Source organism: Oncorhynchus keta, chromosome 12 (assembly GCF_023373465.1).
Source record: "Oncorhynchus keta strain PuntledgeMale-10-30-2019 chromosome 12, Oket_V2, whole genome shotgun sequence".
Taxonomy (NCBI): Eukaryota; Metazoa; Chordata; class Actinopteri; order Salmoniformes; family Salmonidae; genus Oncorhynchus; species Oncorhynchus keta.
In genome coordinates, this window is record NC_068432.1 from 28,722,272 (window position 1) to 28,844,814 (window position 122,543).

The 122,543-nt window shown below is 42.2% G+C and overlaps 4 protein-coding genes and 1 long non-coding RNA gene across 6 annotated transcripts; 2 read left to right on the forward strand and 3 right to left on the reverse strand.

The window, feature by feature from the left end:
- Positions 1-2,554: 2,554 nt before the first annotated feature.
- LOC118391692 (olfactory receptor 142-like) lies at positions 2,555-5,160 on the forward strand. Its single transcript, XM_035783199.2, has 2 exons — positions 2,555-2,595; positions 4,006-5,160. Exon 2 carries the CDS (start codon positions 4,031-4,033, stop codon positions 4,973-4,975), a length of 945 nt encoding a protein of 314 aa, XP_035639092.1. The 5' UTR covers positions 2,555-2,595; positions 4,006-4,030; the 3' UTR covers positions 4,976-5,160.
- Positions 5,161-28,536: 23,376 nt separating this feature from the next.
- On the reverse strand, positions 28,537-67,630 carry LOC118391794 (connector enhancer of kinase suppressor of ras 2-like). The gene is made up of 22 exons (XM_052457958.1): positions 67,126-67,630; positions 59,063-59,226; positions 54,631-54,833; positions 51,137-51,224; positions 49,406-49,447; positions 49,136-49,255; positions 46,846-46,905; positions 46,593-46,661; positions 46,296-46,442; positions 43,331-43,464; positions 42,853-43,058; positions 41,825-41,914; positions 38,266-38,447; positions 38,071-38,119; positions 37,709-37,884; positions 37,469-37,542; positions 37,133-37,204; positions 36,813-36,880; positions 36,558-36,661; positions 35,883-36,372; positions 29,840-30,039; positions 28,537-29,735 (listed from the first exon to the last, which is right to left on the reverse strand). Exons 1-22 carry the CDS (start codon positions 67,187-67,189, stop codon positions 29,688-29,690), a joined length of 2,850 nt encoding a protein of 949 aa, XP_052313918.1. The 5' UTR covers positions 67,190-67,630; the 3' UTR covers positions 28,537-29,687.
- A 19,862-nt stretch (positions 67,631-87,492) lies between these two features.
- LOC118391693 (uncharacterized) lies at positions 87,493-93,269 on the forward strand. The gene is made up of 3 exons (XR_004827196.2): positions 87,493-92,487; positions 92,711-92,812; positions 92,931-93,269. It is a non-coding gene; the product is annotated as an uncharacterized LOC118391693 (long non-coding RNA).
- Positions 93,270-95,900: 2,631 nt separating this feature from the next.
- Positions 95,901-97,701, reverse strand: LOC118391240 (uncharacterized). 2 transcript variants are annotated; one of them, XM_035782424.2, is made up of 5 exons: positions 97,567-97,684; positions 97,373-97,417; positions 97,210-97,275; positions 96,874-97,003; positions 95,901-96,705 (listed from the first exon to the last, which is right to left on the reverse strand). In XM_035782424.2, the coding sequence occupies exons 1-5, from the start codon at positions 97,589-97,591 to the stop codon at positions 96,444-96,446; spliced, it is 528 nt and encodes a 175-aa protein (XP_035638317.1). In that variant the 5' UTR covers positions 97,592-97,684; the 3' UTR covers positions 95,901-96,443. The 2 variants fall into 2 exon arrangements, with proteins under 2 accessions (XP_035638317.1, XP_035638318.1); XM_035782425.2 differs by lacking the exon at positions 97,373-97,417 and having other exon boundaries at positions 97,567-97,701.
- A 415-nt stretch (positions 97,702-98,116) lies between these two features.
- Positions 98,117-106,072, reverse strand: LOC118391239 (RING finger protein 121-like). Its single transcript, XM_035782423.2, has 9 exons — positions 105,885-106,072; positions 104,942-104,979; positions 102,869-103,010; positions 102,435-102,589; positions 101,017-101,124; positions 100,695-100,815; positions 100,448-100,581; positions 99,750-99,851; positions 98,117-98,981 (listed from the first exon to the last, which is right to left on the reverse strand). The coding sequence occupies exons 1-9, from the start codon at positions 105,960-105,962 to the stop codon at positions 98,861-98,863; spliced, it is 999 nt and encodes a 332-aa protein (XP_035638316.1). The 5' UTR covers positions 105,963-106,072; the 3' UTR covers positions 98,117-98,860.
- Between the last annotated feature and the right edge of the window lie 16,471 nt (positions 106,073-122,543).

The window sequence follows — 122,543 nt, forward strand, 5'->3', positions numbered from 1 at the left end:
TTGCCATGCTGCGAGGATAGGTCGATGTGATCCGACCAGAAGCCCAGATCCACCCCGTATCCTGCAATTCAGATTCTGCCGAGATACAGGCATCCAGGGGAGGAAAGTAAACTTCAGTCCCACCAAGCCTTCTAAGGAAGGCTACACACCTCTCTTGTACGCAGCCACCGACTGTGTTCGCACGAGCTGGTTTGATCCAGGGAAGCCTGACCATGCACCCAGCCGAGAAATACAAGACTACACTTGTGAGTATGATTCAAAGGCATGGTGAAACCACATGACTGTGGGCAAAGTTGTGAACACGAACCCGGCATAGCAGCCTTCGTCGACTCGTTCGTGCTAGTCATCTTACTTACAACCAGTAAGTTAAACAGGCAGTAGAATTTTAAAAAATTGGTAAGGAACTTCACGAAACTAGTTACCAAACTTTAACACACAACATCCAGAAAGATGAGCACACCTTCCTTAAGTGGGACTGTTAAGTTGGAGTAAAGTCTGATACATTCTGCTTTTACAAGGCTAGATGCCCACCCGGACCCTCCACCATGGAGTCAGGTTTTGCGGCCTGAGTCCGCACCTTTGGAGGGGTGATACTGTCACGCCCTGACCTTAGAGAGCCTTTTTATTTCCCTATTTGGTTAGATCGGTGTGTGATTTGGGTGGGCATTCCAGTTTTCCTATTTCTTTGTTGGCCTGGTATGGTTCCCAATCAGAGGCAGCTGTCTATCGCTGTGTAGCCTGTTTTGTATTTTGTTGTTTTTCGGTGTTCGTTTTTAAATAAAGGAAGATGTTCGCCTATCACGCTGCATCTTGGTCTAATTCATCCAACGAACGTAACAGAAAGCTCTTAGAGACTTACTCAGAAAGACTCCCATGTGTAATCGCTGCCAAACGTCATTCTAACATGTATTGACTCAGGGGGTCGAATACTTATTGAATCATATGTTATATGATATGTTACTTTTTTATGATTTTTTTTCCAAATGTTCAAGTTTTTCTTCCACTTTGACATTAGAGTATTTTCTGTAGGTCATTGACAAAAAAGACAATTCAATCAATGTTAATCTCACTTTGTAGCACCACAAAATCTGGAAAAAGTCAGGGTGTGTGAATACTTTGATGTTACAGTATCTGTTTTACCGTTTAGTGGGGAATGTCCCCCATTTGAAGGTAACATAAGTATTTGGACAAATTAATTTACAGTGTATTGAATTTTGGTCCCATATTGCGCATTGACAACATCATGCTTGTGACAACAAACATGTTGGATGCATTTACAGTTTGTTTTGGTTTTGTTTCGAATTATGTTGTGCCCAATAAAAATGAATGGTATATAATATATTGTGTCATTTTGGGGCATGTTTATTGTCAATAAGAATATAATATGTTTCTAAACATTTCTGCATTAATGTGGATGCTGCCATGATTATGGATAATCATGAATTAATTGTGAATAATGATGAGTGAGAAAGTTAGAGAAATAAATATAACTCATCCAAAAAATTGGGTCAGCAAGAAGCAAAAGGTCACTGGTTCGAATCCCCAGGCTGACTAGTTGAACATCTTCAAGGCACTTAACCCCAATTGCTCCTGTAAGTCGCTCTGGATGGACTAAAATGTACATGCACTGTAAGTGTTCAGAAATGTACATTTTACGAAACATATTCGATAGAGTTGGACTTTAGAAAACCAGACTGTAGGTCATAAACTGCATGTGGTAGAAATGAATGCAAGTCACCTGCATCATTTCTGTCGCTGGTTCTGCGTAAAAGGGGCAGTCTGCTGTTCAAACAATAACAAACCCGCCACCGCATTTCTGATTTGGTAAACAGCAGAGGAATTCCGTCTGGAGAATTATCAAATTCATAGACAGAGCTATGGATGCAAGGACTGACTAGCCATAAGATCAATATTTTAGTTTGAACCTTGTTTTGAGGCAATACAGTGTTTGTTTACAAACAATGCAGTAAAAAAAAACATGTTATGGGTTCTGATTGGGTAAGACAGTTGAACTAAGCTCATGAGGCATTGAGGCATAAGTGATATTCTTCAAAAGAAAAAAGGTATATATAATCAGTAATATAAATGTCCAAAAATTGATGTAACAATTGCAGATTGACCCTTTTTATGTGATTGTAAAAATGTCTATAAAAGCAGTGCAAATTCTTTTACAATTGTGCAACAAGCTAGGATAAAAAAATATAGGAAACAAATGACTTAAACTCGAACTAAAAGGTACGCCTGTGTTGTTGTACGTATTACACAGTTAAATGTTGAACAAATCTGCCCACATCATTTGTTAATTTGTTTTGGAAAACCATTGTAATTGACATGGGCTGTCTAGGGACATGCAAATTACAGCTGGTGTACTGTGGGATGGTACTTGATGTCAGTAAAATGTGCAAGACAAATAGGTGACATCACCATGTTCTGACCTTATACTCCCATCATGCACATCACCATGTTGTTGTTTTTTACCTTGTGATTCCCATCATGTAGTCTACAAAAGCCGTGCGCAAAAATATCATAATGTTATACTTCTGGCAACCTGGAGAAGAGTGTTTGGCTTGGATAGATAGGGACTCTCAGAAACAGGTAAATCAGATTAACAATGATGTTTTATTTATTTATGAATATTCTGAATATCTGTTTGTTTTCTACTGAAATAGTTCATTTTAAAAGGCCTTCATTGGATGAATTTGTGTCGATGTATTCCACTTTTTATCTGTTTGATTTAGTTACGATCATTTCATTTTAATCAGTGGGGCTTCACTGGGGCCATTCAATTGTATTAAGAATTTTCTTTCCAGTTTCAACCCGAAACAGAACTTCCAGTTTTCACACTGATTAAGGAAATTTAAAGGGATTTTCAGTCTCATCATTGGTGTGCCGTAAAGACCACCTGACCTGATTTGACAGGAGATCAGATTTAAAGAGTTCATAAGCTCTTCAATTCAGGTCATACAACTGGTGGGGAGATACAAGTACAAAGGTGAATGATTTTAATGTTTCCCATGTTTAATTTCTGTATACAAAATTATGCTACAGGGTAGAAATTGCAAGAGCTGAATTTTTTAATATATTTACTCACACACTGTTTAATATTCACACAAAACAATGTAGATTTGTCTGCTAACTAATAGTACCATTTAGAGACCTATGCTGAATGTGACCTTGTCACAATTCTGCCTTATGACCCAAAGTCTGAAAAACCTCATATAACCCCAATAAGATAGTAACAGTATAGGAGTCAGTTGTAACTGTCTTTAATGGTGTACATGAAGGGTAATTCACCAGTGTTATGATTTGAAACTGATATTTGATGAAAATATATTAAATTGACATAAAATATTTTCATATGATCTTTTAGGCATGTATTGGCAATAAAATTAGTTGCCAAAATGTTATATTTTGTTTTAAATGTAAAAAATGTTTTTTTATTTGTTTGTTGACGTTAACAAGTGCAATTTGATATACATTTGTGAATGTGTCTATATACTATAAAACTTTATGTAAGGGGTAAATTCTAACACTACCTTACAATTTAACACAAGCATAGGAGCCTTTAGCCTCTAGTCATGAGAAAATACAACAATAATTATTATACTATTATTATACTTCTTACTATATCATAAAAATGATATATGTTTAACACATGATCTTTCACGGGTGAATAATACAAAAAGAAAGGTGACAAAAATCTCTATTTGTTTTTAGCCTCAAATGTTTTGTCAATAAAACCCCCCAAAATGTATGGATTAACAATAAAAATACAAATATGTTTAGGCATGAGAGATATAACCATGGATCATACTATTGAATAACAGTCGTTTCTAATTTGAGTTATTTGAGCCTGTTACAACTGACCTGTGAAACAATTGTCCCAGTCTCCCCTACTTATTACTTCACATATAGCATATCATAAAAACAAGACATTTATGGTGATGGAAAATTAGCTACATTTAGGACATTACCTCTAACATCTAAGCATTTATTTTCTTACAGTATTTGAAGAAATACATTTCAGGTGATGGAAAATTCATCAACAGTATCATCCATAATACTGTCTGCATACTTTGGAATGGAGGACCTTAAGTATTTGTACTTCAGCATTTTCCTTATTTTGTACATTGCAATTGTTGCTGAAAATGTCATTATAATTGGAGTAATCTACACTGAGAAAACATTGCATCAACCAATGTATTTCCTGGTGTGTAACTTGGCAGCAAATGGTCTCTATGGTAGCACTGCGTTGCTGCCAGCACTGTTGAAAAATGTCGCTTCCCACCCTAGTGAGGTATCTCTAGCCAGCTGTCGAACACAGATCTATTGTATACATACATATGCTATTGTTGAATTTACAATTTTAGGAGTGATGTCTTATGATAGGTATGTTGCTATATGCCATCCACTGCGGTATCATACCATCATGTCTCTGACAAAAGTGTATAAACTTGTAGCATTCACCTGGATTTACCCTTTGGTAGCATTTCTCATCTTTTTCATTATAACTCTTCAACTGAGATTTTGTGATAAAACTATAGATAAATTGTACTGCATCAATTACTCACTTATAAAGCTCTCCTGTACAAATACGTCTGTTGTGAACATAATAGGATTAATGTCTGTGGTTTTGTATAGTGTACCACAGTTAGTTATGATAATTTACTCATACGCACATGTCCTGAGAGTCTGTGCATTATCTTCCAAAGAATCCAAACTCAAAGCACTGCGAACTTGCACTCCACACCTGTTTGCTATTATCAACTACTTTGTGGGTTGCTACTTTGAAATATTGCAAAGCCGATTTGACACAAGCCATTTACCATACAGAACTCAAGTGTTTATGTCACTTTACTTTTTGATATTCCCTCCCATTCTTAATCCAGCAATCTATGGGTTAAGTATTCAAGCCATAAGAGTGAAGCTGTTGAGACTTTGTTATAATAAGAATAGGATATTGTCAATACAGTAGCCAAGGCTGTTGATTTGATTTCCATTGTACATGTTTCTCAATTTATCTATAATGTTTGTATTGTGTTGAAGTAATAGTATAGATTACACTGGTTGTACATATAACATAGATATTATATATCTAACAATCTATGAAATGTAATAAACTGTAGAACATCTTAATGCTGTTTTATAATAAAATACATAATCATGGAATTACATTTTTCTTTTGAAGGAGATGGCTCAAGGGTGATGTTGGAGTGTGTAAACACATGGTTGACAATCGATTTCCTTTTGCGTAAACTTAAGCCAATCCCAAACTCTAACCTTAATCTATTCGAGGCCTGAGAGGTTTTGCCCTCAAGGAAAAGCTGTGCCAGAGCTGCCCTTAAAAATGTTCATGAAAAAGCCTTTAGTTGATCATTTATATGCAATGTGTCTTTGGCATCATTAAACTGAAGACTGTAATTTTATCAAACCAATTCTCTAACTATTATTACGTGATTAAACTAATCATGTAAATGTTATCAACTAGGAAAATCTTCAGATTCCAAAGTTATACTTTTCCTAATATAAAACTCTTCAGATATTTTAATATCTGATCAATTATTCTTTACCTCACATTAGTCTAATTCCGAACGTGTAAATCGTTGGTTATCTGCACGAACCCAGCCTGCACTATGAATCATCCATACATCAATTGTCTTAATCATTTATTTACGAACTAAATAATCACAGAAATGCAGAAACAAACAAACAAGCAGTAGATATGGTTACAATTAAATGATAGGTGATGTTCCCTAGTGGGATAAGCCGATATGGCGACTTGGTAGACAAAGGGAAGTGGGTGTGGACTGAAAAGGGCGCAAAAAATCCCTACACAGTTAATAATTAAATTGATTGAAATGCTAATCCTTTGCCCATGAACGCTCACTCATTCGGGAATATTGCAATCAATATATACAGTGGGGCAAAAAAGTATTTAGTCAGCCACCAATTGTGCAAGTTCTCCCGCTTAAAAAGATAGAGGCCTGTAATTTTCATCATAGGTACACTTCAACTGTGACAGACAAAATGAGAAGAAAAAATCCAGAAAATCACATTGTATATGATTTTTAATGAATTTATTTGCAAATTATGGTGGAAAATAAGCATTTGGTCAGTAACAAAAGTGTATCTCAATACTTTGTTATATACCCTTTGTTGGCAATGACAGAGGTCAAACGTCTTCACAAGGTTTTCACACACTGTTGCTGGTATTTTGGCCCATTCCTCCATGCAGTTCTCTTCTAGAGCAGTGATGTTTTGGGGCTGTTGTTGGGCAACACGGACTTTCAACTCCCTCCAAAGATTTTCTATGGGGTTGAGATCTGGAGACTGGCTAGGCCACTCCAGGACCTTGAAATGCTTCTTACGAAGCCACCTTCGTTGCCCGGGCGGTGTGTTTGGGATCATTGTCATGCTGAAAGACCCAGCCACGTTTCATCTTCAATGCCCTTGCTGATGGAAGGAGGTTTTCACTGAAAATCTCACGATACATGGCCTCATTCATTCTTTCCTTTACACAGATCAGTCGTCCTGGTCCCTTTGCAGACAAACAGCCCCAAAGCATGATGTTTCCACCCCCATATTTCACAGTAGGTATGGTGTTCTTTGGATGCAACTTAGCATTCTTTGTCCTCCAAACACGAACAGTTGAGTTTTTACCAAAAAGCTATATTTTGGTTTCATCTGACCATATGACATAATCCCAATCTTCTTCTGGATCATCCAAATGCTCTCTAGCAAACTTCAGACGAGCCTGGACATGTACTGGCTTAAGCAGGGGGACACGTCTGGCACTGCAGGATTTGAGTCCCTGGCGGTGTAGTGTGTTACTGATGGTAGGCTTTGTTACTTTGGTCCCAGCTCTCTGCAGGTCATTCACTAGGTCCCCCCCGTGTGGTTCTGGGATTTTTTCTCACCGTTCTTGTGATCATTTTGACCCCACGGGGTGAGATCTTGCGTAGTATCCCAGATCGAGGGAGATTATCAGTGGTCTTGTATGTCTTCCATTTCCTAATAATTGCTCCCACAGTTGATTTATTCAAACCAAGCTGCTTACCTATTGCAGATTCAGTCTTCCCAGCCTGGTGCGGGTCTACAATTTTGTTTCTGGTGTCCTTTGACAGCTCTTTGGTCTTGGCCATAGTGGAGTTGGGAGTGTGACTGTTTGAGGTTGTGGACAGGTGTCTTTTATACTGATAACAAGTTCAAACAGGTGCCATTAATACAGGTAACGAGTGGAGGACAGAGGAGCCTCTTAAAGAAAAAGTTACAGGTCTGTGAGGGCCAGACATCTTGTTTGTTTGTTTGTTATTGACCAAATACTTATTTTCCATCATAATTTGCAAATTAATTAATTAAAAATCCTACAATGTGATTTTCTGGATTTTTAAATTCTCATTTTGCTGAACATTTGCAAACCATTATTACTAAATTACAAGTGTTGCCTAACCTTCTAAGCAGTATATAGACAAGGACAGAGTTCAATCCACACTTTGATCGTTATGTAATCACTGTCACCAATCTCCAACTTCAGCATTTTCTAATAAAAAAATACAGTACATTAATGTCAATGTAGACTTTGGGATGAGGATCTTACTAGACCCAACTCATCCCAAACCATCTCAATTGGGTTGAGGTCGGGTAATTGTGGAGGCCAGGTCATCTGATGCAGCACTCTGTCACTCTGCTTCTTGGTCAAATAGCCCTTACACAGCCAGGAGGTGTGTTCGGTTATTGTCCTGTTGAAAAACAAATGACCGTCTCAGTAAGCGCAACCAGATAGTGTGGCGTATTGCTGCAATATGCTGTGGTAGCCATGCTGGATAAGTATGCCTTGAATGCTAAATAAATCACAGACAGTGTTACCAGCAAAGCACCCCCACACCATCACACCTCCTCCTCCATGCTACATGAAGGGGACAACACATGCGGAGATCATCCGTTCAACCTGACGTCACATACACTAACAAAAAACAAAAAACACTCCCTGATGCTCCCCTTAGGTGAGGTGTTATTTTGTAACGTGTACGCTGGGTGTCAGGAAGCAAGTTCAGGGAATAATAAATAAACACAAGGAACAAAACAAGAAACACAAATAGTGTACAGACATAACACTGGAACAGGATCAATAACGCCTCACCAAAGGGAAGCAACAAGCCTCATCAGGCCCCCGCGCCTCAGCAGAAGCGACCGGCCCCCACTCCTGGTCCTCGGGACCGTCCCTCTGTTCGGCGTCCTGCAGCTGGAGCTGAACATCAGGGAGGGGGTACTGTCACGTATACTCCCTCTCCGGCGCTCGAGGTCGTCAGGCTGCTCATTATTATGCACAACTGTCACCATCGTTATGTGCATCAGCGCCTCAGACTCAGCTGGACTCAATCACCTGCCTGATTACCTTCCCTATATATTTCACTCCCCTTGGTTCTTTCCCTAGGTGTTATTTTTTCTGTGTTTCATGTCTATACGCTACTCATGTTTATTGTTTTGTCCATGTTCGTTTATTCATTAAATTCGTTTCCCGACTCCTAGCATACACGTTACAGATGTGTAATTTTTTGAAAGCATACTTTACCATTTGAGCATGATGAAGATATTACTTACACTTTGGATAGTGTATCAGTACACCCAGCCACTACAAAGCTACAGTACTCCTTCCTAACTCAGTTGCTGGAGAGGCAGGAAACCGCTCATGGATTTCACCATGAGGCCAATGGTGACGTTAAAACAGTTACATAATTTAATGGGAGAAAACTGAGAAATAGTTTTAATAGGAGAAAACTGAGGTTGGATCAACAACATTGTAGTTACTCCACAATACTTACCTAAATGACAGAGTCAAAAGAAGGAAGCCTGTACAGAATAAAAAATATTCAATATCATGTGTCGTGTTTGCAATACAACACTAAAGTAAAACTGCAAAAGTGGGCCAAAGAAATGAACTTAATGTCCTGAATGCAAAGTGTTATGTTTGGGGCAAATTCAACATATAACATCACTGAATAATAGTGGCTTTATCATGTAATGGGTATGCTTGTCATTGGCAAGGACTAGATAGTTTTTTAGGATAAAAAGACACAGAATAGAGCTAAGCACAGGCAAAATCCTAGTTCTGTCTGCTTTCCAACAGACAAAATCCTAGTTCTGTCTGCTTTCCAACAAATTAGGAATGCTGATCTAGGATACGGCCCCACCTAGGGCTGTTGCGGGGATTGTATTACTGCCACACCGGCAGTCATGAATCATGACAGTAGTAGAATTCCACTTGACTGTTGAGTACCGGTAATCTCCTCCTATGCACTCTGGACATAAATTGGTATTACCCAACTTGCTAACGACCATCAAGTCTTAATGGCCTGGTACTCAGGGCTCTATTGTCCCTCTAACCACTGACATCAATGCAAATGCAATCGGAAATCACATCAGTCACTTATCATCAAAACAGTATCATGCCTTTAAAACTCACCACACTGTGATGATATATTTGAACAGCAGGTTGAAACTGAGCGTAAAACATGGTCGATGTGGATGTTGTTTCAAAGCGCAACACAACAAAATGGACCCGCATCTTTGAAAAATGGACTGGCAGGAAAGATGCTGGATAGGCTACTTCGGCTTTATAGCTGAGCTGTGCTTAATATGAGCAGCTAAGAAATATTTATTTTACTCCATTCATCAACCATAGCTTTTTAAGGAGCATGCTCTCACTGCAGGTCTAATAACCACCGGCCCTGGCTCCATCATTGCGCACACCTGTTCCCCATCATTATGCACACCTGGACCTCATCATCACCTTGATTACTCTCCCTTTATTTAGAGTTCAGTAGCGTCTGTCATTATGCAGTATTGGTTTTGTTCATGTTTAGTACATTTCTCCTGTTTTGTTTACCTGCTTCTCTGTTCATTAAACATACCTTCTGCACCTGCTTCCTGACACCAAGTGCATATGTTCCAGGGACAGGTGATAATCCACCCAAACTCTGTGTGCCATGGGCTCTCCAACCCTGTTCCTGTAGCTACCCTTAATTTGGGAAACCAAGTGAAATCTGTTCGGGAACATCGATAGTAACATGTTTTCGCAACCAAACATATTTCACTAAACTGTTGACAGCCCCTCTGCGTGCTCATAAAATGAATAAACGGGAGAGAGAAGAGGAGATGGAAACTCATGGTGGTGAGATATTTTGTATATCTAAAGGTAATCTGTCACCTAATTAATTATGAAAATATTTTAAAATTCCTCCATTCGCTATTTGAGTGCATACGGATGACATGTTTTTTTCCCCCTTCCCCTGTTCCTGCCCATTTCATAACGGGCCGTTTGAAACTCATTTTACATATTAGTAAAGACAGGATTAAATTGAGAACATTCTGATGGGTACAAATATGATCACTTGATGATCAGTAGCGGTGCTTAGGTAAAATCACTGGGGAAGCCAAGCCAGGGGTAAAAGCCATATTACAGCCCATGTGTTGTAATAATTGTGTTTGCTCTATAACCTGTTAGTTCAGTTATCTTGCGACCGGTATATATAAGTCTAAGGCCGAGACAATAAGAAGACACAGTGGCTCATCACAAAACCAGAGAACAACCTCTGTCCAGTGAAGTCCAAAAGCAACAAACCGTTACATGACCTACAGCATGGTCAAGCAAGTTAATGTTTTTAACATTTTCAGACTACTAAACAACTATTGATTTAGAACCACGGAGAGTTACCACATGTCACAAAGAAAACAGGGGCTGCCTCCACTATTCCAGCACCATTTCGCCATCATCAAATCACCTATGCTTAGTCTAATACAGTGACAACGAAAAGATACCTAAAACTATTTAGTCCAATCAATGTAAACTAAATATGATGTGGCTTTCCATGGTTCTGATTTCTGTGTGTGTCTGTTTGTGAAAGTAGGAAAAACATGTTGACTCACCCTACTTGTCTCTTTCATGTGGTGGAAATGGTCTATGACTTTGACATACAGTGCACACTTTGTTGTTGTCCTAGGCTACCTGGCTAAAATGCTTGCTCACTAGCCTAACTTCCTTTCATAGGAACGTTAGCTAGCCTTCTTCAATATTAGCTTTCTACACCTAGCTACATATTGTACTTCCATCCTCTCAGGCCAGGGACACAATGTATGAATTTATGGTTGGATCAGAATCGCCATTATAATCATTGACCAGTACGGAGAATTAAGGAAAACCACAAGTCCAAATCCCTATCTCCATCTACGGCTAATTTAGTAAAGGGACAATTTTAGCTAGCTAGCCACCGCAGGACAATGAGATCCAAAAATTAACGTTGTTTCTTTCAATGACGTATTGCTCTCGATATGATGTGATTGGAGGGAAGCCAAATCCAAACTGGCTTCCCTAAACACTTTCCTTTGGTGTGCCAGGTCCATTCACATTTGAGATCACTCAGTTTAGCTCAATGTTGACTGGCTATTATTGTATAGCCAATAAACAAACACAAAAGGGAAAATGGCCACCTAAATATAATCCCCAATCCGAGACAACGATAAACAGCTGCCTCTGATTGGGAACCATATCAGGCCACCATAGACATATAAATACCTAGACCTACAAAACCCTAGACATACAAAAACCCTAGACAATACAAAAACTAGCAAATCCACCCTCGTCACACCCTGACCTAACCAAAATATAAAGAAAACAGAGACATTAAAGGTCAGAGCGTGACAGTACCCCCCAGCTCCGGTTCTGGACGTAGCCACCCCTCCTTACTCTGATCCCTCCGCCATTGTAAAACCGGACCATGGATCATCGCTGGAGACCCCTTATCTCAGCTCACTGGTCACCATAGCAGCACCCACTTTTAGCACGCGCTCCAGCAGGTATATCTCCCTGGTCACCCCCAAAGCCAATTCCTCCTTTGGTCGTCTTTCCTTCCAGTTCTCTGCTGCCCATGACTGGAACGAATTGCAAAAATCTCTGAAGCTGGGGAATCACATCTCCCTCACTAGCTTTAAGCACCAGCTGTCAGAGAAGTTTACAGATCACTGCACCTGTACATAGCCTATCTGTAAACAGCCAATCTATCTACCTACCTCATCCCCATACTGGTATTTATTTATTTTGCTCCTTTGCACCCCAGTATCTCTACCTGCGCATTCATCTTCTGCCGATCTACCATTCCAGTGTTTAATTGCTATATTGTAATTACTTCGCCACCATGGCCTATTTATTTCTTTAACTTACCTCATTTGCACTCACTGTATATAGACTTTTTGTTTTCTTTTGTTCTCCTGTATTATTGACTGTATGTTTTGTTTATTCCATATGTAACTCTGTGTTGTTGTATGTGTCGAATTGCTACACTTTATCTTGGCCAGGTCGCAGTTGCAAATGAGAACTTGTTCTCAACTAGCCTACCTGGTTAAATAAAGGTTAAATATATATTTTTTAAATGGCTATATATGACAATGCAATGCCATAAAGTCAACCGCGGGCACACAGAAACTGATCTAACGTGCCAAGTAGTTTTTACTTGTGTCCCCACATGCCAATGTAACCACTAACTGGTGCTCACAGTGAGTATGATATAAGACATTGGATGAGCAAAATGTTAGAGTCCCAACAAGGGCAACCATGGCTGTTATTATGATGAAGTTATGGATTATAATCACAAGGCTAGCTATTCGACAGTTATTGTAGCTCATGACGACATTGTAGCACAATGGCATACAAATGGCAAATCCCGGTCAACAGCCATCCCAAACAGAACAGAGGACTGAAAGCTGCAAGTGTAGTGAACAGACCACATCCGCAACAAACATAATCCTTGACGAAAAACATTCATCGCAGTGGCAAAACATTCATCCCAGTGGCAAAACATTCATCCCAGTGGGAAAACATTCATCCCAGTGGCAAAACATTCATCCCAGTGGCAAAACATTCATCCCAGTGGCAAAACTGAATATCATTCTGGGAACAATCCAAAGGGGAGTTAAGGTGTCAATACAAGCAATATAACCTATCAGCACATACATAGGTGAATGGAGAGTCTTCTGTTTCGCAATAGTAAATACCAGAGCAATGTTGGTAGTCATTGAGAAACAGAAGCCAACAAAGGAAGGAATGAAGAGGAGTCATCGATACTCATTCAGGGAAGTACAGTGCCTTGCGAAAGTATTCGGCCTCCTTGAACTTTGCGACCTTTTGCCACATTTCAGGCTTCAAACATAAAGATATAAAACTGTATTTTTTGTGAAGAATCAACAACAAGTGGGACACAATCATGAAGTGGAATGACATTTATTGGATATTTCAAACTTTTTTAACAAATCAAAAACTGAAAAATTGGGCGTGCAAAATTATTCAGCCCCTTTAATTTCAGTGCAGCAAACTCTCTCCAGAAATTCAGTGAGGATCTCTGAATGATCCAATGTTGACCTAAATGACTAATGATGATAAATACAATCCACCTGTGTGTAATCAAGACTCCGTATAAATGCACCTGCACTGTGATAGTCTCAGAGGTCCGTTAAAAGCGCAGAGAGCATCATGAAGAACAAGTAACACACCAGGCAGGTCCGAGATACGGTTGTGAAGAAGTTTAAAGCCGGATTTGGATACAAAAAGACTTCCCAAGCTTTAAACATCCCAAAGAGCACTGTGCAAGCGATAATATTGAAATGGTAGGAGTATCAGACCACTGCAAATCTACCAAGACCTGGCCGTCCCTCTAAACTTTCAGCTCATACAAGGAGAGGACTGATCAGAGATGCAGCCAAGAGGCCCATGATCACTCTGGATGAACTGCAGAGATCTACAGCTGAGGTGGGAGACTCTGTCCATCAGTCGTATATTGCACAAATCTGGCCTTTATGGAAGAGTGGCAAGAAGAAAGCCATTTCTTAAAGATATCCATAAAAAGTGTTGTTTAAAGTTGCCACAAGCTACCTGGGAGACACACCAAACATGTGGAAGAAGGTGCTCTGGTCAGATGAAACCAAAATTGAACTTTTTGGCAACAATGCAAAACGTTATGTTTGGCGTAAAAGCAACACAGCTCATCACCCTGAACACCACATCCCCACTATCAAACATGGTGGTGGCAGCATCATGGTTTGGGCCTGCTTTTCTTCAGCAGGGACAGTGAAGATGGTTAAAATTGATGGGAAGATGGATGGAGCCAAATACAGGACCATTCTGGAAGAAAACCTGATGGAGTCTGCAAAAGACCTGAGACTGAAAACTGCTGTTCACAAATGCTCTCCATCCAACCTCACTGAGCTCGCTGTTTTGCAAGGAGGAATGGGAAAAAAATTCAGTCTCTCGATGTGCAAAACTGATAGAGACATACCCCAAGCGACTTACAGCTGTAATCGCAGCAAAAGGTGGCGCTACAAAGTATTAACTTAAGGGGGCTGAATAATTTTGCACGCCCAATTTTTCAGTTTTTGATTTGTTAAAAAAGTTTGAAATATCCAATAAATGTCGTTCCACTTCCTGATTGTGTCCCACTTGTTGTTGATTCTTCACAAAAAAATACAGTTTTATATCTTTATGTTTGAAGCCTGAAATGTGGCAAAAGGTCGCAAAGTTCAAGGGGGCCGAATACTTTCGCAAGGCACTGTAAATCCAATGAAATACAATTCTGAATGGGAGAAATTTCTGAAGGTTCCAAATTCCATTCCCATTCCAGGACTTGGGAGGTTAAATCAATACCTGCAACCCAAATAAGAAAACATATATTAGTGCAGCTTTAGTGCATATTTCAACCTATCATGAAAACAGTGAGCAATGACTTAATCTAAAAGAAAGAAATCACTTTTTCAACTGACCCCCAATAGTTCTCCAGCAGTATTCTTTAGACAGTGGTTTTCTGTCTTCGCTCAAAGCTGTGTATATGGGGGAATTGAAGCACATACATTTCATTAAAAGATTTAGCATTTGAAGTGAAGTCAGCAAGAAAATGTGATCAACGGATGGTTTCTCTGTACCTTGTTGTTGATGTATCAAGGCATCCCATTATTGACCCTGTCATGTAAATGGCTCATCACTTCTCATAGACTAAAGAGAACAAAGGAAGGAGCACCAACAGTACACTGTCCACAGTGTCTTACCCCTCATCATTATTGGCTATATTCTCCTCCTGGTCAAACAATGGCCCCATCTTAAATTCTCCTCCCAAATTCCCAATTCCCTTAGCACTGTCGCCAAGACCAGTTTGGGTTCTAATTGGTGTTAGAGTAACTATGACTGTAGTAACGGGTTGCTGTACCAAGGCCACTGTTATTCACAACCCTTTCATCATCACCACACAATTAACAAGACTTTCCACCTATATCATAACAAGTTACTAAAGAACTTGCAACCGGGACCAAAGTTCAAAATAAAATTTGAAAACATGACCCGCTTCACACTACTCACTGCTTGTCTGCAACGTGCTGTTAGAATGACGATAATCTATCTTAACCAGGACAGAATAAAAAAAATGTATCATGAATTCTGGTGTATGTATGTTGTTCCTCAACCCTTGGTAGGGTCAAAGGTGATATGGAGATCTGTGGTGTGTTCATGAACACGCCATCATTTGCCATGTGGATGCCATTAACTGCTTCTCAGGTAAGGTTAAAATATTACTCAAGTAAGACATGATGAGAGTAATGCCATGGCCATGGAGCCTGTATACCAGAAACTCAATACCCACCACCCTAAACATACTTTACTGTATTTAGTGTGGCCCTGTGCAGACAGAGGTGACAGAAAACTTCAAAATATCTACAGTATCTACAGTACACTGGACTATGTGCAAACTGGAAACCCCATATCCTAAGGACGCATTTATTGTAGCTATGGACTTTAATAAAGGAAATATGGGGACACATCTGCTGTGCTACATAAACATCACGTAATCAGGATCATTGCTACTCTCCCATCTGGGACAGCTTCAAGGCTCACCCCCACCGACCCTTCGGCAAATCATATTACGCCTCCATCCTGCTCCTCTTCACCTATAGGCAGAAACTTAAACAGGACGCATTCATACCAAGGACTGTTCAATGTTGGTCTGACCAAATGGAATCTATGCTATGTTTTGAACATGCTGACTGGGAAATGTTCCAGGTCGCCTCTGAGAATAGTATTGAAGTATACACTGACTCAGTGACTGGGTTCATAAGGAAGTGCATAGAGGATGCTGTTCCCACAGTGACAATTAGAACTTATCCAAACTGTGGATAGATGGCATTCCCGCAAAACTGAGAAGTGCAAACCAATCAAGAAGAAAAACGACAGTACATGGACAAAATGGAATCTCAATTCAACTGCTCAGACACGAGACGTGAGATGTGGCACAGATTCCAGACAATCACGGATTACAAAGGGAAAGCCAGCCACATCGCGGACACCAACGTCTCGCTCCCAGATAAGCTAAACACCTTCTTCCGCCGATTCGAATCAAATAAAGTTGAGCCGCCAACGTGGGCCCCCTCCGTTCATGAGGACAGTGTGCTCTCGTTCTCAGTGACCAATGTGAGTAAGTCATTTACTGTAAGCGTGCTAAAGTGACCAGTGTTCAATGACTATGTACAGTACCAGTCAAAAGTTTGGACACACCTACTCATTCAAAGGTTTTTCCGTATTCTCTACATTGTAGAATAATAGTGAACACATCAAAACTATGAACACATATGGAATCATGTAGTAACCCAATAAAGTGTTAAACAAATCAAAATATATTTTATATTTGAGATTCTTCAAAGTAGCCACCTTTTGCCTTGATGACAGCTTTGCACACTCTTGGCATACGTAGACTCTGGGAGTCGAGAAGCAGGTGGTAAGTTTAATACAACAAAGAACATGGAACAATACAACATAGGAGTAGCGTCTCGAGTACCAAATAAAGGGGAGGTAATGAGTGAGGTAATGGAGTCCAGGTGTGCCTCATGATAAAGTGCAGGTGTGCGTAATAATTGATGCCAGGTGCATCGTTACGATGGTTTCCAGGATCAGTGGTTAGTAAACCGACGAGGTCGAATGCCAGAGGGGAGGAGCGGGAGTAGGCGTGACATAGTTTTAGAATGGCCCACAACATGGTTTATGAATGTAAAAATATTTATTGGTGATCCGCTATAGGAAGATAAAAATGTTGCGCCAGTAATATTGGTCAGATATTCTGACCTGGTTGGGCTAGCAGCAAGCCATTTTGTTTGGAGTAATGGTGCAACCATGACACTAACGAATCTGCAATTGCTTGTTTCTCTAGGGCGTACAGAAACAACACTACAGCAAAGTCTTATCATTACAACAATTATCTGGGAGATTCTTTTCATAGTCGCACAGTGCTCCCCCCAAAAAAGCTCCTGGTCACAGACCAAAATATTTTGTCGCACATGCGAATTGGTCACACTTCAGAGCCCTGCTTACTGTAGTTGAATAACCAAAATATAGTTTTTCAAACCATAGCTGGCACACCTTTTGCAAAGTTTTTTGTATCTTAATTCTGTACTTTATTTCTGCTTCTTCAAGTAAATGGGTTTTTGTAAGATTTTCAGAGGAAAATGTTACATATAGTCAGAGTTTTGCATCGAGCTGTATCATTTGTTTAACTATGCAATCAATGTTTTTTGTTTGGTAAACATTTAAGTAAAAATCTGAATCTCAGTATCATTCTGGTACCGTGGAATTCCACACATACACAGTGCCTTCAGAAAGTATTCAAACGTTTTGTTATGGCAAGCCTAAATAAGTACAGGACTATAACAAGACTTACAAGTCACATAATACATTTCATGGACTCACTCAGTGTGCAGTAATAGTAGTTAACATGATTTTTTAAATGACTACCCCATCTCTGTACCACACACATAACATATGTACGGTCCCTCAGACGTGAATTTCAAACACAGATTTAACCACAAAGACCAGGGAGGTTGTCCAAAGCCTTGCAAAGAAAGGCACCTATTGGTAGACAGGGTGAACATTTTAAAAAGCAGACACTGAATATCCCTTTGAGCATGGTAAAGTTATTCATTACACTTTGGATGGTGTATCAATGCTCCACAATACTAACCTAAATAACTGACAGATTTTACGGGGATTTTTGTATTATGCTAATGTATTTTAATGTATTTTTATATATTTTAATGAAGGAAAAAACTATACATGAAGAAACTACCAAAAAAGAAGCAGAATGAAATGTGAAAACCGAAACAGCCCTATCTGGTGCAAACACAAAGACAGGAACAATCACCCACAAAACACTCAAAGAATATGGCTGCCTAAATATGGTTCCCAATCAGAGACAACGATACACACCTGCCTCTGATTTAGAACCACTCCAGACAGCCATAGACTTTGCTAGATAACCCCACTAAGCCACACACCCAACACCCCACAAAACCCCAAGACAAAACACACCACAATAAACCCATGTCACACCCTGGCCTAACCAAATAAATGAAGACAAACACAATATATTACAACCAGGGCGTGACAGCTAATTATATTTCAGTGGGGGACATCAACCTTAGAGGGTTAAATACACATTGGATGGTGTGTCAATACACCCAGTCACTACAAAGATACAGGTGTCCTTCCTAAAGCAGTTGCAGGAGAGGAAGGAAACCGCTCAGTGACTTTAAAACAGTTACAGAGTTTAATGGCTGTGATAGGAGAAAACTGAGGATGGATCAATAACATTGTAGTTACTCCACAATACTGATGCAATTGACAGAGTGAAAAGAAGGAAGCCTGTACAATATTCTGAAACATGCACCCTGTTCGCAATAAGGCACTAAAGTAATGCTGCAAGAAATGTGGCAAAGAAATTAACTTTTTGTCCTGAATAAAAAGTGTTATGCTCATGGCAAATCCAACACAACACATCACTGAGTACCACTCTTCATATTTTCAAGTATAGTGGTAGTTGCATCAGGTTATGGGTATGCTTGTGATTGTCAAGAACTACGAAGTTATTTAGGATGGAAAGAAACATAATAGAGCTAAGCACAGGCAAAATCCTAAAGGACAAACTGGTTCAGTTTGGTTTCCAACAGACACTGGGAGTCAAATTCACCTTTCAGCAGGACAATAACCTAAAATGACAAATATACGCTGGAGTTGCTTACCAAGATGACATTGAATGTTTCTAAATGGCCTAGTTACAGTTTTGACTTAAATCGTCTTGAAAATCTATGACAAGACTTGAAAATGCCTGTCTAGCAATGACCAACAACCAACTTCATAGAGCTTAAATAATTTAAAAAAAGAGTAATGGGAAAGTATTGTACAATACAGGTATGCAAAGCTCTTAGAGATTTACCCCTTAAACACTCACAGCTGTAATCACTGCCAAATGTGATTCTAACATGACGCTGCCAAAGTTTATGATATGGCTTCCAGGACACATACTTTAGTCATTTTAAAAAGAACAAGCTCAAGCAATTTAAAATATATTGAGATGTTCACCCCCAATCGATAGAATCTTTGTTTTCTAGCTCGTCACACTATTTTTCCAATCACCTCGATTTTGGAGTATAGACCCATTTCCCAACCGCTTCATGAAAAGTAGTGTGGTTAATAATGGGATGGAAATCCTTTTTAGTTACATATCCTTAGGAAAAGCTTATATTACCATAACAAGGTTGTTGATTGAAGTTTATGTCTTTATCTCTTTGTTCAAATAATGTCAGGGCTATTCGTAATTTACTCGAGCGTAAGGCTATTTTCCTGTATTGCAAACGGTTTAATGCAGAATCATACTTTTTACAAGAGACTCATGCTTGTTCTTCCAATCTATCTTTTTGGAAAAATCAATGGGCTAACACTATCTGGTTATCATATGGCAACAACCACTCTGCAGGTGTAGCAATTTTAAGAGGTGCATTTAAAGAGAAGATCATCAGTAGTAAGACTCTGGACTTTGTAAAACCACTCTGGATGTTGGTTCAGTTTATCAGTATATTTCAACAGATAAATGTTTTTATTAGGGAATATTTATGCATCCAACAACAAACAAAACAACAGGATATTATTTCAAGAATTTGAAGAAGAAATTCATAGAGTTATAGGTGTATTTCAGGATACCAAAATTATCTTAGGTGGAGATTTTAATTCTGTATCTAATGTGATGATTGACAGATATCCCCCTCCTATGTCTTGGTCTTGGATTAGTAGATATTTGGAGATCTAAATGTCCTGATAAAAAGGACATGCCCAGACAGTCAAGAATTTACTTCTGGTTGATTTCTAATTCATTAGATAATTCTGTAGTCAAGGTATCAATTGAACCAACAATTATTACTGATCATGAAGTTATATTCTTATCTTTAAATATGAATGGATCTGAAGTAAAACCGAATCAGAGTTATTGGAAACTCAATAGTAGACTGTTGGAAGATGATAATAACAAATGTGTATTTTGTGATTGTGACCCAGAGACTCTTGACCATTTATTTTGGGACTGCTCTTATGCCAGAAGACTTTGGTGTGAGTTAGAATATTTTATTTTAAAAGAAACAACTATTAATGTTAATATGAAAGACTCTGATATTATGTTTTATTTTGAACCAAATTATATGGACCCTGATTTAACTTTCATTGTGCATTTGTTTATCTTTCATGGAAGATTCTTTGTCCATAAAATGAAGTGGGCAGAGAAGAAACCCCTTTTCACATTATTTAAGATAGAATGTAAATATTATTTTGAAATGATCAGTAAATGTAAAAACAAAAAAGCAATATGCACCATAAAAGTATTTAACAAATAGAAAATGAATGTTGATATGTAACACCCCTGTCTGTTAGGTTTATCTACTCTTGTTTGTATATTTCTGTTTTTTGTATTTGTTGTGTTCATAATATAAAATAGATATTAAAAAATAATACTACATTTTTAAAAAATATAATAAAAAACTTAAGTATATTTTAGCAATGACATTTACTTTTGATACTTAAGTATATTTAAAACCAAATACTTTTAGATTTTTACTCAAGCAGTATTTTACTAGGTGACTCACTTTTACTTAAGTAATTTTCTATTCAGGTATCTTTACTTTTACTCAAGTATGACAATTGGGTACTTTTTCCACCACTGGTTTTACTTAATTCTCCGTACTGGCCAATGATTATAACGGTGATTCTGATCCAACCATTAATTCATACATTGTGCCCCTGGACTGAGAGGATGGAAGTTCAACATGTGGTATGCTAATGTTAAATAGCTAGCCTGGTGCATCGTTGCCCATGAAAGGTAGTTAGGCTAGCAAGCAAGCATTTTAGCCAGGTAGCCTAGGACTACAAAAACTAAAAGCGTGTAATGTATGACAGAGTCATAGACTGTTTCGGCAACATGAAAGAGAGGAGGATGGCATTGGTGTTTTTCTTCAAGTAGGTGTGTCAACATGCTTTTTCTAGTTGCACGCAGACAAATCAGTACCATGGACAGCCACATCATATTTAGCTTACGTGGATTGGACCAAAAAATATTTTTGGGTATTTTTTAGTTGTAACTGTATTAGACTAAGTATATGTGATTAGATGATGTTGAAATGTTGAAATTCACTGTGGTTCTAAATCAATAATTGTTTAGCAGTCCGAAAATATTGGAAACATTACCTTGCTTGACCATGCTGTAGGTCATGTGGTCCTTCTGTAGCTCAGTTGGTAGAGCATGGCGCTTGTAACGCCAGGGTAGTGGGTTTGATTCCCGGGACCACCCATACGTAGAATGTATGCACACATGACTGTAAGTCGCTTTGGATAAAAGCATCTGCTAAATGGCATATATTTTATATGTAACTGTTTGTTACATGCAATATGTTTTGTAGACTTCACCAGACAGATGTCTCTCTGAATGTATTCTACCACTGTGTCTTCTTATTGCCTCGGGTTTAGGCCTATATTCTGTATCACGGTGTCAAGGCATATGAGCGAACAGGTTGTAGATCAAACAACGCAACACATAGATTGTAATATGGCTGTTTTTCTGGATTGGCTTCCCCAGTGAGTTTACCCACGCACCGCTACTGATTGGATGTGACATGGTTAGACATCCCCTTTTGTTTAACATACCGTTAAGCAAGTTGATTTGTGTGTTCAGTGTGTTATTCATGCAATCTGTGTAAGTTGATGTATGTAATGACAAGTGTATTAACTATGCATTGTGGAGCAGACTTATAAATGCATAGGTTCAAATTTATTGGAATCCAAACTGGATTCAAGACCAGCAGGTTAAGAATATTGTTCTGCATTGAGCTAGGTATACTACATTACCAAAAGTATGTGGATACCTGCTCGTCGAAACATCTCATTCCAAAATCATGGGCATTAATATGGGGTTGGTCCCCCTTTACTGTTATAACAGCCTCAACTCTTTAGGGAAGGCGTTCCACTAGATGTTGCTTTGCTGCAGGGATTTGCTTCCATTTAGCCACAATAGCATTAGTGAGGTTGATTACTGATGTTGGACAATTAACCCTGGCACACAGTCAGCATTCCAATTCATCCCAAAGGTGTTCAATGGGGTTGAGGTCAGGGCTCTGTGCAGGCCAGTCAAGTTTTTCTACACTGATCTCGACAAACCGTTTCTGTATGGATCTTGCTTTGTGCACGGGGGCAATGCAATGCTGAAACAGGAAAAGACCTTCCCCAAACTGTTGCCACAAAGTTGGAAGCACAGAATCGTCTAGAATAGAGTGGTGTGGCCTACCACTTCGAATTGTTGTTCCTCCTAGATGTTTCCACTTCACAATAACAGCACTTAAAGTTGACTGGAGCAGCTCTAGCAGGGCAGAAATTTGATGAACTGACTTGTTGGAAAGGTGTCATCCTATGACACTGCCACTTTGAAAGTCACTGAGCTCTTCAGTAAGGCCATTCTACTGCCAATGTTTGTCTATGGAGACTGCATGTATGTGTTCTCGATTTTATTCACCTGTCAGCAACGGGTGTGGGTGAAATAGCCGAATCCACTAATTTGAAGGGGTGTCCACATACTTTTGTATTGTGTAGGTAAGAGTTAGTGTATAATGAGTTGGGGTTGATCTTCATCCCAGATCATGAGATGATCTCCTGTTGATATTCGTTACATTTGATCTGTGGTGTCCCATCCGGCTGCTGCTGCTACTACCTCATTCATCAACCTCCTTATAAGCTGACAGCCATGTTGAAGCTTCTCCCTTCTCTTGTCTTTAAATGGATATTATAGAGAATGTTCGGAGCTTTTCAAAAGCGTATCCACATAAGAGTTTACAGGTAAGAGGTACTTATTAATGCTCACTGCTGATATAAAGAACCATCCAACATTGAGGGAGAAACTTTTAGAGGAAACGTTTTATTTATCTTCTACAATCTGGGACAAGAATTCACACTGGCATTTTATCTACACCAGCCCACATTCCTGCACGCGCCACAGACTCACTATGCACATTAGTACCTGTCATACAGTATGTGTTCCCCTGAATCCACACCTACCCTAAGGGCTCTATTCAATCTGTAAAGCTGATGCATTACAGATTCCGCAATAGAAATGTGAAAGTAATTTCCGATTGAGCCGACATATGCAGAGTTTACCGTGAATGTAGTATCCGCTAAAGTAGGAACATTGCCTTTCAATTTCAATAACGTTGTAAATCTGAACTTTCGCAATACGGATTGAATAGAGCCCTAAGCGTTAATTACTATGACATGGCTCCAGACTAACATTTTCTCCTGATGCGACTAGCTTTTACAGTTAGTGGCACCAGCCCATGATTTGGTCAGACCCAAATCATGAGTAATCATCATGAACATTAATCTTAAATCATTCATAGTGCTTTATTAAGTGTAGTAAATAGCCTACTGAGGTATTCAAGAAATACGTTGTTTCATCCAACACGTCAAAGCAGGAATGCACAACTGAAGATATTTTGTGCAATTTAATCACGTGATTGTCATGACATTTGGGATGACGGTTAGACTATAGTTGCTTTATTTTACTTTCAAAATAGGACTCCAGAATTTCCAGATTGTTTTTATTGAATAGCAATTAATTACTTGAGGAAGTGGAAACTCAAAACACATTAACTAGATCGCTAACTATAAATATACTACCCACTGCCATTTATTCATCCAACAGTCAATTTAATGTCCCAAAAAAACGTTGCATTTGTTGGCTTCTACCCATGAGACCTATAGGCCTATAGGCCTTCGCAATGGCGGATATGCATTTCGTACACGCCGCTTCATATCTCAAAGCCTTAAAAAATATCTTGGTTGTAAAACAGTTGCTATTGATCTGAATATTGAGAGTTGAGAAATATAAATTATAGCTACAGAAAGCTGAGGCCCTCCACTATTCGACAGGGACAAGGGGATGAAACTTCATTTTGAGATGTTATACGATAAGAACACATTTTCCTCACAAGCGCATGGCTCGCTCATTACAGCAGCAGGCCCCAACAAAACAGGCACTGGAACAGGACACACTTTCATTACAAGAATCATGAGGTTAATGCACTGTTGGACCAAATCATGGTTTTATCCACCCATGAGATGAGGTGACAATTTAGAATGTGGTCTCTCTACTTTTATAGGCACCCTTTCCGTTTTTTACGATCCGTGATCTTAGCTGTCTAACTGATGATAGAATCAGAAGAGCAGGTCTCTTTGCTGATGCCACGTTTGACTTAGAATGTGAGTTTGCATGACCTCATCTCAGAAAACCGGGCCAGCCGTTTCCCACTGATCAGCCAAAGGCTCCTTATAGATCAGTATAACAGAGAAATTGCAACAAAAAAATCAAGTAAAAAAATGACAAATTAACAGGCCCATGGGCCGCTGGCCACGTCATCTTTTACATGAGTTTTTTTTACACCAAACAAAAAATGGTCCAGCCCATCTGGCATTTGAAATAATTGCCTGATGGCCAATCCGCCCTTGTCCCCTCATCAGGAATAGAGCACCAAAGAAAATATTTGAAATGGAGGAATCATCATTAAGGGAGAGGTCTGGAGATGGACAAGCCTTTGTTTATTATTATTGAATAAAAAAGTAAATTAGCCACAATACGGCAAACATGTGCAACTTCCATATATTTCAAATGGCATGGTATTCTGTTTAAGTTATACAACGCATGCTCAAACAATGAACAGTTTATAAATACAGTTATTTACCTTTTAGCAGAGATCACTTCAAAAACAAACACTTTCTCCTGTCGCTTTTACTTAAAATGTAAAATATTTCTTTGAAACACAATGTGGACGATGGGTTCACACCAGCAGTTTCCAGATCACACACACACACCTCGGAATACAAAACCATTTACAAACATTTGGATAGATAGCATGCATACAAAAATAAACACGTGTTTCTGATCAATGCTTCACAATTTACAGTACTGGTTTATTATTGCCAGTCCTCTTCTCTGTGCACCAGTTTCTGATTATTATAAGAGAGAAATTCCACCCTGCAGCCATAATCTATGTTCACCCAGTCTTGGAGTGTTAATACTTTCAGAATCTCTGAGGCACAACACTGAAGTTGAAAGATAATCTCCTTGCATTTTGTGCTGACATAGCAGTTGCGTGATATCCAGTTTATGAAATAAATATATACGCTTAACATACTGTACACTCTCATAACACACAGACATACAGCACATACTCATTTACCATTCACACATGCATAACATAAACATTGTAGACATCAAAAATACAATTGCTTATTATAGTTCATTTAGGATCAAGATTAATTGTAGTGATACTGTGCACAACCCTGGCATAGTCTTCAGAACAGACAGTACTGTACAGAAGCAGAAGATTCTAACATGGCCATGCAGATGAGCAGTGAGTTAAAGGGCGCCCCACTAATGCAGTCTTTCAGATGGGTGGAAATATCCAATATCATCAAACCAGAAAAGGCTGTGGATGTCATGGTTGCCTTCTAGAAAAATAAATCAAACAATACATTCCTCCACAGACAATGTTCTGAGTGCGAGTGGGAGAGTGAGTGAGTGAGTCAACGAGATGGGGTGGACAGAAACCCAGAGTGAGATGTATGTGTGTTGAAGAGCCTCTGAAATAGGGAGATGGGCGTAAAGACACATAACGTGACATTTTCCTCATACAAAACAATGAACTGTGCAAAAACATACCATCAAACACAGACCAGGATTCAATCAGATCAGCGCTAACCCCGGTAGTGACAAACGCATAGCTAAATATTGCTTTTGACAGCTCCAACACAGTTACACCTTCCACTGCCTAAACGAAAGCAATATTTAAACCTCTTTGGGGCTAGGGAGCAGTAGTTTGACGTCTGGATGAAAAGCGTGCCCAAAGTAAACTGCCTGTTACTCAGGCCCAGAAGCTAGGATACGCATATATATATATATTTGGATAGAAAACACTCTAAAGTTTCTACAACTGTTAAAATAATGTCTGTGAGTATAACAGAACTGATATGGCAGGTGAAAACCCGAGGACAAACCATCTCAACAAAAAAGAAGACTCAGTTTACCACTGTTTATAATAGCTATCATTTTTAATATGAGGCGAAAATCTCCCAGATTGCAGTTCTTAGGGCTTCCACTAGATGTCAACAGTCTTTAGAAAGAGTTTCAGGCTTGTTTTTGGAAAAAATTAGCTAGAATGTGTAGTCTTTCTAAGTTGTTGTTTGACTTGTTTGGAGAAGTTTATTGGTAACGTTTGGGATTAATTGTGTATGCATTGTGAAGGAGGGAAACCGGTGGATTATTGAATGAAGCGAGTTTTGGGCATATAAAGAAGGACTTTATCGAACAAAAGGACCATTTGTGATGTAGCTGGAACCTTTTGGAGTGCCAACTGAAGAAGATCTTCAAATGTAAGGCATTTATCTTATCACTATTTCTGACTTTCGTGGCGCACCTGTCTGGTTGGAAAATGTTTTTTTTTTTTTTATGCATTTGTGTTCGGGACGCTGTCCTCAGATAATCGCATCGTGTGCTTTTGCCGTAAAGCCTTGTTGAAATCTGACACAGGATTAACAAGAAGTTACGCTTTATTTTGATGTATGACACTTGTATTTTCATGAAAGTTAAATATTACTATTTCTGTCATTTAAATTTCACGCTCTGCAATTTCACCGGATGTTGTCCAGGTGGGTCACTAGTGGAAAGCCTGCGCCAGAAAGGTTAAGCCATGCATTTGTCGGTTACCGTGGGTTAACACTGATCTGATTAAATCCTGGCCTCACTATATTCTCCAGTGCAATTTCTGCTGTAACTTTCCTTTAACCTTTTCATACTTGAGTTCCAAATATCTCTAACTGTCCCTGCGTGAGTTTTTTCATGAGCGTGATGTCAGAATGCTCTCACTGTTCCAAAATGTGAATGTTACACAACAGGACAGTTACCTGTGCTGTCCTCAAACCAAGGCACGCTGCCGGCTAATTATCAATAGGGTATGTTTCGACTTGTCCATTTCAGAATATTTTCAAACAAGTTTTATTTTCTAACAAAAGTTTGGATTGAGGTGTGTTTCGCTTCCTCGTTAATTTGCATAAGAAGTAGCCCATTTCCCTCTTGCTGACAATTTATGTTTGAGGCTTTACTGAGCAGACAAACTTCTCTCTTCAACTTGAGCCCAAGACATTGCGCATCTCTCGTCAGAACAGGCCTTGCACAAACGTTTTCCTCCAGCACATTTTCTGGCTGGGACCCACATTGTCTTCATGGTTCTTTGTCTTACAAATTGGACTTTGGGCATGTTATTTATGTTTTATTTAACAAGGCAAGTCAGTTAAGAACAAATTCTTATTTACAATGACAGCCTACCAAAAGGCAAAAGGCCTCCTGCGGGGACGGGGGCTGACATAAAAAATAAATTTAAATGTAATACAAATATAGGACAAAACACACATCACGATCAAGATATTTGTATGGATCATAATGTGTTTACTCTTTTATTAACATGTTTTCAAGTACTGGTGACAAATAATGTATTCCGATTCTTGCATAGATTGTAATGGACACATATGATGCGTGAAAATACTTGAATGTTGTACTGATTATGATGAGCTAATGCTAAGTTATTTGCCGGCTATGTGTGGCGCCATGTTTGTGAACATTCTGTTTGACACGTTAGCGTCTGTCAGACCAAAGATGTTATAACAACTCGACTGACTCATGGTGCTTTCAAGACAACTGTGAACTCTGAAAAAAACTAGGCAAAATCATGGCATCAATGATCTTTGGGTCAGAAAGTTGGAGCTCTAGAAAGAGGCCCGAGTTCCCAAGTTGGAATTCCGAATTGGATAACCGTTCAAAACTTTTTTCCTGAGTTCCCAGTTGTCTTGAACGCGGCATCAGAATGTAACTTTGGTACCTCAGGGTTACCAGCTCCGATCCCTCTTTCCAGGGGGTTTATTTTTATTTAGCGTATAACCTTCTTGTGTTTGCCCCCCATTTATTGATAAATCCCCCATCATAGTAGTATTTCCTGCATCATATCCTCACAAGATACCCTCCCCTATTTCTACCCCCAATGGATTTGAAAACCCCCCACAAATGAAAGGAACCCCCCCACAAACCCTCATCCCTGTTTAGGTTTTGGACTATGGTTAGGCTAGGCAGTAGGCTTGTATTTGATGTGATGCTCTGTGAGGTAAAAACCTTTATTAGCTTTGTGATTTGTCAGAAATGGTTAATGACTTGTCAAGTCATGTGCTCCAGTTCTTGTATACACTGTAACAAGTACATCAACAATTTGTAATATGCTGAAAAGTGGCTAAACTAAGTTAATATTTTTCAGGCAATAAGCGCAGCAATCTTTGATTTTGTTTATTTGCGTTTTATAGTGAATAGCATTCTGGGATTAGAGAGTTTTTGCTTGTGAAACGTAAACCAACATGGCTGCCATCTTAAAGAATTGAGCTGTTGTTAGCATAGCTGACACGCATTTATTTTCTAAACAACATTACGTTAGTCTCATGCTCACCAGAGATGTGGTACATTGTAAACTAGTCTAGCTGTTAGGTCACTAACTTCAGTTTTATTTTTTTGTCAGCGCAACCTGTTATTTAGACTGGTTTATGGAATGAGTTTGGCTGTGGATGTGTTCCGTGTGATGCTTGGATGATGAAGTTCGCATTTATCTTTTACAATAAAATATAAAATTGAGGAATAAAGTTTAAGAACTTTATTTTCCATCAATACAACAAAAATATTTAGATGCTGTTCAGACAACAATGGTGTTTAGAAGCGTTTGTTGCATCATACATTGTTACTACTGTTCCAATCACGTATTTGAGATCGCACGCTGCAGGGACCACTCAACAATGATCACAAAAATATGTGATTGTACGCGTCAAAGGATTAACAATGTCAATGAGAAGAAGACTATTATTGAACCAGAGTTTAAGTAAATAGTGTGAACATGCATTGCACGCATTTTATGATGCAAACTTGGATAATTAGTCATCCCATCTATTTAATATGTTATCGTTATTTTGCTCACTGAACAAATTATTTTGCATGAGGAAAGGTCCTTAGAAGCAGATGTGGGCATGCAGAGAGAGTGAGATTGAGTGAGTGCGTGAGAGAGAAAGAGAGAGAGAAAGAGAGGGGTGTAACACTGGTTGTTATGGTTGTCTTCCAGGGATAAGGGGATGTCTGGGGTAGGGCAGTAAGGGCACGTCCCTTGGCAGGATGTATGGGATGACTGTAATGGCGCTGCTGTGTCCATGGTCTGTTCCACATAGGCTATCCTAAAAAACCCAACGATGGGTCAGAGTCCTGAAGAGGGACATTCTGTCAGGAGGAGAGAAGAGTACGATTTAAGAGGTAATACACTGTATACACTACACAGTACACACACACTGTACATACACTATATTCTATAGGTCCTCTCATACCTTGAGAGCACTCTGTAGGATGCGGAGACGGTGCAGCTTTTCACTGAGCAGTGGGTCGTTGACGCGGCGGACGAAGGAGCGTTTGTACTCCAGACGGGAGGAGGGCCGGTGATCGCCTATGGAGGACAGGTTGGCCCTCTCCAGGGCCCGGTACAGGTCCCCCAAAGAGTCAGCCTGAGGACGTCCCTCCTGCTCGCAGCCTGAGGACAAGCAGATTCACCATACGTGTTATTCATGTGCTGTTTTATTTTGCACCACATAAACAACAACAACAACATACATGTGAATCTAGATCTCAGCACAGCATTGCACTTCCTCAAGGGCAGGCAACACACACACGGTAGGCTGCTACTGTGGAATTTCCCATGTTATCTTTTACATACAATGCATTCAAAGTATTCACTTTTTCCACATTTTGATACGTAACAAGCCATATTGTCAGGTATGCGTAAATGGCTGTAAGGGAGTCAGGTGCAGGAGAGCAGATATTGGGTAGCCAACGGAGCCTTTTATTTAGGCAAACAAAAAGCACATGGCAAAATAAACACGAAATAACAATTTGGGTTAACATAACCCACCACAACAGACTAACGTGCGCATAACATGAAACAGAATAAACAATACCACACAAAGACATAGGGGAAACAGAGGGTTAAAAACACAACACATAATGAGGGAAATGAGAACCAGGTGTGTGGAAAAACAAGACAATACAAATGAAAATGAAAAAGGGATCGGCGATGGCTAGAAGACCAGCGACGTCGACTGCCGAGCACCGCCCGAACAAGGAGAGGCATTGACTTTGGAAGAAATCGTGACACTTATTCTAAAATTGATTAAATTGTTTTTTCCCCTCATCAAAATACACACAATACCCCGTAATGACAAAGCAAAAACTGTTTTTAGAAATGTTTGCAAATTTATTACAAATAAAAAACTGAAATATCACATTTACACAAGTATTCAGAACCTTTACTCAGTACTTTTTTGAAGAACCTTTGGCAGCGATTACAGCCTGAAATCATCTTGGGTTTGATGCTACAAGCTAGGCACACCTGTATTTGGGGAGTTTCTCCCATTCTCTGCAGAGCCTCTCAGGCTCTGTAAGGTTGGATGGGGAGCGTCGCTGCACAATTTTCACAATTTTCTCTCCGGAGATGCTAAATCGGGTTCAAGTCCGGGCTCTGGCTGGGCCACTCGTGGACAATCTGAGACTTGTTCCAAAGCCACTGTGTTGTCTTGGCTAAGGCTCATTGTCCTGTTGGAAGGTGAAACCTCGCCCCAGTCTGAAGTCCTGAGTGCTCTGGAGCAGGTTTGCATCAAGGACCTCTCTGTACTTTGCTCTGTTCATCTTTCCCTCGATCTTGACTAGTATCCCATTCCCTGCCACTGAAAGACTTCCCCACAGCATGATGCTGCCACCACCATGCTTCACCGTAGTGATTGTATTGGCCAGGTGATGAGCGGTGCTTTTTTTCCTCCAGACATGACGCTTGGCATTCAGGCCAAAGAGTTCAATCTTGGTTTCATTTTGGCTAACTCCAAGCGGGCTGTCATGTGCCTTTTACATTTCCTCATCTCTCACCCCTTCTAATACGACTAGCCCCGATGCTCCTCCATATTTTTCCCCCACTCCGCTACAAAGTTTATCCCTGCAGGCAGTCACTGAGTCCGAGGTGCTAAAGGAGCTCCTTAAACTTGACCCCCAAAAAACATCTGGGTCAGATGGTTTAGACTCTTTCTTCTTTACGGTTGCTGGCCCTATAATCGCCAAGCCTATCTCTGAGCTTTTTCACCTGTCTCTTCTCTCTGGGGAGGTTCCCATTGCTTGGAAGGCAGCCACGGTTCATCCTTTGTTTAAAGGGGAGATCAAGCTAATCCTAATTGTTATAGGCCTATTTCTATTTTGCCCTGTTCATCAAAAGTGTTGGAAACACTTGTCAATAATCAACTGACTGGCTTTCTTGATGTCTATATTATTCTCTCTGGTATGCAATCTGGTTTCCACTCAGGTTATGGATGTGTCACCGCAATGTTAAAGTCCTCAATGATGTCACCTTTGCCCTTGATTCTAAGCAATGTTGTGCTGTTATTTTTATCGACTTGGCCAAAGCTTTTGATACGGTAGACCAGGTATTTCCAAACCCCCAGAGGTACAAGCAATGCCGTCGGGGGTATGCCAAATAAAAATTTGATTCACATGAAAAATTATTATTATTATTTATGAAAAACATTTTCAAACAGTACATTTATATTTTCCAACGAGGCTATACATTTGGGTGAGTTTTTTTTCTCACCTGAGTAGTCTCGTTTCACTGCCAAAAATAAAATTAAACCATCTAGTGTTCAGCGAAATAACATAATGTCAAATACAGATATCTGAGTCTAATAATTAACATCCAATCACATTAACCGTTACTCTCTCGCAGGAAACCACTCTTGCTCAGACATTTAGAAATGAAACATTGACAATTTGAAAAATAAGCCATGGGAGTTTTTTGAGCAAGAATAAAGATGACTTTTGAGTAGTAAGACATGTATAAAAGCAACAGATACCATTTATAAGAAGGCTAGAAGTGTCTTCTATGGTGAGCTACCGAGTGGCTAGGACAGGCAAGCCCCATACTACAGACTTAATTCTTCCTGCTGCCTTGGATTTGGCTGGGACAATGCTGGAGGAAAAGGCCAAAACAACTCTACAGACAATGACTTCATCAAACAACACTGTTTCACGACGCATCAGTGACATGGCAGGAGATGTTTTGGAAAAATTACTGCTTTGCATACAAGTCAGTGAATTATATGCATTACAGCTGGATGAGTCAACAGATGTGGCAGGCTTGGCACAGCTTCTGGTATATGTCCATTACGTTTATGGGGGGTCAATTAAGGAAGACATCCTCTTCTGCAAACCACTGGAAACCAAGGACAACATGAGAGGATATTTTTTAAGTACTGGACAGCTTTGTGACATCAAATGGACTTTGGTGGTCAAGATGTGTTGGTATCTGTACAGATGGCGAAAAAGCCATGACAGGGAGACATAGTGGAGTGGTAACACGCTTGCAAGCAGTTGCTCTCGACTCCACTTGGGTACACTGCAGTATCCATCGAGAGGTTCTTGCTGCCAAGGGAATGCCTGACAGCCTGGAAGATGTTTTGGACACGATTGTGAAAATGGTTAACTTTGTTAATTAATCAGAAGCCACTGCCAGATTTCTGGATAGGGATTCACTCAGAGTTTCTTGCCTTGGAAAATCGCGCTGTAATGACACTGATGCCCTTTTCAACCACGTACCTATGTGAGAGTGGATTCTCGAGCGGCTGGATGCTCTTTACCATTCAGCCATCAGATTTGCCACCAATGCTCCTTATAGGACACATCACTCTTCTGTAAACTGGTCATCTCTGTATACCCATCGCAAGACCCACTGGTTGATGCTTATTTATAAAACCCTCTTAGGCCTCACTCCCCGCTATCTGAGATGTCTACTGCAGCCCTCATCCTCCACATACAATGCCCGTTCTGCCAGTCACATTCTGTTAAAGGTCCCCAAAGCATACACATCCCTGGGTTGCTCTTCCTTTAAGTTCGCTGCAGCTAGTGACTTGAACGAGCTGTAACAAACATTCAAACCGGACAGTTTTATCTCAACCTCTTCATTGAACGAATTGCAAAAATCGCTGAAGTTGGAGACTTTTATCTCCCTCACCAACTTCAAACATCTGCTATCTGAGCAGCTAACCGATCGCTGCAGCTGTACATGGTCTATCGGTAAATAGCCCACCCAATTTTACCTACCTCATCCCCATACTGTTTATATTTATTTACTTTTCTGCTCTTTTGCACACCAATATCTCTACCTGTACATGACCATCTGATCATTTATCACTCCAGTGTTAATCTGCAAAATTGTAATTATTCACCTACCTCCTCATGCCTTTTGCACACAATGTATATAGACTCTCTTTTTTTCTACTGTGTTATTGACTTGTTAATTGTTTACTCCATGTGTAACTCTGTGTTGTCTGTTCACACTGCTATCCTTTATCTTGGCCAGGTCGCAGTTGCAAATGAGAACTTGTTCTCAACTAGCCTACCTGGTTAAATAAAGGTTGAAAAAAAAAACAATCAAAGACTCAATCATGGACACTCTTACTGACAGTTGAGCTGCTTTGCATGATGTGTTGTTGTCTCTACCTTCTTGCCCTTTGTGCTGTTGTCTGTGCCCAATAATGTTTGTATCATGTTTTGTGCTGCTGCCATGTTGTGCTGCTACCATGTTGTTGTCATGTTGTGTTGCTACAATGCTGTGCTGTCATGTGTTGCTGCCATGCTGTTTTTCCTCTTATGTCTCTGTTTATGTGTTGTCACTCTTGTCATGATGTGTGTTTTGTCCTATATTTTTTTAAATAATTAAAAAATAATAATAATCCCAGCCCCGATCCCCACAGGAGGCATTTTGTCTTTTGGTAGGCCGTCATTGTAAATAAGAATTTGTTCATAACTCACTTGCCTAGTTAAATAAAGGCCCGATTGGTGGAGTGCTGCAGAGATGGTTGTCCTTCTGGAAGGTTCTCCCATCTCCACAGAGGAACTCTGGAGCCACCATCTCTGCAGAGACCTAAAAATAGCTGTGCAGCGACGCTCCCCATCCAACCTGACAGAGCTTGAGAGGATCTGCAGAGAAGAATGGGAGAAACTCCCAAAAGACAGGTGTGCCAAGCTTGTAGCGCCATACCCAAGAAGACTCGAGGTTGTAATCGCTGCCAAAGGTGCTTCAACAAAGTACTGAGTAAAGAGCCTGAATGTAGTATTTCAGTTTTTGCTTCGTCATTATGGGGTATTGTGTGTAGATTGATGAGAAAAAAATGATTCAATTAATTTTAGAATAAGGCTGTAACGTAACAATGTGGAAAAAGTGAAGGGGTCTGAATACTTTCCCGAATGCACTGTATACTGCCCTCTTATGGTGCTATTGTCACATAGCTCTTATTTTATGTTAAGTTATCTGGCAAGCTTTGTGGACTCAAACAGACCCAAAGGTTTTGTGTCTGGTAGTTGTCATACTATGTTGTCCATTTGTGAGACGTGCTGTGTGTTTCGGGGGTCAGTTGTAAATCTGTGCCTCTTGAAGTGTATCATGCAGTGTTTGCTGCATGTGTTGTGTTAGATATAGTCTACAGAGAGAGCAGTAGAGAAATTAGGACAGAAAAAAAGTCCCCTTAGGCATGTTTCTTTGTCCTCTTCAAAATTCAACATTAACATGGGCTGAAAGGACACGGATGCGTTTGTGTGTGTGTATGTGTGTCTATTTGTTATCTTAGGGCAGGCTTGAACATTTAAGGACATTTGTCTGCTTGCCTCTACACATGACAGCGACCGAATATTTACGATATGGATTTATGGAGACGCAGGCGATGAAGTCATCCAGGTCAATCATCAGACAGTGGTGCGTCTCTCTCTCTTCTTACCTTATATTATCTCTCTGCCCATCCCCTTTATCCTATTCTCATTGTACGTTTACATACTGGTATATGACTACCCTATGATTACTACTATGCTTGTGTGAAAGGTCGCCCTATGTGTTTTTCATTGTGCGTGTGTGTGTGCCTGTAAGACATCGAGGAGGGGGTTGGGCTGCCAGAATGAATTAGTGTCAATTAGGACACTAAGATTTCACTTCACTTTAGAATAGTGTCCTGGAGGTCTGTAGGGATGGGGGATGGGGCTGGTCTAAATTTCAGACAATCAGCAAAGTCTGTGACACAGACTGTCTGAACAATGCCTTTAATTAGTAACATCACTCACTACTGGTTACCAGGTTATAACCCTACAAGTAATAATTTCCATTTAAATATATTCAACTATTTATACCCATCAAGTTATATCCTAGAATGTGGCAGAAAGAGTGAGAGTGAGGTTGTTGTCAAATCTCTTTCTTCTCTGCCTCACAGTGTCATGTATCTCCATTTCATGGCGTCATCGTGGTTGTCACATCTCTTTGTCCTGTGTCTCAGTCATGTCTCAGTAATGTCTCACCTGTGTCTCTGGCCAGCTGGTAGCGGTGGTGGTCCGTGTGGTCAGAGGCGCTGGCCGAGGCTGAGAGTATGGCATGGAGCCCACTGTCTCGGGGAAGGGTGAAGCTACGGGGTTTCCCCCCAGCCTCTACAGGGACACTGGGGCTGAGTTGCAGGGGTAGTGGGCCATAGTGCTCCTGCATCAGGCTGCGCTGAGCAGGGAGGGTTGACTGGCGGCGGTACTCCACAGAAAGGCCACCTCCTCCAGGGGAACGCAGCAGGGCCTCCTCCAGGGGCAGGGTCTGCAGGTAGTGGAGCCCCGTGCTGCCCAGGGGAGTCTCAATCAAGTCCTGCCACGAACGCCTTTGACTGGAAGACTTCTGACCAGGGGAGCCGCTCCCGCTGCCTTCCTGTGGCTCGGGGTGGAACTCCTCATGAGAGGAGTGTGACTGGAAGGTTTCAGAGGAGACGCGGCCGTGTTTGGGCTCCAGGTATGGACTCATCTGGGACACCTAAAGAGAACCAGACAGAGAGGTGTAATGGCATTGTAACGGTTATTAATATAAATACCAGAATGATAAAAAAGGAAGAGACACAGCTAGAGAGGTATATAATGGCAATGTAAAAATAATGTAAATAACATATTAAAACTACGCACAGAGTTGTTGTCTAACTTTTTAAAGAGAGATTAACTTGCCGAGGGGGGCCTGGGGTAGCTGTCGTAGGGGGGTGGAGGGCTGTCCTGTTTGGGTATGGTTGACGGCATCTCCGTGTCCTCATGATCACTTTCACTCCAGTAGTCTGGTGACAATGGCAAGGAAGAAGCAGAAAAGAGGACACGTCACCATCAGAAAGAGACAATGTGGGGGGGATTTTCTAAAGTAGGGCAAACAAAGCAGCTATTGTCCTTTATTATTGCCAGCTTTATTAATGTGTATTCATGTATTCTCACCCTGGTCCTGTCGGATCCTCTCCTGCTCCGAGTAACCTGCCACTGCCATGGTCAAACGACTCAGCCACCTGTGAGGGAACAACACGAATGAAACGTGACAGCTACACACCATTCCAGATCTCACACACCACATGCCATTCTGTTATTCCCTGTTGTTTTTGCATCTCACATCAGCTCACCTGGTCATTTGCCTAGCCCTATTTTCCTAGACTTTCCAGGTTTCTGTCAGTCTGTCTCACCTCCTTGTCTCTTCCTGTCTCCCCCTCTCATATCTCAGCTCTGTGTCAGCTACAGTAATCATCACTGACAGTGACTCTCACCTATTCATGTCATCCACATTGTCTGCTGCAAAGTAGAAACTCTTGATCTTTGGATGGCAAGCCTTGAAAGCACTGGAACACATAAACATGATGTTAAGGACAGATTCCACCATACTGTAAATATCCTGGGGCACATACACAGACTGCATATTCTGTACTGTGCATAGAGACACAAGACACCCATAAACATATCTTGCATTTAAAGACACACACACACACACACACACATGTTCTCGACATATTCAAACAAACACATGTTGAGGTTCACAGAGACAAACAGACCTCAAGACTCAAATATGAATGAATCGGTATACAAACACAAATACATGTACTCACTACTTCCTACGGCACTCAGATGCACGATCAATCTTGAATTCAGGGAGACTTACAAAGCCCTCTGCCTTTTCATCCTGGGGGGGACACAATATCATATATTGTTCTGACATCCATTAATTTTCTGACACATACAAAAAATATAAAGGGATGGTTCACATTTTAGATCAGATAATCAGGACAGGAAGCCACAGTACTACAAATCAGCAAGTCTGTCAGTGTCAGTGTCACTCACACACTCACCTCCTCATTCATGTACCAGTACAGGCAGGTATCTTTCAGGATGAACCAGTACTTTTTCCACTTCTGGGAGAAATAACTTTTAGCATCCTTCTTCTTCCACAGCCAGCCCTCACAGTCCCCACGCCCCAGGTCCTTACAGGAGATACGCCTCTTACTGATGGAGGACAGAGAGCCACCTACTGAAGTGAGGAGAGAGGAGGAGATGGGTAGCAATGAAGGGACTGTATTGGGTGATCTGCGTCAGCACACATTTATGTATCTACAGGAGGTGTATGTACTGCATATATTATATTATTATTATTATTATACTGCATATTTGAGACTGTACATAGGGTATCAACTGTAGGTTTTGAATAACTCACCTTTACTTTTCTTCTTAGACCTTGAGAGCAGCGAGGATCGTTCAAACATCTACAAAATAACACACATGAAATTGAGAGATAGCAATACACATTGATCCGTCTCCACTGTTATCAGTCCTCAAAATAACTTACCATAATTACAACAAACAAACTAAGCCAGTGTTGTCTCAGGGGTCTGGGACCAATAGGACTTACATGGTAGAGGGAGGCAGAATCAGAGCTGGATGTGGACATGGAGACCTCCATCTGGAGGGCTGGGTGGAGGGCGTAGTGGGCAGGGCTGCTTTTGTCACTCTTCTTCCTGCTGCGTCCTGTCAGGTACTCCTCTGGCATGGCCTTGTCCTCACTCTGACTCACATAGCGCAGCAAGGAGTTTTCTATGGGAGCAGGAAAGGCCAGCAATTCTATCACTTTGTCTAATGCCATTTGATTCTATAGACCTACAATGTGTACATTATTTCTACCTACTGAATATTAACTGCGCTGTAACTTAAAACCTCTACTGGATCAGTGTCCCGAAATCGGGACAGTTGCTACTCAATATTTGACTTGAATGGCATTGTAAACAAAAGCCAACTTTCCGGGGCATAGACATGTCTTATATGGTGAGAAAGCTTAAATGTTGTTAATCTAACCACAGTGTACAATTTACAGTAGCTATTACAGCTAAAAAAAATACCATGCTATTGTTTGAGGATAGTGCACAACATAACAATTTTATCAAGGCAACTGGTTTGATACATTCACCTCTGATGGTATATAATGTACTTACATTCAGTAATCTTGCTCTGATTTGTTATCCTGAGGGTACCAGAGACGAAATGTAGCATAGTTTTGTTTGATAAAATCTATTTTTATATCCTAACACGATCCATGTTTTATACAGCGTTTTGCATGAATTCCAACTCTTTCAACTTGCAACAAAACAATCTATGAAATCTAACCGGCTAAACCTTGTTTCACCCGGTCAAGTTTGGTTTCTGTGCAATCCTCAGACACTCTAGAAGGCAACCCAAAAAGTGTTAATCATTTTACATTACATATTGGCTACACAACATGTTAATTAGCCCATGAAGGACAGCCATCATTATGCTTTACATGAGTATGTGATGGCCCTTTGTAGGACTAATGGCCATTGTCCTATGGCTGCGCGCAACACAATTCATTCCCCATTGAAAATCCACAAAGTTTTCTCAAAACTGAAAAAGTACAACATGGCTGCTAAGAGTATAAATGCTAAATCGAAATTCAAGTATACACATTTGGATGACATTATTGCAGAAATTGACCGTGAGAGTGACAAGAGGAGTCCTGCGAGCAAGAAAGACTGGAAGGAGAAGGTAACGTTACTTTTATATCTGTAACAAAATACTTTTTTTCTTCTCGTGCTAATCCAGTTGTTTAAATGGATGCATATTCTTTTAAGATATTTGTCTTTGATTTCTATATATGTACAGTATATATAATATATAGACCTAAGGCATACAATATATTAGTATAGTCTGTGTATGTTATGTTGGCTATGACATGCTGTGGCTGTGGCTTTTGACTGTTTTATAGGCTATTGGTCCTCGTATTTCATTATAGTGATTGTGTTCCCCATACTCTATGTAATATCCATATAGATACACTACCGGTCAACATTTTTAGAATACCTACTCATTCAAGGGTTTTTCTTTATTTGTATTATTTTCTACATTGTAGAATAACAGTGAAGACATCACAACTGTGAAATAACACATAACACATCCCAAACCATCTCAATTTGGTTGAGGTCAGGGGGATTGTGGATGCCAGGTCATCTGATGCAGCACTCCATCACTCTCCTTCTTTGTAAAATAGCCCTTACACAGCCTGGAGGTGTTAATTGAAATGTATTCCAGGTGACTACCTCATGAAGCTGGTTAAGAGAATGCCAAGAGTGTGCAAAGCTGTTATCAAGGCAAATCTTTTGACCGGTAGTGTTTGTGTTGTGTATTTGATGTATTGATGTCGTGCTAACCCCCTACTAAAATAAAGGTTCAATAAAATAAGTAATGGTAATATTGAGTTCTAACTGATTTTAAAAAAAATCCTCAATAGTGTTAGAGACTCCTCCATCCCCCACTCATTCAAACATAGGACCTGAATCCTCCAGTCTGACCCCCTGCTGTGTCTCGCTACACACCCTAACCCCGCCCGGCAATCTAGAGGTGTGAAGGTTAGTACCTTTTATGTATGGAAGCTAATGATCCATCATGTATGACATTCCTGGGAGTCTGTAAACTTTATTACCATAGCATTTTTGTATGTTCCCAATTTGGCCACTTGGGTACATTTGGGCAAACTCGGGACACCTGGGAGACTTGATACAAAATATTATGTAGATCTCTCATTCTTCAATGTATCAGTCTGAAACTTTGCACACACACTGCTGCCCTTTTGTGGGAAACATCTAAATTACACCCAGCTTCCTATGTCAATGTATGGCCTTTCTTTTGCATTTCAAAGATGATGCAACAAAAATAAAAATAAAGAATGCATGCTTTTTTGTTTGTTTTGTCTTTTACCAGATCTAATGTGTTATATTCTCCTACATTAATTTCACATCTCCACAAACTTCAAAGTGTTTCCTGTCAAATAGTATCAATAATTTGCATATCCATGCTAAAGGTCCTGGGTATGTCATTTTGGGCAGAAATTGAGCTGAAGGGTCCGATCCTTAAGAGGTTTAATGCAAACTTAAACAAGAGCGGAGAAACAAGCCAAAATCCAATTCTCGAGATTGTGTAATGATTGGTTGGATGAAAGTGGACAGTTGTGTGACTTGTGAGCATTAGGGCCTTAAGACTGGAGCAAGGCCCATTGACGAATGTCCTCCATCTGACTTATGAGCAAGTTTTGTGAGTCATGTCATTGGGAAGTGTAATTGATGTTTTGTGTAGTCCTGTGGTGTGTCCAGGCATTCGACTTTAGGGCTCTAAGGCTTTACTCTGCCTTGTCATTCAGACCAATATCTAGACTTCACTCAAACTCCATTACTGCACTGAAACAACATAGCCATTCCTAAAGGACTGTCATTATTTTGATATCTGCATGGCATTTCCCTCAAAAATATAAATAAATGTTGCATTCAGGAAGAAATTCAATATGTCAAAGATACTGCCTCTTGCCAAAAAGGCAGATAAATATAGCACCCTCACTGATGCTGAAAAGCCCACAGGAACAATAGACTGACTGCCACCACCCCCTTCAGGAAGCACAAACATAACACCACAATGTCTGCCTCTCAGACTGAAACAAGGCCATTCGCTCTCTTCCTACTCTGTTTGCCACTGGGCTTGGCAGCAACCAATGAAAGGCACGAATCTTGGGAAGATCCTGGCTACAGTTGCCAAGGCAACGACATACAGTACCTTCAAGACCCAAAAGCAGAGAAAGAGACATAGAGAAAGATGTGAGAGAGGAAGAGAGAGAGAGCAGGAAGGACTAATTGAGATACACAGAAAGAAGATACAGGAAAAGAGGGACAGATAAAGAGGAGGATAGCTAATTCAGTATCATATCTATCATGCACTGAGCCCTGCCTCACATGGCTGCTCAGCCTCCTGGTCCCTTGGCTAAGACATCTGAGATGGGGAGGTAGAAAACCCGTCCCTGGCCCAATTATGAGTGATATCCACCCACTCACCTCTGCTGCTTTATGTCTCTCTTTCTGTCTCCCCTCTCTCTTTATCTCTCCCTCTCTCTCTCTCCATCCCAGCCTCCCACTCACCTCTCCTGCTCTCGCTTTTCAGCTTGGCCGAGTCTTCATAGTCTCCCACCCAGTTATATTCCACTGGCATGGAGATGGGCCTAAGCCTGCCTGGAGCACACAGCACACATAACATACAACATTACAGACCTACCCAGGAATATCAAAGAGCTACAAACAGCCTATATTAACACCAAAGTGACACAAACACTAACATTACAAACACATGAGGGATTGCATAGGAACAAGTGCACCACAGGCATTCCACATCCAAACACACATTCTTGGACTGGGTCATACCATATGTGGGAGATTGACATCCCACATCCAAACACACATTCTTGGACTGGGTCATACCATATGTGGGAGATTGACATCCCACATCCAAACACACATTCTTGGACTGGGTCATACCATATGTGGGAGATTGACATCCCACATCCAAACACACATTCTTGGACTGGGTCATACCATATGTGGGAGATTGACATCCCACATCCAAACACACATTCTTGGACTGGGTCATACCATATGTGGGAGATTGACATCCCACATCCAAACACACATTCTTGGACTGGGTCATACCATATGTGGGAGATTGACATCCCACATCCAAACACACATTCTTGGACTGGGTCATACCATATGTGGGAGATTGACATCCCACATCCAAACACACATTCTTGGACTGGGTCATACCATATGTGGGAGATTGACATCCCACATCCAAACACACATTCTTGGACTGGGTCATACCATATGTGGGAGATTGACATCCCACATCCAAACACACATTCTTGGACTGGGTTAATGCCATATCTGGGGGATTGACATCCCACATCCAAACACATAGCCTTGGACTGGGTTAATGCCATATCTGGGGGATTGACATCCCACATCCAAACACACATTCTTGGACTAGGTTAATGCCATATGTGGGGGATTGACATCCCTCATACAAACACACAGGCTTGGACTTGATCTTACCATACAGTATGTAGGGGGCTGACATCCCTCATACAAATATGCAGGCTTGGACTGGGTCATACCATAAGTGGGGGTGCTGTCCCTGCGGGCAGGTGGAGGTCCATGGTTCTGGTCGTACTCGTAGCAGTAGAGAACAGCATCCTCCTCCACCAGAGGAAAACGTCGGCGACACTCCTGGTCCAGGAAGGAGTTGGGGGACTCAGAGCCCTTGGCTACCGGGACTTCAGCTTGGAGGTCATCGTCACCTGGTAGATTCCCCTTGTCATCTCTGCAGCACAGATCATGGAGAGAGTCTGTTTGCCTATGGAGCATCGACTGCAGAGGTAAACCTAAACAAACTCATATACTACAAGGCACATATATCACCCCTCAAAAGGGAACAAACTGACTAAATACACAGACTATCGTAATTACACAGGTAAAACCATTGTACAATATTTCACTGCAGTTAGCTTACTCACAACATATGAACAGTGACTACACTGTAATCCCTAAGGTAAGGCATACAGTATGTCATAGTGAGGCAGCTTGTGTGTGTACCTGGGGGTGTATGGTTCATCAGGGGGCGGGGGGATGAAGAGGTCCTGCAGGGCACAGCTGTCTCTCCTGGACGGGGTGCTCAGGGTACTGGTGGGCGTGGCCACACTGCTGCTGGGGCTCTGAGGGATGATGGGCTATGAGGAGAGAGATAAAGAGGGGGGAGAAGGGGGAGAGGGGAGGGGGGGGGTTAGCTTTCTGACATACTGCAGTGATGTGTAGTCTCGTAAACAGTTTAAGACTACGCTTAATCAAACCATTAGAGCTTCAATATGTGGAAATTCTTTGTTTCTCTGTTGGAGAATGGCTAGAGGCAGGGTTAGGGAATGGAACATATATTTGATCCTTTGCATTTGATGAACTATAAATTCAAAGCATAAGACAATAACTGAATCTGGGTGCATGATGAAACAAGAGGGAGAGGAAGGTAAGGAGAGGAGAAGAGAGGTAGCAGAGAAGAGGTAAAGGAAAAGGTGAGGGGGAGGTGGGTAAGATGGGGGGGATCAGGAGGTGGCAGAGCTCTGATGCGCTCCAGTTGGTCAGGGCCCCGGGGGGAGGGAGGAAAACAGCACTTAGCCCAGCATGGGACTCAGAGGGGGGGCAGGGATGAAGTCACATATGCCCCTCACACACACGCTTCCTCCATGCACCAGTTCAGATATAACACCTATATTACACAACATTTTGGGGCAGAATATGACACACAGACAGACACAGTAACAAAAACTCACTGCTTTACCGAGACCCACCAACATACAGTTCACTCTCCTGATTGCATACTTACCGACACAATGCACAGACAGTCACATACTATACACATGCAAAAGTTCACACACCATCTGTCATGAATCTACTGATAAGATAGAGGTATACTGTACATAAATCACCTCTCACTAAATGCCACCCTATTCCATATATACTATAAAGTAAGCACTATAAAGGGAATAGTGTGTTATTTCAGATTCGGCCACACATACACTACCCACCACTGCGACCTGTATGTTCTCGTTGGCTGGCCCTCGCTTCATACTCGTCGCCAAACCAACTGGCTCCAGGTCATCTACAAGTCTTTGCTCGGTAAAGCCCTGCCTTATCTTAGCTCACTGGTCACCATAACAGCACCCACCCACAGCACGCGCTCCAGCAGGTATATTTCACTGGTCACCCCCAAAGCCAATTCCTCTTTGGCCGCCTTTCCTTCCAGTTCTCTGCTGCCAATGACTGAAACGAACTGCAAAAATCACTGAAGCTGGAGACTCTTATCTCCCTCACTAACTTCAAGCACCAGCTGTCAGAGCAGCTCACAGATCATTGCACCTGTACATAGCCCATCTGTAAATAGCCGATCCATCTACCTCATCCCCATACTGTATTTATTTATTTTGCTCCTTTGCACCCCAGTATCTCTACTTGCACATTCATCTTCTGCACATCTATCACTCCAGTGTTTAATTGCTATATCGTAATTACCTCGCCACTATGGCCTATTTTATTGCCTTACCTACCTTAACTTACCTCATTTGCACACACTCTATATATATATTTTTTCTACTGTATTATTTACTGTATGTTTGTTTGTTCCATGTGTAACTCTGTGTTGTTGTATGTGTCGAACTGCTTGGCTTTATCTTGGCCCGGTCGCAGTTGTAAATGAGAACTTATTCTCAACTAGCCTACCTGGTTAAATAAAGGTGTTCTCAACTAGCCTACCTGGTTAAATAAAGGTGTTCTCAAATAGCCTACCTGGTTAAATAAAGGTGTTCTCAACTAGCCTACCTGGTTAAATAAAGGTGTTCTCAACTAGCCTACCTGGTTAAATAAAGGTGTTCTCAACTAGCCTACCTGGTTAAATAAAGGTGTTCTCAACTAGCCTACCTGGTTAAATAAAAATAAAGGTGTTCTCAACTCGCCTACCTGGTTAAATAAAGGTGTTCTCAACTAGCCTACCTGGTTAAATAAAGGTGTTCTCAAAGGTGTTCTCAACTCGCCTACCTGGTTAAATAAAGGTGTTCTCAACTCGCCTACCTGGTTAAATAAAGGTGTTCTCAACTACCTGGCCTACCTGGTTAAATAAAGGTGTTCTCAACTAGCCTACCTGGTTAAATAAAGGTGTTCTCAACTCGCCTACCTGGTTAAATAAAGGTGTTCTCAACTAGCCTACCTGGTTAAATAAAGGTGTTCTCAACTAGCCTACCTGGTTAAATAAAGGTGTTCTCAACTGTTCTCAGCCTACCTGGTTAAATAAAGGTGTTAAATGGTTAAATAAAGGTGTTCTCAACTCGCCTACCTGGTTAAATAAAGGTGTTCTCAACTCGCCTACCTGGTTAAATAAAGTGTTCTCAACTAGCCTACCTGGTTAAATAAAGGTGTTCTCAACTAGCCTACCTGGTTAAATAAAGGTGTTCTCAACTAGCCTACCTGGTTAAATAAAGGTGTTCTCAACTAGCCTACCTGGTTAAATAAAGGTGTTCTCAACTAGCCTACCTGGTTAAATAAAGGTGTTCTCAACTAGCCTACCTGGTTAAATAAAGGTGTTCTCAACTAGCCTACCTGGTTAAATAAAGGTGTTCTCAACTAGCCTACCTGGTTAAATAAAGGTGTTCTCAACTCAACTAGCCTACCTGGTTAAATAAAGGTGTTCTCAACTAGCCTACCTGGTTAAATAAAGGTGTTCTCAACTAGCCTACCTGGTTAAATAAAGGTGTTCTCAACTAGCCTACCTGGTTAAATAAAGGTGTTCTCAACTCGCCTACCTGGTTAAATAAAGGTGTTCTCAACTAGCCTACCTGGTTAAATAAAGGTGTTCTCAACTAGCCTACCTGGTTAAATAAAGGTGTTCTCAACTCGCCTACCTGGTTAAATAAAGGTGTTCTCAACTCGCCTACCTGGTTAAATAAAGGTGGAAAAAAACAACAACAAAAAACAAACACATTCATCAGTTGTGTGGAGGTTGAAAGTATTGTCATACTTGCAGGGCTAAGGGTTTCCATCTCATGTTCTTCAGTAGTGCTGGGGTGGATGTGAGTGTACTCTGTGGGCGCTTCTTCAGAGTCAGCATAACACCCCCGGGATCCCCGCGCAAAGAATTGACCAAGTTCTTCAACTGCCAGCCCACCTAGCGCCACACGCCAACAAACACACACACAAACACACAATGAAAAACACATGGGGCAACCTTTCACACAAGCATAGTAGTAATCATGGGGTAGGGGATAAAGGGGATGGGCAGAGAGATAATATAAGGTAAGAAGAGAGAGAGACGCACCACTGTCTGATGATTGACCTGGATGACTTCATCGCCTGCGTGGATTTTCTTACAGCGGTCAGCCAGAGACTTATGGAGAGGAAGACACATCACACAGCTATAAAAACAGATTGGCCTGATGCTGTTCACTGTCATTAATGGGATTCACTGTGACACAACCATGAGTGACACTTCTCCGTCTGTATCATAGGAGAATGATCTACATGCCAAATGGCTTCATAGCCCTGACTGAACATGTTGAAGATTTACTCACTCCCTCTGTAGTTCCAGTGATGACATGCAGGCCGTCATATGTGGATTTGATGTACATGCCCTATAGAGAGACAGAGAGAGGTAGCTTACAGCCATATTCAAGTTCATACATCCATATACAGTACATAACAAACACAGACACAGAAATGAATTCAGTTTAAAAGAAACATAACATCTCCGTAAATCCATATCGTAAATATTCAATCGGTCCCTGTCAATCGTAGAGGCAAACAGACAAATGTACTAAAATGCTCAAGCCTGCCCTTTGATGGGCTGTAAGTGCATAACAAATAGACACACAGACACACACACACACACACACACACACACACACACACACACACACACACACACCCACACACTCAGTGCATTTCCGTCTGAGTGAGATGAGAGTAAGAGGTTTATTTTTGTCCCATTCGGCCCACTCCTCTGTTCAGGTTATATTGACTGTACTGTATGTGAAAAGCTCTGTGGCCCTCTGTGTGGCCTGTGCATATGTGTGTGTGTGGGGGTGGGAGCTTACAGCCCCAAGCAGGACAGTCATATCTAAGTGCAAGTCAGAGCAAACATGGAGGTTTTAGATAACAGTTTATGTCCATATATTGTACAGGAGAAATCTACGAAGTAAATACAGTGTACTCGGAAAGTATTCAGACGCCTTCACTTTTTCCACATTTTGTTACCTTACAGCCTTATTCTAAAATTGATTAAATTGTCCCCCCCCCATCAATCTACACACAATATTCCATAATAACAAAGCAAAAACAGCTTTTTAGAATTGAAAAAAACAACAGAAATATCACATTTACATAAATATTCAAACTCTTTACTCAGTACTTTGGGTATGACGCTACAAGCTTGGCATACCTGTTTTTGGGGAGTTTCTCACATTCTTCTAGCTCTGTTAGGTTGGCACAGCTATTTTCACAGCTATTTACACAGCTATTTTCAGGTTTCTCCAGAGATGTTCGATCAGGTTAAATTCCGCAATCTGGCTGGACCACTCAAGAACATTCAGAGAATTGTCCAGAAGCCACTCCTGTGTCGTCTTGGCTGTGTGCTTAGGGTCATTGTCCTGTTGGAAGGTGAACTTATGCCCCAGTCTGAGGTCCTCAGTGCTCTGGAGCAGGTTTTCATCAATAATCTCTGTACTTCGCTCCATTCATCTTTCCCTCGATCCTGACTAGTCTCCCAGACCATGCTGCTGAAAAACATCTCCACAGCATGATGCTACCACCACCATGCTACACCTTAGGGATAATGCCAGGTTTCCTCCAGATGTGACGCTTGGCATTCAGATCAAAGAGTTCAATCTTGGTTTCATCAGACCTGAGAATCTTGTTTCTCATGGTCTGAGTCCTTTAGGTGCCTTTTGGCAAACTCCAAGCGGGCTGTCATGAGCCTTTTACTGAGGTGTGGCTTCCGTCTGGAATAAAGGCCTGATTGGTAGAGTGCTGCAGAGATGGTTGTCCCTCTGGAAGGTTCTCCCATCTCCACAGAGGAACTCTGGAGCTCTGTCAGAGTGGCCATTTGGGTTCTTGGTCACCTCCCTGGCCAAGGCCCTTCTCCCCCGATGGCTCAGTTTGGCCAGGCGGCCAGCTCTAGGAAGAGTCTTGGTGGTTCCAAACTTCTTCCATTTAAGAATGATGAAGGCCACTGTGTTCTTGGGGACCTTCAATGCTGCAGAAATGTGTTGGTACCCTTCCCCAGATATGTGCCTTGACACAATCCTGTCTCGGAGCTCTACGGACAATTCCTTCAACCTCATGGCTTGGTTTTTGCTCTGACATGCAGTATCAACTGTGGGACCTTATATAGACTGGTATGTGACTTTCCAAATCATGTCCAATCAATTGCATTTACCACAGGTCGACTCCAATTAAGTTGTAGAAACATCTCAAGGATGATCAATGCAAACAGGATGCACCTGAGCTCAATTTCGAGTCTCATAGCAAAGGGTCTGAGTACTTATGTAAATAAGGTATTTCTGTTTTTTTTTTTTTTTTTTGCAAACATTTCTAAAAACCTGTTTTAGCATTGTTATGGGGTATTGTGTGTAGATTGAAAAAAGTAATGTAATACATTTTACAATAAGGCTGTAACATAACAAAATGTGGAAAAAGTCAAAGGGTCTGAATACTATCCGAATGCACTGGTTATAAGAGTTACATATAATATTGATCTATTGCCCAGAAAGAGTGCCTGTTTTGTATTTGTGTGAGAGAGAGAAAATAAGTACAAGGCACAATACCTAGTATGTACTGTATGCCTGAATAATTGGGGAGTCTTACCAGTCCCTCAGTAGACTTGATGTTGGCCAGCTGAACTACCTCCAAATGGGCTGACTGAGACACCATCGGGTCAGAGGACAGAGAGATGATGTGATCACACACTCCAGATAGAGTCTTACACTGGAAAAGGGAAGGATGGTGCGAAGGGGAAAAGAGTGAACAGTGATTTTAGATCGATTAGGGATGAGTCGCCAGCCAGTAACTCAATTATGGGGATTCTAATTCTGTTTGGAAGTGTTGAAGGGAATTGAAATAAGTGGGCCCACTCACCACATGCAGAATCTTATTTTCGGTCTCATACACAGAACAGTCCTGAAATACAGAGGGAGATGGAGAGGCAGAGGTTACCACAGGACAATGTGTCAGAGAAGTGATTATTATTCCAGTTATAACAAAGTGGCTATTTGCAAAGAACAGAGAGGTTCAGCACCAATGCCCCCCCCCCCCACACAAACAGTCCACCGTGAGTCACTCTGCCCTTACGGGGCCTGCATCCCTCGCTACCTCTCTCCACTCCTTCTCTCTCTCTACAGGCGATATCTCTCTGCCATCAGATAGACTCTAAGGACAGCCACACACGGATGAAATCTCCGCTGCAATACCTGCTGCTCTTTTGGAGCACCTCCCCAGCCTTCGACCAGACCCTCTCCTAAGTGGCATAGCACCGTTTTGCGAAGCCCCCTGCAAGGTCTAAGCAAGCCCCCTAACTAATCTCATGCAATTCTATACATTTTGCCATGAGGCTGAGAGAAAAATGTGCAGTTTCATAGCTAACCTTATGCTATCCTAAAATAAATCCATGAGGCTGAGAGAAAAATGTGCAGTTTCATAGCTAACCTTATGCTATCCTAAAAGAAATCCATGAGGCTGAGAGAAAAGGTTGCAGTTTCATAGCTAACCTTATGCTATCCTAAAAGAAATCCATGAGGCTGAGAGAAAATGTTGCAGTTTTAAAGCTAACCTTATGCTATCCTAAAATAAATCCATGAGGCTGAGAGAAAATGTTGCCGTTTTAAAGCTAACCTTATGCTATCCTAAAATAAATCCATGAGGCTGAGAGAAAATGTTGCCGTTTTAAAGCTAACCTTATGCTATCCTAAAATAAATCCATGAGGCTGAGAGAAAATGTTGCCGTTTTAAAGCTAACCTTATGCTATCCTAAAATAAATCCATGAGGCTGAGAGAAAATGTTGCCGTTTTAAAGCTAACCTTATGCTATCCTAAAATAAATCCATGAGGCTGAGAGAAAATGTTGCCGTTTTAAAGCTAACCTTATGCTATCCTAAAATAAATCCATGAGGCTGAGAGGAAATGTTGCAGTTTTAAAGCTAACTGTATGCTATCCTAAAATAAATCCATGAGGCTGAGAGGAAATGTTGCAGTTTTAAAGCTATGTTCCTGTAATTCTAAACATTTTGCTATGGCTTATGATGTGTTCATTTGCTATCTGGGGGTCTTGAGCTTTTGGGTGGACTGCGGGGGTGCGTCCTACACCACTGCCTCTCGGATGTGCCTGCCTGTCCTTGTGCCAATCCCTGCAGGACCCAGGGCTGAACTAACACTCCCTCCCTACAGCCCTTCCCCTACAGTATCATGTCCTGCTCTAGTGAAGACGGATGCCTCTACACAGTGCCAGCCTTCCCCTATTTATATCTATTGGAACACCTCAGCACTGTTCCCGCAGTATGAATTAGAGCAACACAGAGAAACACATCCTCCCAGCGTGCACACATACTGTATGGTAGGCATGCAGACTGTCATGCTCTTTACAAAAGGTAAGGCTACATTTGAGTAGCCAGAGGCTGTCCTCTCTCCATGGGCATGATGACACATATAGTCATTTCCAATAGCAGAGTAGAGCACACAGCTCCTGTGTTGACTAACTTAATTGAAAAAAGGCCTTTGAGAAATGTTTGTTTATAACCCAGTTTTGGGAAACAGTAACCGTGGTAATGCTGGCTCGTGGTACAGCTGTATATGGGACTGTGTTTGATGGCTTACCTGCTGTACAATCGTGGTGAGCTCGAGACACAGCTGAATCACATTGTTTCTTGTCATGGAGTAGTCTGCCACTGCTGCGAACGGAGACCTGAAAAAGAAGTAGCACCTGGAATGAACCATTAGATCATTCTTCATTCTAATCCCTTTGACTGGACAATACATGTGGGTGAGTATGAAGTGTATATCGTGTGCCATATTATATATGACAATGACAGTGCCCTCCCTAATAATTTTCTTATTTTGGCTCTATACTCCAAAAGTTTGGATTTGAAATAAAACAATGTAAAAGTGCATACTGTCAACTTTAATATGAGGGTATTTCTATCCATATCGTGTGAACTGTTTATCAATTACAGCACTTTCCGTGCATAGTTCCCCCATTTTATGGGACCAAATGTTTTGGGACAAATTCACACTTCTTTTTTTCATTTAACATTTATTTAACTAGGCAAGTCAGTTAAGAACAAATATGTTTCAAAAAAATTCTGCATTAATGTGGATGCTACCATAATTATGGATAATCCTGAATGATGAGTAAGAAAGTTACAGATGCACAAATATCATACCCCCCCCCCCCAAAAAAAATGAGTGAGGTTAGCGTGTCTTGAGGGTATGATATTTGTGCGTCTGTAACTTTCTCACTCATCATTATTCAGTATTAATTCAGGATTATCCGTAACCATGGTAACATCCACATTAATGTAGACGTGTTTAGAAACATTCTATTCTTATTTACAATAAAAGTGACACAATACATTATTTACCATTTCTATTTGTCACAAAATAATCTGAAACACAAACTAAACAAACAGCAAATGCATCCAACAAATTTGTAGTCAGAAGCTTGATGTAGTCATATTGCGTGGTATGAATATGGGACCAAAAACGTAACTTTTTATTACTTGAATACACATATACTGGAATGAAATTTGTCCCAAAACCTTTGGTGTCCTAAAATGTGGGGACTATGTACAAAAAGTTCCGTAATTTCAGAACGGTTCACCCGATATGGATGAAAATACACTCAAATTAAAGCTGACAGTTTGCACTTCAACCGTATAGTCATTGTTTGAGTTTAAATCCAAACCTTTGGAGTATAGAGCCAAAAGAAGAAGAAAAATGCACTGTCCCAATATATACTGAACGAAAATATAAACACAATATGCAAAAATTTCAAAGATTTTACTGAGTTACAGTTCATATAAGGAAATCAGTCAATTGAAAGAAATTCATTAGGCCCTAATCTATGGATTTCACATGACTGGGAATACAGATATGCATCTGTTGGTCACAGAAACTTAATAAAATAGGAAGGGGCATGGATTAGAAAAACAGTCAGTATTTGGTGTGACCATCATTTGCATCATGGAACGCGACACATCTCCTTCGCATAGAGTTGATCAGGCTGTTTATTCTGGTGTTCTGCGGTTGTGAGGCCGGTTGAACGTATGGCCACTCTCTAAAAAGACGTTGGAGGTGGCTTATGGTAGAGAAATAAACATTAAATTCCCTGGCAACAACTCTGGTGGACATTCCTGCAGTTAGCTCCCTGAAAACTTGAGACATCTGTGGCATTATTGTGTGACAAAACTGCACATTTTAGAGCGGCCTTTTATTGTCCCCAGCTCAAGGTGCACCTGTGTAATGATCATGCTGTTTAATAAGCTTCTTGATATTTTACACCTGTCAGGTGGATGGTTTATATTGGAAATGGAGAAATGCACACTAACAGGGATGTAAACAAAATTTGAAAGAAATAAGCTTTTTGTGCGTACGGAACATTTCTGGGATCTTTTATTTCAGCTCATAAAACATAGGACCAACACTTTACATGTTGCGTTTATGTTTTTGTTCAGTGTAGTATATGACGCTGGAATTGTTCAGTTCTTAAATTGCAGTGCAAGTCGAGGGAATCAAACTAGTTATGCAGAAAAAATACATTTTTGTTTACTGCATATCTTAATACATCCACCCACACACCCGTACACACACACACACACACGCACACGCACACACACACACACACACACACACACACACACACACACACACACACACACACACACACACACACACACACACACACACACACACACTGTCTGGCAGTATCTCACAGAGGACCTGAGGAGGATAAACAGCAGCACCTAACAGACACGCTCTCTCATGGCCATCCTCTCAAAACAACACTTACATAAAAGCTCACTCATCTTTTGTTTGTCAGCTGATTGCTAATGGAAATTATGTAAGGACATCAACATAGTCATGTTTGAGTGTTCAAAATCAAATCAAATGTTATTTGTCACATGCTCAAAATACAACATGTGTAGACTTTACAATGAATTGCTTACTTTACAAGCCCATAACCAACAATGCAGTGTCTTCTCTGTATACATCAATGATGTCGCTCTTGCTGCAGGTGATTCTCTGATTTATCGCTGAGTTAACTGACCTCCAGACGAGCTTCAATGCCATACAACTCTCCATCAGTGGCCTCCAACTGCTCTTAAATGCAAGTAAAACTAAATGCATGCTCTTCAACCGATCGCTGCCCATACCTGCCTGCCCGTCCAGTATAACTACTCTATTGATCACTCAAGAAGTGAGTCCTAGATGACAGCCTAACAGACTGTAGCTGGAAAGGTAGCAAATCTAATACGAGAACACTGACTGATGAATCTCCAGAGTGAGATGAACCTCTCAGACCACGTGAACCTCTCACACGACGACCCGGAAGAATCTACAAAGGACAATGGCGACATCGACTGTGCAAACCATAGCCTCACCAGCTAAACAATCCAAGCCAGCTTCACGTAAATACAATGCATTGCTTCTCCCAATGAGCTATCGTTAGTGGCATATGTATTTATGTGAGAATATCTTTCCAGGTCCAATAGAGACTCATGTTCCTCAGTCTTCCTTCCAAAACCCCCTTCTCTTCTCTCTGAATCTATCATGTTATAACCAAACTGTTTTTGTTCAGTCCACTAGGGACGGAATTTACTGTTTAATGTTATTATGTATTGTACATTCTGTAATTGTTGAATTAGGTAGTAAGTAAATAATTGAGCCCATTTGTGTATGGATGATTCATAAGTAAAGTCTGGGTTCGTGCAGATAACCAAGAATTTTACGACATTCAGATAAGACTGATATTAGGTCAAGAATAATTACTATGTAAACGAACAAACTATACTAATTAACTAACTAACTAATACTTCCGTGGTGCCCCAGGTTATTAAAAAGTAAATTTTTGTTGCATGATTTAATTCAATCACGTAATCAATTCATGTTAGGTAATCGATTTGATAAAATAGCATGTCATATTAAAGAATTCAGAGACATGACACACCCTATGGGTTGAGGCAAAAGTAGTGTACTACATAGAGAAGTGTGTGATTTGAAAAGCAACCTATGAAACTAGTCTGGGTAGAATAGTGTGCCTGAGCATGTATGCGTGTGATTGTGTGTGTACTGTAGCTCATTGCAAATCTCACCTATCCAGCCATGCCAGCAGGCTCTTGGCTGCAGCGATGAGGTCCACCACAGAGGTGAGGAAGTCATTGGGCAGCTTGCGGGCGGCACGGCCGTCATAGTGACCACTGCGACGCCGCCCTGTGATGAAGTTCTGCAGGTTCTTGGCTGAGGCGTTAAGCTTATGGGATAGAGTCTTCAGATTCTCTGTCTCCAAACCGTAGTTCTGAGTGAGAAAGAGAGAGAGGAGAGGGAACATGATTTTTTTTGTTTTGGTAGATTTTTGTTGTCGTTATAATTTACATGGGATTGTTGATGCTTTCTGTTGTTTTATGTTTCTACAGAACCCTCAGAAAGAGGTAATGTTGTGTCTCAATGGGTCTCAAGTGGTTTTACCCTGTAGATATAAATTCCCAAAAACAAAAAGCAATGTCACAGCCAATATTATACACAATTACAGGAAGTCGACTGCCACAGGTGCATTTCACCAAAGGAGATCTTCACTATAGTGTGTGAAGAATGAGTGCACACTAACCAGTGAGTCACATCCTGTACATGTGAAGGCAACTAAAAGAGAAAGGCTACTCAAATCAAATCAAAGTTTATTTGTCACGTGCTCCGAATACAACAGGTGTAGTAGACCTTACAGTGAAATGCTTACTTACAGGCTCTAACAAATAGTGCAAAAAAACGTATTAGGTATAACCTTCCCCAAGAGCTGTAAATATACTGTATGATAATGTTGTTGAGATAAACAAGTCTACGGTAATTATAAAAACGCTCCCTAAACTCCCTTGTGCGTAAGCACTGTTCACACTGTCGTTCAAAGGAAGTGATTGTGGCATAACAAATAATTCACTGTAACGTTTCTTTCCATGCAGGCAGTGAAAGTACAGGGATTAGAAGTGTGGTAAATAAAAAGTCAGTCGTACTGACAGGGGCTCATAGGGATTCCTGCCCGCCTGCTTACGCCTGCCTCGCTGTGTGACAAATATGTGAGGATCTAACAGAACCAGCGATCCATCAGACACACCCCCACTCTCCCTCCAGCTGTCACCTCGCATGTGTGGGGAAACCAGCACACTCATTATGCACTACCCACAATGCCCCCTATGTACGTGGAGGTCTGTGGGCTTCTGTCATGCCAATGTCATGACTGTCCTGTGAGAATCCAAATAGGTCAGATCAGCTTTGCAATAAATAACTTAAAGCAGACCCCCTCTCACCTGTAAGTGGGGGTTAACACCTCACGTCCTGTTGTAAATCAAGGACAGAACACTCAGACATCCCTCTCCAAATTCACCCAAGGAAAGACTTTTCTAGCCAAAACTCTAACTCGTTCAAAACAATTTTGGAACAATTTTTCTAACATTGAACGTTGGTAATGGACAGAGGCGACCTAAAATAACACTAATGTCATTTTTGATGTCATTAAAAATGTTATAAAGGAAATACTGTAGCTTGAAAATTATACACACTACATGAATGAAGTTTCCATTCTCTGCCTTGTGTATGCTATATGAAAAATAATGAAAGTATTTTTGCTAAGAGCGGGTTGTGATTTTAGAAACTGTAAGAACAAAAAAATTCTATAACTGTGCACAGTAAGTAGTCACCACCTCCTTGAGTGAGGTCAGAGAGCGTGTCAGCCTGACGGAACCGCCCCCTAGCTGTCCTAAGTAAAGTATCTAGAAAAGTGAACTTAAGTGGGACCACTCTACTACTCGTTTCAAGCCATCGTAGTACGCTACTCCCATTACTCCATTGGGAACCATCAACACGGCTGGATAGCCTATCTTCAAAGAAGCTTCTTCCAGAGCGAATGGAAGGAAAATGAACTTGTAGTTCTGTTCAGGACTAAACAACAAGTCACCGGATACCGGACGACAAGCAGAGGAGAGCAACAGAGAAAACCCTTTTGGAAATCAGAGCCTTAGAAGCGTGCGTGAAAAGGTCCAACCCCCTTTCCAAGGCGGCCCGGTTAGGAGAGACACACGGCGAACCAAGGCATTTTCACATAAATACATTCATGATTTCTTACTCCAAGCGGGCGGCGGTTCGTGTGCAAAGTATATGATTACTGTGAAATTAGTTTCTAAATTGACCAACTTTAAGTGTCTCTGTCTCTCTTTCTCACCCTCTCCATGTCTTTTGTAGCAAGCAGCCATATTGTTGTTAGTCGCTAGGGACCTGTTTCTAATGTATTGTGTATGTTTATCCTGTGTTATCATTTAGTTAGCTAGTAAATAAATAATTAAATCAATTTGTGTAGTACTGAATCATAAGTAAGGCCCAGGTTTTTGCAGATGCAAGGAGGTTATGACTGTTCAGAATGATGAGATGATACGGGGTTATGATTAATAAGTTGATTATTTATGTATGTGATAGGTAAAGACCTTAAGGGTTTAATTTGAGAGATGGTTACTCTTTAAAGAACCGCTCTCGTGGTGCCTCAAATCCTAATTAGTTAATTGTTACATAGTTAGTTGATTAGATAAATAACAGTCATCAGATGAAAGTAAAGTCACAACACCAGGGTTTCTTGGATGGGGGCTGGCCGATGAGTAATCATATTTAATGCAGCATGCCTGACGGACTGATTTAACCAAATCCCAGTTACATAAGGGGCTTTGGGAGTGAAGACGAGGCTTACCCATATGGCTATGGAGGATGAGTGGGCTTCAGATAACATCTGTGACCTCTGTCTCCTGACTCTCCGTCCCCTCCTCTCTCTCTACATCACTCCTTCCCACTCTCCATTCCACCTCCTCTTTACGCGTCACTCGTTTCCCTTTAGTCCCATTAATCTCACCCACTCAATCTCTGCTTGCACTCTCTATCCTCTCTTTCTTCCTCTCTCTCCCCATCTTTCTCTCTATCTGTTCTTTTCTCTTGGTCATCACTCTCTATCATCCACATGTCACACCCACCCAAACCACCCTTGAATCTGTGTATTGTTTTGCATCTGTGTGTGGGGTGGTGTGATTGTACAGTATGTGTGTGTGTTTATTTTCTCTGGACTATCCCTCCAGCATACACAAGGACCAGTGGAAGTGAACTGACAAGCCTCAGAAGCCTCAGAAGTAAATCAGAAGTTTAGCCAGCTGTGAAGGTGGCAACTAATAATTATCAATAATCAGAAAGAAAATGCAACCTAAAGGGGATTATAAAATTATATCTCCTAAAACTGACACAGACGTCAGGCAAAATAAAACGTATAAGATTGAACAAGAGTCTGAAATGCTGGCAGAGCAAAGATGCTTCAACATATCCTAGCACTTGTACTCCTAAGCTGTAAAGACTCTTACAGTTAATCACTATCCCCACCAGCTGCCTGTCTGACCTCTATAAAAGGGGTCTTCACTATGTCCAAAAAATTCAAAGCAAAACAGATTAAACACCAAAACCTGACTTCCCAGACACAGATTACGCCTAGGCTTGGACTAAAAAGCTACTTCAGTTGGTGAGTCTCTGGATGGTTCTCTGATTTTCTGACTTGATTCACACTCTTTGGGGGGTTCATGGATCCTCTGGATGAGTCATTGAATCTCTGTTTAAATCATAAATTCTCTGTATGATTCATGACTCCACACAGCCTGGTGGTGACTCTAGAGAGGAATACATGACTGAATGAAGGGGGTGGAGGACTCACCAGGGCACAGCCTCTAGGATAAGCTCTAACTCTAGCTAGCCCTAACCCCTGACCAGCACCCCCTGACTCCATCATGAATACTCACCAGAGCACAGAGTAGGTCCACAGCCTCTAGGATAAGCTCTAACTATAGCTAGCCCTAACCCCTGACCATCACCCCTGACTCCATCATGAATACTCACCAGAGCACAGAGTAGGTCCACAGCCTCTAGGATAAGCTCTAACTAGCTAGCTAACCCCTGACCAGACTCTAACTCATAGCTCTAGCCCCTAACCCCTGACCATCACCCCTGACTCCATCATGAATACTCACCAGAGCACAGAGTAGGTCCACAGCCTCTAGGATAAGCTCTAACTCTAGCTAGCCCTAACCCCTGACCAGCACCCCCTGACTCCATCATGAATACTCACCAGAGCACAGAGTAGGTCCACAGCCTCTAGGATAAGCTCTAACTCTAGCTAGCCCTAACCCCTGACCAGCACCCCCTGACTCCATCATGAATACTCACCAGAGCACAGAGTAGGTCCACAGCCTCTAGGATAAGCTCTAACTATAGCTAGCCCTAACCCCTGACCAGCACCCCCTGACTCCATCATGACTACTCACCAGAGCACAGAGTAGGTCCACAGCCTCTAGGATAAGCTCTAACTCTAGCTAGCCCTAACCCCTGACCAGCACCCCCTGACTCCATCATGACTACTCACCAGAGCACAGAGTAGATCCACAGCCTCGAGGATATGCTCTAACTCTAGCTAGCCCTAACCCCTGACCAGCGCCCCCTGACTCCATCATGACTACTCACCAGAGCACAGAGTAGATCCACAGCCTCCAGGATGAGCTCCTGGTGTCCGATACGGGACACTCCCAGGTCCTCCAGCTCCTGGTGAGTGATACGAAGCAGCTGATCTCCCCCCACCTTCTCCCTCTCAAACGTCTTAATGTACTGCTGCAGACAGTCATCCAGCCCTGGAGAGAGAGGAGACGAGATGACGCTGTGAAGACTAATTACAAAGGGAAATATTAATTTGATAAATGAATTTGTTCTGGCTCACTCCTCTTTGCTCCTGTCTGCTACTACCTCATATACATGTCTTGATGTTTCATTGAAAAATGTTTCTGGTAAGGAACTGTAATAGCATATAACTTTGAGAAACAATATAATATTATTCAAGTTACAATAGTCTTTGTATCAACTCCATCCATCCATCCATCCAGGTTATTATGACCAACTAAGGCCTACGCAGGCAGTGTGTTTCAGATGTAAGCCCCAACAACCTCAGTCCCTTCCAGACATCAGTCTAAATATTGTGTGTGAAGATGTTATGTTATCTGGTCAGGGCTGTGTGAAGAAACTCCCTCTTATCAGTTCAGTTCTGCAGTCCTGAGGGGTTTACAGTGACTCAATCACTTCATCTTCTCTCTCTCTCTCTCTCTCGCTCTCTCTCTCTCGCTCTCTCTCACTTTCCCCTCTTTCACTCTCTCCCTCTAAGTGTGTGTGTGTGCGTCTGTGTGTGAGTGTTTGTGTGCATGCATCTGCATGTGAGTGTGTGCGTGCGTGCGTGCGTGCGTACGTGCGTCTGTGTGTGTGTGAGTGTCTCCGCATCTCTCATTTCTGGGCTTTGAAACTGTAGCCTTTGAGTGTGTGCCAGTGCTTGGTTTAATACTAACTGACACACAGAGATCTCAAAGATGAACACACGTGGCAGAGCTGAACATAGTGCTGTTCTGGGCACAGCTGAACAGACATACATACATACACAGCCTTAGCTAGCCATAGACATACATACACAGCCTTAGCCAGCCATAGGCAGGCTTTAATCACCCACGTTACACAGACCTCCACGGATGTCCAACAAATTACAATGGTACATACAACCCACACACAATCAACCCTTTCCCCCTACGCATACCATTACATACAACCTTCCTCCTATTATTAACAGAACTGACACACATCATATATTTATTAAGACCATGACATATTCAAACACTCACAGCATTTACTACACACATACAGCCCACTCACAACCAACAGTTGACAGCCCACTCATAACCAACAGTTGACAGAGGCCTGTCAAAGAGTAAACATTTAGTCCCACATTAAACCCAAAGGACACACAGAATCATCCTTCCATTCTTCCATCCTTTCATCCCTGGGGGAGGAATAGAGGAGCTTTTCAAATTGATCCTCCCATCCCCCTGGCATACAAAAACAGAGATGGCACCATCTCAGTTATCCTCTCTGAAAGCTTTAATTCACAGCTGTACAAATACCATCAGTCAGTGTCTATCTAAATGTGGACTCAACACTGACACACAATTTCTCCAGCAGACACACACTGCTTACAGATACACACACACACACGCACACACACACACACACACACACGCACACGCACACGCACACGCACGCGCACACACACACACACACACACACACACACACACACACACACACACACACACACACACACACACACACACACACACACACACACACACACATCATGCTGGTTAAGTGTGCCTTGAATTCAAAATAAGTCACAGACAGTGTCACCAGCAAAGCACCCCCACACCATAACACCTCCTCTTCTATGCTTTACGATGGGAAACACACATGCTGAGATCATCCGTTCACCAACACCGCATCTCACAAAGACACGGCCGTTGGAACCAAAAATCTACAATTTGGACTCCAGAACAAATTTCCACCGGTCTAATGTCCATTTCTCGTGTTTCTTGGCACAAGCAAGTCTATTCTTCTAATTTGTGTCCTTCAGTAGTGGTTTCTTTGCGGCAATTCGCCCATGAAGGCCTGATTCACACAGTCTCCTCTGGACAGTTGATGTTGAGATGTGTATGTTACTTGAACTTTGTGAAGTATTTATTTGGGTTGTAATTTCTGAGGCTGGTAACTCTAAGGAACTTAGCCTTTGCAGGAGAGGTAACTCTGTGTCTTCTATTCCTGTGGTGGTCCTCATGAGAGCCTGTTTCATCATAGAGCTTGATGGTTTTTGCGACTGCACAGAAACTTTCAAAGTTCTTGAAATGAGCCTTATTGACTGAACATCATGTCTTAAAGGAATGATGGACTGTCATTTTTCTTTGCTTATTTGAGCTGTTCTTGTCATAATACGGACTTGGTCTTTTACCAAATAGGGCCATCTTCTGTATACCACCCCTACCTTTTCACAACGCAACTGATTGGCTCAAACGCATAAAGAATGAAATACATTTGACAAATTAACTTTAAAAAAGGCACATCTGTTAATTGAAATGCATTCCAGGTGACTACCTCATGAAGCTGGTTGAGAGAATGCCAAGAGTGTGCAAAGTTGCCATCAAGGCAAAGGATGGCTATTTGAAGAATCTCAAATAATTTGTGATCTATTGCATCCCACAACTGTCCCATACTATGTTTAGAATATTTATTTCTCAAACAGAAACAGAATATAATAGGTCGACTTTTGTACTATGGAGGATAGTAGATTGACATAGTGTCACGCTCTGACCTTGGAGAGCCTTTTTATTTCTCTATTTGTTTAGGTCAGGGTGTGATTTGGGTGGGCATTCTATGTTTTCTATTTCTTTGTTTTTGGCTGAGTGTGGTTCCCAATCAGAGGCAGCTGTCTATCCTTGTCTCTGATTGGGAATCATACTTGGGCAGCCTTTTCCCCACCTAATGTTGTGGGTAATTATTTATTTTCTGTGTGGTTGTGTGCTTCACGGTCGGTTTCTGTTTACCTGTTGTTGGGGTTTTTGTGAAGGTTTCACTTTGTTAAATATGTGGAACTACATGCACGCTGCGCCTTGGCTCATTTATGACAGGAAGTTTGAAGACAGTGAACGTGACACATAGGCTATAGGTTTCGCTCTTCGTTAGGCCTACTCATCTTGTTGGCTGACGAAAAGTAAATGTGAACAGTTCTTCCAATATCTTCAATATGCACTTCGGAATTGGATAAGGACGCGCGCAGTTGCGTCCCGGATGTGTCTGACTTGTAGCCTGTGAGAAAGACCCGATCGGGTGACGGCGAGCCATGCGAGTGAGAGACGCTTCGGATTGTGCAGCACTCTCAGGGAGAACCGCACATCACAGCACTCCGGGCCGCAAAAGGCATGGATTTGTTTAGGGGTCATTACCGCCACAAAGGAGATGCCGCCGTGAAAATCTAGGCATTATCAAGTGCTTGTCAAATTGTGAATGGAAGACTATTGGAGTGTGTACAGCCTGCGCAAAAAAAAAACAAAGCAGAGCTCATGCCTTTCAAGCGACTTTTTTTCAAATCATCATTAGAATCTCATCATGCAGCCTTACAATGTATTACATATCAAAACGTATAGCCAAACGTTTGTAGAACAACTAAAGTTACAAAGTTACTCCAAATGAAGAATATAGGAGTACCTATTTCTTTGTTAACCGCTCTACACAGAAAAGCCGCTTATGCGCACTTTGTTCAATTGTATTCATTTTACTCTTCATTTATTCTTCATACTATAAAATAATGCAATTGAATTATAAGCAAATATTGTCTGCTAAATGAACTAGTGTTGCCCACAGCTATTTGTCATAGCCAGATCAGGACCTAACATAAGGGCAACTCAAGAGTACGCTATTCTGTTCTTCTGAAATAGACTACATTTTCTTCATAACATGCTTCTTTAGACCTGTCTAAAATAAATAGTGGATTTATTGTGAAGGGGGAGGCTATATTACATGGATTTATTGTGAAGGGGGAGGCTATATTACATGGATTTATTAGACTTTCTAAAATGGCTTGTAGGCTATGTGTGGAAGCCAGGGGATGGTAAATGTGTTATGTTAATTAACGGTCACCTAGTCATGGAAGCCATTATTCCTTACATTGGCTAAAATACAGATAAACATATAAACACACACACATCCATGTAAACACACTCATACACACCTTTACATACAACAGACAAGAAGGAACTGGAGAGGAAGCAGAACCAGTCAGGTTGTCTGTGTTTTGGTCCAGAGCACAGCAGCTCCATTTCCCTCATCTCAGTGTTTCTTCATCTCTCCCTCATCCACTCTCCCACACTCTTTCTATCCTTTCTCCTCCCTTGGTCAGCCTCCCACAAAGAAGGTGGTGGAGCCCTCATCTCCTCCTTTTGATTTAATCTCAATGTCTTCTTGGGCCTAGACCTAATGAAGGATTCAGCTCAAGTTCAGCTGGCAGCTAAATGATGGAGAAGTTGCAAGAAGAGAGCTCCATGGCTTTGTACACATTTTAAGGGCTTATCAAATCCACCTCTTTACCAAGTTAATGGAGACCCACTTGTCAATGAAAAAAATGCCCATGTTGCTATAGAAACCATACAGTGGGGTTTGGAGTAGAGTCTGCTGCAAGACGACAATACTGTAAGTAAACATGTAATTGAAACATTATGGATATAGAAATAAAACCTCTAAACTTCAACCAACCAAAACAAGCAGGGACATTGTCTAAAGTATGAATGCTCTCTCCAGATAACATATATAAACACACAGATAATCCATTCTAAAGGACAAACACATATTTGTTCTTTAAACATCTATATTACACCTCAATTCAGAGATCGGCTTCGTCCATCTAAATGGGCAGAGCAACCCCTCCATAACAAACTAGCCTATATCTTTACCCCAGAAACCCCCCCTTAATCAACGGGCCTGGCCTCCTGTTAATTAACAAACAGAGCTATTTTTGTGATGAGATCAATGGAGGAGACAGACAGCCACCCAGACTGGCAAGAGTACACAAAGACACACAGAGAGAGATTAAATGAGAAATCTGATTAAGAGACTATTAATCCACTAGTAATTGAGGCTGAGGTGAGTAAATTCTGTTTAGTGTTGTGATACATTATTGAGTTGGCTTTCTAGGGAAGGGGCACTATGTTAATCTACATATTTTATCACTGTCAAGAGACATGGGCAGGGTGCCAGCCATTCAGATCAAAACACACACACACATAAAGTTTGACAGGGCGGTTAAGAGCGTTGGACTAGTAATCGAAAGGTTGCTGGGCCGAATCCACGAGCTTGGTTTGAATCCCTGAGCTGACTAGGGGGGAAATCTTTTGATGTGCCCTTGAGCAAGGCACTTAACCCTAATTGCTCACCTGCTCCCGAGTGGCGCAGTGGTCTAAGGCACTGCATCTCAGGGCAAGAGGTGTCACTACAGACCCTGGTTTGATTCCAGGCTGTATCACAACCGGCAGTGATTGGGAATCCTTTAGGGTGGTGCACAATTGGTCCAGTCTTGTCAGGTTAGGGTTTGGCCCGGGTAGGCAGTCATTGTAAATAAGAATTTGTTCTTAAATGGCTTGCCTAGTTAAATAAAAAATCAATGAAGATGATAAACACATTCTAACCAGAGAAACATGGTGTAAATGTGCACACACATACTCTAGGCTATACATACACTCCCATACCCAACATATGGCTCATAATATTCAAACATCAAATATGCATGCTATGCAACCCAAGTGAGGAGATTGGTCTTTTTCAACATGATTCTACTTGGACAGTGCATTAGAGCTTAGCTAGCTCCATGATCATCTTACTAATCGCCTTTAGCACAAATGTATGGCAGGTGTTTTGTGTGAAAATAATTTATAATTTATGAAACTGTTTCTCTTTTCATAAAACACTTAGCTTGAACATGATCCAAGTATTTGCAGCTGTTTAAACTGCAATATATGTCTAAATAAGCACAGTTCGCCCTTAATTTAAAGGCTCCATATATTTTCCGTAAGTGGAGGGGTATTCTCTGTGGAGAGGCCTTTGTCGGTGCTGATGGAGTAGAGAGGCTTGGACACAGGAAACACCGGAGGATGCAGAGTGGCACTATGGGAAGGCCACTGGGTGCTCCTATATGGCCTCAGGACATCACTGAGCTGTATGCTAATAATGGAACCTCTGAATGGTAATGATGAGACCGAGATGCTGTGGGCCCTTGGGACTGGGAGTATAAGAATGGATCTGAGACAAGATTACACAAACTCCATTTCCTTTCATTCTCTCTGTGACTGTGGCTCCCTCCATTCCTCCATCCCTCACTTTACATCAACATTACTATAGGCTTTGCGCCTAGAACCTGTCTCAGCTCTAGTCATCAGATGTGGCTGGGCTACCATAGGGCCCTCCCTCTGAAATGTCTTCCCTTCCTCATCTCCTCTCCATCTCTTCCAATATACAATCTCTTTCTCTTCTCTCCATCAGCTCTGAATCTCCTCATTATTATCATTTTACTCTCTCCTCTGCCATTCCCACTTACTCTTCCATTACATCCCTATAATCCTCCTGTTCCACTGGTCTTTCCAAGCAAAAGCTCTCTCTCACACACACACATGCACACACACACAGACACCTAGACTAATATGTACTCTTTTACAGAACTTGTAAACTGCTTTGTGTCTAATCCCAGTAGCCAGTCAGGAGTATGTCTGACTCAGCCAGCCAGACAAGCTCCTGTGTATGTTTGGAGCGTGACTGCGTCTGTGAATGAGCGTGTGTTGAGGCAGTGTGGAGGCATGAATAAGTAAATTAACACATTAGTTTGAGCATCACTGCGAGGGTATACTCATCCACATGAGTACCCTGCTCAGCACAGACCACCAACACATTACACAGTAATATTGATACATATCAACAATGAGGTACACAGGCATGAGATACACATGAAACACATGACAGTAACACACAATCTATGGAAACAATAACCATAGAATGAACAGAAAACATATTCTCTCTCTCAAATGGAAAGTGTGTGTGTGTGTGTGTGTGTGTGTGTGTGTGTGTGTGTGTGTGTGTGTGCGTGCGTGCGTGCGTGCGTGCGTGCGTGCGTGCGTGCGTGTGTGTGCGTGTTAAAGATAGTCTTATCAACTGCTGTTTCATCAATCCACAGTGGCTCAGCAACACATGGGGATTTACCACCATCTGGTTAAGCATCTCTCCAAAACAACATGGGCCTACCTCCAGCCTTGATCCATGACCTCACACACACTACATCTCTCATATGAATCCCCTGAACTAGCACCACATACTGTCAGAATCATCTGTCTTCTCGTCTTCATTTAAGATAGAATTATTACTGCATTATCACACGCTGTATTGCAGATGTGAAATAATATTTTGGGATGTAGTTAATAAATAATCAATATATTTAGCATATGCACTTGATCCACTCCAGAGGAATGTAATAGCTATTAGTAATATATTCTTTACAAAATCCATCTTTTACATTCCCTATAACTAACCTCCACAGAAATTAAAGTCATTTGACATATATTCGTGTCTAACATGCTACACTTCAAATACCTACAGGTCTACATTACTAAAAATACTTTTTTCACTTCAGAGTCAAATTCATCCCAATGCCTTAATTTCAGTGGACCATTAATCCCATAATGGAAATATTCAGACTCTTCTGATCGGCCATTTAAAAGGCAAAGACTGTACTGAACCAACTGAACTGAACCAACTGAACCAACTCATCCTCCAGTGCTTTGAGATTCTCTCAGGTCCAAATCTATATCACTGCCAATTCCACACCCCACATTTCTACTGAAAATGTAATTCCATTTGTGGTATAGATATACCACATAGAATATAATAATATAATATAATAAAATATCAGTATGTTGCCATTATATAATTGACTACATATACTGAGGTTCAGCAGGTGTTTTTGTTTTCCCCAATCCCCAGTGATGGCTCTAGCCTCGCACTGTTTATTGATCGGAGTGGGCGCATTTAGTGCCGTTATACTTGAGCCAAGAGAATATATATTTCACTGCATTTTGTGTGCAGGTTGGTTGCCAACAATTAATGTACATATATCTTTAAACCGTGGCGTACCTTTCATCCAGTCCACCACTTGACTCGAACTCCACTTGCTCACAGGTTCCATGACCAGAGCCATTGTGGAAGTTTTTCAGGTCTCGCCTGACAAAATAAACGCTTTAACACTTCAATCTATTACATTCACCAAATTCACCAATGTTTGATTCTGTAGTCCGTTTGCGTGTTTTCTAACAACTGCGAGGGAGGTCCATCGGATCCGAGGCGACGTTATGTGTGGCTTGATTCAAGTCCGATAGATGTCTACACAATCGTCTCCGCTTGGTGCTTGTGTTGTTCGCTCGAATATCGCGAATATCTCCTTTATTTGTCATTCATGTCGGCTGCTGCCAACACTGCATGATTCTGGTGGAACCGTCTGCGACCCTCTCGCCAATTAATTTCCAGACTAGTATCAACTGATCAATACAGCCAGCCTCCAACCATCCAATAGAGATCGCATTCACTGGCATCTGTGGGTGTATTTCCCAGTCGCATTGTGTAGTCCATGTATTCTCCTTCAGACCAACCCACTGAGTCACACTAGCGCTTGCAGGCTTTTTTTAATCCTCATCAGATGCACGTTCACTGTATCTCCCTCGCCTCTTTGTCGCTGTTCACGCTTCCATCATACAAGCGCTTCCTAGCGGAAAATACGGTCGTAACAGAGGCTGAGGATGCTGTAATGTCCCCCTCTCTCTTATTATCATCATTTACGAAGAAAGTTGAGATGTAGCCCTATTCAATATACCATGAATTGATCTGTCTAATTGAGAGTATGAAAGAGAAGAATGAATGGGCATAGGGCATTGCAATATATATTTTGTTATTTGAAATAACCGAACAATCATCCATTACAAGTTTGTAACTCAGAATGTGTAATGTTTTATACCCAATTGTTTCACTATGCATTATGAGTTTCTATTGAAGGCATATGATACTGTAGGCCTTATATTAAATATGACCGTATCAGGGTTACACAAACACCATACATTACAGGACTAAGCTGGTTATGAAAGAGTGGGCGCTTTTATCCATTAACAGAAAATAATTAGCCTTGCTTAAAAATGAAAACCCTTCATTGAAACAATTACAAAGCTGACACCTCGCCTGTTTTGGTAAAACGCTGAGTGATAGGCCTGGAAAAATATAACCACTCTCAAATTCATAGAAAGAGTTATGCAAGAACTGACCGTCCATGATATCAAAATTATAGTTTTAACCATGTTTTGAGGCATTACAGTGTTTGTGTACATTTACAGGAAAACAAGCTTATATTTTGGGTTCTGATGGGGTATGACAGATGAACTAAGCTCATGAGGCATTCATTTATAAGTTATATTCTTGAAGAATCAAAGGGTATATATCAATCAATCAATCAAGCAATCAATCAATCAATCAATCAATTAATGTATTTATAAAGCCCTTTTTACATCAGTCAATGTCACAAAGTGCTGTACAGAAACCCAGCCTAAAACCTCATACAGCATGCAATGCAGATGTAGAAGAATATATCATTAATTTATAAGTCCAAAAATGAATGTAGCAATTAAGGATTCTAACTTTAATTCACACATATCAATTGGAGGCCTGGATGTTGCTGCCTGTCAGCATAGCCTGGGTCAATCAAGGCACACCCAGTTCACTGGGGCTGGAGAGCGCCAGGGGCTGACCGTCACATCAATTACACCCTCTATTAAATAAATCCACCAACAGACTCAAGACTCAGTCACGACTACAATGAATCTCTTTGACATAACAAACATCCCACTCACTCAGGTGAAAGCAGTAGAAGACTAGCATGAATGCATCCCACTACTGCAACATGAATAGGCCCACCATAGGTTGACATGCTGCCTCATAAAGTAGGCTCATGGAAACAACAAACTCAGATTAAGTGATGTGATTTTGCTTTACTGGTTTGGCATAATGTGCATATGTGGCTTTCATGGCCTTAACCAGATGTGATGTAATGTACACTGAACTATTGTGAGTCGTATTCTGTAAATAATAATCTAACCTAAAGCACGGTCACTTCAAAACCCCTCAGTATTGGTAGTTAGACTGTTGCACACTAGCCCAAAATGCACAATACCTCTATGAGAGAGCCTATAGAGCATCAGAACAAAGAACCACTCTTTTTCCATGACCCCTGACCTGTGCAACAATATTGTTCAGGCTTTGCACAGTTCATGTTTTGTGTCAAATTAGTCACCATCATGTTATTGACGTAAGAGGGATGGTTATTCTTCCCAGAATCATGGTACAACAAAGAATCAGCCTCTAATTTTCTAAAATGCCTCAAAGACTAATTCTCAGTGATATCAATCAAGATGTATATCAAAAAATGAGTGTTTGAAGTCTAAGGATATACAGGAAGCGATACACAAGATAAGAATATATTATATAGGCCTATCTCATAGGACAATAGCTGTTAACCACCAAGTCTTGCTTTGTTAAATCAAAGCATCTTGGCTTGTCCTTTATTTTATTTATGTAAGATTAGCAATGGCTCTTGCTCCTCTGCCCCACCCCTACGGGTATGTGAATACATTTGCTCTGTGTGGAGGTATCTTTGTCAGCATCTCTGACTAATTTAAACAGAAGAATGTGTAATCTGCTTTGCAAGACGGGCATTGTCACGTTCTGACCATAGTTCTGTTATTTTATTATTTGTTTTAGTAAGGTCAGGGCGTGAGTTGGGGTGGGCAGTCTGTTTGTTTTTCTGTGTTGGGTTTTGTGTTCGGTCTAGTATGGTTCTCAATCAGAGGCAGGTGTCGTTAGTTGTCTCTGATTGAAAATCATACTTAGGTAGCCTGGGTTTCACTTTTGGTTTGGGGTGTTTGTTTCCATGTGTGTGTTTGGGCCACACGGTACTGTTTCGGTTTTGTAAATTCACGTCATCGTTTATTGTTTTGATTCAGTGTTCAGTGCTTTATTTAATTAAAATCATCATGAACACTTACGATGCTGCGCTTTGGTCCGATCCTTACTCCTCCTCAGACAAAGAGGACGATATCCGTTACAGAAACACCCACCACCAGAGGACCAAACAGCGTGGTAACGGGCAGCAGCGGCCGAAAACACAAGAGTCCTGGACTTGGGAGGAGATTTTGCACGGCAAGGGACCCTGGGCACAAGCAGGGGAATTTCGCCGCCCTAAAGCAGAACTGGAGGCAGCGAAAGTGGAGAGGCGCCGGTATGAGGAGGCAGCACGGCAGCGCGGCTGGAAGCCCGAGAGGCAGCCCCAAAAATGTCTTGGGGGACACACGGTGAGTGTGGTTAAGTCAGGTAGGAGACCTGAGCCAACTCCCCGTGCTTACCGGCGAGCGAGAGGGACCGGGCAGGCACTGTGTTATGCGGTGGAGCGCATGGTGTCCCCGGAGCGTGTGCATAGCCCTGTGCGGTACATTCCAGCTCCTGGTATCGGCCGGGCTAGAGTGGGCATCGAGCCAGGTGCCATGAAGCCGGCTCTACGCATCTGGTCGCCAGTACGTCTCCTCGGGCCGGCGTACATGGCACCAGCCTTACGCATGGTGTACCCGGTTCGCCAGCACAGCCCAGTGCGGGCTATTCCACCTCGCCGCACTGGCCTGGCTACGGGAAGCATTCAACCAGGTAAGGTTGGGCAGGCTCGGTGCTCAAGAGCTCCAGTGCGCCTGCACGGTCTGGTCTATCCCGTGCCACCTCCACGCACCAGCCCTCCGGTGGCAGCCCCCCCGCACCAGGCTGCCACTCCGTTTTCTCCCTACAGGTGCTCCCGCCTGTCCAGTGCTGCCAGAGCCTTCCTCCTGCCCAGCGCTATCAGAGTCTCCCATCTGTCCTGAGCCACCAGAGTCTCCCGGGCTGTCCTGAGCCGCCAGAGTCTCCCGTCTGTCCTGAGCCGCCAGAGTCTCCCGTCTGTCCTGAGCCGCCAGAGTCTCCCGTCTGTCCTGAGCCGCCAGAGTCTCCCGTCTGTCCTGAGCCGCCAGAGTCTCCCGTCTGTCCCGAGCTGCCTGAGCCGCCAGAGCCGCCAGTCAGCCAGGAGCCGCCAGAACCGTCAGCCAGCCAGGAGCCGCCAGAGCCGTCAGCCAGCCAGGAGCCGCCAGAGCCATCAGTCAGCCAGGAGCCACCAGAGCCGTCAGTCAGCCAGGAGCCACCAGAGCCGTCAGTCAGCCAGGAGCCGCCAGAGCCATCAGTCAGCCAGGCGATGCCGGAATCGCCCTTCACTCCGGCGCTGCCGGAGTCTCTCGCCTGTCCGGCGCTGCCAGAGTCTCCCGTCCATTTGGGACCCATTGCTAGGGTCCCCAGTCAGAGGTCGGCGGTGAGGGTCGCCGCTCATAAGAGGCCACGGGGGCGGTTGAGGAGGCGGGCAAAAACTATGGTGAAGTGGGGTCCACGTCCCGCGCCAGAGCCGCCACCGCGGACAGATGCCCACCCAGAACCTCCCCTATAGGTTCAGGTTTTGCGGCCGGTGTCCGAACCTTTGGGGGGGGTACTGTCACGTTCTGACCATAGTTCTGTTATTTTATTCTTTGTTTTAGTATGGTTAGGGCGTGAGTTGGGGTGGGTAGTCTGTTTGTTTTTCTATGTTGGGTTTTGTGTTCGGCCTAGTATGGTTCTCAATCAGAGGCAGGTGTCGTTAGTTGTCTCTGATTGAGAATCATACTTAGGTAGCCTGGGTTTCACTTTTGGTTTGTGGGTGTTTGTTTCTGTATGTGTGTTTGGGCCACACGGTACTGTTCCGGTTTTGTAAATTCACGTCATCGTTCATTGTTTTGATTCAGTGTTCAGTGCTTTCTTTAATTAAAATCATCATGAACACTTACCACGCTCCGCTTTGGTCCGATCCTTACCCCTCCTCAGGCGAAGAGGACGATATCCGTTACAGGCATGTGAAATACAAGAGCCTTAAATTACAACTATTCAGTTCATTTTCTCCTTGCAAGTTATGAATGGAACTTTTATGTCGCTATTAATTTCCCCATTATCTGTGAATAATTTATATCTTTGGGGAAGCTCTCTCCTCTCTCCTGCTATTATTACTCTACCCTTGTAGACTCGTATCTGTCCCTGTGCTCTGAGTGTGTGTGAGCAGCTAATGGGTCAGTCTACATCCAAAGAGTCTGTTTGGTTTCTCAGAAAAATTTGTGAACTAAGTTGCAATTCATAATATTGCAAGTATTTCAAGTATTATGTCCATAAACAGTTGTATACAATATTATAGAGTAGATATCAGATGTGTGCGAAGTCAGGTGCAGGAGAGCAGAGATTTGTGAACAGGCGCACACTTTATTTTTAAAAGTGTAGAAAGCGCAAAACAGTCCCAATAATTATGTTTATCAATAAACATCTTCGTGAAAAATAACACGGAAAAAACAAGCCAGTTTTGGCGCATCAACAATACACACTAACACAAACAATCTCACACAAAGACATGATGGGGAACAGAGGAATACATACAGTGGCGCAAAAACGTATTTAGTCAGCCACCAATTGTGCAAGTTCTCCCACTTAAAAATATGAGAGAGGCCTGTAATTTCCACCATAGGTACACTTCAACTATGACAGACGAAATGACAAAAAAAATCCAGAAAATCACATATTTGCAAATTATGGTGGAAAATAAGTATTTGGTCACCTACAAACAAGCTAGATTTCTGGCTCTCACAGACCTGTAACTTCTTCTTTAAGAGGCTCCTCTGTCCTCCACTCGTTACCTGTATTAATGGCACCTGTTTGAACTTGTTATCAGTATAAAAGACACCTGTCCACAACCTCAAACAGTCACACTCCAAACTCCACTATGGCCAAGACCAAAGAGCTGTCAAAGGACACCAGAAACACAATTGTAGACCTGCACCAGGCTGGGAAGACTGAATCTGCAATAGGTAAGCAGCTTGGTTTGAAGAAATCAACTGTGGGAGCAATTATTAGGAAATGGAAGACATACAAGACCACTGATAATCTCCCTCGATCTGGGGCTCCACGCAATATCTCACCCCGTGGGGTCAAAATGATCACAAGAACGGTGAGCAAAAATCCCAGAACCACACGGGGGGACCAAGTGAATGACCTGCAGAGAGCTGGGACCAAAGTAACAAAGCCTACCATCAGTAACACACTACGCCGCCAGGGACTCAAATCCTGCAGTGCCAGACGCGTCCCCCCGCTTAAGCCAGTACATGTCCAGGCCCGTCTGAAGTTTGCTAGAGAGCATTTGGATGATCCAGAAGAAGATTGGGAGAATGTCATATGGTCAGATGAAACCAAAATAGAACTTTAGAATGAATGGGGCCATGTATCGTGAGATTTTGAGTGAAAACCTCCTTCCATCAGCAAGGGCATTGAAGATTAAATGTGGCTGGGTCTTTAGGCATGACAATGATCCCAAGCACACCGCCCAGGCAACGAACGAGTGGCTTCGTAAGAAGTATTTCAAGGTCCTGGAGTGGCCAAGCCAAATCTTTGGAGGGAGTTGAAAGTCCGTGTTGCCCAGCAACAGCTCCAAAACATCACTGCTCTAGAGGAGATCTGCATGGAGGGATGGGCCAAAATACCAGCAACAGTGTGTGAAAACATTGTGAAGACTTACAGAAAACATTTGACCTCTGTCATTGCCAACAAAGGGTATATAACAAAGTATTGAGATAAACTTTTGTTATTGACCAAATACTTATTTTCCACCATAATTTGCAAATAAATTCATAAAAAAATCAACAATGTGATTTTCTGGATTTTTTCCCCCATTTTGTCTGTCATAGTTGAAGTGTACCTATGATGAAAATTACAGGCCTCTCATCTTTTTAAGTGGGAGAACTTGCACAATTGGTCGCTGACGAAATACCTTTTTGCCCACTGTACATATAGATTGATTGAGGAATGAAAACCAGGTGTGCAGGGAACAAGACAAAACAAATGGATACATAACAAATGGAGCGGCGATGCCTAGAAAGCCGGTGACGTCGACCGCCGAATGCCGCCCGAAAAAGGAGAGGAGCCGACTTCGGCAGAAGTTGTCACAGTAGGTCTATTTTGAGAACGTATAGGCCTATCATAGAGCCACTTTTAAACCAAAGTAAGCCAATTGACCATTAATTGACTAGACTATAGCCTATCTTTGTTTGAGTTTGTCAAACAGTGCAGTTAATTTCACATTTTCTAAAAGGAGGCGGAGCAAAGCAGAGATATGATAGCACTCAAATCCAGATGTTCATCAACAGTCAGGTGCTTCAGGACCTTCAACCGATCACTGCCCACACCTGCCCACCCGTCCAGCATTACTACTCTGGACGGTTCTGACTTAGAAAATGTAGACAATTACAAATACCTAGGTGTCTGGTTAGACTGTAAACTCTCCTTTCAGACTCACATTAAGCATCTCCAATCCAACATTAAGTCTAGCTTAAATCGGCTTCCTATTTCACAAAACAAAGCATAATTCACTCATGCTGCCAAACATACCCTCATAAAACTGACCATCCTACCGATCCTCGATGTCGGCGATGTCATTTATAAAATAGCCTCCATCCTACTCAAAAATCTGGATGTAGTCTATCACAGTGCCATCCGTTTTGTCACCACTGCGACCTGTAGGCTCTCGTTGGCTGGCCATCACTTCATACTCGTCGCCAAACCCACTGGCTCCAGGTCATCTACAAATCTCTGCTAGGTAAAGCCCCGCCTTATCTCAACTCACTGGTCACCATAGCAGCAGCCACCCGTAGCACGCGCTCCAGCAGGTTTATCTCTCTGGTCACCCCCAAAGCCAATTCCTACTTTGGGCGCCTTTCCTTCCAGTTCTCTGCAGCCAATGACTGGAACGAACTGCAAAAATCACTGAAGCTGGAGACTCATATCTCCCTCACTAGCTTTAAGTACAAGCTGCCAGAGCAGCTCACAGATCACCGCACCTGTACATAGTCCATCTGTAAACAGCCCATCCAACTACCTCATCCCCATACTGTATTTATTTATTTATCTTGCACCCCAGTATCTCTATTTGCACATTCATCTTCTGCACATCGACCATTCCAGTGTTTAATTGCTATATTGTAATTACTTCGCCACCATGGCCTATTTACTGCCTTACCTCCCATATCTTACCTAATTTGCACTCACTGTATATAGACTTTTTTTGTTTTCTTTTTCTACTGTATTATTGACTGTGTGTTTTGTTTATTCCATGTGTAACTCTGTGTTGTTGTATGTGTCGAACTGCTGTGCTTTATCTTGCTCAGGTCGCAGTTGTAAATGAGAACTTGTTCTCAACTAGCCTACCTGGTTTAAAACTTCTTTGGGATAGGGGGCAGTATTTTCACGTCGAGATAAAAAGCATGCCCAAAGTAAACTGCCTAATACTCAGGCCCAGAAGCTAGGATATGCATATCATTAGTAGATTTGGATAGAAAACACTCTGAAGTTTCTAAAACTGTTTGAATGATGTCGGTGAGTATAACAGAACTCATATGGCAGGCAAAACCCTGAGAAAAATCCAACCAGGAAGTGGGAAATCTGAAGTTTGTCATTTTTCAAGAGATTGCCTATCCAATATCCAGTGTAAATGGGGTCAGATTGCACTTCCTAAGGCTTCCAGTAGATGTCAACAGTCTTTAGAAAGTTGTTTTGTGAAAGGAGAGAGAATAAGAGCTGTTTCAACAAGTGGTCAGCCTGAAAGGCATTAGTTGTGTCTCACGAGTGGCCGTGAGCGCAACGATCGTTCTCTTTCCTTTCTAATGACAACGGAATTGTCTGGTTGGAATATTATTGAAGATTTATGATAAAAACATCCTAAAGATTGATTATATACATCAATTGACGTTTGTACGAACTTTAAAGGAACGTTTTTGACTTTTCGTCTGGATTTAGTGCCCCCGCTTTGTGCATTTGGATTAGTGATCTAAACGAGCAAAAAAATGAGGTATTTGGAGGTATTTGGACATAAAGATGGACTTTATCGAACAAAACAAACATTTATTGTGGAACTGGGTTTCCTGGGAGTGCATTCCGATAAAGATAATCAAAAGTAAGTGAATATTTATAACGCTATTTCTGACTTTTGTTGACTCCACAACTTGGCGGGTGACTATGGCTTGTTTTGGTGGCTTAGCGCTGTATTCAGATTGTCGTATGGTGTGCTTTCGCCATAATGCTTATTTGAAATCTGACACAGCGGTTGCATTAAGGAGAAGTTTATCTTTAATCCTATGTCTGACACTTGTATCTTTCATCAAAGTTTATGATGAGTATTTCTGTAAATTGATGTGGCTCTCTGCAAATTCACAGGATGTTTTGGAGGCAAAACATTACTGAATATAACGTGCCAATGTAAACTGAGATTTTGGATATAAATATGAACTTTATCGAACAAAACATACATGTATTGTGTAACATGAAGTCCTATGAGTGCCATCTGATGAAAATCATCAAAGGTTAGTGATTCATTTTATCTCTATTTCTGCTTTTTGTGACTCCTCTCTTTGGCTGGAAAATAACCTAATGTTTTTTTGTGACGAGGCGCCGACCTAACATAATCGCATGGTATGCTTTCGCCGTAAAGCCTTTTTGAAATCAGACAATGTGGTTGGATTAACAAGACGTATATCTTTAAAATGGTGTATTATACTTGCATGTTTGAGTCATTTTAATTATGAGATTTCTGTTTCACTGGCTGTTGTCAAATTGATCCCGTTAACGGGATTTGATGCCTAATAAGTTTTTATAAAGGTGAAATTATTTTTTATTTTTTTAAAGTTTCAGGTAAGAACCAAGTGCAGACTATGTTGAAGTAACAATGTTTATTACAGCAACCGGGGAAGGGAAACGACAGGTCAAGGCAGGCAGGGGTTGATAATCCAGAGTGGTGGGGCAAAGGTACAGGATGACAGGCAGGGTCAGGGTCAGGTCAGGCAGAGGTCGGTAATCCAGAGTAGGGGCAATGGTACAGGACAATAGGCAGGCTCAGGGTCAGGAAGGCGGGCTCAGAGTCCGGACAGGCAAGGGTCAAAACCAGGAGGGAGAAGAAGAGCAACTGGGGAAAAGCAGGTGCTGAGAAAAACGCTGGTTGACTTGACAAACGAGATTAACTGGTGACAGACAAACTGAGAACACAGGTATAAATACACAGGGGATAATGGGGAAAATGGGTGACACCTGGAGGGGGGTGGAGACAATCACAAGAACAGGTGGTAGGTGAGAATTATCTGTTAATTGAATGATTAGAATATTCCGCCCTGAAACATATAATTGTATGGAATTGTATAAAATCATAATCAATAAATGTGTAGTCCTAGTCAGAATTAGGGTAAACAATATGTCTTCATGGTATTTTAAACACAGACTGTCTGAGCTTGGTGCCGACCTGACTAGAGATTTGGGAGAGAACGGGGAGTATGTCTCAAGGACAAGGTCACTATCTCTGTCGGCTGGGTAGTGAGACAGACAGTGCGTGCGTATGTTTGTGTATATGTGTGTGCGTATGTTTGTGTGGGTGTGAGAAGTCAGTATGAAATGAATTGTTTTGTATTCTTGACTTTAGAACGTTCTCTGAATAAACTGTACTAACCTTTTGTATAAGCTGAGTCTTTGACTAATTATTATTATACCCATGGTCTTACAAACCTCGGGAATTGGTCAGAGCTATTGATTGATTCATTGGGATTGGAAATTATCTTATAAATAGGTGAAACAAATCAGGTTGTGACAGACAGGTGAGACAAATTATCTCAATCATGGGTTCAGGTGCTCCTCAATCTCTGATGAGGATAGCACTGTGGCTGTGCGCCTTGCAGTCCTTTTGTCAACTGGAAAATGTTATTACAACTTGGGACTATGTAAGAATACATTTCACAGACATACAGTGCCTTGCGAAAGTATTCGGCCCCCTTGAACTTTGCGACCTTTTGCTACATTTCAGGCTTCAAACATAAAGATAGAAAACTGTATTTTTTTGTGAAGAATCCACAACAAGTGGGACACAATCATGAAGTGGAACGACATTTATTGGATATTTCAAACTTTTTTAACAAATCAAAAACTGAAACATTGGGCGTGCAAAATTATTCAGCCCCCTTAAGTTAATACTTTGTAGCGCCACATTTTGCTGCGATTACAGCTGTAAGTCGCTTGGGGTATGTCTCTATCAGTTTTGCACATTGAGAGACTGAATTTTTTTCCCATTCCTCCTTGCAAAACAGCTCGAGCTCAGTGAGGTTGGATGGAGAGCATTTGTGAGCAGCAGTTTTCAGTTCTTTCCACAGATTCAGGTCTGGACTTTGACTTGGCCATTCTAACACCTGGATATGTTTATTTTTGAACCATTGTAGATTTTGCCTTGTGTTTTGGATCATAGTCTTGTTGGAAGACAAATCTCCGTCCCAGTCTCAGGTCTTTTGCAGACTCCATCAGGTTTTCTTCCAGAATGGTCCTGTATTTGGCTCCATCCATCTTCCCATCAATTTTAACCATCTTCCCTGTCCCTGCTGAAGAAAAGCAGGCCCAAACCATGATGCTGCCACCACCATGTTTGACAGTGGGGATGGTGTGTTCAGGGTGATGAGCTGTGTTGCTTTTACGCCAAACATAACATTTTGCATTGTTGCCAAAAAGTTCAATTTTGGTTTCATCTGACCAGAGCACCTTCTTCCACATGTTTGGTGTGTCTCCCATGTGGCTTGTGGCAAACTTTAAACAACACTTTTTATGGATATCTTTAAGAAATGGCTTTCTTCTTGCCACTCTTCCATAAAGGCCAGATTTGTGCAATATATGACTGATTGTTGTCCTATGGACAGAGTCTCCCACCTCAGCTGTAGATCTCTGCAGTTCATCCAGAGTGATCATGGGCCTCTTGGCTGCATCTCTGATCAGTCTTCTCCTTGTATGAGCTGAAAGTTTAGAGGGACGGCCAGGTCTTGGTAGATTTGCAGTGGTCTGATACTCCTTCCATTTCAATATTATCGCTTGCACAGTGTTCCTTGGGATGTTTAAAGCTTGGGAAATCTTTTTGTATCCAAATCCGGATGTTCTTTAAACTTCTTCACAACAGTATCTCGGACCTGCCTGGTGTGTTCCTTGTTCTTCATGATGCTCTCTGCGCTTTTAACGGACCTCTGAGACTATCACAGTGCAGGTGCATTTATACGGAGACTTGATTACACACAGGTGGATTGTATTTATCATCATTAGTCATTTAGGTCAACATTGGATCATTCAGAGATCCTCACTGAACTTCTGGAGAGAGTTTGCTGCACTAAAAGTAAAGGGGCTGAATAATTTTGCACGCCCAATGTTTCAGTTTTTGATTTGTTAAAAAAGTTTGAAATATCCAATAAATGTCGTTCCACTTCATGATTGTGTCCCACTTGTTTTTGATTCTTCACAAAAAATACAGTTTTATATCTTTATGTTTGAAGGTCGCAAAGTTCAAGGGGGCCTAATACTTTCGCAAGGCACTGTATTTAACCATTGCCAAATTTGTGAAGCTGAGTGAGCGACATACTGTAGGTATACTAATCTCGGAAATCTCAGACCTAGTGGGAGGTAACCCGTCTGCCTAGGAAGACTGTGTAGCCCATGGGCGTAGCCTAGGGAGACTGACCTTACATTTGACTGCTTTATTAAAAACGGATTAAAAAATGGATCTCTAAACAAGTGAATTATTTATCCTTAGGCTCCCTGCGTGGTATGTATATAAAACATTTATAGATAGAAATTCACTAGATCATATAACTTTTTCTAAATGACAAAATATAAGACACATTTACCTCAAAATTGTTTTGTTGGAGTGACTTAAAAAATGAAGATGAGACAGATAAAATGTATACAGTAGTTGAGCAAGGTTAGTGGCCGCCAGGGGGAAAAACTGTGACATAAAGCGCTAAGCAGATACTGGATTTCTGTGGCTTTACACCACACAGTGCTACTCAATTCCTCATGCACTATATCCTGTCTTTCTCTCTTTCTGTCACACCCTGACCATAGTTTGCTTTGTATGTTTCTATGTTTTGTTTGGTCAAGGTGTGATCTGAGTGGGCATTCTATGTTGTGTGTCTAGTTTGTCTATTTCTATGTTTGGCCTGATATGGTTCTCAATCAGAGGCAGGTGTTAGTCATTGTCTCTGATTGGGAACCATATTTAGGTAGCCTGTTTTTTTGTTGGGTTTTGTGGGTGGTTGTTTCCTGTCTTTGTGTTTGTTGCTCCAGATAGGGCTGTTTTGGTTTTTCCACGTTTATTGTTTTGTATTATGTTTAGTTTTCTTATTAAAAAACATGAACTTCAACGACGTTGCATTTTGGTCCGCCTCTCCTTCCCAGGAGGAAAGCCGTTACACTTTCTCCTCTCTCTTCCTAACAAACCCCCAAATTTGTGAGCTAACTTGGAACAAATAAAATAGTACAGGCTAATTTAACATGGTACATACTGAACATAAGCATAAGAATGATATAGACAATGATATTTCTTCAAATAGAGAAAGTTTCTATTAGATGTGTGGGCACTATTTCTCAAAACAAATTATAATTGGTCAAGTATATACTGGCTAAATTGTTTTAGTTCAAAGACAGATTTGGTAGTATTATAAACCTTAAAATATCTGTTTTTTGGTAGGCTACAGAATTAGAGAGCCCGTGAACCTTAGGCAGTAGGTTCAAGCAAACCGGTTTCTCTCCCTAGTCAGAGGATGAATGCCTATTTCCCAGAATCTGATCACCAGCAGCAACCTATCCTTCTTATTTATGTTTAGAAAACAGATTTGAAGGCCACAATTGTGGGGGGAAAGAACTAATCACGCAACCTATAATCACCCTTAGAATACTTCCAGAACCATCTTTATTTCTTATTTAAATTTGAGAAAATCTACAATAGAAATTGGCCCACCCCAGTCTTCATTCATAGGGATGCATGTGACATTGCACAGCAATAAGCTGGTTTATATATCTGTTATATATTTTTACTTCTTGATTTCAATATGGAAGGGAAACCAGGTACTGGTGTTTGTATATACTGTTTCCTTCATTGTCTTATGTCTGGTGGTGTCACTCCTATGCGACGCTCATCCCTAATCTGAGTATGTGCAGGCAGAATTGTTGCCCTATCTGATGTAAGACAATGGGAAAGGGGATACCTAGACAGTTGTACAACTGAATGCCTTCAACTGAAATGTGTCTTCCGCATTTAACCCAACCCCTCTGAATCAGAGAGGTGCGATGCCCTGCCTTAATCGACTTCCACGTCTTTGGCGTCCGGGGAACAGTGGGTTAACTGCTGTGCTCATGGGCAGAACGACAGATTTGTACCTTGTCAGCTCGGGATTCGATCCAGCAACCTTTCGGGGTTACTGGCCCAACACTCTAACCACTAGGCTACCTGCCGCCCCCAATGCTGTTTCCCGATGTGTAAAAGGCAAATGTATTAACTATATTAGAATAATTTTGTTATTCTTATACTATATTTTTGTGTAACAATTGTGTAAGAGTTCATTCAATTGGGGGAGGTGAGGGGGTATGGGGGTGGATAGGATGGTGCCCCACGATGAAAGGGGGGCATGAGTGAAAAAGAAGCACTGATCTAGCTAATGATTAGCACAAATACATATGGGCAACTCCTTGCTTCAGCCTATTGTTTTAGACCCCTGCGCTACAGGCAGGGGTCTAGACTGCGACCATTTAGTGACCCTTTGAATTGGCTGTGCGAGTTACATTTTTAATTGGTTGCGTCATTGCTAGTTGTAAATTGTATTTTTTGGGTGGGCGAAAACCACGATTTGATCAAACAGTATCCTACGTCTTCAAGAAAGTGCTTTGATTTCTCAATAAAGCACTGTGAATGACCTTATAAGATGATTAGTAATTCATTCTATTGCATTACGCTGCAACCAAAATGTTGGTGCGACCAAATCATTGGCTGGTGCGAACCAAATGAAAAGTTGGGAAAACGCTAGTCTGGAGCCCTGGCTACAGATTATAACAGTTATTGCTAATAACTTCAACCAATCATGTAATAACATGCCAAAATCAATGTATTTATGTATTATTTCCATTGTTTTGATGGACATGGAATAGTCCCAAAAGTGCAAAACTCATCAATCTGGCACTCCAGGCAGGCTTAAGCAAACGCTCAAACTATTTAAACGAGTTCAAATACTATCTGAACCCAGATCTGAATGGCATCAGGGCAATTGGTGTCATTTTAACCTTGCCTGAAACCTGAAGACTTGCATTAGCTCCACAAGCTAACTCCTTGGGTTAGTCTCAGCATAGGCGATCAGTCTTATGCTGCGCAAAAGTAACCCGGTCAGTAACACCAGCAACCATCCAGCTCAATCCCAAAATATATTTTTTATAAAAAATATCTTGTAATAGTGTAATGAAAACTTTTGTTTTGAAGATGACATATAATTGATGTTGTATTAATGTGGTATGAAGGTTATTATGAATGATCCTGCAACATTCATGAAGGTGTTATTAATGATTTCATAAAGGGCTTATGCATTCTTTACGCCTTTGGAGTTGCCAAAACACACATACTGGTATATCCCCACACATACAAACTTAACATGTATTCAAAACACATGCATGTACAGACTCACAGGAACACATAGGCATGTGACAAAATAACACACACACACACATACTCAGGCAACATTTTTTTCAAAATAAAAGTATATTGTATAATGGTAACTGTTTTTTGTTGTCACTGTACCAAACCCTATGACATACTAAACACAGAACAGTATTGGAGCAGAACAGGGTCAGCCTTGCCCTTGTAGCAGTTTACGGGCAAAGTGCCTTACTCATGGCCACCAAGGCAGTAGGCTATAGCACCTGAAAAGTATTGTAGGTGTAATTAAACTTGTCTGAGACCGAAAGATTTGCGTAAGTTCCCTGAGCTAATGCCTACACTTAAGCTTAGCAGGGTAACACAGTTTTGTGGCCTGCAGTAGACCTAGGTTAAACACCATTCTGTCCCATTGGTCCTGTGACTTGGATAGGTACAGTATCTGTGAGGAGGTGAAATGGGTGGTGGAATGTAACAAATGTGATTAAAGGTTTTTTGATACCTGAAGACAGAGCCAGCACTTGCCTTTTGGGGGCCCTAAGCTAAATTTTTGTTGGAGACCCCCCACCTTGTGGGCAAAACATTTTATTGGCCACCCTCTTGATGATTTTAGAGATACATTTTAGAGATACTTTCCTGCAATTCTAAACATTATTCTTTTAAAAATATATGTTTTGCTTTGCCTGGGGCCGGGCCCTGCCTAAAGAGGTTAAAGTAGCAGGCCAGTAACTGGCATGTTGCCAGTTTGAATCCTAGGGCTGGGGTTACTCAACATTCAAGTGTAGTTCACCAAACTACCAAACTACCTCTGTTACAGTTCTAGACCCATCTGGGCACAGACTGGATTCTAGCCCAGGTGTCTCTAACCCGGTCAACCACAAACTCTCAAGCAAAGTTACGCATCATCAAACACATCCTGTTGTGTGTATGGTGTGTCAGGGATTAGGTACTGTGATAGCAAATAGACCAATTCCAGTTTAACAATGCTAAAGCCAGGATTAAATTGGGACTGTGGAAGATCCGCAATGCAGCGTTTACTTTGAATGTGATATTCACAACAGGGGTAACATTGCCTTTAAATGGTGCATAGACGAAAAGGGGCGGTCAGATTAAATCCCGCCGGAGTAAAGATGTATTCAAGTGTGTGTGTGTGTTTGTGTGTGTGTGTGTGGGGGGGTACATTTTTACATTTAACATTGTAGTAATTTAGCAGACACTCTTATCCAGAGCGAATTACAGTTAGTGTATTAATCTTAAGAGAGCTAGGTGGAACAACCACATATTACAGTCATAGTAAGTATTTTTTTCTCAATAAAGTAGCTATCAGCAAAGCTAGAATTTGACGGGGGTGGGGGGGTGTAAGAGTTTAAGAGGTTTTTGAAAGATGGGCAGGGCCTTCAGGGGGAAACTGATTGCACCATCGGGGTGCCAGAGCAGAGAAGTCCTTAGACTGGCCAAGAGACCAGAGGTGGTAAAACGGAGTGCTAGGGTTGGGGAGTAGGGTTTGAGCATAGCCTAAAGGTACAGAGGGGAAGGTCCTCTTGCTGCTCCGTAGGCAAGTACCATGGTCTTTGAATGGATGCGAGCTTCGACTGGAAGCCAGTGGAGTGTGCAGAGGAGCGGGGTGACATGGGAGAACTTGGGAAGGTTGAACACCAGGTGGGCTGCAGCATTCTGGATAAGTTGCAGGGGTTTGATGGCACAAGTGGTGAGCCCAGCCAGTAGCGAGTTGCAGTAGGCCAGATGGGAGATGACAATGACAAGTGCCTGAATAAGAAACTGAACCACTCCCTGTGTGAGGTAGGGTCGTACTCTAAGGATGTTTTAGAGCATGAACCTGCAGGAGTGAGTCACTGCTTTAATGTTTGAATGACAGGGTGTTGCCCAGGTTGACGCCCCAAAAAATATGGCACTCTGGGAGGGGACACCTTGGAGTTGTCAACTGTAATGGAGAGGTCTTGGAGCGGGCAGGGCTTCCCTGGGACAGAGCAGCTCTGTCTTGTCGAGGTTAAACTTGAGGTAGTGGGCCGACATCCAAGCTGAGATATCTGCCAGGCATGCAGAGATGCATGTCACCACCTGGGTGTCAGAAGGCGGGAAGGAGAAAACTAATTGAGTGTCATCTGCATAGCAATGATTGGAGAGACCATGTGAAGATATGACAGAGCCAAGTGACTTGGTGTATAGAAGGGGAGAGGGCCTAGATAAGATGCAGGGATTTGCATTTAAATCTTGGTGAGGAAAAAATAAATAAAAATAAATAAATAGGATGCATGCCATCAAAGCCTCTACACAACACAACACTAAACAATACATTAATTGCACTATAACTGTGACAAACGGTGTCCACAAATTGTTAGGGCCTACATAAAGCTGTCCCAACAGCAGTCCCAACATCTTACCAATGCTACACCTGGCTATCAGCGGAGCCTTGCCTGGCAGCAATACAGTTCATTCAGCCACATTTACTATTGTTTTCAAAAACATAGCTGATATGGCTGACTTGCTTCAATAAATGTGGTTTCTAATGGCAATTGAGATATACAAACTATGGCATAAGGGGACGAGTGGATAAGAGGCAATCCGTAATTTCTGGGATGGACGTAGTCAATATAACTATTTGTTTAGCACTTTTGAAATGTACAGCAACAGAATTCAGAACATGCAAGGTTATGACATTTACATTTTTAGTTAAAGCAGGGTGCTGGTGAACTGGTAGAGTTGACCAACAGTCTAAAGTAATACAGAATTTCATGCCCTGATCTGTTTCACCTGTCTTTGTTATTGTCTCCACCCACCTCCAGGTGTCACTCGTTTTCCCCATTAGTCCCTGAGTATTTATTCCGGTGTTCCCTGTTTGTCTTTTGGCAGTTTGCCTTGTCAAGTCAACCAGTGTGTTTTTCTGTGCACCTGCTTTTTCTTATCTCTTTTTTGCTAATCCTCCCCCTTTTAAAAAAATGTTTTATCCTTTCCTGCCTTGACTCTGAACCCGCCTGCCTGACCATTTTGCCTGCCCTGACCTCGAGCCTGCCTGCCACTCTGTACCTCCTGGACTGCATCTGGGTCTCGCCCTGTGCCTTTATACAGAAATTATTGGTATTTCAGTTGGTTGGGATATATTGACCAAATTATCAGGAAAGCTTTGGGTGCATTTCCTTTCAGAATTCACCAGAAACAACCATTCCACACCCATTTTATCTTCTTTTTTTTTGTATAAAGAAATCTTGGACCTCCCTAGGTGTTGAACCCCCACTCTGCAAGATAAAGTTAACCCCTTGCCTACGGTTTACACTTGTTACCACAGCCACAAAGTCTACATTGGCTATATAGTAAAAGATCATGAAAACAAAAATGTGCTTTTTGGTCTTGATTTAAGGTTATGGTTAGGCATTAGGTTAGCAGTGTGGTTAAGGTAAGGGATTGTGTTAGGGTTAGACTTAAATCCGATTTTAAGATAAACTTGGGTTTATGACTTTGTGGCTGTGGTAACTAGTGGCGACCCTAGGCTACAGTTGACGATTGTCACCTTCCTCTGTTCTTCAATCTTCAGTGATGCGAGTGGAGGAGTCTGTGCGGCTCGGATAGGTCCAGTCTTCGCTGGTAAACTATGAAATTGATTCAGACTACATTTTGTATCTCCAAGGTCTAACCAAAGACAGTACAGTAAGAAGATAGGCTAAAACTGCTTCTCCAATAGATCCCAGATCATACTTGTCTGCGACGTCATGGCAACGTTGGTTAGAAAGTTTGTGTAGAATCACGTCATCGGGTCGTCTCGCGCCAAACTGCGCATGTGTATGTCATCAAATCAAATGCACTCCTTTGATATAAAGTTGTTTTTAACGAAAATGAAAACGTGTCAGTTTGTCACTTTCACAATGTTGGCGTAATAGCATGTTTTCAAATACTTAAGACATTGACTCGAATCTAGATTGTGCCTTTAGCTTTCGAGAAAATTAACAACTAATATTTATTTCACTTTTCTCATTGACTTCTCAAACCCCGGCCTGAGTTCCCGGAAGTCGATGTTACGATGTTGCGTCTCTGGGTTTAGAAACGCTGTGGTCTAACTTTCCTGCGGTCTCCTTAACTACGACCAGTGAGAACATGGAAGTAGGAGCAGGGTTGCCATGTCGCCGTTTTCCCAAAATTGGGCTACTTTGAAAACGATGCCGCGGGAGAAAACATTTGTCGCGGGTTACTGGTTTTTCTTAGCCAACTTATGCTTGATCCGAAAATGTGGTCGTAGGCGCCTATTTTATTTTTATTTGATTTTTATTTCACCTTTATTTAACCAGGTAGGCTAGTTGAGAACAAGTTCTCATTTGCAACTGCGACCTGGCCAAGATAAAGCATAGCAGTGTGAACAGACAACACAGAGTTACACATGGAGTAAACAATTAACAAGTCAATAACGCAGTAGAAAAAAAATAGATAGTGTGACGCAATTGAGCTCAGTACTGCATCACCATGCTCAGCCCACGAGGGCTCCCTAAGGCTCTGCGTGGGCATGATCGATTGACGGTAGGAGGGGTCGGGAGGTCCTGTATGAACACAGTGACTTCCTTAATTAACAACTTCCATCACAATAGCGCTGCACTACTCCTTTAAGAGCAGGAGGTATGAATGCCCTGCCTTCGACAGAGGGCGTATCACCGTACATGCTGCACGTCCAATGCAGACGGCAGATTGACCATGTAGCGCCTTTAAATTTCACCGCGGCCACCATGGCATTTCTCTTAAATAAATCTAAGTTATCCACTGTGACATGCTGCTGCTGACTATCAGGCAGTGAGCAGGCTGTTACCGAGGGAGTGGTGGGAAGGGGCAGGGCCGGGAGTTTATGCGTGTGTGTTGAGAGCACTGGTTGAGAGAGTACTGCAGTAGACAGCTGAGTCACGGAGACCAGCTCACAAGTCGTGACATTTTTTTTTTACCAGTTCTATGTAGGCTATTTATATTGTTCACTATGGAGACACATATTACCAACCCTTTTTATTTAAAATATATTAACGCGCTAGAACTGATATAAAGGCGACAAAGCACTGGAAAACGACATTCAGCATACTAGAGCGCTTTAAGATACATTTGCTCAGAGGTAGCTTAATAAAGTAAACTGCATTATAATGTCGATTTGCCTATTGAAATAGCAAGTCAATCACGCAAGTAGGCCATTTAGAACGGGTTGTACTCTTAAGGATCCGCCCCTTTTTTCAATTTTCGCCTAAAATTACATCTGAAATTACACCAAAATCGGACTGCCTGTAGCTCAGACCCTGAAGCAAGGAGATGCATATTCTTGGTACCATTTAAGTTTGTGGAAATGTATAAGGAATGAAGGACAATATAACACAATAGATATGGTAAAAGATAATACAAAGAAAAAACCGACCGTTCTTTTGTAATTTTTTGTACCATCATTTTGAAATGCAAGCGAAAGGCCATAATGTATTATTCCAGCCCAGGTGCAATTTAGATTTTGCCCACTAGATGACAGCAGTGTATGTGCAAAGTTTTAGACTGATGAAACAATGAAACATTGTAATTCTGTAAAAAAAAAATTAAAAAAGAATCAAGACTGCCCGAATGTGCCTAATTTGTTTATTAATAACTTTTCCTGTTCACAATTGTGCACTTTCCTCAAACAATAGCATGGTATTCCTTCACCGTAAAAGCTACTGTAAATTGGACAGTGCAGTTGGGTTAACAAGAATTTAAGCTTTCTGCCAATATCAGATATGTCTATGTCCTGGGAAATGTTCTTGCTACTTACAAGTTAATGCGAATCACATTAGGCTACGTTAGCTCAACCATCCCGTGGAAGGGACACCGATTCCGAAGAAGTAAAACATTAACATCTGGCACATGATAATGGCACCATTGCCAGAATAACTTAGCATTTATTTTTGAAGTGTTTCTTGCACAGAGGTTCTCTGTCCAACTTTCAAAACATGTATTTTTACTGCTCTAATTACATTGGTAACCCATTTACAATATCAATAAGGCACCTCAGGAGTTTGTGGTAGGCCTATATATAGTGCATTCAGAATATTTTCAGACCTTGTCTTTTTCCAAAATGTGTTACGTTACAGCCTTATTCAAAAATGTATTTAAAAAAAATCCCTTATCAATCTACACATAATAACCCATAATGACAAAGCAAAAACAGTTTTTTTGAAATGTTTGTAAATGTATATTTAAAAAAAAACTAAAATATTATATTTACATAACTATTCAGACCCTTTACTCAGTACTTTGTTGAAGCATCTTTGACAGCGATTACAGCCTTGAGTCTTCTTGAGTATGACGCTACAAGCTTGGCACATCTGTATTTGGGGCGTTTCTCCTCTCTGTTCTCTCCTCTCTGTTCTCTGCAGATCCTCTCAAGCTGATGGGGAGCGTCACTGCACAACTATTATCAGGTCTCTCCAGAGATATTCGATTGGGTTCAATTCCGGGCTCTGGTTGAGCCACTCAAGGACATTCAGAGACTACTCCAGAAGCCACTCCTGCATTGTCTTGGTCGTTGTCCTGTTGGAAGGTGAACCTTCGTCCCAGTCTGTGGTCCTGAGCGCTCTGGAGAAGGTTTTCATCAAGGATCTCTCTGTACTTTGCTCTGTTCATCCTTCCCTCGATCCTGACTAGTCTCTCAGTCCCTGGCGCTGAAAAACATATCCACAGCATGATGCTCCCACCACCATGCTGCACCGTAGGGATGGAGCTAGGTTTCCTCCAGATGTGCCGCTTGGCATTCAGGCCAAAGAGTTCAATCTTGGTTTTATCAGATCAGATCATCTTGTTTCTTATGGTCTGAGTCCTTTAGGTGCTGTCGCGCTTTTACTGAGGAGTGGCTTCCAACTGGCCATTCTACCATAAAGGCCTGATTGGTGGAGTGCTGCAGAGTTGGTTGTGCTTCTGGAAGTTTCTACCATCTCCACAGAGGAACTCTGGAGCTCTGTCAGAGTGACCATCGGGCTCTTGGTCACCTCCCTGAGTAAGGCCCTTCTCCCCCGATTGCTCAGTTTTGCCAGGCGGCCAGCTCTAGGAAGAGTCTTGGAGGTTCCAACCTTCTTCCATTTAAGTGTGATGGAGGCCAGTGTGTTCTTGGGGACCTTCAATGCTGCAGACATTTTTTGCTACCCTTCCCGAGATCTGTGCCTCGACACAATCCTGTCTTGGGGCTCAATTTCTTCGACTCGTGGCTTGGTTTTTGCTTTGTAACGTAGCAAAATGTGGGAAAAGGGAAGGGGTCTGAATACTTTCTGAATGCACTGTACCACGGCTAAGGGCTGTGTCCTTGTTTCAGACATAAGGAAGTGGATGGCTGCAAACTTTCTACTTTTAAACTCGGACAAAACAGAGATGCTTGTTCTAGGTCCCAATAAACAAAGAGATCTTCTGTTGAATCTGACAATTAATCTTAATGGTTGTACAGTCGTCTCAAATAAAACTGTAAAGGACCTCGGCGTTACTCTGGACCCTGATCTCGCTTTTGAAGAACATATCAAGACCATTTCAAGGACAGCTTTTTACCATCTACGTAACATTGCAAAAATCAGAAACTTTCTGTCCAAAAATGATGCAGAAAAATTAATCCATGCTTTTGTCACTACTAGGTTAGACTATTGCAATGCTCTACTTTCCGGCTACCCGGATAAATCACTAAATAAACTTCAGTTGGTGCTAAATACGGCTGCTAGAATCCTGACTAGAACCAAATAATTTGATCATATTACTCCAGTGCTAGCCTCTCTACACTGGCTTCCTCTCAAAGCAAGGGCTGATTTCAAGGTTTTACTGCTAACCTACAAAGCATTACATGGGCTTGCTCCTACCTATCTCTCTGATTTGGTCCTGCTGTACATACCTAAACGTACGCTAAGGTCACAAGACGCAGGCCTCCTAATTGTCCCTAGACTTTCTAAGCAAATAGCTGGAGGCAGGGCTTTCTCCTTTAGAGCTCCATTTTTATGGAACGGTCTGCCTACCCATGTCAGAGACGCAAACTCGGTCTCAACCTTTAGGTCTTTACTGAAGACTCATCTCTTCAGTGGGTCATATGATTGAGTGTAGTCTGGCCCAGGAGTGGGAAGGTGAACGGAAAGGCTCTGGAGCAACGAACCGCCCTTGCTGTCTCTGCCTGGCCGGTTCCCCTCTTTCCCCTGGGATTCTAAGCCTCTAACCCTATTACAGGGGCTGAGTCACTGGCTTACTGGGGCTCTCTCATGCTGTCCCTGGAAGAGGTGCATCACCTGAGTGGGTTGATTCACTGATGTGGTCATCCTGTCTGGGTTGGCGCCCCCCCTTGGGTTGTGCCATGGCGGAGATCTTTGTGGGCTATACTCAGCCTTGTCTCAGGATGGTAAGTTGGTGGTTGAAGATATCCCTCTAGTGGTGTAGGTGCTGTGCTTTGGCAAAGTGGGTGGGGTTATATCCTTCCTGTTTGGCCCTGTCTGGGGGTGTCCTCGGATGGGGCCACAGTGTCTCCTGACCCCTCCTGTCTCAGCCTCCAGTATTTATGCTGCAGTAGTTTATGTGTCGGGGGGCTAGGGTCAGTTTGTTATATCTGGAGTACTTCTCCTGTCCTATTCGGTGTCCTGTGTGAATCTAAGTGTGCATTCTCTAATTCTCTCCTTCTCTCTTTCTTTCTCTCTCTCTAGGACCTGAGCCCTAGGACCATGCCCAAGGACTACCTGACATGATGACTCCTTGCTGTCCCCAGTCCACCTGGCCGTGCTGCTGCTCCAGACCAGATTACTATTTTGATGGAAAACCAAATTTAGCTTCTTAGCCTATGTCGTTAGAAATTACTTAGATTTCCTTCTTAAAATGCTTGACAACGTAATGGATAAAGGGTTCATAAAATAAATGTGGCAGCTCCTCTCTTGCTGCGAAAACAAAATGTTGGGCTAGTTTTCAGGCTTCGTGAGCGGGTTTTGATAGATCATTGAGCTAGAAATTTCAACTGGACTTGGCAACCCTGACTAGGAGGTATCTTTTAAAGTGAACGTAGCCTATTACAGTTTTGTCTTTGTCGGACCTAAATCTTTGTACGGCCTGGTCTCTAGTCTAGACAAATATGTAGAATTTGAACTGTGACACTTGAGTTATTATTTTTGTCCCCAGTGTTGTGTTATGTGTATTTTGAATGAATAGATATGAATTTTTAGTCAATTGAATCGGCTTAAGTGAGACACAAAGTGCATTTAGTAGCAGAGAGGTTTCCAAACAAGCTCACCTGAAACAGAAAACGTCGGTATTTCTGAATTTCTTCATGGTAAGAGAGGCCTACACGCAAGTGGCAACAAGTCTGTCATTTACATGCATTTCATCTATCGTCAATATTTAACCTTCATCTACAGGTGTGTGTTTATTTATTTTTTACATCCACAGGTGTGTGCTGTCTGGCACTGGTCAAGTAGCCATTGACTTCAGACTTTGACCCTGAACCTGTACTCCTGAGGTTCTCCAGGATGGTAGGGTGAGGGGCTGACATGATGGAACATGATTGAGGGGGCACAATATCAGATGTCACTTTTCCATTTGGAGAGGTGGTGTCTGGCTGAGGAAGAAGTGGTATCTCTGTGTCTGATGAGGGAGAGGAGGCTTTCTATGTGCCTGAAAGGAGACCCTCCCTGGACCTGGGAAATGGCCTGAGACCCATGTACACGGCGCATGTCACGTGTCCACAGTAATGTTTCCTGTGTGTGTTTAGTAGGCATGATGTGAAAAGGGCTCAATCATTGTCCATGTGATATTCTATGTACAGAGTCCAGCAGCAAAGAACAGAGTCTTACTCCAGCTGCTACTCTGTGGACAGTTGACTGTGAGACCAGAAACAGGAAGTAAGAACAGTCCTCCATGTTTGATCAGTCACAGACAGGATGCAAACTATGTTTAAGTGTGTTTTTATGGTGTAATTATGTATATGTTTATGTGAGTATTTGTTCCTGGGTTTAGTGGGAATACAATGTGGATGTATGTCCATTTGTTTACAAAATGGTCATATCTATGTTTAGGCTCATGCACCCGTATGTGTAGTAGTTTCATCTCCCACTACCTCTCTAGGTCTCAAAGTTTCATGCAGTGGAACTTCCTCCAAGACCAGAGCTGATCAAAAACCCAGATGAGAAGAGGCACCCAGCCCTGACTGTAGACTTCACCTTCAAGGTAGGCTGATGTACTGTATGTTCAGGCACAAATGTCAACAAGAATTGAGTTGATGAGTTAGAGAATTGCTCTTCTTTTCTCTTATTTTTATTTCATTCTGTGGTTCCCCGGCCACCAGGAAGACACTGGGGAAGGATGATCTGAGGAAGTTTAAGATCATGCTGTGGAAGCGTTACCCAGAGTTGTTGTTGGGTGCTCCTCCCCAGGGCATGGACATGGTGACTTGGTGGACAGGCTGCTGGAGTATTATGACCTAGAGGTGGCCCTGCAGCTCACCAAGGCCCTGTCGAAGGACATGGGCCTCAAGCGCCTGGCTGACTTCCCCAGGGACATTTGCAAAAGAAGTATGCACATCTTCTTTATTTTATTTGATGAATGTAATATACACTGAGCAAAAATATCAACGCAACATGTAAAGGGTTGGTGTCATGTTTCATAAGCTGAAATAAAAGATCCCAGAAATGTTCCATATGCAAAAAAAAAGCTTATTTCTCTCAGACATTGTACACAAATTGTTTTTTTTTTGCCTTTGCCAAGATAATCCATCCACCTGACAAGTGTCGCATATCAAGAAGCTGAATGAACAGCATGAACAGCATGATCATCACACAAGTGCACTTTGTGCTGTGGACCATAAAAGGCACAACATAATGCCACAGATGTCTCAAGTTGAGGGAGCGGGCAATTGGCATGCTGACTGCAGAAATATCCACCAGAGCTGTGGCCAGAGAATTTCATGTTTATTTATCTACCATAAACCGCCTCCAACGTCATTTTAGAGAATTTGGCTGTACGTCCAACCGGCCTCACAACCACAGACACCTTGTATGGCATCCTGTGGGCGAGCGATTTGTGGTTGTCAACAATCTGAACAGAGTGCCCCATGGTGGAAGTGGGGTTGTGGTATGGGCAGGCATAAGCTACGGACAACGAACACAATTACATTTTATCGATGGCAATTTGAATGCCCAGAGATACCGTGACGAGATCCTGAAGCCCATTGTTGTGCCATTCATCCGCCGCCATCACATGTTTGAGCATGATAATGCGCAGCCCCATGTTGCAAGGATCTGCACACAATTCCTGGAAGCTGAAAATGTCCCAGTTCTTCCATGGCTTGCATACTCACCAGACATGTCACCTATTGAGCATGTTTGGGATGCTCTGGGTTGACGTGTACGACAGTGTGTTCCAGTTCCCGCTAATATCCAGCAACTTCGCACAGCCATCAAAGAGGAGAGGGACAACATTCCACAGGCCACAATCAACAGCCGGATCACCTCTATGCAAAGGAGATGTGTCGTGCTGCATGAGGAACATTTTGGTCACACCAGATACTGACTGGTTTTCTGATCCACGCCTCTACCTTTTTTTACGGTATCTGTGACCAACAGATGCATGCATATCTGTATTTGAAATGGCCATTGAACAGGAGAAATATACTAGATTGCGCCTTTATTCTCCTTTCCCCCTATTTTCTCTGTGCAGGTGAGGTGCATTATGAGCTGAGACGCACTCTGCTGAGGAAGTAGAGCAGTATGCACGAGGGCTTTGCCCAGCAGGGAGAGCATAAGGCCTTTGACAGTATCTATAATGATCTCTACATAACAGAAGAAGGCAACGCTGGGCCTAATATCCAGCATGATGTCCGAAAGATTGACAAGTTTTCCACCAATCACAAGGAGAAGCTGATCACCTGCAGGCAAATATTTGACCCCAATATGATCTATGAGAAGCATGTCAGGTCTGTAGTCACCAATGGCATCGCCGGGGTGGGGAAGTCTGTGGCTGTGCAGAACCTCATGCTGGACCTAAAGACCTGCCTCCTGGAGATCATCCATGCCCTCTACCCTGAGACCAAGGTGCTGCCCACATTCGAGTGCTGACCAACCTGATCAGGGGCAACCTGCTCCCCTCCTCCTTCTGGATCATCTCCCGCCCACTCACCTCCAGTCTCCTGCCCCCAGAAGCTGTGTACCAGGTGTTGGAGGGCTTCACTGACGAACAGAAGGAGTACTTCAGGAGGAGATTTGAGGACCTGGCACAAGCTGATATGGTGATCACCTACCTAACCACCTGCAGGACCCTCCACATCATGTGCCATCCGCCCATGTTCTGCTGGGTGGTGTGCGGACTATTCCAGCTCACGTTCAGGGAGAAGGGGCCGGATGTAGAGCTCCCCAAGGGGCTGACCCTGATGTACACCCCCTTGCTCTTGGTGCACCTGCGTGTGCGTGGCGCCAGGGGCCCGGCCTCACACCCCAGAAGAGGAGAGGGACTTTCTGATGAAGCTGGGCAAGCTGGCCTTCACAATGCTCGAGAAGAACCAGATGGTCATTGGCAAGGCCACCTGGAATGACTGTGGGGTGGAGGTCGCTGAGGCTGTCACTAAGAGTGGCCTGTGCATTGAGTTCCTGATCGAGCAGTTTGTCATCCACCCCACCATCCAGGAATACCCGGCTGTCCTCTACGTGTTCCTCATCTGCAGGTGCACAGGGAAGAACATCCTGGAGCAGCCGCTGAAAAGCATGTTCTCACTCATGTTCAAGAACCCCAGTCTGCAGTGCCAGAGAGAGGCCTGCAGAGCCCCGATGGAAACCTGGACATCTACCTGCGCTTCCTCTTGAGCATGGCCCTCAATAAGAGCAAGTGCTCGTCAGTCTCTGAGGACAGCCTCCATCATCAAAAAGAAGATCAAAGAAAACCATCACCCTGACAGAACGCCAACCTGCAGTGCTGTCTAAAATTGCTATGGGGGTGGTGCTGAAGCGCACAGCCACAGCCGCTCTAACTTTGTGAATAACCACTGACTGGTAATACTCTGACGACAGTATTTATAAAGACAAAGAGTGTTGTTAGATTAAGGGAATTGGGGAAGAAACATATGGATACTTCAGGATTGCTTTGGCTACTTCAGGGTTGCTTTGTAACAAAAAAGTAATAACTGTGGAAAAGTGCAAATCTGTAATGTGAAAAGCAGCCACAAGGTGGCAGTAGCAGTACACTATACTACTAAGAGAGGAAGTGAGGTCACTGGGCTACAGTGAGGGGTTATCAAAATAAGAGTCAAAGGGACGTGTGAAACCAATTAAGCCATTGAAAATGTATATTTATAGGGCATTACACATTTAATGACTATACACAAAATATAACATTGTCATTATGCTTTACATAAATAGTGAGCTAATGTAAACACAATGATTGGGATGTGTTTACAAGGTTTACACAAATGACATGATGCAATCTTATTTGCAATGGCTGCCTACTTCCAGGACATGTATGGTGTTGCTTTGTCATGATAAAACACAACTTAATCCATTTCTAACAGAGATGTGAAAGAATAACAGTAGATGAAGAGAAGTTCCCTTGAACTAAATTGTCTTTAACCTAGGTTACAGTTGTGAGTCAGTTCATTAAATAAATGTGTATGGTCACAATTTTAATGTATTCTTTTTCATCCATCTTTTCTTAGTCGTCAGTTTTTTTTTATTCTCTAGATTATTGCATTATAATCCATACTTGACTATTGCCACGAGATACAGCAATTGAAGGGATTGTTGTCAATAAGTGTTCATTGTCTTTTTCACTTAACTATGGATGATACATGAGTGGACTAAGTCCATCCGTCTTCTCATTTCTTGCTAGTGTGTTTTGCTGTGATCCTTTTTCCTGTGATCCCTTTTCCTGTGTCTTTTCTCATTGTTCTCTCCTCGGTTTTGGGAGTGGGTGAAGGAGGGGGAAATAGAGCCTTGTGATTGGCCAGTGTGAAAGTCCTTTGGTCAAGCCCAGCTGGGCTGTTTATCACACAGGTAAAGGTGGACCTGAAGTCCTCTGCAGTCACGCTCTTAAACACCAGACTCCTCTGGATCACCCTGCCGTCCTCTGAAACTGACCTGAAACCAACACATTTATAACACTTAGCCAACACTCCTTCCACATTTTATATAGTACAAGAGCTGAACAGAACACTTTGCCTACTCTACGCGTGTAAGAGTCATGGTTTGGCATAGGTTTCAAAGCTTCCAATAATGTCTGCATGTGATGCAAACCCCAGTACTTACTCTTCTGTTTCTGATACTCTGCCATCAGTGGAGGCTACATTTGGGAATGTGCCGTTGACCAGCCAGTAGACAAGGGCAAATTCATCAGGAAGGCCTGGGTCTGCCTTACATTCAATAACCAACCGCTTTCCTGTGTATGACAAGCACATCCTGTTTGCCAAAACCTGGTCCTTATCTACACCAGAATATAATTATCAGACCATACACCCAGAACCCAAGTTCTAAATCTCGGTGGTAAAGACTTGGGGTTCTGTGATTATAAACACTTCAGAGTATCCATGGCCATGATTGATATTACCATTTGAATAAAAACTGTGAGATAGCAGAATTCCTTACCTAGAACAGCTCCTATTCTGGACCTTATGGGCTGGATAATTCTGGGATATGACACCTGTGTGTTATCTAGACAATAACAATTGATTTTAGAGACATTAGGAAATGTTGAAAAATCATGTAGGCAGGCAGATCCACACACACACACACACACACACACACACACCTGTAGAGACCTCTGAGGGCAGGACCCAGAAAAATCCCATGAAAGCTGTAGTGAAGAAATAGAGCAGACCCTAAGCCTTTGTGTAACAGGCACACAGACACAGAAATGTAGATGCACATGCAGCAGAAAGTAATCATATACCCATAGTCAACATACATCAGTGAAGGTGTGTGAGAGAATGTTAGATCGCTTACCTGTGAGAGAAATTGTTAACTTCATACTGGGCTTCTGTCTGACTGCTGTGAGATGGTCAACAAATGCTGGTTCTAACAACACTACCTCATGTACTTACTATATATACACAATCACTTCCTCAACCACCCACCCTAAATAAACATGCACTCTGGCACACACACAGGGAATTCCCTGTGCGCAAGTTATTATGCTCATTTATGGCAGACTGAATAGGGTGGCTTTTGACACAATCAAGTCATGTTCATCATGCGTCCTAAATCATAAGCATAATATGAAGTGTGATTCATTTAACACATGAACATGAATCATTTAACAAATGTGAAATACTGGAGTTGAATACAGACAAATATTTTTTTAACATGCTGTATTTTCTCACAGAACTGACAACACAATATTTCAGTGGGCGACCCCCAATCCTGATCCAGTGGTTTCGGTCTGGTAAGTTTCTTTCCCAGAAATAGACATACAAGAAGGTATATACAAAATCCCCCAGGTCATGGGCTATTCTAGTAAATCGAGTCTAAATTAAGTAAATGTCTATACCTGATCTTGACTGTGTCACGTTTATTAACAGAACAAAAACATGACAAGAAAGTAAACCAAAAAATCAAATGTTATTCACCTTCTTGCAAACATTGTCTTTTACAGTATCTGTTCCTGGAGAGCCATCTGGGCTGAATACAGACAGGAGAGGCCATCTGAGGGAGGCGTGAGGAGGGTATATTGGAGAAAGCAGTGCCCTTCTTAAAAATATGACTGTAGTAGGATAGGATACACTGTCTGAGACTAGTGCTCCTGAGGAACCAGAAACTCTCCCCCCAGCAGCCACATTCAACCAGGACCTTCACTATCAAAAGGCGCAGATTTAACACACAAAACGACTGTCACTCTGCAATGCTCCACTCATTCATCTGAGCAGTGTTAACTACTCATTGCCATAGAATCCAACAAATATCAACAAGAAAAGTTAAGACAAATTATTTTGGGAAAAAGCATCTCCATGAAAAAACAACCATTTTACTAAGCTAAGAAATGTACACTGCATTTGGTTTAGTTGCGACTGACTAAACAAAAATTAAACCGACATCTAAACCCAGATTACTTGTAAAATTCAAATAAATCTTAAATACAGATACTATGTGCCTATAAATCTATACAAATAGTACAGGTATAGACACAGTTTATAATAGATGTTCGTAGAGTCCATGGTGAGGCCTCCAAGTCTCCCTCAGTCAGACCAGTGCAGTATCTTCTCCATACGGCTTGTGTGTCCCTCTACTCCACTTTCCCAGATCACTCTAGGCCCAGGATATAGTTGATGCCTTGCACAAGTCCAATGATTACGGGTTGCCAAGCAACAAGGTAGCGGAGCCAGTCCAGGAGTTGTCCATACATGACATGTGGCTTCTCCCAGCTTCATATTATGGGTCAAGGAGATATAAACAAGTGACGATCCCACCCCCGAACTAAACCAATTCACATATCCAGTCTGTGATAATATATTGAGATATCTTTCAGGACCTTAATAGAATCAGGCTTGATAGTGGAGAATGGACAATAACATCTTCCAATAACTATATCCTACCCTTTTTAAAACCATAGGAAAAATCTCTTCACCCTAGGGTGTTGTTTTAATTAAAAGTGTGTGAAATTAAATATGTATGCCATGTTGTCAAGAAAGGATTTGGGAGGTGTATTGCGTGTTTCCCATGGTAACACGATGTGTCACCTCTAAAGCAGAAGAGGCAGCAGCTACTAAATGTTGACAGTTTCTACAACCGCTAACAGGAACTGGGTTAAATAACTCAATGTGTCTCCATGGAGACAAAGCCACATCTGTCCCATAAAGCCACCCTTCCCATAATGTCCTGTTCCAGTTTGTGTTTACATGTAAATGTAGGTCAAAGTTCCCATGAACAACATCAACATAAACTTCCCAAAACTGCAGCAATTATAGGCAACACAACCTATTCCCATCATGGTCAAGCAGAGTGAAACTAACAACCTCTGTACTGTGACCCTCTGTACTGTGTGACCCCCTGTCGTGCTAACCAACAGAAACAATGAGTCACAATGACTGAGACAAATTGCAACATGAAAGCAAAAGATAGAGACATACACAATATGATAGAGAAACATATTAGACATCAAACCCTCATGAGAGCAGAAGAGCAAAGGATACGGGTTACTGAACATTCTCTTCAGGTCCACCTTCTCTTTACAGTACGGGCATGTCTGCTTCTTTCCCACAATGCACCATCCTCGTATGCAGAACTCATGGAATCTGAGGCAGAGAGAGTTAAGGAGCCAGGTATAAGGTGGAGGTGTGGTGTATTCAACCCTAAAACAAAACATGAGAATAACTGCAAAATATGGCCAAATATGACTTTAGGTCATATCTAGTCAAATGCTGTAGGCATAGCTCACTGCTTGGTAAAATACAGAATACTGGACGTTATTTTCCTACTTCCCTGTGGCACACTGTAATAACCATATCAGTAAGCTCAGACCAGTAAGCTATTAAAATATGACGTCATCAATGTGAACATAGAAACCACAAATGCCATAAAACATGTGACAATTCACCTCATGGAAGACTATTACAGGGAATCATTACAGGAGACGACATAGGGCACCATTATTTATAGAAACAGGAAGTGAGATGGGCACATGGTACAGTGTTACTAATGTTCAACAGTCACATCTCATGCACATGTTTGTTCGGTCAATTTCCCTTTGGCTTTTGTGTTCGTACACCACGTTTTCCATGACAGACTGACAGTTACAGCTTTTATGCAACAGACAAACCTGTTCTACCACAACATCACGCTCCAACATGCATATTTATCGAGAGACTATTTCTTAGATGATAAAGGATACACATGGTTGCAGGATAGTCTGTAGGTGTTCTCGATGATTCCCTCCTCGCTGACGTCGACCAGAATGGGCTGGCCACACACAGCGCAGATACTGTCAGAGAGGTGCTTGGTGGGCATTCCAGACGCACTGTAGTACTAGAGAAAACAGGGACAGACAGAGATACAATGTAATGTTGCTGGACAGATTCACAGCCTTTACAACAAATAATGTTAAACAACTATCAACTTGACAGGCCCTGGATACTTACCCCCACTGTCGATGCCATGACGTCTGCACACATTTCAGCAAAGTCCCTACCCAGGACACCATAGTACAGACCATAGAACAGCAAGGACACACCAAAATCCATCGCGTCCTCCGGTTTTATTCTGAAAATAAACAGCAATATCAACACTATTAACATGATTAAAACGTTACAACTTCTCAAATAAAGCTCTGCGCCACTTCTAGAAATCAAAACGGATTTAAAAGATTCCGAGATAAAATGACTAACAACAAGGATTGATCCTTGTTAACCACAAGTATTGTCCATAAATACACAATTGTTCCAAGAAGTAATTAGAACTTACCTAAATATCAAGTTGATGCCAAACAGTGTAAACATGACGACAGAGTAGCCCACTATCCCTGTGGCATAGCTGATCTTGTAGAGGAGGAGGAACCATTTGTAGACCAGCCTGTCCACAGAAACAAGTGAACATTCAGACATATTTCAGCTAACTGAGGTGAATGTGAAGAGACATAGATCCGTTCTTTGACTAAAGTAGCACTTACTGCAAGACTGGTTGGGTTTGAGGCTTTTGACCTCTTACCATGACCGTTTAATCATGCATCACCTAGGCATTCTGTATATTATGAGGTATCCAGACCTGCCAACTTTTTAGAGTGCTAGACGCAATTGGCAAATTGGAGATTAAACTCGCACGCATAGCCCTCGCCGAATTCGGGTTCTTTCCCCTAACGTTTTTCTTAGCACATGCCCCCAAGTTTAGTCTCTAAAGTAGAGGAACGCGTGTCACCTCTCAAACAGGGCCAATCACAAGGGCCAGCTCACAAATATTGGCTTTTTAAACATGGTTCCTAATAAACACTAGAAGCAAAATAATTTGAAAACATAAAAACAAAAACAAACAAGCGCAACGACACAGACCGCAAACTGGCTACACAAAGCTTAAGTAGGCTTGAGCAAAGAGGATCTGAACACTGTTCACTAGAAGAGTCTGCTGTTTCAGCCTTTGTAAAGGTGCCTATTGTATACATCATTTCAGATTTTAGAAATTGATAAAATCTCAAATCTAGTGGAAAGGTATTTTAGAAACATTGCCTCTATAGCTAATACCGTACACTCATTCATTCTTCAGCTTCTAAACTCCAGACTCCATTTAATGTCAAGATGTTTAGATTTATTTTGGATTATACTTACTTTTTTAACTTTATACTTTTTTGCTTACAGTTACAGTGTATCAGGTTGCGTGATCCTCGTAATGTTAGGTGGAAAATACAACGAACGGGACGCAGAATTAAATGTATATCACACTCGCTCAAATGCGACCAGTTATTTTTTGTATTTGTATTTAATTTTTTCACTAGCAAATGTGATTAGTGTTTACCTTTCCACAACACACAGAGTCAAAAATGGATTTGTCTATGTGTTTACGTACAGCTGACAGTCGGCAAACTCAGCATCACAACAAACAGGAGGGGCAGACACGGGGTATCTACGTCAAATAATGTATTCATCTCCATGTCCGTTGACACAAACTCTGTACATGTCTGTGTTGCAGCTCGGGAATTAGGACCCATGTTAGATTTACTCAGTGGATTTTAAAACGTTTAAAAAAATAAGGCCCTATTAATTTCTGCATACTTGTAACTCGGATCTTGTACATGGACAGAGAATTGCGTAGTTGGTACGCAAAATGCGTGCATGTTGGCAGGTCAAATTAGTGTGTGTAGACACTACTTGGCCTTGTGTATAGGGCCTTACCTAGGCGTAGTGCACTCCAGTGGCTTACGTGTGGCCCGGTAGGTAACGTATGCAGTGACGACAGAGAAGATGAACCACGTGACAAGGAACCTCCACCAGTGAAGCTTGGTGGTGAAGTACAGAGGAACCACCCACATCTGGAACAGAGTCACCAGCTAGAAGAGAACACACATTTTAAAGTACAGATGCACACAGACACTTATAGTTCAATTTGAGGCTGAATAACCCAGAGAACCAGACTGTGTAGAGTTGAAGAAGCTGGTCTGTGGACGTTTTGTCTGTACAGTACGTGAACTGTGATTTGGATTATTTGCCTGCAGGTATTTGCAGGACATGCTGTGGGCTTCCTCTTTTGCACGCAAGTCAGCGTGTGTTTATGTGTCTGAGTGAGCATGACTGTGCAGTGTGTGAGAGAGATTGTCTGTGTGTCTTACATTGTAGGACTTGGGATGCCTCTGTTTCCATTGCACAAGGACCAGCTGGGCGATGACTAGGGTGACAATGAGGATCAGCACCATCTCAGCGTGCATGGCCTCATGACCCTTGTGTTTTGCATGCATCCTGGCATGCTCCAACCTATGAACACACACACACACACACACACACACACACACACACACACACACACACATACTACAATCAACCTAGTGCTCAGGCCTGGGTATCTAATATGATCATTCACTAAGTATCTGGATAGATTCTTATAATAGTTACATTCATACTAGTTTCCATTGGTAGGAAACATTGATAAACTAAGGGCTCTACAGTACATCAAAAATCTGACTGCATCAAAACAAGATAATGTTGAACCTGACTTAACTTTTGTGACGAACAGTTGAAGTCGGAAGTTTACATACACTTAGGTTGGATTCATTAAAACTTGTTTTTCAACCATTCCACACATTTCTTGTTAACAAACTATAGTTTTGGAAAGTTGGTCAGGACATCTACTTTGTGCATGACATGTAATTTTTCCAAATGTTTAGACATATTATTTCACTTATAACTCACTGTATCACAATTCCAGTGGGTTAGAAGTTTACAGACACTAAGTTGACTGTGCCTTTAAACAGCTTGGAAAATTATGTCATGGCTTTAGAAGCTTTTGATAGGCTAATTGACATAATTTGAGTCAATTGGAAGTGTACATGTGGATGTATTTCAAGGCCTACCTTCAAACGTTGTGCCTTTTTGCTTGACATAATGGGAAAATCAAAAGAAATCAGCCAAGACCTAAGAAAAAAATGTTGTTGACCTCCACAAGTTTGGTTCATCCTTGCGAGAATTGTCCAAATGCCTGAAGGTACCGCGTTCATCTGTACAAACAATAGTACGCAAGTATAAACACCATGGGATCACGCAGCCGTCATACTGCTCAGGAAGGAGCACTTCTGTCTCCTAGAGATTAACGTACTTTGGTGCGAAATGTGCAAACCAATCCCAGAACAACACAAAAGGACCGTGTGAAGATTCTAGAGGAAACAGGTACAAAAGTATCTATATCCACAGTAAAACGAGTCCTATATCGACATAACCTGAAAGGCCGCTCAGCAAGGAAGAAGCCACTGCTCCAAAACCGCCATAAAAAAGCCAGACTATGGTTTGCAACTGCACATGGGGACAAAGATCGTACTTTTTGGAGTAATGTCCTCTGGTCTGATGAAACAAAAATAGAACTGTTTGGCAATAATGACCATCGTTATGTTTGGAGGAAAAAGGGGGAGGCTTGCAGGGGAGGCTTGCAAGCCGAAGAACACCATACCAACCATGAAGCACGGGGGTGGCAGCATAATGTTGTGGGGGTGCTTTCCTGCAGGAGGGACTGGTGCACTTCACAAAATAGATGGCATCATGAGGAAATAAAATGATGTGGATATATTGAAGTAACATCAAGACATCAGTCAGGAAGTTAAAGCTTGGTCGCAATTGGGTCTTCCAAATAGACAATGACCCCCAGCATACTTCCAAAGTTGTGGCAAAATAGCTTAAGGACAACAACGTCACTGTATTGGAGTGGCCATCACAAACCTCTGACTTCAATCCTATAGAAAATGTGTGATTTCAGTAATGAAAAAGCGTGTGTGAGAAAGGAGGCCTACAAACCTGACTCAGTTACACCAGCTCTGTCAGGAGGAATGGGCCAAAATTCACCCAACTTATTGTGGGAAGCTTGTGGATGGCTACCCGAAACATTTGACCCAAGTTAAACAATTGAAAGGCAATGCTACCAAATACTAATTGAGTGTATGTAAACTTCTGACCCACTGGGAATGTGATGAAAGAAATAAAAGCTGAAATAAATCACTCTACTATTATTCTGACATTTCACATTCTTAAAATTAAGTGGTGATCCTAACTGACCCAAGACAGGGAATTTTTACTAGGATTAAATGACAGGAACTGTGAAAAACTGAGTTTAAATGTATTTGGCTAAGGTGTATGTAAACTTCCGACTTCAACTGTAAATCTAATTTGCAGTCAGAATGAATAATTGGGAAGAGACTGACCTCCACTTCTCCTCCGGTGACAGATGGGACAAGTCGACCTAAAGTGAAAACAAACCAGACATTCACAATTATTCCAAATGCTTCGAAATCCATTAGTTAGAAATCTACATACAAATACAGTCACATAGAACTTCTGAATTAAACAGTCACAATATATCTACAAACTACAATTATTGCATCAAAAATAGTAATTCTAAATCAGTCTGTATTCTGATCATGTGGGTTGGGAGGCTGTTGGTAGTGGACAGACATGTGAATACTAAAAGGGATGAACACTACTGGCCAAAAAAGAGCATAGGCACGGTTTCTGTCCATTATAGTTAAATGGTGAGAACACTAACTAGCCTTTGGTCCAAAACAGTTTTTAGAGAGCTCAGGCTACCAGGAGAGAGGATGGATTATGCGTCAACTAGATGACCTTTGACTCTGTCTGCCACATCAGCTATTACATGGCGTGACATCTAATGAGTACTAGCTACATCCTTGACACTATTGCAATAGGAAACGGGTTGTCAAGCAAAGGCAGCAATTTGGGGGCAGCTAAACCAGAATTATCTATTTAGTTAGCTATCTGTGGCTACTTATATAGCAACCAAGCTAAATAGTTAGCTTACGTTAGCTATCAGCTACCACGTACAAGACAAGGGCGTGATGATGATGGCCCTTGAAGTTGTACGTTTGTGTTTTAGCTGACTGCACTATAATATTACTTGGTTTCCTAATGCACTCAATAGAGAAATGCACTCAATGATATCCTACCTGTCTAGCTAAAAGGGAAGAGAGCTGGGAAGTTAACTAGCAAAGCTAACATCGTGTGACGTTCACTAGCCGGTGCAAGAGGCAGGTCTAGTCCATATTGGCTGCAACGCAATGTGAGCACTTTACAATTCACGCTGTTTGTTGTTTTCGGATTCTACAACGGTAACACATGTGGTACCCTAACCTGATTTGTCTCATCGTGATGTCCGAGTCCATGATCGTGTTCTACACCATCAACCTCCACCTCAAACACCCCCGCCATCTTCGGGAGTGCTGTCAATTCCGAACGGATGCCATTTCCGGTTTGGAAAAAACGAGGGCCAATCAAAACACTGCACGCGAGTTCTTTTCCGTTTGTAAACAGGTTAGACAAATATTTTTTATAACTAACCCAAGATGAATGTATAATTGTGAGAATAAACGAGAATGGATATGGGCAGCACGAGCTAGTCAGATCCTATTGTCGTATTCTAGCATTTGTTTGCATATGTCCGTTAGGGAACGCCTACTCTGAGAAGCGCGTGTGTGGAATAATCCGTGGTGTACTGTAACATTCCTGGTCATCCCTATTGACACTGATCTGGTGGACTCACTAAACATAAATGCTTTGTTCGTAAATGATGTCTGAGTGTGACCCTGGCTATCCATACATTTTAAAAACAAGACAGTTGTGCCGTCTGGTTTGCTTAATATAAGGATTGTTTTAATTATTTGTACTTTTACTTTTGATACTTTTACTTTTGATACTTATGTATATTTTAGCACCTACATTTACTTTTGATACTTAAGTATATTTAAAACCAAATAATTTTAGATTTTTACTAAAGGAGTATTTTAAAGGAATATTACTTTTACTTGAGTCATTTTCTATTTAAGTATTTGTACTTTTACTCAAGTATGAGTTTTGGGTACTTTTTCCACCACTGTGAATAACTCAATTCGCCCTTGCACTCCTTGTAAAAATTGCAATTTTTACAAACTGTTAAAGTCTACAAAATGCAGTCCATTCTGTTACATATTCTAGTTTTGGAAACAGAAAACTGCGTGGAGATCGATGAAAAATGTGCAAAATGTCGGCAAAAATCTATCTGCTTCATCTTCTTCAACTGCCGGCCACTGGGTTTCAGCTCATCACCATATTACCATATTTGGAAGTGAGTGGAAACACCAACTGGATGCTTCACATGTATACATCTGGTGAAATATTGTTATTTTATTTATATTTTGGAGAAAAACCACACAAGAAGTATACAAACAGGCAATGATAACATACACTAGGGGGTACAACAAAGGACAGATTATACAAAGACCTTAAAAATACACACATATTGATTGTTTTAAAAGCTTTCTTATTATAAGAATGTAGAATAGTCTTAATGTACTGCTCAAATTCCTCATAGTAAACATGGAAGAGTGTTTTTTTATTAGTGAATTTACATTTATGAATATGACATTTTGCCATCAGCACAAATACATTTATGAGGTAAAATTGTTTTTCGTTATCCTTACTATAGCTAAGGAAACCAAGCAGCGCATTCTCCCATAAAAAATAAAAAAAAGTCATCAAGAATATTAACAATGATAAAACTATGAATATCTTTCCATAATTTATTTACATGTAGACAATGCCAAAATAAATGCAAAACTGTTCTGTCTCATTGTTCTATCTGTGGTATAGATGGGTTAGCTGACGTTATCACAAAACGATGTGCGCGCTTCCGTGGGGCAGAAGTCAGCGTGTTGTTGTGATTCTGGATAGCCAGATTGCTAACAAGAATGTCAAGAATGTGCCATGTGGGGAATCGTAAGTGGATGGTTTAAACTCGTTTCATCATGTTCTTCATCCCCGTCTAGTTTGACTGATTTCATGTATTATTATTATTATATTATTATATATATTATATTATTATTATTATATTATTATTATTATGTCAATTGCTAATATGGCTAACTAGCTAGCCAACAACTGTAAGGATGTATTTCAGAGACAACAAGTACTCATTAAGCAAATGTATTTATGTTTTCAATAAACATTGGAGACTAAATATAGCTTACTCACAAGATAATTTTCCATCAATGGATGTCGATTTAACTTGTTTGACTGCTGATTAAGCACTAAGGCACGAGGGGATATTGTATATGGCCAATATACTACGGCTAACGGCTGTTCTTAAGCATGACGCAAAGCGGAGTCCGTTAGCTGTGGTATATTGGCCATATACCACACCTCCTCGTGCCCATTGCTTAAATAAATCCCCTTTGCGCATGTGCATAACTATTGATAAATCCGACAGGAGAGTTTGGGTCATGAAAGTTGGACAGAGGATCTCAAAATCTCTGAGCAAGAAACACTTGGACAAACTTTTTTTTAAAACAATGTCAGGCTATTTTCTGGCAATTATGCCGTTAATTATGTGCCAGATTTTAAGACTACAAACAGTTATAAAATTGCCCATTTCCCGAGGTTGACTTGTCATTTCAATAGGCATAGGCAGGCTACAGACTAAAATCTGGGTTTCTGATTGTAATTCAATTTGGCCATGGTTTGCTTAGATAGATGCAGGTAGCTTAGAGCCTCTTATAGGCCTACTGTACATCTTCAGATAGTCTACAGTAGCCTAGGCAAAATGTATGTAAGATGAAACTGAATGATTTAGCAGCTTGCTTAGTTCAAATTAACAGACTAATTTATTCAACATGAAAAGTTTGGCGGTTTCGAGGTAAAAAGTGCTTATGTTTCCCAATAGCCTGCTGGAATAGGCTACTAAGGATGGGGGTCGTAATTTTAATCACTGGATTAAATATTAATATGTACAGTGAGGGAAAAAAGTATTTGATCCCCTGTTGATTTTGTACGTTTGCCCACTGACAAATAAATGATCCGTCTATAATTTTAATGGTAGGTTTATTTGAACAGTGAGAGACAGAATAACAACAACAAAATCCAGAAAAACGCATGTCAAAAATGTTATAAATTGATTTGCATTTTAATGAGGGAATTAAGTATTTGACCACCTCTCAATCAGAAAGATTTCTGGCTCCCAGGTGTCTTTTATACAGGTAACGAGCTGAGATTAGGAGCACACTCTTACAGGAAGTGCTCCCAATCTCAGCGTGTTACCTGTATAAAAGACACCTGTCCACAGAAGCAATCAATCAGATTCCAAACTCTCCACCATGGCCAAGACCAAAGAGCGCTCCAAGGATGTCAGGGACAAGATTGTAGACCTATACAAGGCTGGAATGGGCTACAAGACCAAGCATCTTGGTGGGAAGGTGACAACAGTAGGTGTGATTATTCGCAAATGGAAGAAACACAAAAGAACTGTCAATCTCCCTCGGCCTGGGGCTCCATGCAAGATCTCACCTCATGGAGTTGCAATGATCATGAGAACGGTGAGGAATCAGCGCAGAACTACACGGGAGGATCTTGTCAATGATCTCAAGGCAGCTGGGACCATAGTCATCAAGAAAACATATACATGCCCGTCTGAAGTTTGCCAATGAACATCTGAATGATTCAGAGGACAACTGGGTGAAAGTTTTGTGGTCAGAGACCAAAATGGAGTTCTTTGGCATCAACTCAACTCGCTGTGTTTGGAGGAGGAGGAATGCGGTCTATGACCCCAAGAACACCATCCCCACCATCAAACATGGAGGTGGAAACATTATGCTTTGGGGGTGTTTTTCTGCTAAAGGGACAGGACAACTTCACCACATCAAAGGGACGATGGACGGGGCCATGTACCGTCAAATCTTTGGTGAGAACCTCCTTTCCTCAGCCAGGGCATTGAAAATGTGTCATGGGTGGGTATTCCAGCATGACAATGACCCAAAACACACGGCCAAGGCAAAGGAGTGGTTCAAGAAGAAGCACATTAAGGTCCTGGAGTGGCCTAGCCAGTCTCCAGACCTTAATCCCATAGAAAATCTGTGGAGGGAGCTGAAGGTTCCAGTTGCCAAACGTCAGCCTCGAAACCTTAATGACTTGGAGAAGATCTGCAAAGAGGAGTGGGACAAAATCCCTCCTGAGATGTGTGCAAACCTGCTGGCCAACTACGAGAAATGTCTGACCTCTGTGATTGCCAACAAGGGTTTTGCCACCAAGTACTAAGTCATGTTTTGCAGAGGGGTCAAATACTTATTTCCCTCATTAAAATGCAAATCAATTTATAACATTTTTGACATGCGCTTTTCCGGATTCTTTTGTTGTTATTCTGTCTCTCACTGTTCAAATAAACCTACCATTAACATTATAGACTGATCACTTCTTTGTCAGTGGGCAAACGTACAAAATCAGCAGGGGATCAAATACTTTTTCCCTCACTGTATATGTACTGAATATGCTTGTCAACAACAGCCAGTGTTATTTATTTTTGTTTACCTAAAGCCTAATCTGACTGACTGTTACCGTCAATCTAATACGTTCTAACAACTGATCGGCAATTGTAACAGAGCTCTGATAACTTCCAATTGAATTAACTAAACATGGCAATTAACAGCCTGGCTCATTGCCTGATAGTCAACAGCAGCAAGTCACAGTGAAATATATTATTTTTTAAAGAGAAATGCCATGGTGGCCACAGTGCAACTTACTGTAGAAGTAGGCCAAAAACCCACAACCCATGACCAACACATTTTCACCCACGACATCAATTTCAAAGTAACCCAACTTCCAGGAAAACCACAAACATGGCAGCCCTGTTTTTGCCCCATAGTTGTACAGGCCTCGGTTTTGTTGCTAAACCACCAACCCAAAGACTCTGGTATGTATTTGTTGTCAGGTGGAGGGAAAACTGTACAAGTATGAAACTGTTCAGCTAAAGTTGTCTGACATTTTAGATAGACAGCTAATTCATTTGACCTTACTATGGCCAAAGTGAAAATTAAACATCTTGTTTCATTCACTTCACAGGTAAATTCTTGAATTTAACTGTCAACTAGCCAGCAGACCCAACCCGCTTGCTTACAGCTGCACTAGGGTCGGACAGGCTTCCTGTTTAGATTAAGACACTGCGGAGCCGGGGGCATGGTATGGCTCGGAAATCGTACCTCAATCCAGGGATGAGACATGCATTGTACTCCGAATTGTCCCATTATCCTAACTGTTAGACCAAGAAGATTGAACGACTGGTATCCTGTGCAAATTAACCTGCTCAATCTTCTCTGTCGATGAAGGGGGCAAAATCGGGGATTATGCCAAAAAAGGAGAAAGTGGGGGACAATAAGCAAGAACACACCCCTTCAACTGTAAATAATGCATAACTAAGTAGCCATGTGTTATGTTGCCGTGACACAGCCTTAGGAACTGTAAATTACAACCAACATTTAGATTAAACTGTAAATTACTAGTTGAGTTTAGATTAACCTTGAACCCAGCCATGGCTGCTCACGGCTATATTGTTAATTGGTTTTGTATTATGATGTCCAACAGGTGTCTAAATTAGTGACAGTTGCCTTGTGATTGAAAACTGGACACAAATGTAATTAATTAAACACCAATTTATGTGAATGAGGAATGGGTTCTTTGTGACTGAAAACTAGACACAAATGTAATTAATTAAACACCAATTGATGTGAATGAGGAATGGGTTCTTTGTGACTGAAAACTAGACACAAATGTAATTAATTAAACACCAATTTATCAAAGATAAATAATACTTCACATTTTCACATGAGGGGAACATTGAACATCAGGTCACACTAGATGCCATATATGTACAAAATGTGGAAAACAACACAATGAAAGAAATGACAGGATAATGTGTGCCCCATTTCTCTCATTTTGTGCACAAGTTTGTTTACATCCTTGTTAGTGAGCATTTCTCCTTTGCCAAGATAATCCATCCACCTGACAGTTGTGGCATATCGGCATAAGCCGATTAAACAGCATGATCATTACACAGGTGCACCTTGTGCTGGAGAAAATAAAACACCACTCCAAAATGTGCAGTTTTGTCACACAACACAATGCCACAGATGTCTCAAGTTGAGGGAGTGTGCAGTTGGCATGCTAACTGCAGGAATGTCCACTAGAGCTGTTGCAAGATAATTGAATGTGCATTTCTCTACCATAAGCATTTCTCTACCAGAATTTGGCAGTACCTCCAACCAGCCTCACAACCGCAGTATGGCATCCTGTGGGCGAGCGGTTTGCAGATGTCAACATTGTGAACAGAATGCTCAATGGTTGCGGTGGGGTTATGGTATGGGCAGGCATAAGCTACGGACAACGATAATTGAATGTGCATTTCTCAACCATAAGCATTTCTCTACCAGAATTTGGCAGTACCTCCAACCGGCCTCACAACCGCAGTATGGCATCCTGTGGGCGAGCGGTTTGCAGATGTCAATGTTGTGAACAGAATGCACAATGGTTGCGGTGGGGTTATGGTATGGGCAGGCATAAGCTACTGTGTCACGTTCTGACCTTTATTTCCTGTGTTTTGTATATAGTTAGTATGGTCAGGGCGTGAGTTGGGTGAGCAGTCTATGTTTGTTTTTCTAGGTTTTGGGTATTTCTATGTTTCGGCCTAGTATGGTTCTCAATCAGAGGCAGGTGTCATTAGTTGTCTCTGATTGAGAATCATACTTAGGTAGCCTTGGTTTCACTGTGTGTTGGTAGGTGATTGTTCCTGTCTCTGTCTTTGCACCAGATAGGACTGTTTTGAGGTTTCACATTTCTTGTTGTTCATGTGTACCTTAACGTATTAAAAAGAACCATGGACACTTACCACGCCGCGTATTGGTCCTCTGATCCGTTTTGCCTCTCCTCTTCGGAAGAAGTGGAAATTCATTACAGAATCACCCACCCAACTCGGACCAAGTGCGTGGTAAAGGACAGCGACGACAGCAGCATCAACAACAGAGGCCAGCATCACAGGACTCCTGGACATGGGAGGAGATACTGAACGGAGTGGGACCCTGGGCACAGGCTGGGGAATATCGCCGCCCCAAAGCAGAGCTGGAGGCAGCGAAAGCTGAGCGGCGGCGATATGAGGAGGCAGCGCGACAGGTACGAGGGGCAGCCCCCCCAAAAAAATGGGGAGGGGGGGGGGGGCACACGAGGTGTGGTACTAAGCCAGGTAGCAGACCTGAGCTCACGCCTCGTGCTTATGATAAGCAGCGCATTACTGGTCAGGCACCGTGTTATGCGGTTAAGCGCACGGTGTCGCCAGTGCGTGCCCATAGCCCGGTGCGCGATAGGGCAGCCCCCCGAAAGTGCCATGCGAGTGTGGGCATTGAGCCAGGGCGTATGGTGCCTGCTCAGCGGGTCTGGTCGCCAGTACGCAGTTTTGGTCCAGGTTATCCTGCGCCGGCTCTGCGTGCTGTCTCCGGGACGCTGGGAGGGTGCAATGCGTTCTCTGTCTGCGCTCCGCTCGTGCCGGGCAAATGTGGGAGTGGAGCCTAAGGGAGAGGTGCGTGTAGGAGTGGAGCCTAAGGGAGAGGTGCGTGTAGTAAGCACTAGATCTCCCGTGCTTACCCACAGCCCGGTTCAACCTGTGCCTGCACTCTGGAGGGTCCGGGCTAGAGTAGTTGTCCAGCCTGGGGAAGTGGTGCCAAGGTTGCGCACCAGAGCTCCAGTGCTCCCCCACAGCGGTCCTTCAGGCTCCTCCTAACACCAAGCCGCCTGAAGGTCTCCCCAGCCTGGTGGTTCCTGTGGCAGCCCCACGCACCAGGCTCTCTCTGTCTCCTCCCTGCAGGTGGTCCCGCCTGTCCGGCGCCGCTGCCGGAGTGTCCCGCCTGTCCGGCGCCGCTGCCGGAGTGTCCCCTCTGCCCAGAGGCGCCAGTCCCCCTCTGCCCAGAGGCGCCAGTCCCCCTCTGCCCAGAGGCGCCAGTCCCCCTCTGCCCAGAGGCGCCAGTCCCCCTCTGCCCAGAGGCGCCAGTCCCCCTCTGCCCAGAGGCGCCATTGATAAGGGTGGCCATGGTGAGAAAGCCACGGAGGCGGACAACAAGGCGGACTAAGACAATTGTGAAGTGGGGTCCGCGTCCCGCGCCAGAACCGCCACCGCGGACAGACGCCCACCCAGACCCTCCCCTATAGGTCAAGGTTTTGCGGCCGGAGTCCGCACCTTAACGGGGGGTACTGTCACGTTCTGACCTTTATTTCCTGTGTTTTGTATTTAGTTAGTATGGTCAGGGCGTGAGTTGGGTGGGCAGTGTTTGTTTTTCTAGGTTTTGGGTATTTCTATGTTTCGGCCTAGTATGGTTCTCAATCAGAGGCAGGTGTCATTAGTTGTCTCTGATTGAGAATCATACTTAGGTAGCCTGGGCTTCACTGTGTGTTGGTAGGTGATTGTTCTTGTCTCTGTCTTTGCACCAGAGGACTGTTTTGAGTTTTCACATTTCTTGTTTTTTTGTAGTCAGTTGTTCATGTGTACCTTAACGTATTAAAAAGAACCATGGACACTTACCACGCCGCGTATTGGTCCTCTGATCCGTTTCGCCTCTCCTCTTCGGAAGAAGAGGAGGAAATTCATTACATACTGACAATGAACACAATTGCATTTTATCAATAGTAATTTGAATGCACAGAGATACAGTGACGAGATCCTGAGGCCTGTTGTCGTGCCATTCACCCGCCGCCATCACCTCATGTTTCAGCATGATAATGCGCAGCTCCATGTCGCAAGGATCTGTACACAATTCCTGGAAGTTGAAAATGTCCCAGTTCTTACATGGCCTGCATACTCACCAGACATGTCACCCATTGAGCATATTTGGGATGCTCTGGGTTGACATACAACAGCGTGTTCCAGTTCCTGCCAATATCCAGGAATTTCGCAAAGCCATTGGAAGAGGAGTGGGACAACATTCCACAGGCCACAATCATCAGCCTGATCAACTCTATGTGAAGGAGATGTCGCGCTGCATGAGGCAAATGGTGGTCACACCAGATACGGAATGGTTTTCTGATCCACACACCACTTCTTTTTTTAAGGTATCTTGTGACCAACAGATGCATATCTGTATTCCCAGTCATGTGAAATCCATATATTACGGCCTAATGAATTTATTTCAATTGACTGATTTCCTGCAACTCAGTATAATCTTAGAAATTGTTGCGTTTTTGTTTTTGTTCAGTATAGTTTTCATTAACTTACCAAGTGATTAAACATTTTTTACATTTAGAATGTTCGCATAGAAGATCGATGTGCCAATTGTCTGCTAGAGTATGTTTCCATTTAAGTATCATGTGTCGATTAAAAACAGGTGGACGTAATGACGTCAGGGTCGAATAAAAATGTAGTGGTTATAGTGTTTCCATTACCCATTTAGGCAAATTGAGACAGCGGGGGGTGCCCTCCCACCTACAGTGCAATTGGAAAGTATTCAGACCCCTAGACTTTTTCCACATTTTGGAACGTTACAGCCTTATTCAAAAATGTATTACATGTATTTTTTCCTCATCAATCTACACACAATACCCCATAGTGAGTATGCAAAAACAGTTTAGACATTTTTGCAAATGTATAAAAAATACAATATTACATAAGTATGCAGAGACTTTACTCAGTACTTTGTTGAAGCACCTTTGGCAGCGATTACAGTCAAGTTGTCTTGGGTATGACGTTACAAGCTTGGCACACCTGTATTTGGGGAGTTTCTCCCATTCTTCTCTGCAGATCCTCTCAAGTTCTGTCAGGTTGGATGGGGAGTGTTGCTGCACAGCTATTTTCAGGTCTGTCCAGAAAACATATCGCGATGGTGAAACTTGCACTCCTGTAGATCTGAAAAAATCGGATGGTGAAACTTGCACTCCTGTAGATCTGAAAAAATTGGATGGTGAAACTTGCCAGCCAACCAGAAAAGCAAGGCGACGCAATTCAGGCATTCTTGAAAGTCAGAACAATCCTTGTCCTGCAAAGAAAAGTTTTTTTTTTAAGTTTAAAAAAAAAAGTTTTGCAAGCAGTAGGCATTTAGCGTTGTGAAATATGGTCTCTGATTTTGCACTAGCAGATATATGGAGAGAGCATAATCCACAGCTGAAAGAATATACGTTTTACTCCACTATGCACCAATTATTTTCAAAGATAAATTACATATTACTTTCATCACAGTTATTGCATTTAATTCAGAAGGTGTAAGTTGTATATGTCTATGCCTGATCATCATGCAAATTTATACAAATTATCAAAATGTATAACTAATGTTCCAAATTATAAAATGTATAACTAAATGTTCCAAATCATGCAACAAAGTGGAGATTTAATCTCACTCTTAAGGATTAAATTCTTAAATTAAAAGCTTAAATTCTTGTTAATCAATATCAGATATGTCTATGTCCGGGGAAATGTTCTTGTTACTTACAACCTCATGCTAATTGCATTAGCCTACGTTAGCTCAACCTTTTCGCAGGGGACCCACCAATCCTGAAGAAGTTAATGTTGATTTCTGTAAGCAATTCAGGTCTGATTTACATTAATTTATCCTCCTCAACAGTCTTAACTAAAAGAAATATAAGAAATATAAATATCCTTATGTAACGGATGTGAAACGGCTAGCTTAGTTAGCGGTGCGCGCTAAATAGCGTTTCAATCGGTGACGTCTCTTGCTCTGAGACCTTGAAGTAGTAGTTCCCCTTGCTCTGCAAGGGCCGCGGCTTTTGTGGAGCGATGGGTAACGATGCTTCGGGGGTGACTGTTGTTGATGTGTGCAGAGCCGGGTATGGGAGCCGGGTATGGGCGAGGGGACGGTTTATTAATTTGTCAACAGCATAATGGTTTCTCCGCTGAGAAGGAGACAGAATTATTAATTATCAGATCAATATTACATTCCTCTATGAATTTCTAATTCATAGTCAGCCAAACTGATTATCTGGACAGTAATAGACCTGGCCTCCTGTTAGCTAGTAAATTACGCCATAATGATAGTCTTGCTGACATTATTTCCATTCAGTCCGATGATGGTGTTCTCTTTCAAGATGCACCATCAATCAATCTACAATTTTTTTTTTAAATTATATGAAAAATACAGTTCTGATGTACAAAATACCTCAGACAGCATTAGACCCTTTTTCAAGGGATTGAATCTACTGCAACTCTCCTCCGATGATGCACCTATAATGCTCAATGGACTGCACAATGCATTAAAAGACATGAACCAAGGTAAATCCACTGGATGGGATGGCATCCCACAGGAATTCTATTTAACCTTTTGGTTTGAACTTTGCCTGATTGTCAAGGGTGCGTAACTAGTGGCAGGGAAGTCAAACGCAGGAGAGCAGAACTTGATATATATCCGGAGCCGTTTAATATTCATAACTACCGGTATACAAAAACAACAAACACATGGGCACAAAACCCGTAACGCACCAGTCACACAAAGGCACACAAACTTACAATAAACAATGCACGACAAGGACATGGGGAAACAGAGGGAACATATACAACATGTAATTAGGGAATTGAAACCAGGTGCGTTGACAACCAGACAAAACAAATTGAACACGAAAAATGGATCGGCGATGGCTAGAAGACAGACCGGTGACGTCGACCGCCGAACACCGCCCGAACAAGGAGAGGAACCGACTTCGGTAGAAGTCGTGACACCGATATTATTAGACATGGTACAAACATCTATTAAAATGGGGGGGGTTTCAATAGATATTAATACTGCAATTATCTCTGTTACATAAAAACGGTAAAGACCCAACTCTCTGTTCAAGTCATAGGCCTCTCTCCCTCAGATTCTAGCCAAACGTCTTGAAAATATTTTTATCCAAAATAGTTCATCCTGATCAAACAGGTTTTGTCAAACATACTGTAGATTGGCGTCAGACAATCTAAGACGTCTCCTACATGCATTATATATTCAAAAGTATGTGGACACCCCTTCAAATTAGTGGATTCTGCTAAAACAGCCACACCACAGGTTTATAAAATCAAAAACACAACCATGCAAACTCCATAGACAAACATGGGCAGTAGAATGGCCTTAGTGAAGAGCTCAGTGACTTGGCACCGTCATAGGATGCCACCTTTCCATCAAGCCAGTTCATCAAGTTTCTGCCCTGCTAAAGCTGCCCCGGAAAACTGTAAGTGCTGTTATTGTGAAGTTGAAAGGTCTAGGAGCAACAACGGCTAAGCAGCGAAGTGGTAGGCCATACAAGCTCACAGAACGGGACCTCCGAGTGCTGAAGGTGTAGCACGTAAAAATCGTCTGTCCTCGGTTGCAACACAGTCTACCAAGTTCCAAACTGCCTCTGGAAGCAACGTCAACAAAATAATTGTTTGTCGGGAGCTTGATGAAATGAGTTTCCATGGCCGAGCAGCCACAAGCCTAAGATCACCATGCACAATGCAAAGCGTCGGCTCAAATGGTGTAAAGCTCGCCACCATTGGATTCTGGAGCAGTGGAAACTGGGAGCTCTGTCACACCCTGATCTGTTCCACCTGTCCATGTGATTGTCTCCACCCATCTCCAGGTGTCGCCCATCTTCCCCATTATCCTCTTTGTATTTATACCCGTGTTCTCCGTTGCCAGTTCGTCTTGTTTGTCAAGTCAACCAGTGTTTTTGTTCTCAGCTCCTGCTTTTCCCAGTCTCTTTTTCGCACCCTCCTGGTTTTGCCCTTTGCCCGTCCGGACTCTGAGCCGCCTGCCTGACCACTCTGCACTGACCCTGGGCCTGCCTGCCGGCCTGTACCTTTGCCCCACCTCAGGATTGTTGACCTTTGCCTACCCTGAGTCTGCCTGCTGTCCGGTAACATTGCCCCACCTCTAGTTTACTGACCCCTGCCTGCCTTGACCTGTCTATTGCCAGCCCCTGTTGGAATATTAAAACATTTTTAAGTTGACGTGTCTTCATCTGGGTCTTACCTTGATTCCTGATGAACTCGCAAAGGCTGTCCAACATCCAGCCTCCTATTTGCCGTATCCCTGCAGCCTTTAGCTCCAAAAATATGTCAATCACAAGATATAGGACAAATAGTAAGGACACGGTCCACCAAATCTCATTATGTGCAGATTACATATTGTTGTACCTTGAGAATTCATCACAATCCCTCCCTAATCTGTTAAGTATATTCAGACAATTCAGCAGCATATCAAGTTATAAGATCAACCTCACTAAATAATCTCTGCTCACACTTAACAAAGCAATGTTCAATCTCAATATGAACTCAGAAAAAAAAGAAACGTCCCTTTTTCAGGACCCTGTCTTTCAAAGAGAATTTGTAAAAATCCAAATAACTTCACAGATCTTCATTGTAAAGGGTTTAAACACTGTTTCCACATGCTTGTTCAATGAACCATAAACAATTAATGAACATGCACCTGTGGAACGGTCGTTAAGACACTAACAGCTTACAGACGGTAGGCATTAAGGTCACAGTTTAAAAAAAACTTAGGACACTAAAGAGGCCTTTGTGCTGACTCTGAAAAACACCAGAAGAATGATGCCCAGGGTCCCTGCTCATCTGAGTGAACGTGCCTTAGGCATGCTGCAAGGAGGCATGAGGACTGAAAATGTGGCCAGGGCAATAAATTGCAATGTCCGTACTGTGAGACGCTTAAGACAGCGCTACAGGGAGACAGGACGGACAGCTGATCGTCCTCGCAGTGGCAGACCACGTGTAACAACACCTGCACAGGATCCGTACATCCGAACATCCCACCTACGGGACAGGTACAGGATGGCAACAACAACTGCCCGAGTTACACCATGAACGCACAATCCCTCCATCAGTGCTCAGACTGTCCGTAATAGGCTGAGAGAGGCTGGACTCAGGGCGTGTAGGCCTGTTGTAAAGCAGGTCCTCACCAGACTTCACCGGCAATAACGTCACCTATAGGCACAAACTCACTGTCGCTGGACCAGACAGGACTGGCACAAAGTGCTCTTCAGTGACGAGTTGCGGTTGTGTCTCATCAGGGGTGATGGTTGGATTCGCGTTCATCGTCGAAGAAATGAGCATTGCACTGAGACCTGTATTCTGGAGCGGGACCGAGGTGGAGGGTCCGTCATGGTCTGAGGCGGTGTGTCACAGCGTCATCGGACTGAGCTTGTTGTCATTGCAGGCAATATCAACGGTGTGCGTTACAGGGAAGACATCCTCCTCCCTCATGTGGTACCCTTCCTGCAGGCTCATCCTGACATGACCCTCCAGCTTGACAATTTCACCAGCCATACTGCACGTTCTGTGCGTGATTTCTTGCAAGACAGGAACGTCAGTGTTCTGCCATGACCAGTGAAGAGCCCGGATCTCAATCCCATTGAGCACGTCTGGGACCTGTTGGTGAGGGCTAGGGCCATTCCCCCAAGAAATCTCCGGGAACTTGCAGGTGCCTTGGTGGAAGAGTGGGGTAACATCTCACAGCAAGAACGGGCAAATCTGGTGCAGTCAATGAGGAGTACATGCAGCTGGTTGCCACACCAGATACTGACTGTTACTTTTGATTTTGACCCCCCCTCCTCTTTGTTCAGGGACACATTCCATTTCTGTTAGTCACATGTCTATGGAACTTGTTCAGTTTATGTCTTAGTTGTTTAATCTCAGTTGTTATGTTCATGCAAATATTTACACATGTTGAGTTTACTGAAAATAAACGCAGTTGACAGTGAGAGGACGTTTCTTTTTTTTGCTGAGATTAGAATCTAAGATACCAATTATGACCAATTTTAAATACCTGGGCATTGACATTTTTCATTCTCTAAATAAAAAAGGGTCGAAGAACTACAAACAAGTCACAATTGAACTTACAGCAGATCTCGACAGATGGCTTAATCTAACATTTATCTTTATCAGGTCAAATTTCGATAGTTAAAATGAATGTCTTGCCTAGACTCTTTCTTTGTTAGCATGTTTCCTTTGCCCACACCATTTTGCCCAAGCCATTAGGGTACTGGGAAAAGATTAAAAGTTCAGTCTTTTAATTTTTTTATGGAAAGGGAAATGTCCCATAATTAAAATGACTACACTCCAGCAACCTAACGGTTTTGTGGTCTAGGTTTATCCAACTCCCGACACAAACGACTGCAGCATAAATACTGGAGGCTGAGACAGGAGGGGTCGGGAGACACTGTGGCCCCGTCGGATGATACCCCCGGACAGGGTCAAACAGGCAGGGTATAACCCCACCCACTTTGCCAATGCACAGCTCCCACACCACAAGAGGGATATCTTCAACCACCAACTTACTATCCTGAGACAAGGCCGAGTATTGCCCACAAAGATCTCCCCCATGGCACGAGCCCAATTGGGGGCGCCAAACCGGACAGGAAGATCATGTCAGTGGCTCAACCCACTCAATTGACGCACCCCTCCTAGGGACAGCATGGAAGAGCACCAGTAAGCCAGTGACTCAGCCCCTGCAATAGGTTTTGAGGCAGAGAATCCCAGTGGAGAGAGGGGAACCGGCCAGGCAGAGACAGCAATACCATGATAGTTTGTTGGTGATGTGGACACCGGGGAATTGAAAACTCTCAACCCGCTCCACTACAGCCACGTCGATGTGAATGGGGGCATGTTCGGCCCTCCATTTCCTGTAGTCCACGATCATCTCCTTTGTCTTGCTCACGGTGAGGTAGAGGTTGTTGTCCTGGCACCACACTGCTATCGGTGATCAGTGGATCAGGCCTAACACCGTTGTGTCGTCTGCAGACTTAATGATGGTGTTGGAGTCGTGCCTGGCCGTACAGTCATGAGTGAACAGGGAGTACAGGAGGGGTCTGAGCATGCACCCCTCAGGGGCCCCGTGTTAAGGATCAGCGTGGCGGATGTGTTGTTGCCTACCCTTACCACTTGGGGGCGGCCCGTCAGGAAGTCCAGGATCCAGTTGTAGAGGGAGGTGTTCAGTCCGAGGGTCCTTAGCTTATTGATGAGCTTTGAGGGCCCGGTGTTGTTGAACGCTGAGCTGTAGACAATGAAACGCATTCTCACATAGGTGTTCATTTTGTCCAGCTGGGAAAGGGCCGTGTGGAGTGCAGTAGAGATTGCATAGTCTGTGGATCTGTTGGGGCAGTATGCGAATTGGAGTGAGTCTAGGGTGTCTGGGATAACGGTGTTGATGTGAGCCATGACCAGCCTTTCAAAGCAGTTATTGGCTAGTGACATGAGTGCTACGGGTCGGTATTCATTTAGGCAGGTTACCTTAGTGTTCTTGGGCACAGGCACTATGGTGGTCTGCTTGAAACATGTTGGTATTACAGAGTCTGACAGGGAGAGGTTGAAAATGTCAGTGAAGACATTTGCCAGTTGGTCAGCACAAGCTCGCAGTACACATCATGGTAATTCATCTGGCCCTGCGGCCTTGTGAATGTTGACCTGTTTAAAGGTATTACTCACATCGGCTGTGGAGAGCGTGATCACACAGTCCTCCGGAACAGCTGGTGCTCTCATGCATGTTTCAGTGTTATTTGCCTCGAAGCGAGCATAGAGGTTTAGCTCATCTGGTAGGCTCGTGTCACTGGGCAGCACTTGGCTGTGCTTCCCTTTTGTAGTCTGTAATGGTGCAAGCCCTGCCACATCCGACACGTGTCAGAGCCGGTGTAGTACGATTCGATCTTCGTCCTGTATTGATGCTTTGTCTGTTTGGTGGTTCGTCTGAGGGCATAGCGGGATTTCTTATAAGCTTCCGGGTTAGATTCCCGGGCCTTGAAAGCAGCAGCTCTACCCTTTAGCTCAGTGTGGATGTTGCCTGTAATCCATGGCTTCTGGTTGGGGTATGTACGTACGGTCACTGTTGGGGACGACGTCATCTATGCACTTATTGATGAAGCCAATGGCTGATGTGGTGTACTCAATGCCATCGGAGGAATCCCAGAACATATTCCAGTCTGTGCTAGCAAAACAGTCCCTGTAGCTTAGCATCTGGTTCAACAGACCACTTTATGGATCTAAAC

Bases quoted from the DNA above. Each gene is read 5' to 3' on its own strand.
- LOC118391692 (XM_035783199.2), top strand. From the start codon at position 4,031: ATGGAAAATTCATCAACAGTATCATCCATAATACTGTCTGCATACTTT.
- LOC118391794 (XM_052457958.1), bottom strand. From the start codon at position 67,189: ATGGCTCTGGTCATGGAACCTGTGAGCAAGTGGAGTTCGAGTCAAGTG. The intron at 43,465-46,295 runs GTATGACAATAC...CTCTCCTCATAG, and splicing joins GGAAACCCTTAGCCCTGCAA to CCCATCATCCCTCAGAGCCC. The intron at 37,205-37,468 runs GTGAGTACATGT...TATGTGTTCCAG, and splicing joins TCTGAGTGCCGTAGGAAGTA to TGCTTTCAAGGCTTGCCATC.
- LOC118391240 (XM_035782424.2), bottom strand. From the start codon at position 97,591: ATGAAGTTAACAATTTCTCTCACAG. The intron at 97,276-97,372 runs GTGTGTGTGTGT...GTTATTGTCTAG, and splicing joins GCCCTCAGAGGTCTCTACAG to ATAACACACAGGTGTCATAT. The intron at 97,004-97,209 runs GTAAGGAATTCT...TGTCATACACAG, and splicing joins CAGAATAGGAGCTGTTCTAG to GAAAGCGGTTGGTTATTGAA.
- LOC118391239 (XM_035782423.2), bottom strand. From the start codon at position 105,962: ATGGCGGGGGTGTTTGAGGTGGAGGTTGATGGTGTAGAACACGATCAT. The intron at 99,852-100,447 runs GTATCCTTTATC...TCTCTGCCTCAG, and splicing joins AGACTATCCTGCAACCATGT to ATTCCATGAGTTCTGCATAC. The intron at 98,982-99,749 runs GTATCCTTTGCT...CATAATATGAAG, and splicing joins AAGAGAATGTTCAGTAACCC to CTGGGAGAAGCCACATGTCA.